The 144,179-nt window shown below is 40.4% G+C and overlaps 1 protein-coding gene across 12 annotated transcripts; it reads right to left on the reverse strand.

Annotated features, from left to right (window-relative positions):
* Positions 1-7,531: 7,531 nt before the first annotated feature.
* ralgapb.L (Ral GTPase activating protein, beta subunit (non-catalytic) L homeolog) lies at positions 7,532-54,533 on the reverse strand. 12 transcript variants are annotated; one of them, XM_041576966.1, is made up of 33 exons: positions 54,351-54,533; positions 49,754-49,965; positions 48,365-48,567; positions 44,601-44,764; positions 44,191-44,377; positions 43,262-43,393; positions 42,313-42,491; positions 40,855-40,908; positions 37,863-38,011; positions 37,230-37,446; positions 34,125-34,160; positions 31,755-31,956; positions 29,847-30,014; positions 28,879-28,993; positions 27,800-27,947; positions 27,578-27,633; positions 27,367-27,493; positions 26,015-26,023; positions 23,567-23,700; positions 21,747-21,929; positions 20,798-20,952; positions 16,936-17,123; positions 16,368-16,474; positions 16,117-16,269; positions 14,818-15,027; positions 13,863-14,021; positions 11,672-11,837; positions 11,398-11,520; positions 11,160-11,293; positions 10,891-10,999; positions 10,408-10,486; positions 10,187-10,335; positions 7,532-9,464 (listed from the first exon to the last, which is right to left on the reverse strand). In XM_041576966.1, the coding sequence occupies exons 2-33, from the start codon at positions 49,937-49,939 to the stop codon at positions 9,271-9,273; spliced, it is 4,575 nt and encodes a 1,524-aa protein (XP_041432900.1). In that variant the 5' UTR covers positions 49,940-49,965; positions 54,351-54,533; the 3' UTR covers positions 7,532-9,270. The 12 variants fall into 12 exon arrangements, with proteins under 12 accessions (XP_041432900.1, XP_041432898.1, XP_041432901.1 ...); XM_041576964.1 differs by having other exon boundaries at positions 10,187-10,329; positions 27,569-27,633; XM_041576967.1 differs by having other exon boundaries at positions 23,567-23,688; positions 27,569-27,633; positions 54,351-54,532.
* Between the last annotated feature and the right edge of the window lie 89,646 nt (positions 54,534-144,179).

Below are 144,179 nucleotides of genomic sequence, written 5' to 3' on the forward strand. Positions count from 1 at the left end.
GCTGTAATTACATTTAACTTCAAAATGGAAATAAACCTATACTTGAAAGTTGCTTAGAATGACATTTCCTTTCATTATACAGAAACAGTTTTTGGAAGGGGTCCACTTTAATGCTGCTTTCCCTTCTAACATTAAAGACCAAACCATAAAAACACCACATGATGGAAGGACGTGTTGCTTAAATTTTAATCCGCCTTCTTGCCAGATAATATGGCCACTGGAGGGTGCTCTTTCGGTAGCCATCTTCCGGGTCTTCGGTAAGCATGCTCTGAAATGGACAAAAGTTGAAGAAACGCCGGAGGAAGACACTAAGGGGCAAATTCACTAAGCGCCGAAGCACCTAATGCTAGCGTCAATTCGCTAGCGTTGGTCATTATCGTTACTTCGCAAATTCACTAACGAACGCTGGAGTAAATTCGGTAGTGTTACTTCGCACCCTTACGCCTGGCGAATGTGTAACTACGCAAATTCACTAACGCACGCATTGTACTGAATGCTACCTTTTACGCTAGACTTCCTTCGCCACCTCAGATCAGGCGAGTAGAGTAGATAGGGATTGCTTCAAAAAAAGTTCAAATTTTTTCTAAGTCCCAAAAAACGCTGGCGTCTTTTCTATATTATGGGTGATAGGCTGAAAAAGATCGAAAAAATTTTTGGGGCTCCCCTCCTTCCCCCCTACATTTCCTAACTCATGGCAACTTAACTATACAGTGGGCACATGTGTAGGGCAAAATAAATATTTTATTTGATGTTTTGAAGGTTTCCCAGGCATTTCTAGTGATTCTACGTATTCCTCCATTGAAATTTGAATTTGGCGCCGTATGCAAATTAACCATCGCTAGCGTAACTTCAATGTAGGGAAGGGTTTTTTTAATTAAGGGTTGAATTCTCTTTAACGCAGTGGCTCACCCACCGGGATGTCACAACCCGCCCCTATATGGACACCCCCCCCCCACAGTCAATCAAGTAAGGTTCGGCTGAAAAGGTGACAACCCTAGTAAGGATCTCTGTGCAGCACAAAAGTAATATTCAGCAGGGGTGGGCTGTCAGAACTACAGGGTTAAGCTGATCCTTGTTTCTTTATTATATTTTTCTTTTTTTGTAAAACAAAACTGACTGGATTGAACTACGTGCCACTGCTGCCTGTAGCATTTTCCTGCCAAAAGCTCCTTCTGAAGAGGCAAGAACATCTAACTGAGGGGTCCCCAATCTTTGTTTTTTTACCAGTGAGTCACATTCAAATCTAGGGATTGCTTCAAATTAGCCTGCGCTAGCGTAACTTCGCTTCACTTAGCGAATCAACGTTAGCGCAACTTCGCAACCTTACGATACCCCTGAGCGCAACTTCGGATTTTAGTGAATTTGCGAAGCGCTGGCGAAACTACGCCTGGCGAAGTGTGGCGAAGTTACGCCTGACGCAACTACGAATCTTAGTGAATTTGCCCTACGGTGTCTAATTTGTGTTGTTGTATCTATCACTGGAAGGTGACGGCAGTAGGAAGGGATCACAATGTCCTTGATAATGTTGAAGGCAGAAGTGACCTTTTGGAAGATGTGATGGCACTGTTGTCATGACAACTTTATCCTGGTGAAAAATTGTCCATGGTTGTTTATGAGAGAGTGCGGACAGATGTGAAACTCTTCTAGCAGAGCAAATGAGGCCACTTTTCAGGATAAGAACTGTAAACTCACAGATTCCACTGGCTGGAATGGTGGTTGTAGAAGAGCCTTCAAACCAAGTTCAGGTTCCACAAGAGGAATGCAATCTTTGCAACAGGGATGTAGTTTCAATAATGCCTGAAAAAATTATTTGACTTCTGGAATTAAAGCCCATTGCTCGTGAATGAGGGCTGCTAGAACAGAAACCTGTACCTTATGGGCTGAAAGGCTTGTTTGGGGAGACCATCTTGAAGGAAATCAAGGATATGTGTGAATCAACAGGTGGACCATGCAATTCTGTGATAGGAAGAATAAGTGGAAGTTTTGCTGCTAGCTGCTGAAGCTTTAGCTTGTAGTTTTGACATATCTAGTGCTGCATCAGCTAGAAATGACAGGGCCACCTTTCTGTAGACCCATCTTAAGAAGGAAAGGGAAGGACAGAGGGTGTTTAATTATCTCTTGACACCAGTACTTAGCTGTTTTGGTTACTTTAGCAAAAACAGCTACTGGTCTTAATAGGGCTGCTGTATTTTGATAATCTCTTTTGATGGCCAAATCGATCTTTTCCATGGGATCATTAAGGGATCATAACATAACTACAGCATGGGTGGATTGATCTTGGCCACTATGTCCCATTGCTGTGTCCAAGTGTTTTTTTGTGGAATTGGAGTCTTTTTCTCTGGCTGTTGCCATTCCGTGTTGACTATTTTACTAATTCTTTTGCCGGCTGCAAAGGGATTTAGCTTGATCTGCCTTGAAAAGTGATACTTGGTTCTCTTGAGATTTCAAGAGTGGAAAAAATTGAGCCTATTAGGTTCTTTGTATCATCAGATTGTTGTGATGAGTCTTCTGAGCTAGTGGTCAGAGAAATATTCCTCTTCTGAATCATTGTTATTAACAGTGTAACTTTAACCACTGATTGTTGTAGTGGGGACATTACGGACAGAACAGGGCTCCATTGCAAGCAAGGGTGTTGATTTCTGCACTTTTGGCATGAGGTACAGTCCGCAGCAAGACTTGAGATCAGGGATCCCCAGCCTTTTTTACCCATGAGTCACATTTAAATGTAAAAAGAGATGGAGAGCAACATAAACATGGTAGTGCACCTGATTTGTATGCATCTAACTCATGCCTCCAAGCCTGGAATCTAAAAAATAAGCACCTGCTTTGAGACCACCGAGAACAACATCTAAGGGGTTGATGAGCAACATGTTGATCACAAGCCTCTGGTTAGGGATCATTGTTGTACACTCCATAAGTAATGTATGAGGCTGCAGTGTAGTCATAGTGCTATCAATATAGTTTGCAGTATCACATTTTTAGCTTTAATGTAAGGGATGCATGAATCCACTATTTGTGATTCTACCGAACCCCAGCATCCTTCATGAAAGATTTGGCCGTATACCAATTCGAATCCTAATTTCCATATGCAAATTAAGGATGGGAAAGGAAAAAAAGTCGGAAAAAAATGATTTACTGGTTTTGTGATAAAAAGTCATGTGATTTCCCTTCCCGCCCCTAATTTACATATACAAATTAGAGTTTAGTTGAGCCAGGATTCGGCCAAATCCTGCTGAAAAAGGCGGAATCCTGGCCGAATTGCATACCGAACCCTGGATTCTTTGCATCCCTATTTAATGTATATCTACAGTTAGTCCATAAATATTTGGACGGAGACAACTGTTTTTCTCATTTTGGTTCTGTACATTACCACAATGAATTTTTATATGAAACAACTCAGATGCAGTTGAACTGCAGACTTTCAGCTTTAATTCAGTGGGTTGAACAAAAAGATTGCATAAAAATGTGAGCAACTAAAGCCTTATTTTAACACAATCACTTCATTTCAGGGTCTCAAAAGCAATTGGACAAATTAAAAAACTGAAAATAAAATGTTCATTTCTAATACTTGGTTGAAAACCAAGTCTTGAACTCATGGACATCACCAGATTCTGGGTTTCCTCCTTTCTAATGCTCTGCCAGGCATTTACTGCAGTGGCTTTCAGTTGATGTTTGTTTGTGGGCCTTTTTGTCCGAAGTTTAGTCTTCCACAAGTGAAATGCAGCTCAATTGGGTTCAGATCAGGTGACTGACTTGGCCATTCAAGAATATTCCACTTCTTTGCTTTAATAAACTCCTGGGTTGCTTTGGCTGTATGTTTTGGGTCATGAAACACCTCCCAATCAATGTGACTGCATTTATCCTTTCTTTTCTTGATGCTTATGAGCGGCTTGCACCTTGCAGTGCACCCTCTGTATTGACTTTCATGCAGTCTTCTCTTTATGGTAGACTTGAAGATCGATACACCTACCTCCTGGAGAGTTTTGTTCACTTGTTTGGCTGTTGTGAAGGGGTTTCTCTTCACCATGGAAAGGATTCTGTGATCATCCACCACTGTTGTCCAGGTCTTTTTGCGTTGCTGAGTTCACCAGTGATTTCTTTCTTTCTCAGGATGTACCAAACTGTAGATTTTGTCACTCCTAATATTATAGCAATTTCTCAGATGGTTTTTTTTCCTGTTTTTGCAGCTTAAGGATGTTTTGTTTCACCTGCATGGAGAGCTCATTTGACCGCATGTTGTCTGTTCACAGCAAAATCTTCCACATACAAGCACCCCCCTCAAATCAAATCCAGGGCTTTTATCTGCTTCATTGATAATGACATAACGAAGGAATTGCCCACACCTGCCCATGAAATAGCCTTTGAGTCAATGGTCCAATTGCTTTTGAGCCCCTGAAATTAAGTGATTGTGTTAAAATAAGGCTTTAGTTCTGCACATTTTTATGCAATCTTTTTGTTCAACCCACTGAATTAAAGCTGAAAGTCTGCAGTTCAACTGCATCTGAGTTGTTTCATTTAAAATTCATTGTGGTAATGTACAGAACCAAAATTAGAAAAAAGTTGTCTCTGTCCAAATATTTATGGACCAACTGTATGTAATATTCTTTTATGGGCAACTTCTCCAACAGCCCAAGGATCTAAATTTGCAGCATACAAAATCCTTTTTATATTGAGCTGTGTTTCCTATGAGCTGATTTGGTTGCCACGTGGGCAGCAATAATGATGCTTGATGCCAATGTTATTAATAGGGAAGATCAAAATATAGCAAAATCTCTATATTTTGTCCAAAAATGGTGGAAATCCATTAAGTGGATCACTTCCTTGGTTGGCAGAATCATTAAAGGTTATTAAATGACATACCACTGGTGCTGATATGCAACCAGTAATGTTTGAATAGGTGCTCACTTTGGGGTGTTACTCTTCACCCTTCGGCCCCCAGCAATGTATAGTTCTGGGCCTCATAACCATGCAACCAGGGCCAGATTTACATAGCGGGCACACATAGGCCCGCTGGCGTTCATTTCCCCCGTCCTCTCTCCTTTATTTACACAATTTTTCATCATCGGGACCCAAGCAATGGGGATTTGCGCACGGGAAATTGAAATATCTATTGAATCTCCTTTGCATCCCCAGCGTTTCTGAACCAACGTGGGTGTGGTTGGGAAGCATGCCACCACCTAAAATTCTGACGCCCCAGGCCCGGGCCTTTCCACAAATCCGGGCCTGCATGCAACCTGCCATATACCCTAACCATGTCTGGATTGAGATACAAAAAAAAAGGCAGTGGCAGACATATGAGCGACCCTCATTCCTGTTAGTAGTCTACACTAGAAACCTTATCTACTCCATTGAATGCAAAGCACGGTCACCCTTGGAACAATGTGATAATTATGGCCACAATGCTCCTGGTTCACTTTGTATCTGGCCTGGCATTCTTGCCATGGCATTAGAAGTTCTCAAACACACCCTCAAAGGCCTAGCAGAGAACACTAGTCTATGGCATCATACAGCAGCCCTTCTGGGGAGCTTCCAGAATGACAGTCTAGGACTGAACCTACATCACCCACTCTCCCAGGGGCAGAATGGGGTGGCAAGTGGAAATGACAGGCACTTACTGGGCACTAGCCTGCATTGGTCACTCCCTTCCACCCTGTGCTCCCTATCTACTGCTGGCTCCACTGTAAAGGTGGCCACACACTAGAACATCCACTCGTTTGCCAAATGAGCGGTTCTTTCCCCAATATGCCCAGGCTATTGAGTTAATTGGCCCTAGGGCCGACGAATCGTGAGGCTGCATCAACTAGCCAATGCGGCCCTCAATAGCAGTAAACTTGCCCGATCGATATCTGCCTGATATCGATGGGAGAGACCCGTTGGAACGCCCCATACACAGGCAGATAAGCTGCTGAATCAGTCTAATGAAGCAATATTGGCAGCTTAAATCTGCCCGTGTATGGCCACCTTCAAAGACTTATTAAATGAGAAGGTATCTATACAAATTCTGTCTCATTGTCAAATTACTGTAAATAGTAATGCATTTCATTTCTACATTAGAACTTAAGAAACACAGGGGGAACATAAACCACAACACCCGGAATATAAATAAGAATTTCCTTTAAAATTTATTTGACTAAATGTGTTACATTCAATATCTGATGGGTTCCTTTTCAGTGAAAGGACATTGGCATGAATAGAAACCCTCTGTGTTGTGGCCCAACGAGAGAGAAGATACTAGTAAATAAAGAACCACGGCGTCCCATTATTTACATTCTCTTTACTCTGCGCCCACATCATCCTATTTACAGGAAAATACAGTAGTCAGAATTTAAAAAAACAAAAACACTTGAGTTGTGGATGGTGTGTATAAGATGGGAGCTAAACGTTAAAGGACACAGGATAATATCATTCCCAAAACATTTAATACTAAACCGAGGATTCCTCATGCCAATCAGAAAGATGCCTTTTATTCCGTTGTGATGCTATGGCTTTCAAATTTACCGCATGGATCCATTCCAAAATATACCGAATGCCCTTCCTACAAAATCAGAAGTTAATTTAAGATGAGATCCTTAACAAAAAAAATTATATATATATATATGTACATAGGGCTGATTGATTAAAATGTAACTTTGCCATGGGGGGTCCAGCCCCTTGATGCTAAAATGTTGAACAGTCATTTCTAGTTGGACCTCTTAGGGGAAGGGAGGAGAATAAATTGAATTGAAAATAGGCAGAAAGATTCAAGTAAAAAATCAAAATCAGTGCAGAGCTTATGCATTAAACCTAATAAGTAACTAGGGATTTACCTTCCATACCTGACAGTGTGAGCTGCCATATTTCCCTCCTCTGGATATAGATCTATTAGAATAGCACTGTTTATTACTGGCCATGTGCTCTTGCTACTGGGGCATTTCACCTTAAAGGGGAACTATCATGCAAATGTAATATAAGCTTCCTCATACTGAAATAAGAAACTTTTTTAAATACAATCAATTAAATAATCTGCATTGTTTCTAAAATATTCAAGTTTATCTTTATTTATCCCTCTCTCAGCATCTGTTTCTCTTCATTCTGTCTTCATGCAGAAGTTGGGTGTCAGATATTCATTGACAGTTAGAGCCAATATATCTTATAAGGGGGCTTCCTTTCCTAGCAGATGTATTAGAGCTCACGCAAATAACTGATTCCAGCACAAACAAAATCCAATAAAATAACTGCCTTTTGCACAAATTCTGCATGTAGAGAGACATGATGTCTGGTGATTTTAATAGAGTGAGCTCTAATACATCTTCTAGACAAAAGGAGCCCCCCTATAAGATATATTGGATCTAACTGTCAATGATTATCGGACACCCAACTGCTGCATGAAGACAGAATGAAGAGAAACAGATGCTGAGAGAGGAATAGTGAAGGTAAACTTGATTATTTCAGAAACGGTACAGAATATTTAATTGATTGTATTTAGAAAGTTTCTTCTTTCAGTATGAGGAAGCTCATATTAAATTTTCATTTTCGCAATAGTATTTTATACAAGACAATTGAAAGACAAACCGTCCATCGTTCTGTTAATAAAGTCGATTTAAGCCAACGCACTGGAGCCGCAGAGTAGGTGCGGGGAATTTCAGGTCAGTGTTCCTGTGTTATGGAGGGTTTAAAATTAAGCAGTCTTGCGTAGAATAACCAACACTTTATTACATCTTTAATTGAGTTCCAGGGATGAGTTACTTTGAATTCAGAAGAACTTGATTGGTTCCAGGAATGTTGGCAAGATTAACTAACCAATGAGGCTTTGCTAATTTCGGGAAGGTGATAGGCTTGGGTTGATATCACAGTATTACTTCCTGTGGTTGTGCTGACTTGCTTCCGGACTGTTGAAATGCTGAACTACAACACAAATGCCCTTCTTTAATGGGAAAATATAACCTAGTTTTAAGCAGCGGCATTCCTTTTAGGGTAATGACACAGACGGGTGACGAAATGGTTGACAATACCTTTCTATAAGTGTCAGTGTGAATCTGCCAGTATAAACCTGCATGAAAATGCAGGAGGAAGCAATTTCCACAACTCACGCCGACACCAATGGAAAGGACTTTTTGGAAATTCTGATACCGTTTGAAGGCATGGTGGATTGTGCGCTCTGGACACATTTTAATTTAGCTTGTTATATAAAAGTGGAAGATGCTACACTAACTGCTTCATCTTAGGTCAGTCTAAGCATTCCACACAAAGATACACGACTCCATAACATTTTGGGGGAGGGGCTCCTCTAACCAACCCAGCAGGTGAAGATAAAAAGCGATGCTATACATGAACAAAAAAAAGATAATACCTGTGCTAACTATGAAACGGAGAAGAAATGAATCTGATAAAGAATATAAAAAAAATGCAGCTGACCGTTTAGTAAGATCTCATACCCCCCAGATGGTTTATAACAGAAATATACGGGACCAGGGCCTCCCAGAGTAGAAGTCATTAGAACAGGGAGATGAACAGCTTAGCCCCTTCCCACTGGGACCCTTGGCAAACCCAGGAATAAATAGCCATAGGGATAATATAGAGAGTTTCTTTATGGCTTAATGCAAACAATAAAGTGAGACTGTAAGCGGTGAGCCGGAGCACAACGCTTGGAATTCTTTGTAGGATAATTGTGGCAAACTAAAATAAAAACTGACCAATGGAAATTAAGTGTCTTTTTCCACAGCTCTGTGTGTTGAAAAATTAAAATTGCATAAAGGCTGTGACATTTGTCTGAGAAACCTCCAACAAAATGAGGAGAAGAAATCCTTCACTCTCCTTGGCTGCCATTGTTTTGGAGATAGGTTGCAGTGCACCGACACGGAAGGTTTGGACTCAGATAGAAGCAGAGTTCCCGGTCTGTTGGTCCAGTGCATCAATTCAGAATTGCATGAGATACACTTTCTCCATACCAATAAAGACCTTAACTGACCAAAGCCCTCTTCTGGAGCCACAGCTGATATCTTGGCAGTGAAGGTGATACAAAATGAATCTCTTGAGTTCAGAGTCCACAGAGAGACAGCTATGTGAGTGGACAATGTTCTGTGCTGAGGATCCACATGCGACTTAACAGAAAGGTCTACTTAAGTGAGTGGTGCTTTGGGTCGACCCTCTGACACATTAGATTTTCAGCCTGTGTGTTAGGGAGGCTTCTCCACTACCCAGACAACAACTCTTATTTTTGGTTTACAGGCTCCCCTGGATACAGACCTTCACCGAAGCCCCTTATTTTTCAGCACCGGAATGTTACTAGATTTACGGGGTGCAGCTCTTTAGGCCAACGTCATGAAAGAGAGAAGTGTAAAACTCAGGCTCAAGCTGCCGGTTCCTGTACTTATTGACTATGTCAGTGATTTTCTGCTTCCGACGCACATGCGGAGTGTTGTACGAGTCGCTTTCCAGCCGCTTCCTCCGACAGATGTTGATGACCGTCTGTCTGACCAAGAAACCTAAACCCAAAAGGAAAGGTTAGAAAATGAGACTGCCAATAACTAATTTAGATACACAAATAAGTTGTATTTCAATATATTGTTTCAGAATAGTATCTGGAATAATATGATGGGCTGAGAATGAAGTTATTAGGAAGGCTGGAATATAATAATTGACATGAGGTTTATAAAAATATAGAGTGGACATAACTGTATACAAGGGACGCCCAACCAGTGGGCCTACAGCTGTTGTTAAAGGGTATAATTTTGGCCATCCATGGATTAGATCGATATATGAAGTCAGCCATAAGGCAAAGGAGGATAACCTGATCTCACAAAGTGCTCAGTAACACCTGAAATGGGTATAGTAACCATTGACCTTACAGATGTTATTTACTGGCATCTAAAGGTTGCTGATTGCCCATAACTAATTTAAATGAATGCACACGTGCACAAGGCTTTTAGTTATGTACACCATATGCATACCCAACATTTCATACCCCTTCATTGTTTTATTTTAGTGATATGGGCCATCTAAGTCAGATTTGCCATCCAAACCATTAAGTCTTCTAGTTGTAAGTTCTACTTGCATAGAACTTTCCTACGATCCCCCATGCAATTTAATTGATTTAATTAAATCTAATCTTCCCATAATGCAGTCTTGCGCCCTCATTCATATGATAGCTATCCTCTCCTAGATCTTCTTTCCTAAGCCTATCCAACTGTTGGACTCCAACACTCACCAAGTGCTCTTCTGCTCACCACCATTCCATCAACAAGAGGGATGACCATGTTGAATTTCCCAGAGGCTCCATGCACTTTAACTCTGAACAGGCCAGTGTACAAAGGGTGGATGAAAATCACAGGGAACTCTTTCTCCGGAAGACTGTTACTGAAACACAAACACCATTTTAGCCTTCTAAAGCTAACAGCATGACAGACGTTGCCCTAGAATGCTATTTACCGGATAGAAGTGCTGCTGTTTGTAGTGGTCTCTATACCAGTACTGGTCTCTGCTGCAAGGTCTGGTAGAGGGAAGTTTTCTAGATACAAAAAAGAAGCATAAATATATTGTGCTACCCCTGGGACTAAAATTTGGACAGAAGTACAGCTGATCAAACTTGCCTCTATGGGACACAGTGTGAATCATTTGCATCAGCTCTCACCTCCAAGTTTAAATCTCAGCAAATATGCTGCATCCACTGGTAGATCATGTAATGTACCAATATCATGGCCTTATATTCCTTTGGTCTGGCTCACACCTCCCTGATATCTGCAGGTAATTGCCTAGACTTAGGGAGCCAGGAATATCCTATGGGTTTAGATTAATCTAGGTGATGAGGAATTTGCTGACCAATAAAGTTTTGCAGCAGGCCAAATTCCTTAAGACCATCTGCATTAATCACAGTGTCGTATACCATTCCATGAGAGGTGTAAAAACAAATACCTAAATCATCGTACTGCTCCAGCCATACAACTGCCACCTTGGTCTCGGGACCCATGGGTGGGACAACACGTCCTTGGGGCAGCTTTTTAGTACGTGATGTAGGACTATGCTGAAAAGGAAAACACAAAGCATTAGGCATTTTTTGTATTTCAAAAGACAACTTTAAAGAGGATGTAGACCCAAAAACGGATTTTTTGGATTATGAAAAAAAAAAAAAAACACGATTACGATTTTGTTAATAAAAATTAAATACTTAATGTGAGATGTACCCTTTGTGCTGAGCTGAGATTTTCAACATGTGTAGGGAAAAGCTCGAGGGTAAGCGGCTGCTTTAAAATCCCCGGGAGAAGATCCATGTTTGAATCCGCATCAACATCTGAGGTGTTATGTTCCACTGAATCGGCTTTTGAACAAAGAGACATGATTGGAAAAGGGATTCTTCTAGGAAGTGCCTACTTCTAATATATATCAAGCCCCCTTAATCCTTGTTATGCGACACTGTCTTACTTTGAGAGTCCACAGCTGATGGAACAATAAAAGCAATCTCAGTCAGGGCATCCGCATAGTAGAGAACTTTCTTCTCCCCATTAAATATACTCCCTCCTGTGTCATCTGCTGGAGGCATTTCCTCTGCAAGGAACATAGGAACCAATGAGCTGAATGTTGTAGTAGTAAGAAACCCAATTACGCTTCAAACTCAGGGTTAACACTGCTGGCAAGGACAGCCATAAATAATGTGTAGTGAAAGCTTTGTTGATCGAGAGCAGGTCTTTTCTATTACCTTGTTCCTGTTGCTCAGTCTCACCACTGCAGTTAATGGACCAACTGGTGGAAACATGGCCAGTCCAGCCGGGGTGCTTGCCCACATCCACCGGCCAGCCCAAGGATAGCAGGAACTCCAGGAAATGTGGCTGCACATTTTTGGAAGACTCCACATTCTTCAAGATCTGAAATAGATTTTTAGGCTCAGCAGCTAAACCAATATTTAAGATTCAACACATCAGCCTTGTACAGAGAGCCTCCATCGGGGGGGGGGGGGGGGGTACGGCGAAGTTGTCCCGGGCACAGTTCTTTTTGGGTCTTAGGGGGCCCGGCCGCTATACTCAATCTGTAGCTGGGCCCCTAATGCTGTCAGGAAGCTGCAGAATCGGGTGGGAGGGTGGAGCTCCTTCTGCACAGTTCTTTCCCCTGCCCAGCTTCTGAACTATTGGTATTTTCATGAAGTCCCGTTAGAGCTGCATGGTGATTGGATAAACTGGAAGGGAAGGTCAAATTTCACCCTCCAGCCTATGCAATCCCTGTGTAGATCTATTGGGACTTTAGTCGAAAACCAGTAGTATAGGAGCTGGGGAGGAACGTGCAGGAACTACAGCTCCGCACACCCTACCAGATTCTGCAGCTCCCCGAGAGCAGTGGGTGCCCAGCCACAGAGTGAGTATTTTTAATGGTACTAAGTAACTAAACCAGGCAAGGCAAGGTATTTTTTTCTATTATGTCTTTTACCCATGCTTAGGAGCAGAGACTGAAAAATGTGAGAAAGTATTTTTCTGTTATGTAAAGTTAACATAAAATTGATTATTAATGAAGCTAACCCACACACAACTGTATTTTAGTAGAAATGATTCTTTAAAAAAAAAGTTGTGTTTCACATAGATAAAATTGGGCTACTTAGCACTTTATAAACATTTTTAAATCTTACTATCTGTGCTTTTTTTATTATTTAAAAAACCCTGGCCACTAATGTGTGGTTTGTTTAATAACTTTTAGGATGGGGGGCCCAGATAATTATATTGTACGGGGCCCTGTGATTTGTGATGGCAACCCTGCATGTACACTCAGGCCTGGACTGGTAATCTGTGATTCTGGTAAATGCCGGTGCAGCTGCTGTAAAATGCCGTAGATGGGCTGGAGGGGGCTGTTTGGGCATTTGTGTATTTTGAATCTCACAATAACTGTGTATACAAATTCTCAGGCATGCCCTACTATTTAAGAATGAATTTTTCTATGCATGGCAACAGACCTGTATAGATATTCATGATCTATAGAATAGCATCTTAAACATGTATAGGACATGTACAAAACCAATGCAAATGTGGGCAGTACATTGAGATCTGGTGGACTAGATCTGTGCTGCCAGAGAAGTTATGCTGGATTAAAGCTGGAACATCATTTCTTAAATTGGCCAAATACAGACACCATACTTGTAATAAAAATCATATCAACATTTACTAAAATAATTCTTGCCCAAACTTCCATTGCTGTCTCCCATATATTGTTGGGTGGAAGGCAAGACGAGCCTCTGATTGTCTGATGCTAATGCAACTTATATCCAGCCCATCAAAGACTTTTGGTGGCCATACACTGGCCAATAAAAGCTGCAGACAGACCGAGTCGGCAGCTTATTGGCCCCTGTGTGGGGCCCTCCGACGGGCTTCTCCATTTGATATCTGGACGTAAGTTGGCCAGATGTCGATCGGACAGGGCTAAAAATCCCATCGGATTGTGGACCACGTCTGTTCGTTGATGCGGTCCCGCGATCTGACCGCCCGTATTTCTTTCATTATGATCCGATTGTTAGGCCGTAGGATCCACAATTGGATCAGCCTGATATCGCCCACTTCAAGGTGGGCATATCAGGGAAAGAGCGGATCTCTCTGTGTGAGGCCACCTCTACACTGCCATCTTCAGCACAATTAGTATACAGAGTTGTAGGGTAGGGGCAAACTGCCTTCAAATTCTTTAATAAGTCATACATATTATAGGTATGACCCAAAACATGTATTAACATTAGTGAGCTATCAGCATGTTCAGTTTATATTTGGGTTTTCGGGCAAATCTGGGCAGTTGGTAAAGGCTGTTCAAGCTGTACGACATTTGAAGGTCTACCAGTGGCAAACCATCAGTGTTATGCCAATGCATTATTAAATAACTTAACTCCATCTCTAACATAGATACACACCACAGAGACTCACCTCGTGACCTGTTTTTTGTCCTGCCTTCATGTAGAAAATAAAAACAGTATCGAAGGGGCGGCAGGGCAGTAGATCCAAGTACCCAATATCTTCAAAGAAGCCAGGCATGTGCGAGTCAAGTGCAATGAGGTGAGGAGGTAGGCGGCTGTTGGCAGGTTCCTGTTACATGGAGGAAGTCAAACATTATAAGCCAGACATGGAGACTATGTGTGAACTTCCTAAGGGTTATGTTGGATAAGATGCTTCCATTGGCTCTACTCACTCAGGATTACTTCCCACATACTTGAATGGGAAATAATTCTTTAAACTTTAGCAGCCATGTTTGCTAATGGCCAAGCAACACACTTCCCATTGGCTGTGCTCGTCAGAAGAAAGGAGGAGGGTTGTGGACCCTCGCTGGCAAGAGGATTCTTGTTTAGGGCAAGGTCCCTGTAATTATAATCAGAGACCCTGGGCTGGTGCTCCTGTTCACTGCTGGGTGTGCATTGATTATACTTTTCCATCTCTTAAAAAAACATACTATTCTATTCAAAAATAGAATGGAACAATTTAGACTGTATAATACAAATAGCCCTTTGTCTAAAGTAACATGATCAGCACACATTAGGAGGAGCTCCTTTAGCGAAATGTTCAGTCATTATGACTGAGACCCCCTACCAGTGTCAGACTGGCCCACCGGGATACCAAGAAAAGTCCCAATAGGCCCAGGTGTCAGTGGGCGCTCGTGCTGCAAAGAAAAGAGACTAGGAGAATAGAGATTGAGTGAGGAGAGGAAGAATAATAGTACAAGGTAAAAGAGTGGGCCTCTGGTCTAATATTAATTGGTGGGCCCCTGGTGTCCCAGTCCGACACTGCCCCCTACACTAAAACTGTGAGCTTCCATTTGTCCTAAACTTGAACGGTCACTAGGTTGGCTTCTGAAATAAAATCTAAAGTTTGCCAGTGTATTCCTTACTTTAAGTGCTTCAAGAGAGAGGAAGCCAAAGTGGGAGAGGAGAAGGCGGGCAGTTTGGAACTCCTGTGCTGGAGAGGGAGGCTTGCACTCAGTTACTGGGTCAGGATAACTTCTCTTATTCAGCTCCTCCTCTTTTTGATGGTCCAGACCAGTCTCGTATGATATCTGTTTGGCCATCCCCTGCTTTAGCTTGTCGTGCCTCTCTTCCAACTAAGGAAACAAAACAAACATTCCTCAGTGTCACTCGGCTTCTTCTCTATTGTGAGGCGTTGGTGGTATTAAAGTGCAGCTGTTAAGACATAAATCACGGCAAGTATAGAAGCACGAGGTCTAACTGTGATTTATGGAATCAAAATCCTGTACACAAGGAGAGAAAATGAGCACATAACCTGGTATGGAGTGAAAACAATCCCAAAATACTTCAGGAATAGCTTAGATCCCAAACTGTGGGGCTAGACCCCTGGAGGGGGGCATGTCTGAAAGCCAGTTAGGCTAAATTTTGGGAAGAATGGCTATTTGCTCTTCTAGATACACTAAAAAGCAGAGCTTGAAGGTGAGCTAACCAAAGTCTATCCACCACAGGCTTATATTATATTCTAAAGCTTTACTGCAATAGCTTTGAGGCTTAACTTCTGCAATGTATTCTCCTTCTATGTAACCAATACTTTTCCACACAAAAGGGACAGTGTAAGAGCCACAGAACAGGTGGGAGCAATGTCCAAGGAAGATACACAGATATTTATCATCATACTAAGGTCCTAATTTCTGCTAATGGGACCTTAAAGGAGTGGTTCATCTTTAAGTTCACTTTTAGTATGTTATAGAATGGCCGGCTCTAAGCAACTTTTCAGTTGGTCTCCATTATTTATTTTCTATAGTTTTATTAATTCTTTGCTTTTTTTCTTCTCTTTACAGCTTTCAAATGGAGGTCACTGACCCCATCTAAAAACAAATGCTCTGTAAGGCTACATACACATTTATTGTTATTGCTACTTTGTATTACTCATTTCTATTCAGGCCTCTCCTATTCAAATCAGTGCATGGTTGCTAAGGTAATTTGGATCCTAACAACCAGATTGCCGACATTGCAAATGGGAGAGCTGCTGAAAAAAAAGCCAAATAACTCAAAAACCACAAATAATAAAAAATTAAAACCATCTGAAAATTGTCCCAGAATATCACTCTCTCAATCATACTAAATGCAAACTCAAACATGAACAACCTCTTTAAGCCTTGGTTTTGGCGTTATCCAAAAAGAAAACCTGCCGTATGATGTATGCAAGTCAATGCGTCTCTTACCTCTTCATTAACGATCTCGTGCAAATCAGGGATACTTAGATCGGCCTTAACAAAGGGAATTTTATCCACCTCTTCTGGGAAAGGACGATGCTTAACATTGTATTTGATGCCTACGTAGTTATTAGGCTCCGGCCTTGGCTCAGGGATGAACATCTAGTGGGAAGGTGTAGACAAATGATATAAGCTGAATAACAGACGCATACCGAAATTGTAAATGGAGTCTAAATTGTAAATGTGTTATCATCACGTACCCTCTGATTGGCTCTTGCAGCTCGTGGAAGGTGACACAGTTGCATGGACCATGCATGGCGGCCAGACATCCCTCGGATCAGAACAGTGATTGATGGACTAGGGTTATCTGCACAGAAGAAAAGAAAACTATTATATTGGCTAAATTGTAAATGTGTTATCAAGTACCCTCTGATTAGAAAGAATCAAAACTCTTCAGATCAAGTGAAAAGGAGACAAAAAATAGACTGTCATATATATGCCACGTTACCCATTGATTTAAAGGAAATGAACACAATGCAACTCATCTATGGCCACATGTAATACTGGCTTTAGTGTGCTGCATCAATAGCTATAGAATAAAAACGAATTATGCAGCTGTAAACTTAAGGCAAAACAAACAAGATCATAGTAACCTACAAATGACATATATCATGCAAAGGAAACAGAAAACTATGCAACCAGGTTAAGCTTCTTACACCGGTCCTGAAAAGAACAGGCAGAGAATTTCTGCACATGGCTGCACTGTTCTTTATATTCTTTAAATAGCAGTGAGCCAGGAGCTTCAGTGCAAATGCATTATGTCCTTACTTTGTTCGTTGCCCAGCGGCTGCTCCAGCATGGCCAGTATAACACTGTTGTCCAGCACAAAGTATCGGAAGCTGTACTTGCTGACCGTAGGCAGCCTAGAGTACGTGATGAGGGTCATCTCATTTACTAGGCTGCAGGGGGAGGCCGGGCCACTAGGAGGGGGAAAAGCCCCAAGTAGCTGCATGATACTGAGAGACACAGACGGAAAAAGACAGAGAGATATAAATTAGTACCTAGATTTCTATGGCTACACTTTCCAGATTTTCCCCATTAAAGAACAAGTAAATCTTTCATTTTAAAATCCCTAAAGAAACTCTAGAAGAAACAGCCCACAACATCCCAACATTGAGTCTTTTTCTTTTACTTGGGTAGCTTTTAACTTTAGATTGAACGCCTTCAGTTCGAGTTGTCAGCTTACCTGCGGTGTAGGAGGCTCTCTGACATTGGCCAATATCAATTGACAGGATTAAAGGGGACCCGTCCCCCAAATTGTTTTTAAAAAAAATCCTATTTTATCACTTTAGTCAAGCAAAATAAACCTTAATTATACAATATAAATGATATGAATCTGGTTTACTTCAGTCTGGGAACTCATAATTATAGCAAGCAGGCAGGAGCCATTTTGTGGACACTGTTATTAAGACAAGCCTTGCATCATCTCAGAATCTTGTTTGTGCACCAGAATGGGGACCCGGTGTCCATCCCCATGCCCTGAGAATGAGGGAATGTGGGGAGAGCAGTGATATCTAGGAAGTGCTGAATGGAAATTGAAAGTAATTCTCTGCCCCGCCGGTGGGACAGACAATATTTGATTGACAGCTGAGATGTTTAAATGAGCTTACAACAGCTATGAATGCTGTAATAAAAAATGTAATTTGGATTTCATGTTTAATTTGAAAAGGACTTTTATTATACAGATTTTTGTGTCTGGGTGACGGGTCTACTTTAAGCACATTGTTACGACCTAGAGAAAAGGAATTTCCTGTGTAGAGATCAGCGCCTAAGTCAATGGAAAGTGTAGTATATTTACGTAACAATGGGAATCACCCAGTGCTCCAAAAAATAGATTTCTACGGGAGTGTTTCCCTTTCCTTTTGTGTTATGGATGCCCCCCTCTTTTTTTATATTAATTTTAATCCTGTGGGGGGGGGGGGGAGAGAGAACCTTGGGTAAAGCAGGAGCTGCTGTTCTCTGTTCTGCCATCGAAATGCGTTAGGAGAGGGGGAGCTCGCACGGACCTGCAGAAAACAACACAAGGAAGCCGGCTGTATCATCCTCTGGGACTTTCCAAACGGAAATATTACACGAGATTACCCCATAAGAGAAATGTGAGTGTGATGTTTGTTTTTATTTGAAGTTTTATGATTAAAATAGTATCACACTATTTTTGGTTTTATCTTTGCATTGGAGCCCGTGAGACGTGAGCACTAAGAGTGGGATTGCCACGAGGATCCATTACATGCGCTACACCACAGCAGTGGTTTGTGAGTAGGCATTTTGGCCATTCAGTGGAGGTGTTAATTTTGGGGTTAAAGCACAGGAACAACTGTTGTACTTACCACCCCCCCCCCCAGGATTAAAATGAATATAAAAAAAGGGGGCATCCATAACACAAAAGGAAGGGGAAACACTCCCGTAGAAATCTATTTTTTGGAGCACTGGGTGATTCCCCTTGTTACGTAGATATACTACACTATATTAGTTTCTAAATTTCCATTGCCTTAGGCGCTGATCTCTACACAGGAAATTCCTTTCCTTTTCTCTGGGACTTTTATGCGCAGTGGGGAGACTGCGGAGAGGTCGGTAGGAAACCAACAGCACCAGCATTTTTAAACTTGGGACATTTGTAAATATTTGTCACTTTTGATTACATTGTTACGGCCTGCAACCCCGTCGCTGTGATCCAATCTTTTGGCTGTAGGGCCCAACATCGGCCAACTCACGGTGTGCATATTGGGAAAGATTTGATCATTTGGTGAACATGTCAAATGAGGGGATCTGTCAATGTATGGCCAGCTTTAAGAAGAATTAAGCTTATCTAAATAAGTAGCTAGAAATGTACATTATGTTTTGGGTTTCTGTACCAGCCCAATTAAACCACAGCCCTTTGTTAGGGTAGATCTGTGCCTCCAAAGATGCCCCAGTAGCTCCCCATCTTTACTGCTGATTCACTGCACATACTCTGTGCTGCTGTCACTTACCTGAGCTTAGGGACAGTCGCACAATATACTGAATATATATAAGATAAATTTAACAATATAAGGCTGAGATAGATTAGCGAATAATTATTGGTACATTCCGCGCAGGAACCATCACAATTAGCATCAGAATTTAAAAATCAGCCCTGTAGCATCAGCTTATATTACAGGTGAACCTCATTTTCTGCTCGAGTGTGTGAGTTTCGCAGACATTTTCCAAGATAGTGACCCCCCCCTGTGACAAATCTGAAGGTCTGGATCGTAACTACTATAGAGATGCTGAACCTTTAGGCTGCTTTAATAAGTTCTATATATAAAATATGGAATTCTAACCATTCATTTTTAGGGTTTAGTTGTCCTTTAAAGGGGAACCAAGCCCCTACTGTTAAAAATTGCTTACCCCTACCCTACATAGTGCCCCCTCCCTGCTCCTACCCCCTCCACCTATGTGTTAACTCAGGTAATTCTTTACTCTCCTATAGGTGCAGATTCAGCGCAGCAGAGCTCATGGGCGCCATCTTCCAGCTCATCGGTCTTCTTCCTTTCCGTCGGCAATTTCGGCACATGCACAGTTGTCACGAACTGGAAGACTGCTCCACTTCCGCATGCGCCGATACATCGCTAACTTCCAGAAAAAGACCGAAGAGCTGAAGATGGCGCATTTGAGTGAACCACTCCTTTAAAATGTTCCCTTTAAATTTTAGGTTTGCATCAGCAGTAAGCAATCAAGTCACATCATATGGAGCATTTGCGCATACGCAGTTAACATTCGGCAGCTTCAGGAAAGCAAACGATCGCAGCAGCACTTCCGGGGCGTGTGTGATGTCACTTTCAATCTTCGGTGGCGCACTGCACAGATCCCCCCCCCAGTGGGAATGACTGCAAGATCTCATACACATTAACTGATGGTTGTCTGTCCCTTTGTTTACTTTGGCAAAAGGCACAGTGAACGATTGTTTAACGATGATTTTCATCGTTTCATAAGGAAACTTTTTAAACCTCTTTGATCGACTGTTGGGACGATTTTGTCAGAATGATACAATCGTTTACACCCCATCAATTTAACGATATGCAAACAATTCTATTGGAGCTTGCTACAATTGGTCTTTTCACGCAACACGCCTGCGTATGGCCACTTTTAAAAAGGCCATCAGACTCAATGTTGGGAGAGAGGTATGTTATTTAGGGGGCTTAAGGTGGCCATACATGGATAGATCTGCTCGTTTGGCGATGTCGCCAAACTAGCGGATCTCCCTCCGATATGCCTTGAGGTGGGAAATATCGGGCTGATCCGATCGTGGGCCCTAGGGCCCAACGATCGGATCCTAGCGTTCGCAAACGGGCGGTCGGATCGCGGGACCGCATCAACGAACAGATGCGGCCGCGATCCGACGGGATTTTTTAACCCCATCCGATCGAGATCTGGCCGACTTTCGGCCAGATCTCGATCGGGGAAGCCTGTCAGGGGGCCCCATACACGGGCCAATAAGCTGCCGATTCGGTCTGTCGGCTGCTTTTATCGGCCCGTGTATGGCCACCTTTAGAGAGTATTTTAGAGATTTTACTTATTTACAGTGCTGATATAAACACGTCTGAGATAGAAATCCTCAGCAATCCATTATATCAATGTACAAGACAGTATCTCTACATGCCGTCATACTTACCATGTTAGTGTTGCTTCTGCCGCATCTTTCACTCTCATAGAGGCTGGATTGGGCTCCTTATCCCCTTTGTAACGCACCTCCTGTAGTTCGGGATTTTTTGATTTGCTACCAGATATACCCAGTTCTACAATCTCAAGAACCTCTTTTAGACAATCCTACACAATAAAATAGTCCAGAATCACATAGATGTTACATGAGTACAGTCCAGTATATGAGTCACTATGGGAAAGCTGAAATAAGGAGGGAGGTAGGGGTATATGGAATAGGAGGCGTTATAGGGAGGGTTATATAGAGCAGATGGAGGAATTATACGGAGGGTTATAAAGAACAATGCTGAAATAAGGAGGGAGGTAGGGTTATATGAAGCCACAGGAGGAGTTATAGGGAGAGTTATATGGAGCAATAGGAGGAGTTATAGGGAGGGTTATATTGAGTCATAGCAGGAGTTATAGGGAGGGTTATATGGAGCAATAGGAGGCGTTATAGGGAGGGTTATATGGAGCCACAGGAGGAGTTATAGGGAGAGTTATATGGAGCAATAGGAGGAGTTATAGGGAGGGTTATATGGAGCCACAGGAGGAGTTATAGGGAGGGTTATATGGAGCAATAAGAGTTATAGAGAGGGTAAAATGGAGCAATAGGACGAGTTATAGGGAGGGTTATATGGAGCAATAGGAGGAGTTATAGGGAGAGTTATATGGAGCCATAGGGGGCGTTATAGGGAGGGTAATATGGAGCAATAGGAGGAGTAATGGGGAGGGTTATATTTTAAGCAATAGGAGGAGGGCTAAAAGACTGCATGCTGCTTGGAAAAGGTATGCAAAAATAGGATTATATGCATGTTTTAGGTGACAGGCACTGTTTTCTAAGGTTCCCTATTAACATCCAGGATAAAAGGGAAGATGCAATAAACTCCACTAAAAAACCTGCACAAGTCAAGGTTGGTCACCTTTTCATTTAACATGTCTGGATGCTCTGTAAGCCACACGCACAGGCACTGAAAGGCAGCTACAATCATGGAGTGGAGATCCCGGGAATGAAGAGGAGCTGGTCGGGAGCACTGGTATACAATGTAGGTGCACACAGAACTCACTGCCCTCTTCCTGTCTGAAGAGTCTATACCAACCTTTACCTAAGAAGAGAATAAAGCTTGGCATTTTTTTTTTTTTTTACTGTGAATATACGTTTCATGTCATTTGTAGGCTAACTTGTCACCCGCGGGACTAGCATTCAGGTCAGTGGTGGGACATAGGACAGAACTCTAGCAAAGCACCCTCCTGTTAGGTTGCTCTACTCTGGGACGGGCTTATTCAAGTTGAGAACAGGTGGGGAAAATTACCAACCTGTGCATCGCTGTGCTCAAAAGAAAGGACAAGGCAGCAAGCAATATAACAAATTAAAAAAAACTTGCATGTGCCTTGTGCTTCTGAACTAATTGAAAATGAGTTTGTAGGTCACTTCTCTGGTGTGACTCAATAAAGCCCAGTGAAGTTGTGTTTTATTCATTGTCTAAACAAAGGTGCCACTGAGCATGTAGTGCTTAATGTAGCTTGAAATAATACATATGCACGTTGCCCCATAAAGCTGGCCAAAAATGAGCTACAGCAAATGTTATATAACAATATAATGCTTTCTAGAAATGGAGCGGAATTTTCAGAAGCTCTTAAGGGATTTTCATTCCTGGTGTTTATTATCACATACATGACTTGATGCTGCACTACAGAGCATAAAATGCACATCTGAAATAGGTCTGATATGAATGGTTTCCCAACCTATTATTAGTTGCTGGCATAGTTTTTAATAACTGGCTTTAAAGGCTACAAGCAAATTCTAAAGGGGAACTATCGCAAAATGAAAATTTTACATAAGCTTCAGCATACTGACATTCTAAATACAATCAATTCAAAATTCTGCACCGTTTCTATTTTGTACCGGAATCAGTTAGTTGAGTGGGCTCTAATACATCTGCTAGGAAAGAAAGCGCCCCCCCCCATAAGATATATTGGATCTAACTGTCAATCAATCGGACGCCCAACTCCTGCATGAAGACAGAATGGAGAGAAACAGATGCTGAGAGAGGCAAAGTGAACATAAACATGACTATTTTAGAAACAATGCAGACTATTTAATTGATTGTATTTACAACGTTTCTTATTTCAGTATGCTGAAGCGTATATTAAATTTTCATTTTTGCGATAGTTGCCCTTTAAGGGCTTTTCCTACAGAAATGTGCTTAGCACAGGGGAATATCTATGCTGGCATAGTTTTATGCGCTCTCTCTAAAGAAACTGTGTGTAAAATAAGGGGTGGTGTTCCTGGTAATTTGTGCTATGGTATAGTTTTATGGTTTCACTCTTTGGACTATGAAAAAAATCTATCATTTGTCCCTGCTATGGAGAGTTACATTCATGGATCATTCTGTCCATACCCTCCCCTATTTCTTGTGGTGTGGAGTAGTGATGTGTGGGTCGATATTTTCCAGACCCATAACCGGGTTCCTTTTATAGACCCGCCAATGATGTCACAAAAGGGGCGGGGCGCACAGGTGTGCGTCTATAAAAGTTCAAGCCAAAAGCCAGCATTTATAAGGTTGCGGGCGGTGAGAGTAGTCCGAAAAGCTCAACCTGCACACGCCCCAGAAAGATGGGTGCGAGGTCGGCCCAAACCTGCCCAACACGCTGGTATCGGGCCTGCCCGCACATCACTAGTGTGGAGTCCACAACAAATTATATCCCAAATCATGCAATCCCATTAATACCAGGTACTGACCTTGGCCAATCCAGACAGCAGTTCCAAGGCAGCCAGCGAGATGCTCATGTCTGGCCTCCACTGCGAGTTGAGTCTCTGGGTGACCAAGTGAATGCTGCGCATGAGCAGGCCGGCCGCTGTATCTGTATTAAGAGCTAGGATGTAACCGCAAAACCAGAGCAAAGCAAGGGGGAAGTAGAAGGGAAAAACAACCAGGAATTAGTAACGGGAAGCAGACAATCTGGGGACAGCCAGAGTGAGCACAGAGAAGAGACAGATACAAACCATGCTCATTATTCTTTCCCTCTCCCCAAAACAGCCATTACGTGATACAGGTTTGTGGATGGTGTTAATCAGAAAGCCCTACAGAAAGGGTTAACCCAACAGGTAAATTCACAGCAGATTTACAGGGTGAGGGGAATGCTTTCATAGAAAATAATAGTGTGCATGCACCTGGTCAAGCATTTGCTGGTGTACGTCCAACGGATTATAACATGGGGGAGTTGGCAGCACCAGAAATCAATTATTTAGTGGTATCAGCTCTATAAAGCCTTTGGTGTATATAGATCACATTCACATGCACATCTGCTATTCAACTACAGTCTTCTGCTTGCACAGGAAAAAGAACAATGAAAATAATTCAAATTCACAAATCGCCTCAAGTAGATTTGCCTCTGGTGGGTAACCGATAACACCATTATGTTCTACAGAGCTTATCTGCTGTATAACCTGAGCCTTTTCTACTTTGAATGGCTGCCCCCATTGCAGCTTATTTATATAAACAATAATAGTGTTTCTGAAGCAAACTGTTTTTTAAACACTTTCTCATTCTTTGATGTTACTGTCCCTTTAATACATTCAGCTCCACAGCCCTGGCTAAATCTATGTTGGAAGGGCAAGAAGAGTGGTAAGCAGGGGGGTACTATGGGGGACAAGGTGGGTTGGGGCAGTAAACAGAAGGGTGGTTTGGTGGATGGCAGGTGGACAGACGCAGTGATGAGCCTACTGCAGGCCAACTCTCCAAATCATTTTTCCTTCTTCATCACTCACTTTCATTATTCTCTTAATTACTTTTCCATACATACGCTCATCTATCCTTTCCTTTATTTCTTCTCTTTGCTCTTATATAGAAATGTGTAGAAAGGCCATGGAATAGGCCCAAAAGGCAAATAGTTGGATAAGCAGGAGGGCCCCACTGACACCTGGAGCCACCCTGAGTTTCCTGTTATCCCAGTGGGTCAGTCTGACACTGGAGGGCGAGTGATGGGGGTAACAAGTGGGAGAGAGGTCAAGAGGAATTTGCTTTGTGTGCCAGTACCCCTTGGCCCGGCTCAGCATGGGGGTGGAACACTTTTTTAAGAAGATACAAATCCGCCCAGGATAAAAAATGGTAACTAGACAATTGTAACAATCTGGCACCCCCAGGGTTTTAGGTTTTCCCTTCTCCTTTACAAGGACCCAATCTCCTAAAAAGCCTATTTAAGTCAAATATTGAGATATAGAAGAAGATGTGTTCATTTCACTACTATGAGCTAAATAGATGAGACAATGAAATAGCTCATGGGAGCTCTGACAAGATCTCTTTTTAATCCTTAATACGAAGGGGGTGGTTCACCTTTGAGTTACCTTTTAGTATTTTATAGAATGGCCAATTCTAAGCAACTTTTAAATTGATCTTATTTATTTTGTATAGTTTTTAAATTATTTGCCTTCTTCTTCTTCTGACTCTTCCCAGATTTCAAATGGGGGTCACTGACCCCATCTAGAAAACAAATGCTCTGTAAGGCTATAAATTTACTGTTATTGCTACTTTTTATTCTTAAGCTTTCTATTCAGGTCCTTACCTATTCATATTCCAGTCTCTCATTCAAATCAAAGCATGGGTTCTAGGGTGATTTGGACCCTAGCAACTACATTGCTGAAATTGTGAACTGGAGAGCTGCTGAATGAAAAGCTAAATAAATACAAAACCTCAAATGATAAAAAATGAAAACCAACTGCAAATTGTCTCAGAATATCACTCTCTACATCATACGAAAAGTTAATCTAAAGGTGAACAACCCCTTTAATATGGTAGCCAGAGTAAATGCTATTCTATTTCTGTAGCACAATAAATATTAATTATAATTATTAAAAATAATTGTGTCATTTCAATATATACACGGATATATAGCAATAAGGACAGGCTAAGGTTTAATGTAATTCAACTGTGACTTGAGAGTCGGCTCAATAAAATATCTGCTGTGAATTAACAATACCATTTTGCAATGAACATTTTGATGAAAACCCATGCAGTATATTTGAAGTATGGGGGACAGAAAGGTTAAATTGTGCAGATAAAACCAACATTAAACCAGGAGACCCTTGTGATTGTTAGTAGTTTAATTATCATTGGAGAAATTTGGAGTGGATTGGGTGTAATGTAGAGAAAATGAAACTGATTACAATAAGAGATGGTTGGACTGATACCTGGGTATCCTACAGGAGACACAACACCAGAGAAAAGAAGGTTATTGCTTGAGTAATCATTATCAAATGCACTAACGCACATCTAACACCTGTCTAACTATCTACCCAAGTCCAACTGTCAGTCTGAGATATCCAATAACAGTGTTTAATTAGACTAATGTAATGATTTTTGTCGCTTTTGAATTATTTGCCTTTCCACTGTGCCTCTATTAAACATTTAAGTTAAAATATGACATGGTTGCTAAGGTGAGTATTCTTAGAGACCGCACAGCAGATTAGTTGTGAGAATATATCTGAAGGTTTGCCACTTAAGAAAGGCTGGTCCTGGTTCTTAATCCTGGGTCCCCCAGATATTTCTACACTATAAGAAGCAGGATTTTAGTTAAGGGCCTGCAGATGTACCAAACAAATTTGGGATGCAAAAATGTTCCTGCAGTTTTTGCGGCTATTTAATTTGTTGGTAATAACAAACAGAAGCAAACACGGCACTGGGACAATTCCATGTGACAATACAACATGCTGAGTTAATGAAACACAAATAAACTGCAGTAGGATTTGCGGATTGGGAGCAGCAATGATTCACGGGTAGTTACAGCTAAAACATATCAACTGACCTATGGCGCTTCATGCTGTACAATTTCGCCCAGTATTGGGTGCATGTGCTATATCTATTCTGAAATATGTGTGGATTGTGAAGTGAACAAAATTAAGACTAAAGTCTACAACAACCAATGTTTGATCTACATTAAAAAAATAAAGCCCTTTTCCCACTAGTGAGTTACAGGTTCAGAGGGTAAAAAGATCATTGAAAGTTTATTTTTTTAAGACATTTTCTATGAAGTTTCAGGAGAAAGAGGTAAGGGTAATCGCCTTTAAATGTCTAATTTTCTTCTGTATTGTCAGAATTCATGGGGAAATGCATTTAGCATTGTAAAACTTCTGTTACGCTCAGTGGAGGAAGGTTTTGAAATGGATATTCCAATTTTAGTGGACATTCCAATCTCTACAAAATAAAGGGCTGTGGACTCCTTTCTGGAGTTAGCATTATGGCATACCCCAAACTGCACTAATTGGAGCTCACTGAAATAGTATGTGCCAAATTGGCAGCACTCAGCGTAACAAGCAGTAAAATCACCGCACTAATAGTGACAATCATATCACAATCCCCAACTGCAAGAGGATTTGCCAGCATTTATTCTAAGTATCTATCCTACAATATAAAACCTCTGATAAAGGAACATATATAGGAGGTAGCACATCTTTGAGACCTAGAAATGTTATTTTATTCTAAGAATACTGTGCATTCCAAATATTCTAGCAACCTCTCAGATATGTGTGGTAGATCATCTTACCGTAATCTCTCAGCAGGGCTTGTGCAGGTCTCTCACTGTCCGGGGTAGTAGGCTCTGTGCTGTTGCCACTTGCTGTGCTTATACCGCTGTTTGTTCGACTGTGGCTTTTCAGCAGGTTATTCTCAATCTATGGAGGAAGACCCATTCAGAACATAGACAGAATTGCTCAAATACCAATGGAAACTGTATTTGTCACCCTTACCATTTCTACCTGGTTGCCAGTTGCCTCCAAAAACGCAGAATCTTGGACTATGTTTAACATGGCACCTGCAAAACAAAACGGCAATGAATTTAACTCATATTCCCACCCTTCTCTGTTCCATTGCAGATTTTATTTTAAAATGTTGTTCACTTCAGAATTTTTCCATGAACCCAAAAGCTAGCATCCTCATTCTTATCTGAATAAAAAAAAAATGGAAATGTCAGTACAGACCTAGAATCATTTGTGTATTGTTTGGATCCGTTTCAGTTTGCAATGCTCCTATCAGTATATTGACAAGTCGAAGCTTCAGAGAAAGAAAGGTGACTGGTTTGTCGCTGCCCAAACTGTCATCATTGCTAAACTTTCCTTCCAGTAGGACCTCAGAAGAAACAAATTGTTGTAGTTAAAGCCAAGGACAAAAATACCATCAAAAAGTCAGTTTGTGATATGAAAATTAAAAAAATATATATTTTATATAAATCATTTATGCACAGAAGAAACAAACAACCACTGCTTTATTGGTAGACTGCCAAAAGCTTCATTTTCAACCCATAACGCTCCTATTGTATTGTGATGCCATAAGGAGTCAAAGTGCGTACTTGGCTTAGTAGTGCAGGAGGTGGACATATCACTGGGAATACAGCACAATGAACAGGCTGTTAAAGGAGAAGGAAAGGCTTCTTACACTTGGGGGTGCCAAAAGTTAGGCACACCAAGTAATTGTATTGCTTACCTGAAGCCCAAGGCCGGTGCTCCTATCAGCAGAAAACTGCAACGGCCCAGGGTTATACGAGTAAACACCACAGAGAGATCCTCTTCCAGCTTCTTCTGTCTTCAAATTTACCAGGGCAGATGCATGTGCATTCAAACAAAATAACCGACTTTTTAGTTAAAGTTCGGCTTTTCGTTCTACTGCGCATGCAAAGGCGTATGAAGAAAGCGGAAGCCGGAGGAGGATCGCTCTGTGGTGCTCACTGGTATAACCCCAGGCCTGTGCAGTTTTCTGCTGATAGGAGCACCGACCCGGGTGCCTAGCATTTAGCACCCTCAAGTGTACGAAGCCTTTCCTTCTCCTTTAAGGATCCTTCCTATGGCAGGGATCATGTGTCTAAGATTTTCACATAGCCATATAGAAAGACAACCAAAATATATGCTGCTTTTACTATTCCCCTTTAGTAGAAAATGTAAAGGTCTAGTGGCCCTTTATAAAAAAAGTATAAACAAAAGAATAAATATAGCAAATGGGGGTTGCAAAAAGAAAAGTAAATATAAAGCCCTCAGAGAAGAATATCAAGTGGAAGTGCCAGTACCTCTGACCTGAGGGTGCCAAAATGGTGGGGTAGAGGCAGCAGCGAAAGTAAAATATGAATGGAGGATCTTCTGAGCTCTGTGGGGTTAACGTAGTTTTTAAACTTTGAAAGTTCCCTGTAAAATAAAGAAACAGGGCGATGTTGGTACAAAGGGAAATGAGAGTTATAAAATGCATTTATCCTACAGGATTTGCAAGACTTACTACATATTATTGTATTGGATGCAATCAGTTTAGTGTTTAGTGCTGGATCACCAGTTTCTTATTCAGGATCCCACGAGAAAGACAAAGCTGCACTAATGCTACATATCTATAAGCCAAATGTTTTTCCTAATCTGGGTACACAATGGATAAAATTAGCCTATTAATTGCAAAAAGGATTTTAAGTCCAATGGATATCAGCCAGACAAATGAATCCTTATCCAGCCATTTAGGTAGCTATCAAACGACTGGATCTGGATCTGTACAGGTCTTTTCCTTTGTCACAAGTTGTCCATTGACTTGACTTTGATTCATGTGAGCCCTGTTTTTGATTTTTTTTTAAACAAACAATAAAGCAAATGGGACACGTTGGGCCATCTTTCACGATTTTGCACACTGGCCAGGGATAGGCATAACACATTACCAAAAAAATACCTATTTATACAGTATAGGAAATGCAAAGAAAGCAGTGTTTAAAGACACCGTCACATATTTCACTCGAGAGGTTTTAAATGCTATCAGTGCCATGTAATATGCAGCATAAAGGAGAAATGGCAGACGGCTTTTGAGAAAGAGAAGGGTGAACACAGTGGTGGTTAGCCCTCTGAGATAATATCAGTAACTGTATGAGTCCTTTTTTAAACTGAAAGTGTGAAGCCCAGCAGAAGAACTATAAAACAAGATAAATGGGTGGGGGACAGAACAACAACATGGGAGACATGAAATGGTTGTCCATTGGAAGAGGAACTTTCCTATATAATAATTTACCTGTCTGGCAAAATGGTTTCAAGTGCAGAGATGAAATAAGGAACCACAACATTTATCCCCTTGAGGTCACAACAGAAAAGAGGCGGAGAGTTCAGGATGATGCTTGCTAGAACAGGGTGGCAGATGAAGTCGCCAATCTGAAGACCTTGGACTAAGGCCATATAAAACCTACAGAGACAATGGCATAAAGGAAAATTTACTGTACAGGTATGGGACCTGGTATTCAGAATACTCTGGGTTTTCAGGATAACAGATCTGAAATTTCGATCTTCATAACGCATACTAGAAAATCATTTAAACATTAAATAAACCCAATAGGCTGCTTTTGCTTCCAAGAAGGATTAATTATCTTAGTTTGGATAAATTACAAGGACATTATTTTTAAAAATGTGGATAACATGGAGTCTATGGGAGATGGCCTAAGCGTAATTGGGAACTTTTTGGATAGTGGGTTTCCGTATAACAGATCCCACATCTGTATCAGGCATAGGAAACAGCTTCTTGCGTAGAAATGATCAGTTATCATACTTATATCCAGTGCTATGCATAGGGTTAGGGATGTAGTTACCCGAGGATTAAAAAGGGCTTGTATGGTGGCTGCCAAGGGCCCAAACACAGCTGCTAATTAATTGCTTTTTGTAGGCGAAACTTATCATGAAGCATAAGAGATAATCCTTGTGATGTGTAATGGGAATATTTATTTGCCGCTGCAGGCATTTCATTTGCTGGTGTTGCACAGCAATAATATTGTTGCAGCCTAAAACAGTTCCCCATACCTTTGTTTATACTTTGTAAAATAGATTATAGAAAATATGACATTTCTAGCCATTTTCATATTTAGGATTTACTCCTACTTCAAAAGGAAATCTGGTGTATGCCATAGGTGTTGCCCCCGTGAGCACAGAGTTCTGTTTGTCCAGATATGGCATAAACCAGATTTCCTTTTAAAGTAGGAGTAAATCCTAAATATGACTATGGCTAGAAATCCCATATTGTATATAATAAAAATATTGCACCAGCCTAAAGGTTCAGCATCTATTGTAATGATCCAGATCTTGTCACAGGAGCTCCCCTTCTTGGATTTTATTAGAAGTGTCTGTGAGACACTTGCCCCCATACGTAATAACAGGCACTAAGTTTGCTCAGGAGCAATAACCCATATCGACCAATAAGATGTTTGCTTTTATAAAGGTGACCAGTAAACGCCACCTGCTGAATGGTTGCTATGGTTTACTGCACCTGGGCAAACTTAGTGCCTTTTATTACATAACTGCATTAGAGGTTGTCACAAATTATTAAGCAATACAAGTGATACAAATCAATGTTACTGGGCTGATTAGAACATTCGGATGCTAATTGCACTGGTTTCGGTGTAGTCGTGTAATGGGCATCAGATTTATTTGCTATTCAGCTTTGTATTGTGTTTACAGAATACTGTGAGTCAGTCCCTAAGATAAGGTAAGTGACAGCAGCACAGAGCATGTGCAGTGAATCCGTAGAAAAGAATATGGGGAGCTACTGGGACAACTTCAGTTTCATAGATCTTTACTGCTAAATGGCTGCGGTTGCCTTAGACTTTTACAGAAGCCCAAAACATAATGTACAACATTTCTACCCTACTATAGTTAAACTTTAGTTCTGCTTTATGGGATACAAAGATATTTTTACAAACCACAGGTATGTCCTTTCCAGGACTCAGTTTCCTAATCTAAATGTCCTAGAAGGGGACTAGAAGTTGGTATCTGTACAAAAGAAAATGTAATATTTTGAAAAAAAATAATGTGACCGCCAGAAAGTTGGCTAGTCTGGACTACAGTGAGGTGGCTAAGGCAGGCAAATCCATGAATGGTGTGATAAATGGAGGTAGGCCAGACCAGCAGGAAGCACAAAACAAAAATGTACATATACCTGGAGAGATATGCAGGCAGGATTTCCTCTCCCGTTTTCTTGCTGCAAAATATCCTACACAAGGTCCCACAAGCCTCGGCTCTTCCTGCCTCATAATTCTCCGGAAATTCTGCGGCTTCAAACACTGTGCTGGAAACCATGGTGTCTGTGGACATTTGGGAACCTTTACGACGAAACTCAACAGCGGCCTGGGTTGTCATTGCTGCGGGAACGGAGAAGTGTTTAACACCCGTCACCACACAACTGAGAAGGGCACTTAGGATCATGGGAAACAAACGCAAAGATTTAGCACCCATAATGGATGATGCTCAGAGGGCTTGATTATTGTAAAAGGGTTTTAGGAAGGCATAACAATGTGGTCCCCAATTCTACGTAACTATACCATTCCATACATAATCTGTATATAATACACAAAAGCTATAAAGATTTTGTAAATTATATCCTTATAAACGGTGAGTTCTGATGTCATCAGTTATAAACGGTGAGTTCTGATGTCATTTCTGTCACATGACTCACTGAAATTTGTGTATTATAACAAATAAAGTACACCCAGTTGCAAAATATGAGGATATTAGAAGTTACCTCAGAGTTCCATGACCTGTATAAAAACACTCTGTGTTTTTATATGGTCATGAAACTCCTCGGTAACTTCTAATATCCTCATATTTTGCAAAAGTTGTATTTCTGTAGCTCACAGTAATAAACAGCAATAACCTCCTAATATTTATAGATCATCCCCCAACTCACCTCTTTTGTTACCTCTCTCCATAGACACCTTCATGAGTTCTCTTGAGCTACAGTCACCGATAGTCTCCAGTGCTCATCTGCCAACTTCATAAAGCTTTACCCCAATTCTACGATTTAACAATCTAGTAAACGGCCACTATATCATAAAATACCCCAGCTGAAATGTACTTAGTACAGGGAAATACCTTTATGGTAGCAATGATTAATTCGACTGAAGCTCTATGTATAGACTATTAGCAAATGGCTGTTCCTGCTGAAATGTGCTTAGTACAGGGGAATAATAGGAGGTGTCCCTGCAATCATCTAGACAGTTTCCCTTATGGACTATCATGGTTTTCTTCAATCTATGGAATCAAGAATAAATACATTTATATTATTTCTGGAAGATCAGATGCTTGTGCAATATCATAAATTGCCAAGGAGTTATCTACCTAAACAAGTGTATAAGCAGTCTATGCCTCTTTGCTTTAGGAGTAAAGTATCCAACATGGCTACCATGTGAACCTTATAACAGGGCATGGGGCCAGGGTGCTTAAACGAGAGAGATAACTAGGCTATTGATATAGACACTATAACAAGAGATATATAGGCAATTATTGCAAAATTATTTGTTGCAATTTGTTTAGAAAATGATTAACCAAATCATAATTGGAATTCTCAATGCCAGGAACTAATTATTAGGTTTATTTATAGGCTTTACAGAGAGATACCCATACAAACATGACATTAAAAGTACCCCCCTGTTCTAAGGATAACTTAACAGGAACAGTCCCTAACGATCCCCCAGCTTGTACATAATGATACTATAAAGCTAAACCAGTAAAGACATTTTCCTGTACACAGGACAATTCTCTAGGATGGTGCAATGACCCTTTAAAGATAAAGCCGTAAATGAGGCCATTTTAAAAAAAAAAAAACCCTTTATGAAATGTGGTCTAAAACATATTATATATTATGGCAAAAATCTAAAACAATGATGGCAAACTCATGTCCTGGCAACTTCTAAAACTGCAACTTGAAGCAATGTCCTCTGCTGACACTTGTGGAACATCACTCCCAGTAGCCATCTATAGATTTTACTTTTCTAATCACTGGAGACCACAGGTAGACTTCATACCCAAGGGGTAATAGGAGCAAAAGTGCAAATAAGCAAGCGATGGGTAGGGTACAAAAAAAAACAAGCCTTTGTCTATTTTTTCCCATGAGCCTTAGCTGCACTGGCATGAAATAGCATCACAAAGAAAAAAGAACCATTTTACATGCACAAATCTCATACAGTACATCCATTTATAACTGAAAGCATGGGGGGAAATGATAATTAAAAAATAAAGATGTAAAGATGAACATAACCATGGTTAGTGCACAGTCCTGGATATCATGGCATGAGAGTAATGGGGAAGATTGCAAACACATTAGTATCAACAACCGTTCCCATTCAGATGGTATAAAGCGTATGAACAAAATTAAATACAATAAAAAAAAGTAAGAAGAAAACAATAAGCAACAAGACAAGGGGACGGACGGGGGAAACGGAAAAGATGCGAGCAGAAATGAGGTGGGAAAAGTAAAAAACGTAGAATGGTGATGACTGCAATTCAGGAGAAGCCATTGGTTCCTACTTACAAGATTTATAAGAAAGAAGAATTTGGACAAAAGATGCTGCAAGACAACAGAAATAAAATGGAAAGAAATCAAAGGACAGAAGTAGTTATAAGAAATTACTTTCAAACGCGGTGAGAACGTCACTGAATGGCTGGGGATTGGTTAAAAGGAAAGCATTCGGCAGGGAAAGGGTTGGCAGGGGACAACGTGTGAGTCTGGAAAATTGTGCACAACAATGGATAAATAATTAAAGAATGGATGAGCTGGATTGCCTCAAGTCTTATGACAAATGGCGCTATGACTGACATGTTTCTTCTCTGTCCCAAGGTGATGTTGTGCTTGTGATCCCCACCCCTGCACTGAACAGAAATTGCAAGAACCTTCCTATAGTTTCTTGCTATTCTCATGAAGTGCAGCAAGAGATTTGCTTAAAGGAGAACTAAACCTTACAAATGAATGTGGCTAAAAATGCCATATTTTATATACTGAACTTACTGCACCAGCAGCAATGATCCAGGACTTCAAACTTGTCACAGGGAGTCACCATCTTGTAAAGTGTCTGTGACACTCACATGCTCAGTGGGCTCTGAGCAGCTGTTGAGAAGCTAAGCTTAGGGGTCGTCACAAATAATCCATCAGAAAATGAGGTTGGTCTGTAATATAAGCTGATGCTACAGGGCTGATTATTAAATTCTGATGCTAGTTGCACTGGTTTCTGTGCTGCCATGTAGTAATTATCTGTATTAATTACTAATCAGCCTTATATTGTGACATTTCTATTCTATGTGTACTGCATATTGTGAGTGGGTCCCTAAGCTCAATAAGTGACAGCAGCACAGAGCATGTGCAGTGAATCAGCAGAAAAGATGGGGAGCGACTGGGGCATCTTCGGAGACACAGATCTTTACTGCTAAAGGGCTGTGGTTGCCTTAGGCTTATGCAGAACCCAAAAACATAATGTACAACATTTCTAGCTACTTCTTTAGTTAAGCTTTAGTTCTCCTTTAACCCCATGTTTTGATCAAGTGGAAACAAATGGAGGCCAAAGTGCCATGCCATAATTATGGTGAGTAATGAAAAGTATTTAAACCCTTGGCATCTCTGTCTGTGTGATCGGACAGCCTTTTACTACAAGCACTAAACTGCAGGGTCCTGCCATGTCCCCCACTGCTGTTTCCTATTTACCAATGAGCACGCTAACATGTGAAAGATCTACCTATTTCAGTGTCAAAGGTTGGTCATACATGGGCAGATCATGCACAGTATCCAACTGAACTGCCGAAGGCCAAACGGATGAATACAGTAAAAAAAAGCCATTCATGACATGACCTCCAATCACCATAATATATTGATATCATCATATATGGGATTGTCGCCCCCCCCCCCCATTCATGCACAAGTTATTCAAAAGTAGAAGGCCAGCTTACTAAAAGAACGACTTCTTAAATTTACATGACAGTATGGGAGATAATATTTCTCTTTCCTGAGCACATTATTTTTTTTATAATACTTAGTGGTACACTGTCCCCCCCCTCCCCATATTAAATAGTGTGGGTTTAGCAGAGGGCTCTGATGCTTCAACATCTGACTGTGCTACAACATCAGCAGTAACTGTGTCGAGGTGTCCTAGCAAGCCAATCACTGCTCAGGTAGAGGTGGGCCCCTGTGACATCCCTCTCCACTCAAAAAAAGCTAATTTAATATGCAAGGCTGGCAGCCATAAATTGTGCGAATAGGATGTATTTATTTCTAAGGTATAATATAGTTCCCTTTAAAACATCTATTGAAAGCCTATTCCATGTATATCTTCTTCAATATATGATTTCAATCCCCACATGTGAACTTGATGAACGATGGCTATTCTACATATATATAACATCATTAATGGGGTTGTTCACCTTCAAAACTTTTTTTCAGTTCAGTTGGTTTCAGATAGATCACCAGAAATAAAGACTTTTTCCAGTTACTTTCTATTTTCTGTGTGTCTCCGTTTTTCTAATCTTGAAGTGTAAAGTGTCATTTTTTACCTTCCAAAGCAGCTCTGGGAGGGGGGGTCGCCGACCCTGTAAACTGTTCTAAATTGATACATTTAGTGGATACATTTCTTATCCATGTCCCTGCTGAACAGAATCCTTGATTTTCATTAACGGCAGTTGTTAGAATTGATACAATAGTTGCTAATACTGTAGAGATGCTGCTGAGAAATGTATCAACTAAATGTTGCAAAATAGTAATAGTTTAGAGTCTGCACCTGAATTACTGAGCTGCCTAGACAATCCAGAGACAGGAAAATTCGAGTTTAAACTTAAATTTTGGAAAACCGGTAAAATTAAAAAGTAGTTTAAAAGGTATTTATTTCTATTGTTGATACGCTGCAGTTACCCCCTCTGAAATCACCGGAAATTTGCCTCCTGGGTCTGTTAGACGATATGATACCGGCCAGTAATACCAGGGTTCTGGTGAGGACATTGCTATTTTATGCTAAAAAGGTACTTGTACTGCATTGGATGGCCCCTGCTCCACCCAAGAAAGCGATCTGGTTTGCTTATGTTAATAAGATGCTGCCTCTAATAAAGTTGACCTACGAGGCTAGAGGGCAACCCGACAAATTTGGTAGGATATGGGGTGTCTGGATGGAGACACATATGTTAACTTTGCCATAACTGTGTGGTCCTTATATTGCTGTACTTTGACGGATTGTGATGTCATGACTGCTGCTGTATTATTATTTTATTTTCTGCTTTCTTGTATCTGTTCCCCCTTCCCTTCCTTTCTGTATTCCCCCCCCCCCCCGTTTTTTGAAAATTCAATAAAAAGAACACCTGTTAAAAAAAAAAAAGGTATTTATTTCTGGGGAGCTGAAAACAAATGGACTGTAAAAAGTGTTTGGAAGGTGAACAACCCCTTTAAATCTAGGTGATTAATGGAATGAATGAAGTTGGAAGGGGTTAGAAATGATCCATTTCATTACTGTGTACAGAACTAGGGAATTCATTTAAATAAATATTATTGCTGGGTCCCCACCCCATATTCCATTTAAGTATATCTTGCAGGTAGGAAATATGAGATTTTGGAAATGAGAGGTGGATCTAGTGGAGAACTGATGGGATGTCTAGAAGCGCTTACCCGTCATGCTGCTATCTCGATTGACGCCATTTTGCAGTCTGCAGTGCACCAAAGCTGCATCAAACAGCCATGAACCAAACAGATTTAGGATGCTATTGACTTTGGGCCTCATAGGGGCTGGGAGAGGTCGTGGCTCGGAGCTCGTTTGGTTGGGGCTGGAGAGGGGAGAGGTGGAAGATGGTTGGTGTTGCATCTTTGCTCCATGTGCTGCGACAGACTGCAAATCAAATAAGAACAAGTTAGAAACGTTGAAAAGGCGCTCCATAAAACTCAAAAACTACCTCTTCAGCTGTTATTAAGTTACAGAGCAAAACTGCAAAAATGTAGCTATTGAAAGTAGATGTTGGGAGTTATGACGATTATGTTCTAAAGGGAGATCACTTTGGCTACTAGGTCAAAGACATAATGGGGGTCATTTATCAACACTGGGCAAATTTGCCCATGGGCAATAACCTACGACAACCAATTAGGTTGCTGCATGCATTGTTCTACTTGCAGTTGGCTTTAAAAAGCTAATCACTGATTGGTTGCTATGGGTAACTGCCCATGGGCAATTTTACTCAGTGTTAATAAATGAGCCCCACTGAGCCTAATGAACATGACAGGAACATGCAGGGATATCCGAGGACTGACCGTGCTGGTTTTTACGGTGGTCTTATTCACAGTGACTGCACGGTGCCTTCGGCTGTGTGGTGGGGTAGTGTTGGTGGACGCGTTTTGAGGCATGCTTAACCTGTTCACTGGAGTCGGTGGAGCACTGTCGGACCTGGGACGCGAGATGCCTGAAGAAAGAGGAGCAAGTTAACCAATAACCAGACCTCTTGTGCTGCTCGCTATGATCAATTACAATTTTAGACCCACACCCGCTGACTTGGTGTTAAATTTGAGACCTTTCATTTGGTTCCATTAACAAGATCAACACCTCAAATGTCTTATACACACACAAGAAGAAAAAAAAATATGGATGCTGGTAAACTAACCCATGATTTAGCCCCATTTAAAGGGTATATTGGCCCTTTTTATTTTTTTTAAAAATTTCACTTTACATTTGTCTTGGAAATATTAATTGTTCTTACAGATTCCATAAAATAATGGCAGCCACCCTTGGCTCCCAATTCGGTATGTAGCACTTATGGACAGGGACCTCTGACCTTATGTCTTTGTTCCATGATTGTTCCATTAAGGTGGGCAGCATATTTATGTGATCAATTTGCCTACAGGCATGACGGCTGGATACTGGATCCAGATAGCTAAGTAACCTTGTCTGTATGTTGGTGCTAACTGTAACAACATGTGAATGTGGCAAGAAGAGAGAAGTTGTGATACTCTACTATTTCACACCTGCTCATGCAGCTCTACATACCCCTCTTGGATAGAGCACTGTAGAACACAGATAAGTGCTCATTTCGAGGGGCTAGCTCTAGGTCTCGGAAACAGAGCACAAAGGCCTGCAGTGTGGAAAGTGCAAAATAACTAACAATGGCTTTTTTTTTGCACATTGACCCCATTATGTTCACCGTATTTCCGTTCCCCCACCCCACATCCTTAAAGGGGTGTATCCCCTTTGAGATAACTTTTACTATGATGTAGAGAGTGATATTCTGAGACAATTTGCAATTGGTTTTAATTTTTTTATTATTTGTGATTTTTGAGTTATTTCGCTTTTTATTCAGCAGCTCTTTAATTAGAATTTTAAGCAATCTGGTTGCTAGGGTGCAATTCCCCTAGCAACCATGCGCTGTTTTGAATAAGAGACTGGAATATGAATAGGAGAGGAGCTGCAAACAGTCAGAATTTGAAAAAGGCAAATAACTATAAAAAAATAATAATGAAAACCAATTGAAAAGTTGCTTAGCATTGGTGATTCTATAACATACTAAAAGTTGCCTTAAAGGTGAACCACCCCTTTAAAGGAATTGTTCAGTATAAAAATAAAAACTGGGTAAATACATAGGTTGTGCAAAATAATAAATGTTTTCAATATAGTTAGTAAGTCAAAAATGTAATGTATAAAGGCTGGAGTGACTGGATGTCTAACATAATAGCCAGAATATTACTTCCTACTTTGCAGCTTTCTTGGTTACCATACCAGGCACACTGTCAGATTTGGGGAGATTAGCCCGGTGACGAATCTCCCCTGGCTAGAATGAAAATCGCCAGCGGGATGGCACTCGGAGCAATTCATTTTCAGAAGTCGCCCAAAGTTGCCTCACAAGGAAACTTCGGGCGACTTCGGAAAAGAAAGCGCTTCGAAGGCAGGGGGAGGCAGGAGGGGAGATCAGTCGCCCCAAAGAAGAGGAGATTTGTCACCGGACGACTAATCTCCCTGATTCTGAGAATGTGCCTGGACACTTAGGCAACAAATTCATGGATATTGATGCTTTTTATTGCTCATTTAGACCCTAGCAACCAGACTGCTGAAATTGCAAACTGGAGGGCTGCTGACTAAAGAACCAAATAACTCAAAAACCACAAACAATATAAAATAAAAACCAATAGCAAATTGTCTCAGAATCTCATGCTGCATCATACTAAAAGTTAACTCAAAGGTGAACAACCCCTTTATGCACTGCTATGCATATTCTTTACTGCCCTGCAAATCATGTGATTTCAAGGTTGCAGCCAGTTCAAATGGATTTAATGGGTGATTATGGTGGAAGTAGCCTTGATCCTTGGAGGATCACACATTTAGTAATGAAAGCAACTTTTCCCAAAGCATTAGAAGTTCGTAGACACTGTCAACTGCATTCTGATTTATGGCGTTTTAGGACAATTGACTAGAGGTACTCAATGATCACTCCACAGTATCCATAGCAGTGAGAACTCCCTAGTAGGCACATAGCCTGTAAATACAGATATGATACAACTATTACCCTGTACCCTGTATTAAGTGTAACAATTGTGCAGAGGCATGTCGGCATAGGCATTCCCCTGCAATGAGAACAAAGCTGCAGAAAAATGATGGAATCGGGGTCCAAACTACAAAATATGAGGAACAACTCAGTGCCTGCACAGAATACTCCTCCAATGTATGTTTGTATTTCTAAACAAGAACACAAGCTGCCAGACGGCTTGCTTATTAGAGTAAACCTCCATAGACGAGACTGCACGTTTGATCTCCTTACAGCAGTGGCATGCGATTGTTTGAGTGCATTTTGAAACTGAAAAAATCAGGACTGGGTTAAACATACATTGCCCCCCATCACCAACACCTCCACAGTTGGATTCTGATTCGTCACATCTATAAAGAACATTGTTATTTTCAAGAATCATTTGCACGCCAAGGGGCAGCATCCTTTAAAAGTTTGTGTCTTTACTAAAACTTAATTCGTAGGAATACAACTGTGTTTAACCATGACACTGGTCACATTTTGGGAGTGTGTGTGTGTGTAATAGCACACACATGTTCAAACAATTTTAAAGACATTGATGGTGCTATTCTGGCCTTTACCTGCCGGTTATTAAACAGTTAGCAGGCAACTGGGCAATCTATCAATCAGAATGCTGCAGCTTGGCTGTTGTGCCATTTAGCCCCACAAGGGGCACACAGAAAATCAGTGGTTATTAACAACCATTCGCCGTGATTTATTGCACCACACTAAGTGCAGGTAGGAGGCTTGGATACCATATTTGGGTATTCTTGGGTATTTGGGTATTTCTTTCTTAATGACGGCAACGCCTAAAGAAGAGAGATATGAGTTTGCTACTGTAACTTTGTACCTGTTTACCAGTTAAGGCCCATCACAAAAGCAATTGGATGAATGAACCCTCAATCGTCCACCAAATGGCGGCGGGCTGGACAGTTCTTATTTTGCTCTTGCGAAGTGCCTGAGGCTTCTTGGAAAACAATATTGCTAACAAAGAAATATTATTTAAAAAATACACATACGGATCAAAACCCATATCCTTACACTCCTACACAGACACATAACAGCAACAAATCAATCACAATTAAGTTATCTGTGGCCCTCTGCAACTATACATGCAGATGGCATCACTGCAGTAAAAACTAAGGAAGGAATCATTAAAAAAGAGGCTTAAACGGGTTGCTTCACCTTTACGTTGACTTTAAGTATAGTAGAAATATTTACCTTCTTCTGACTCTTTCCAGCTTTCAAATGGGGTCACTGGCCCCATCTAAAAACAAATGCTACAAATGTATTGCTACTTTTCATTACACATCTTTCTATTTGGGCCACCTTCTATTCATATTCCAGTCTCTGGTTTAAACCAATGCATGTTTGCTAGGGTAGCTTGGACCCTAGCAACCAGATTGCAGAAGTGGAGAGCTGCTGAATAAAAAGCTAAATAACTCAAAAACCACAAACAATGAAAACCAATTGCAAATTGTCTCAGAATATCACACTCTACATCATACTAAAAGTTAACGCAAAGGTAAACAACTGTCAACTAGAGTCCTGCACGGGTCCATTTTTTGGAACCAGTACCCAACCCGTACCCGCAACCAGCAATTCGCAACTCGCATTCTTTCCTGCTTGGAGCCGCTACCCGACCCGACCCGCAAGTACCTTATCCACCAACCATATGTTCTATAGTTTATAGTTTGCAAACTTTAGCCATAACGCTACATATTTAGTGAGGACTTCAATGGAATAAATAAAAGCTAGCGAGGTGTAAAAGCGTCTAAAGTTTAAAAGTAAGGAACCAAAAAATAAATAACCTGGTAAAATTCATAACAGTGTGGCATTCAGAGCCAGGGAACCATTTGTCCAATCACTCCTATACTGTCCAAACACTTTTATTTGGAAAAAAGGACAAGTTTGCCTTTCCGTCAACTTTTGGCATTACATATATACCTGCTTATAAATTTTGGAGTAAGTGAGTGGACTTATTGCTTCACATTTGTGCCAAAATCTGCTGCTACTTCTACATGAAAGTCTAAAATATCTAAATTATTGCATTCAAATTGCTCTAGTTAAAATATATTTTTGGAGGCACGTTACACTCCAAAAGCTCATTCAAAATGTAAATAATCATCATTTGAACAACATCAATAAGTTTGCTTTTCTAATACCCATATACAATATATTCCATATGCCTCTGTTTTTGATCACAACATTACCTAGGAAAGCATCCACAAGGCAACTAACCCCACGCATCGCTTTGAAGAAGATATGAGGCAGCTGCTTAAGGCAAGCATACTGGTTTATCTCCTGGGAAGCCCCATTGCCATTCAGGAACTGCTCCTGAAATTTGGGTGTTGTGCCAATGATACTGGGGTTGCTTAAATCCACTGGATTGCTGTAATGTAAACAGTCTATGGTCAATAAATAACACAAAAACAAATACAAATTGGTATGCAAAAATATGTAAGATGGACATTACTGAACATTTTTCATTGCTAGAATAGGTCACTTATCTTCATCACAGGGAAAATAGTGTTACTATACTGCATAGTTATTTTTAAAGGCAGCATTCCCAGAATATGAATACGATTAAGTAACATATCCTTAGACTGTGGTATAGCAGATATAGTAGGGAGAGATAGTGCCTATAGTAATAGTGGTGATAATAGTCTCTGGGAAGGGACTGTGACTGTGGGATAGCAGGTATAGTAGGGAGAGATGGTGCCTATAGTAACAGTGGGATAATAGTCTCTGGGAAGGGACTGTGGCTGTGGGATAGCAGGTATAGTAGGGAGAGATGGTCCACTATTTTAGGCTTCGGCCAAATCCCGAATAGAATCCAAATCCTAATTTGCATATGTAAATTAGAGGGAAAAGAGAACAGCACATTTTGAATTCCATGTTTGTGTGACGAAAAGTCGGCCAGGCACTTGGATTCGACTGAATCCTGCTGAAAAAGGCTGCATTCGGTGCATCCTTAATTAACAGTCTCTATACGGAGCATGATGGTTGTAGTTAAACCATATTTAAATATATAACGGAGCCCTAGAAAGGTCTGCTTTGCCCTAACCCTTGCCATGACTAAAGCCAGCCTGTAGGGTATCTTATCAGCTGACTGTCTGGAAAAAGTACCCAAAATGGGAGATAAAACATCAAGCTTTGTACCTCAGCATGTGAAGGAACCGGAACCAAGTTTGTGTGACACATTCATTATCCATTTCTGCTGGGATCAGACTGGCATCTTCCTCTGGAACTTTAAATGGAGGAAATGAGGGGCCGTAGGAAAACCTCAGCAACCTGAGAAAAGCAAGTAAAAACTCAAATTACTTTCTCCAGCAACAAGTCATAATAGCCTGAAAGTCAAATTTAACATATTGCTTCCACAAGCTCTGTTATTTTATCAAACACATTCTTTTATTTAGCCAATGTTTAATGGTTCTGGTGTTGCAACAAACGCTCAGCCGAGCCAAGCAACTTGCTACATCAATGCAATCCACGCATAGAAAGCATGCTTTGTTCACCCAGTTAGGAATATATTTCACTCTTTTATGGTTTCTCAAACATTTTCAAAAAATTATCTTTTAAAGGGTGGTTCACCTTCAAGTTAAACTTTAGTATATTGTCGAATGGCCAATTATAAGAAACTTCATTATTTATTTTTCATAGTTTTTTAATGCTTTGCCATTTTCTGTTTCTTTCTAGCTTTCAAAAGGGGGTCACTGACGCCATCTAAAAACAAATGCTCTATAAGGCTACACATTTACTGTTATGGATACTTTTTTTTTTTTTTTTCCCCCTCATCTTTCTATTCAGTCCCTCTCCTATTTATATTCTAGTGTCTTATTAAAATGCATGATTGCTGGGGTAATTTGGACCATAGAAACCAAATTGCTGACACTGCAAACTAGAGAGCTGCTAAATAAAAATCTAAATAACTCAAAAACTACAATTAATAAAAAATTAAAAACAATTACAAATTGTTTCAAAATATCACTCACTACATCATACTAAAAGTTAACTCAAAGGTGAACAACCCCTTTAATGATTCCCCTCATTTTCTAACCTTCCCAGGTCCCCTACAGTACATCTCTCACCTGGAAGTCAGCGCACAGATAGCTTTACTCCACTGTTCCACCACGGCTGGGTGGTGACGCCAGTTGGCCACCATTTCTTTGGCAGTCTTCCAATAAGGAGGCGTAGGAAAGCATCGCGTACAGGCCAAGAGCCAAACTTCAAAAAGGACCCCCATCAGCTTTTCGGCCAGACTGTCGGCTATGCTAGCTGAGAGGAGATAGAGAGTAGTAGTTATCCAAAGGGGAAAAAAGTGCTTTTAGAGAATAGTGCATTTATGTTGTGAAATGGACCACATTTAAGCAAAAACATGATACATGCAAACTACATATTGAGCACAGAGATAAAAATACTGTTTGTTGCCATGGGCACAAGACCCCAGCAAGCCCCGGCCTATCAACTGACATACAAAAACATACAATGTAAAACCAACCAGCCACAGTGGGAGCAGCGAGAAGGGTGTCATTTATCTGCAGGAGGAACAAAAGCAGGACCTCCCATGTCTCGCGGGCTATAAGAAGAGAATCACGGGCAAGCTTCTGAACAGCTCGAAGAACCTGCAGACAAAGGCGGATCTGGCTCATCATCTGGTCTGGCCTGCAAATGACATGGAGGGGTTTAACAAACCATACAAATTCAGAAAATATTGAAAAAAAAAAAATCCATGTATTTTAGATTTCTCTTCAAACAAAAACTATTTTTGGGAACTGAATTGCAATGCAATGAGATTATGCGACTTTCTCAAGTAGAGGAAGTTGATATAAGGGATCACAACGAACTGAATCCAGACACCCTTTTGTCAGCTTATGCAGAGTACAGCTTTGCCATTCTGACTACATAGTCCACTGTCCCCTCATTCACAAAGGACTAAATGGATTTGGCTGGAGAGCAGTTCAGACCAACGACACTGGCAAATGTTTGGTTGAAAGTTGCCCAAAATATATCTGCCTGTGTGTATCCAGCGATAACACCTCCTTAGGCACGAGACATCTATATACATTTTAATGTAAATCCACTGGGTGAAAAAAAGTGTAATTATGGTGCTCCTCCAGGATCTTGAGCTAGAGGCCAATACATAAGGGAGTCCATGCCCGTGCTCCTGATTTTTATGCATTTCACTGGATGGAAAAGCAGGAGCTAACTGGTTCAAGTGCCCTCTATGGGGACTGTACCTATGGAAGCACATGTAAATTCTGAATTGAAATAAAACTGAACGTCAGATTTGTTTTGTGTTTAAATATAAAAAAATAAAAATGCAAAAGAAGCCCTGGTATATGCTCTGTTTGCATAGATATTAATGTACTTCATTTAAGTTTTTTTTTTTTCTATCTCCATTATGGAAGGCGAGCACAGTCTCATGCGAGCACAGTCACCACCGAATTATAGATATCCTTGTACATATACAAACAGACTTTGCATATATGTCACTTACCAAACCTGTTCTGAATAGTTTTATTTAAGTAAAGAATTTGCCGCGCTCCCTTCCCTTCACCAGAGATGGTGTGGGGCAGGCCTCCAGGGTTTTGCAGAACAGGTGCTTCTTGGGGTAGAGTTTGGAGAGCTTAGGATAGCTCCAATAGTGTTATAATACCGTTTAGGAATTTTTAAAGACCCTATGTGATAGAGACCTTAAAACCTTGCTATTGAAAAATGGGAGGAGGGAGTGATCTATATTTCCTGAGTTTTTGCACCAATTGATAGTGAGTTGGGGACACCATCAATAAGCATTAGCCAGTAGAGGACCTAAACCAACGACTGAGTTTCTCTAACTATTCTTGGAACTATAACTAAATGACCGAAACAGCAGAGTTTCTACTCTAAGGGGGACCCCCAAACACATCTTGTATCTTAAAGGGGGGCTTGAACCAAAAGTGTAGATCAGTGGTTTCTGAACTATTTGTTTACTAACTGTTGGGCTACCCCAGCCAGACAGCCCGGAGAAGGGGATGCAAGGACAGTTTTCGGCAGAATGTCTATTTCCTTTTCTCCGTCTGTCCTCCTAAGGGTTGAGATATTTTTATCTTTATTTTATCTTTATCACAGATTCTTCTGTGGCTTCATCACGTGCCATAAACAACCCATAAAGACTTGTAACCACACATACACAGCTACATATTTTCCATTGGGGACTCCAGAGTAAAAACCATGTAGAGTGTTAAAAGTGTAGTCCTCCTACATGAACATACACAATAGCTAGAAATTCCAGTTAGCCATAAATAGTACAAATCTTTTCAATGTAAACACATGTTTAAAACCACTTATCGTCCCACTCCCAGTCTACACTGTTTATACTTGGCAAGTTAATGTAAATGGTGCTCAGACAAAACAGCTCAGAGCATTGCGCCTCTCAGTTAGATCTGGGCAGCAGTGGAATCATTTCATATATTATTCTGTGCCAAGCTGTTAAGAATCCCATGCCTTCTGAATTAGGGCTGTTCATTCATATGTAATGCTTCAAGAAAATACTAGGATATTTGTGATTTCTCAACTAAAGATTTTAGGACAATCCAATAAAATAGTCTACTTATTATTACATTGATGGGAGGCAAAAATGTTACGATCACCACAAATGGCTTTGTTTTGAAGGGGTTGGCTAAATGGAACAAAGGCACAAATAGGCATCTGTTAATAGATGTATGATCTTGCCGCAAACACAACAAAGATACGACAAGTCTCCTGAAATATAGTTAACCATTAAACTGATCTTATTAGCTGATAATAATTTATTTAATGATTTTATGATTTAAGTTCCAGCTCCTGTTAAAGGGAACCTACTATAATTTAATTGCATCCACATACTTCTCACTCTCATAGATAAGATGACAGTCTCTTTAAGAGCCTTAAATTGTTCCCCTATGCAGATGGGCAGTCACCAGTGAAGAGCATGAACATTGGATTTGACTGCACTATATACTCCAAGGTGCCCAAAATCACTAGCCTTTGCTCAATTACATCATAGTCTTCGCTCAATTACATCATAGCAGCATATCTCCTCCGCCCTCCACCAGCACCCAAAGCTAAACAGACATAACTCTTTCATTGCCAGCTACATCACACCAAGGCTCAAGCCTAAAGATGTCTATGGCATTAAAACAGACGGTCATGGAAATGATCTAAAACTATTTTTAACAGGCCATCGTCTTCTATTTTTTTTGTGATTTTAATTGTCTTTTTTATTCCGATACTTAATGGTTTTGTTTTCAGTTGGGAAACAGATTGTCTTCCAAGAGAAATTTGACTTGCGTTATGCATCTTTCTACAGAACACACTAACTTGTTTTCCTCTGGTGTCTATTAATAGTAAATGCACTTACACTGTCCTAAGCCTTCCAGCCCAGTACTTAGAAAGGAATTCCTGTCTCCTGGAGTGAACACTTTGTTAATGTTCTGTGTTCCATTTTCTGTACATCCAAACTCTCTGTAGAGCTGCTGAACTGACCCATGTACCTGCAAAAGTATCTTGTCCCTTAATCGCTAAATATTGTATATCACCACCCACAGTGTAGCAATACATTAACTATGTTTATTGTACAAGCATTACTGCTACTGTATTCCTATTCACTGTGTGACATATTACACATTCAGCACACTATAAAAGTGCACAGTATTCTTTAATGGCTCATCTCTTCACTAACCCCAAAACTCATTTATCTCTACTAAACCCCACACCAATGTGTTCTCTCTTTCTTTAACCCCACCAGATTATCCTCTCTCCATTTACCCCCCACCTGTGCACCACACCCCTCCCCCAACACCAGCTAACTTCTTCCCCCCATTTCAGTGCCAGAGCACGGTCAACTCTCAGATCAACGTCTTCGACAAAACACCATATACACATCCCCATCACATTAAAATGTAGCATTCCTCTCATAATGCATTGTATCTGTCTGACTGATCCGCAGGTTTAATGGACTGGATTTTCATGGGGATGGCCTTACTGTATTGAACAATCGAAACTGCAGAAAGTAAAGATCAGCTGCTCGTCTTTCTCATTATCTGCCGACATAGTGCATCGGCAGATGAAATTTATCATTTGGACAGATCATCTGCAAACGAACAGGATCAGCTGTCAAAACAGATCCATAAACTGGGATGTATGCGGATTCCCCTAATGCAAAGACATCATTAAAGGCCTCTCTGGGATATGAGATTTACAACAGAAATGCCCATTGACAGCGGAGATGTAGAATTCTCTCACCTTGGCACAAAGACATTCTGAAGATGCTTGAGAATGATCTGGATATACATGTTTGGTTCTCTCAAAACCGGCTGTGGAATGGAATCCTTATGGCCTACGAGAGCCATCATCCAATCTGTGTAAACATCCACGCAATATTTTACAGTGTCTCCCTCCAGAGGCAAGGTAAGCCCATAACAAATAACCTCCATGGTCCATTTCACCTGGAATTTGGAAAGAAAAACATTTTATTACCGCATTTATTACATATGCAGATAGTTTTGGGGCCTTTTTAGGCACATTTCTATGGTCTGCTTCAGCAATATTTAATTTAAATGAAAGCTTATATGATACTATTAATGCCAATTTACAATTTTCATGTATGTATGTATATATATATATATATATATATATATATATATATATATAATATATATACACACACACACATACACATCTAATTGGTGCACAAGATTACACATTTTAAAACTATTGTGAGGTTCTTTGTTTTGCCATGCTGGGCTCTCTTATCTGACTAATACTCTAATTCTCAAATCTTACATTGATATAGTACAAGATCTGTGCCTACTGTGACAGAATGCTCTAGATAGCTAGAATCTCAGCCGTAAAGCAGGATAGAATTGCTGCTTATAATGGGTATCAGATAGGATCTGTGTCACTGTGACAGAATGCTCTGTTATAAAGATAGCTAGAATCTCAGCCATAAAGTAGGACAGGATTGCTGCTTACAATGGGTATCAGATAAGATCTCTGTCACTGTGACAGAATGCTCTGTTATAAAGATAGCTAGAATCTCAGCCATAAAGCAGGACAGGATTGCTGCTTACAATGGGTATCAGATAAGATCTCTGTCACTGTGACAGAGTGCTCTATTATAAAGATAGCTAGAATCTTTGCCATATAGTAGGACAGGACTGCTGTAACAAAAGTTTCTAAATGTAGGTATTTCAAAGAAAAAAAGTTCAGACTTTTTAGCCAATTGTTTGCATTTATCATCACAATGCTTAGAACTCATGTTACTACTGCATGCCTTACAGAGGTAAAGTCCTAAGCTTATTTACAGCCAATGTCTTAAAGAAGTCTGTATGATCTCCCCTTATGAGAGTGGGTTTCCCCACAGAGTGTGATAAGGTCTTAGATTGTAAGCTCTACTACGACAAAGACTGACAAAGTGTTGTGACATACTGCACATATCACTACTACAAAAGAGAATAATATCATAAGCTGTAGAGTGAGCAAAGCAAGTGGGATAACAGTGTCTGATCAGAGTAAATAGTGGGGAGAACAGGAAGGCCCTAAAACTGTTATATTAAAAAGAATGATCAAACAAAAAATATCGGAGATTCCTGTACAATGCATTTGAAGAGTGATTGGTAAAGGGGAACTTACCTCTTTGTCTGTTTTTAATATGCTTTCACTTGCTGCCGAGGAGGGTGCATTGAGAGCCTGCCCCAGTGGTCGCACCACTGCATTAGCCACGTCACGGCCCACACTCTCTGGGTAGCTGTGCAACACGCTGGTGTGGCCCTGATCATTCTTAAGGACCAAGTGCAGTGTCCTCCATTCAGAGTACATTTTCACAGAGACTCTAAACGCAGCGTCTGCAAAATCAAGATTTGTGTAAGGAAAGGAAGGAAGCATGACCTGCTACAGACTTAATGTAATATAAACACGATAACCAGTGGCATTTACCATGGAGCGGCATTTATTTTAACAACTCCTAATATATGATGAATATATGATATATATGAACCTCTATATCAATCTTTAAGTAATGGCTAAGGATGTCAATTAAAAAAAAAAAAAAAAAAAAAAAAAGCTTGTTCTCATTTTCTGGATTCCTGTCTGATTGACTAGCTCTTGTCTCTTCCTTAAATACATTTGTCAAAGGGGTGGTTAGCCTTTGGTTAATGTTTAGTATTGCAGGAGGGGCAATTCTAAGCAACTATTCAATTAGTCTTCAATGTTTACTTTTAATAGTTTTTTTCAATTATTTGCCTTATTTTGACTTTCCAGCTTTCAAATGGGGGTCACTGACCCCATCTAAAAACAAATGCTCCACAAGGCTACACGTTTATTATTATTCTACTTTGTATTACTAATTTTTTTTAATCAGGCCCTCTCCTATTCATATTCCAACCTTTTATTCAAACCAATGCATGGTTGCTAGGGTAATTTGGACCTGACATTGCTAACTGGAGAGCTGCTGAATAAAAAGCTAACTAAAAAACCAAAAATGATAAAAAAAAAAATTAAAAGCAATTACAAATTGACATTCTACGTCATACTAGAAGTTAACTCAAAAGTGCACAACAAAGATAAGACTAGTTATGACTTCATCTTTGTGATTCCTTAAAAAGGCCACATGATAATACATCTCACTGCAACCTCCCCCCTTATTAACTTTTCAATAAATAGCCATGATATTTGCCAGGCAGAGAAACTAAATGTTCTTGTCCACTAGATTACAGCTGTCCTGTTGAAAGTCTGTATACTTCACCCTATAATGCAGTGATTAAACGATTTGTGGGATCAGGTATTTGGTAGAACACGTTCTCCACACCCCACTTATCTCATGACAAGGCTATAGACATGTCAAATATAGTTATATGGTTAATGCCAGACGGGGATGAAAATTGGCCTTCTGAAATACGCAGGAAGTTTATCAGCCCCTATTCTGTATTAGCCTCCTGTCTGCCCTCAGAACAACTGTATTGCCCAGTTTTAGCAGTTTTATTGAGTTTAGCAGGAGAATGTAACTCTGCCCCAAACAAAAAAAAAAAACATTCCAGGTACAGGCAGGACAGGAGGCTAATGCCAACACACGGGCTGATTCTTGTCCTGCATATTTCAGCAGGCTGATTTTCAGTCCCATCTGGTAGTAGATCATTTGTTGCTTCTAAAGGTGCATGGAAAATATGTTTAAATCCCCTTAAAAAAATAGTCCAGCTTGCATGTATTCCATTGCTCTACAAATGTGTGCCGTCCCCATAGAGACATTACATTCAATGCCAGTTTCTAAGGCAGTGTGGCACCTGAGGATTTGGTCCATCATACACAAAAATACGCTGTTAATTTATTAATACATTTTGTTTATATTTTTAAGACCTGAGAGTGCTGATTAGCGCAATTATTCTTCAGCTGTTCTAAATATGATAATAAAGGGGCTTCCACTTCTTACCATTTTAAAAGCTGAAAAAAATCCCTAACCCGCTTGTCTGGTTGCTAGGGTCATAGAACCTAGCAACCTGTTGAAATACTCCTTTACTTGGACCAAAGTCTGAAGGATGAGACATTGTTTGGAGAAGGTGAACACTGCCTTTAATGGTAATGTCATAATTGCCAATACGGTCTCAGGAAACTCTCCAAAAGACGGCGCTGTTCACTACGATACCCTGGTTGATATACTTGATCCAAACAACAACAAACTGGTGAAAGGTTTTGTTTTGATTGGCAGTTGTGCCAAGTTTCCAGTGGCACTGAAAAATCACCCTAAAGATGGCCAGAGACGCAAAGATCTGATCGTACGAATCGAGGATTCGTGCGATTTTCGGACCGTGTGTGGAGAGTCCAGATCGGTCGTTTGGTTGATCGTACGATTTTCAGAGGGAGACTGTCACCAGCTTTGTTGGACATAACTTTCGTACGATTGCTGTCAGGGGCAGAACATTGGCTGATCTGTTCTTTTGTACTTTATTTGATTGGAATGGTTAGTGACAGGTCGGGAGACATGGAAGTCTGATCGTACGTTGATTCGTACAATCGGATCTTTGCGTCTGTGGCCAGCTTTAGTCACAAACTGTGGATGAGAATGACTACTGGTTAATCTTATGTGATCATCTATGTGGGTTAACTGGTCAACAGGAAGTAGTGTGGCCTTTACCTCGCTCACACTTCCCCTGTAATCCATCTAAATGTGACCTGAGGCACAGACACCCTGCTCCAAGCTGATAGCAAAGAGATAAACTGAAAACCAGCAAAGCTCTTTTAGCATGTTTTGCTTCTAAGTCTTGCCCCTGCCAACAGGTTCTATGGTGGGCCCAAGGAGATTCACTCCCATAATGTATATAGATCAAATGCAAATCTCAGTATATTAAGGGGGGTTAACAAAACATTACCCCACAGTTGTAACCAAGCAGCCCTGGTAAACTGCAGTATAACAAACTGAATCTTAATATCCCCACAATTAACTGGGGGTATTTCTGTTACACTCAAACAGATTCTAATGTGCTGCTTTTATACAGGAAATGATTGGATACTTTGTTGCACATGTACACATTGCTCCTACGGACATCGCTGAAATGTTCGCACAAAACGTCAGAATTATTGGAGAATCATCAGAAATTGGGGGGAATGCTTAAAAGTGATGGAACCCAAAATCTGGTGACTCCCTAGAAAATAGGGGGGCCGACAGCTCTGCATGGGGCCGCTCAGGCAGTGGGTCCCAACAACTGCACGTTCTGTATTCTGTAATAAAGGTCTTGCTTTAAAGGAGATATATAGGGTAAATGAAAAAACCCTAATTTTGTCAGCAATTATAAGTAATATATGGTGCTACAAATTAATATTATCTTTAAAAATAAAAAAATTATTGGAGCTCCCTATAGATGTTCTCTGGTCCCTGTCTGTATTTCAAATGAGGGGGGCGTGTTGTAACGGTCCCTGCCAGAAGCACAGTAGGAGGGGGACAGCCAATCACAGCGCTGCAGTTACACAAGCACAGACAGGATTCAGTTCCCTATCAGGTCCTGCTAGTTGCAGATTGGTTTCTGTCCTACAGTGCAGTGAGCCGCCGGCTCCCACCCACAGCCTGGGAATTCAGGGAGCAGCAAGTGGAAGAGAAACGAGGCATTATTAGGGTTTTTGCAGAAATATTCAATAACTCAGCCTGAAAAACTACTTTTTTTAAGCACCATTCTTCTATATCTAAAAGAGAATAACACGCTGGAGAAATTATTTTTATTTATTTATTTATTTTTTACACAAAATGTCTCCTTTAACTCATTGTAGAGCACCAATTGTATAAATGCAGATGGCTGTAGGGTGCATTAGTCACCCCTATGCTACGCCTTCTATTATCTTCTGTTAACCATGCTACTGTACCACTAACAAGTTGATAATGTGCAGCGATTGTCACTTATACTGTGCCACAGCTACTACTCTGAACAACACAAAACCTAGGATAATAAAGTAATCCAGTGCCGGACTGGCCCACAGGGATACAAGGAAAACTCCCGGTGGGCCCAGGTGTCAGTGGACCTCTTGCTTCTAAACATTTGGCCTATTTCATGGTCATTTCCTATTTTTATATGAGAACAGAGAGGTTTAATAATGGAAGAATAGAGTATAGTATGTAGAGAAAAGAGACTGGGGGAATAAGGAGGTTGAGCGAGGAGAGGAGGTATAATAGTTTGGAAAGTGGGCCCTCAGCCTAAGGTTTTCTGGTGGGCCCCTGGCATCCCAGTCCGACATTAAATCTGTAAATGGAATTGGTGTAGAAAGCAGAATCTGCCCAGTTATCCATGTTCTCTGCACCGCTGGTCCCCCCTCCTGAAACAATCCAGCAGAAACTGACCGCTGCTACATTATTTCGAGGGTCAGTCCCAGAAAACAGAAAGGGATAAAGAAATACGGATTGTAATTTCATTGACACACAACTTTAAAACCAGAGTATTGGGGGGTTTTTTTCATATCATCAGTGCATATTGGAAATTTCTGAGAATTACATTTTCTTTCATCAGGCAAAAAAAAAAACAGCTTCCTGGTGGAAAAAGTTAAAAAATAAAACAAAAAAAAACTTTTATCTCCCAGCATTCAACAGGAGACTGGCAGGGGATGCTGGGAAATGTTACCAGAATGGAAAGGGGTCACGTATAAGCGCATCTCTAGGATACTAATGCTCTAGCATTGCAGTGTCACTCACTAGACGCAAGGCTTTGTAACAGCCCCACTCTCATTCATCCCTAAGCCCCAGGTCTCAACTCACCAGTTGTTAGGGCTGCCCATGCAGCACTCGCCTCCCGAGTCCCCCCTTCACATCAGCCCGAATTCTTCTTTGGGCCCGCTGAATCTACCGCTTCCGCAACCAGCAGGGCGGATCATACACAGCGCCAGCAAGATGGCCGGCCTATAACTCCAGTCTAGTGACAACATTCCATACGCCAGTCTATTGGTCAGAACCTGACATCCGCAGACGCAAAGCCAATCATCTTCTTCCTTTACGGTGACGTCTTAGATATGAACAAAATACGCGCGTCCAGACGGAGGTCTGGAACGCAGCTTGTTGACAGTGGTAAGAGATCTGCGCATGTGCATTTTGGCTGTGCGTCCCTCACTGACTGGGTGTTTTTGAGAGGGAGAATACTGGCTTAAACTTGTCTTTAATAACAATAATGCCATAAAGTTCCACTATACACAAGCATACAATTAAGTTAAAATTGTGTGGGATATTGTGTGGATTGTGCAAATAATTTAATATATTTAATCATGCAAATATAAATCCAATTGTGGACAAAATATATATTTTTAATTTGGCATTTGAATTTTTTTTTCCTTAAAGGGGTTGTTCACCTTCAAACAACTAGTGGTTTTCAGATATTCCGCCAGAAATAACTTTTTTCCAATAACTTTTTATTTGCGATGTGTCACCGTTTTTCTAATATTTTTCTAAAGCTGGCCATAGGCCAAAGATGCAAAGATCCGATCGTTCGAGGACTTCCCCATCTCCCGACCTGCCACTAACCATTCCAATCAAATAAAGTACAAAAGAACAGATCAGCCGATGTTCTGCCTCTGACAGCAATCGTACGAAAGTTATGTCCGACAAAGCTGGTGACAGTCTCCCACTGAAAATCGTACAATCAGCAATACATGCAGAGAAATTATCAGCAGCCGACAGAAATCTTTTAACCTGTGCGATCAACCAAACGACCGATCTTCCTGGGACGAAAAATGTCACTAACTTGCAGGCAATCTCCTGGGTCTCTACCCCAAAACACTCCTTGTAATTACAGACTGTCCTTGCTGACTAGCCTGGCTATTTTTCACTTTTTAAGCATGTGCATGACATCACGACTATCAAAACATTTTGAACCATTTGCCCAGGTTGACAGTTTTGCATCTGGTCAGTTCTATAGTATTCTGTCCTGTCTGTTAAAGGAATAGTTCAGTGTGAAAATAAAAACTGTGTAAATAGATAGGCTGTGCAAAATAAAAAATGTTTCTAATATAGTTAGTTAGCCAAAAATGTAATGTATAAAGGCTGGAGTGAACAGATGTCTAATAAAACAGCCAGAATCCAACTTCCTGCTTTTCAGCTCTATAACTCTGAGTAAGTCAGCGACTTGAAGGGGGGCCACATGGTACATTTCTGTTCAGTGAGTTTGTAATTGACCCTCAGCATTCAGCTCAGATTGAAAAGCAACAGATATGACCCATGTGGCCCCCCCTCAAGTCTCTGATTGGTTACTGCCTGGTAGCCAGGGTAACCCGTCAGTGTAAACCAAGAGAGCTGAAAAGCAGGAAGTAGTGTTCTGACTGACTTGTTATACATTAAATCACTCCAGCCTTTATATATTAAAATTTTGGCTAACTAACTATATGAGAAACATGTTCTATTTACCCAGTTTTTATTTTTACACTGAACAATTCCTTTAATGTTTTGGCTCCTGCACCTCCTTATATAAGCTCCTTTAGGGGAATTCCCCTTACAGTCTAATTTTGGCTGAACTGAATATCGCACCCCCCCCCCGTACCAGAAAAGCCACCCTTAACTGTCTGGCATTGCTCCCCTCTCCCTCCCCGCACTGTGCATTAGTAAAAGATGAAAAAAACCCTAAAAAAAACCCATCTGTTTCAACTTGCACTGGGCATTCGAATGATGCAAACCCAGCACATTCCTATAACACGGAGCATAGGAGACGACTCTCTATAAAGGGTTACTGCGAATGCCTGCCAATCAAACTTTAAAATATATATTTGGATGGCTAGACCAAAACTATACTACACTGCTTTTCCTTTGTTCTGCTCCCCATTTTCACTATATGTTCTTACTCTTCTTCCCCCTTATCACATACGCTTCCTCTTCTCTCTCCTCCATTCTACCTTCCTTTTTCACTGTCACCCTAAATTTTATCTTCCTTACACTGTTTCCTTTTCTTCCATTCCAGCTTTATCCCCTCCCATTCCTTACATATTCACTCCCTATTTATTCTGCCCCTTTCCTTCTGTTTTTCTAACCTCTCATCCTTTTCATCCTGTGTTCATGTCCCTATACTGTCCATTCCCCCTTTCATTATGGTATTTTCTGACCTTTTCTAGCCTTTTTTTATGCTGCCCTGTGCTTTATTTTGCTGTTCATTACACCCTCTCAGCTCAGCACACCTACAAGCTTTATGAGTTCTCTGCAGACCCCAGTAATACAAAGCTTTCTGCAGCAGTTTGTCAGTATCCAAAATGGATACGCCCATGCACGTCGATGTGGATGCGGCACAGGCCAGATGATGTAATCGCCGGCGCCAAAGTTTGAATAAAAGGGCGCCTTGAACGCTGTATTCCTGCCCAATTATAGGATTTGTTTGTAACGTTCCTGGGTGCTCTGTAATTCTTATTGATTGTTTATCTGGACTTTGAGCCCTGCCTGGACTTTGTTTCTGATATATTTCTGCCTGCCTTTGAACTCCTGCCTGGACTTGGACTTAGATTTTGCCTGAACCCTTTTTCTACCACAATCTCGGACTTTTAACCCCAATGCTTCCTCCTTGGTCCCTACTACTCCCTGGAGGAAGCCGATAGTCTCCTGACATTATAATTGGGCCATGGACCCTTCAGAGGAAGCTCAGCCTGATATCGGCAGGGCCTTTCGTGGTCTGCATACTCGCATGGAGGCGTATGTAGCTCGGCAATCCTATTTGGGACAAACGCTGGAGGCGATCTTGGAAAAGCTATCCATTCTTATGCCAACAACACTAACGCCTGTTCCAGTCACTGCAGTCACTGCTCCACATTCTTCCACCGCTGGTCCACGTATTCCGGGACCTCCTCTCTACAGTGGGGATTCCCAAGCATGTCGTGGTTTTGTGAACCAGTGCCAGATCCAGTTTGCTCTGCAACCCACTCAATTTGAGCCAAGGTGGGATTTGTAATCACTCGTCTGGCTGGGAAAGCGCTCGAATGGGCTTCTCCACACTGGGAGTAGGAGTCTCCTTTAATTGATGATGCCATGGCTTTTCTCGGGGAATTCCGGACTGTGTTTGACGTTCCCGGTTGGGTTGTGACCGCTTCATCACGGCTGTTTCAGATTCGCCAGGGGAGTTGCTGCGTTGCTGAACATGCTATTGAATTCCGTACCCTTGCTGCAGAGACAGGTTGGAACAATGAAGCCTATCATGCTGCCTTCTATAATGGGCTCCCTATCCGCCTTAAAGACTACCTGGTCTCCCGTGAATTACCTAAACTGGAAGAAGACCTTATTGCTTTGGCTGTCAAGGTGGACACTCGGCAAAGAGAACATCAAGTAGATAAGGACCATGTCAAGAGATTCCAACCCATGTTGGCTCCCCGCTTCCAAAGACCCCTGTTATCGCCATCACCCCAGCAGCCTTCTGTTATTCCTCCAGAGGAACCCATGCAAATCGGAAGGGCACGTCTTTCTGAATAGGAAAAGTTCCGAAGGCGTTTGGCAGGACTATGCCTGTATTGTGGTGGTCAGTCTCATTTTGGCAATTCCTGCCCTATGAAGCCAAAGGGTCCTCTTCTTCAAGGCAAACCTGGAAAGACATCAATACTCGGGATGGGCACTACTCGTGGTCTTTGCAATTCCCCCGCCGTCTTCCAAGAATTCGTGAGGGTTTCGAGATGGATCCTGCCAAAGTGTCCGCAATTCAGGAGTGGCCCCTACCTTTGAGCACCAAGGCTATATAAAGATTCATCGGGTTTGCCAATTACAAGGGACAGTTCATCAAGGTGTTCTCCTCTCGCATTGCGCCTATCCTTACCCTCATCTGAAAAGCCCCCTTCAGCTGTAGAAGCATTTCAGTCCCTGAAGGATGCTTTCACCTCTGCCTCTGTCCTCCGACATCCAGATCCTGTGTTATCTTTTTTCATTGAGTTGGATGCTTCTGAAGTTGGAGCTGGCGCTATCCTGTCCCAAAGACATCCTGCTGATGGGAAACTGACGTCTTTTTCTTACTTCTCCAAAAAATTCTCTCCAGCAGAGCAGAATTACGACGTTGGGAATCGTGAACTCTTGGCAGTAAAGCTTGCTCTCGAGGAGAGGCTTCACCTCCTTGAAGGATCTTGGATCCCGGTCACTATCTACACTGACCATAAAAACGTAGAGTTCATACAATCTCTCAAGAGGTTGAATCCCCGACAGGCAAGGTGGGCTCTCTTCTTTTCTCGCTTCAACTTTGTTCTGACTTATCGCCCTGGCTCCAAGAATCAGAAAGCTGATGCTCTATCCCGAAGCTTCACTCTGGTGGATCGTCTTCCAAGAGCCAATTATTCCTCCTGTCAAAATTATTGCATCTCTGTTTCGTCAATTTGCTGAACAAATCTTGGCTGGCCAGTCTTCTGCTCCTACTGACACCCCCATTGGAATGGCGTTTGTACCTGAGCTTCGCCTGCCCATCCTGCAACTATTCCAAGCAAGCTGGATGTCCTGGTCCTAAAAAGACTCTTGAGCTGTTAAGACGCCTAGTCTGGTGGCCGACTATCCGTAAAGACGTCAAAGACTTTGTTGCTGCCTGTAACATTTGTGCCACTTCCAAGGCTAGCCATACTCGCCCTAGTGGGTTATTACAACTTCTACCCATCCCCTCTCGTCCATGGACTCACTTAGCAATGGACTTCATTGTAGATCTTCCACCCTCAAGAGGGATCTGGGTAGTTATTGAACGCTTCAGCAAGATGGCACATTTCATCCCTTTGCGAAAACTCCCCTCTGCGGTGGAATTATCCCAGCTCTTCATACAATTTATTTTCCGGTTGCATGGCTTCCCGGCTGAGATAGTCTCTGACAGGGGATCTCAATTTACAGCTAAGTTCTGGTGCTCCTTATGTAAAGACTTGGGTTTCACTCTTCAATTCTCCTCTGCCTACCATCCCCATACCAATGGGGCAGCGGAGCATGTGAATCAAGCTTTGGAACAATTTTGTTTCCCTTTGTCAGGATGACTAGTCCGATCTCCTCCCATGGGCGGAATTTGCACACAATAATGCTTGCCACACTTCTACTGGAAGGTCTCAATTTATGACTGTGTACGGACAGCATCCTCAAGCCTTTCCACAAGACTTCATTTTGTCTGACGTCCCTGCCATAGACGTTCATGCAGCCCATATGTCTGCTATTTGGGCTGCAACCAAATTGAGTTTGGAAAAGAGTGCTCTTGTGCACAAGACTTTTGCTGATCGGAGACGCGGCGCATCTTCTCCCAGTGGCGCAGGATCCAAAATGGCCGCACCCATGCGGTCCAAAGTTTGAATAAAAGGGCGCCTCGAACACTGTATCCCTGCCCAATTATAGGATTTGTTAGTAATGTTCCTGGGTGCTCTGTAATTCTTATTGATTGTTTATCTGGACTTTGACCCCTGCCTGGACTTTGTTTCTGATATATTTCTGCCTGCCTTTGAACTCCTGCCTGGACTTGGACTTAGATTTTGCCTGAACCCTTTTGTACCACGATCACAGACTTTTAACCCTAACGCTTCCTCCTTGGTCCCTACTACTCCCTGGCGGAAGCCGATAGGCTCCTGATACAGTTATCACATTAAAATGGGTAATTCAGTTTGTGTTGTGTTGAGCTTATCTTACTAGTCCAAATGACTGAATAAGCGAATTTCCTAGCGAATTTGTATAGAGCAAGAACAGCAGAGGGCCTTTAAAGGAACGGTCAGACAGAAATCATGAAAGAGCACTGTCACGGATGCCAGCTGAGTATAGAATGTCTAGGAGGAGTGTGTGGTCAACTGTGTCAAAGGCAATATCAAATTCAATTGATATCAAATTCTGTTTCTGTTTGTTTACAAATATCGACCACAGTAGTAAAACCTGGCTGCAGAGGATTTGCCTGGTGAGAGATCTGCAAGTCTGTGCAGTACATTACTGTCAGTGGTTCTGTAATTAACACAAGTGAATGTGCCTACATGACTGAGCTACTCAGATCCATCTTAGCTAAAGTGAAACATATGATTAAAGGTGAATACTTCACTGCAGGAGTGTAATAGGAGCAGCTGCTACTAAGGTACCCTGTTATCCTAATTATTATAGCAGAACTGTAATTCATCATAATGTATGCCACCCCCATTATCTTTGCCAAGTTCTTGCAATAAATTGTATTGAATAGGGTATAATGTATCCCTGTTGTGATAGAGACACATTCTAAGTTTTTAAAGGAAAATATCAGTATCTGTTTAAAAACCTTCCTAGTATTAGTCTTCTTTATTAAAGCAAATATGTCCACCCCACCACAGATTTTTATTGCAAAGAAACCAACACAATGGTTTTGTCCACACCAAGTTGCACCCCAACCATACCCTGTTATGCACCTCTAATCAAGCTTTGACTGCTGCCTGATTCTAAGACATTTGCATATTTGTCTTTGTCTAAATATTTGGACAGAGACAACTTTTTCTAATTTTGGTTCTGTACATTACCACAATGAATTTTAAATGAAACAACTCAGATGTAGTTGAACTGCAGACTTTCAGCTTTAATTCAGTGAATTGAACAAAAAGATTGCATAAAAATGTGAGCAATTAAAGCCTATTTCTTAACTCAATCACTTCTTTTCAGGGGCTCAAAAGCAATTGGTACATTAAAAAACTGAAAATAAAATTGGTTGAAACCCCTTTGCTGTCAATGACAGCCTGAAGTCTTGAACTCATGGACATCACCAGATTCTGGGTTTCCTCCTTTTTAATGCTGTTCCAGGCCTTTACTGCAGCAGCTTTCAGTTGATGTTTGTTTGTGGGCCTTTCTGTCTGAAGTTTAGTCTTCAACAATTGAAATGCAGCTCAATTGGGTTCAGATCAGGTGACTGACTTGGCCATTCAAGAATATTCCACTTCTTACCTTTAATAAACTCCTGGGTTGCTTTGGCTGTATGTTTTGGGTCATTATGAAACACCTCCCAATCAATGTGACTGCATTTAGCTGGATTTGAGCAGACGGTGAGGGTTATTTATAAACACTGGGCAAATTTGCACCTGGGTAGGAACCCAATCAGATTCTTGCTTCCAGTGTTCAACTCACAGCTGGCTGATAAAAGCTTATTACTGATTGGTTGCTATGGGTTACTGCCTAGGTGCAAATTTGCCCAGTATTTATGAATGAGCCCCATTGTGTCTGAACACCTCAGAATTAATTCGGCTGCTTCTGTCCTGTGTCACATCATGGATAAACACTAGTGTCCCAGCCATGCATGCCAAAGCCATCACACTACCTGCCATGTTTTATAAATGATGTGTTATGCTTTGGATCATGAGCTGTTCCACACCTTCTCCATACTTTTTTCTTGCCATCATTCTGGTAGAGCAGGGGTGTCCAAACTGTGGCCCGAGGGCCACATGCGGCCCAGGATGCATATGAATGCGGCCCAGCTTGAAACGATTGGTTCCCGAGGAAATAGGAGGAGGGGGGTCTCTGCCCATTGCCCAGTTAGTAATAATAATATAATAATACGTCTATTTATTATCCAGGTGTCCCATATTCCAGTGTATAGCTCCATCTGGTTATCCAACTGGCATTGTTGTTCTTTTCTGTGTATTTTCTTTACTTTTACAAATCAAACGTGTTTGTGTATTTCATGTGTGGCCCCAGACAATTTTTCTTTTTCCAATGTGGCCCGGCGAGCCAAAAGTTTGGACACCCCTGTGGTAGAGGTTGATCTTGGTTTCATCAGTCCAAAGAATGTTTTTCCAGAACTTTGCTGGCTTTTTTAGATGTTTTTTTTTTTAGCAAAGTCCAATCTAGCCTTTCTATTCTTGATGCTTATGAGTGGCTTGTACCTTGCAGTGCACCCTCTGTATTGACTTTCATGCAGTCTTCTCTTTATGGTAGACTTGTATATCGATACGCCTACCTCCTGGAGAGTGTTGTTCACTTGTTTGGCTTGTCAAACTACAATTGTCAAAAATATATACTCATGCATTTATAGTTAAAAAAACACATTTTATTTATACAAGTTAAAATCCATTAGTCCCCACAGACTGAGAGATCTGAGGAGAACTGAGTACTTTATTAGAATGTTTAGCCATTCAGAACAAAGTGTTTTTGAGGAGTTTTCTGGAAAGGCAGTGTAGCATTTTATGGTGGTGAGTAGGGATGGGCGACTTTGACCCGTTTCATTTCGCCAAAAATTCGCCGCCGGCGAAATGTCGCAGACGCCCACTGGGCGAAATTGTTTTGACGCGCATCTATTTTTTGACGCACGCCGCCATACAAGTCTATGGCCGTCATTTATTCGGTGAAACAAGGCGAAAAAATTCGCCCATCCCTAGTGGTGAGCCAGTTCTGAACCCTCTTTTCAGTCTTTAAAAGCCTCCAGCCGAACCTTAATTATCCACTAGAGGTCTCCAGACTTCTAGATTTGTTTCCCTTTTGAGGAATTTGAGAGAATGATTTTATTATTATCATGTATTTATAAAGTGCCAGTATATTTCACAGTTCTCTACAATTCTGCTCCTGTTCTTGGTTTCCATTTAAATATAAGTCACCTGTCTCTTAATGCACAGCAAAAACCAGTAGTCTTAGACTCTGAGATATCACTTTGCCAAATCATAGTGTGTTAAATTTGCATGCAAATCTAACACACATGATATCCTATACAGGGCACCAGTATATAGAAATCATGACTGCTGCTTTAGTTAAAGGCCAATCATGGACAGGACCAAAACCCAGAAGTCTACCGCCAATACCTTTGGTTAGACAAATCTGCTGAAAAGTGCACTGCTGTGTAGCATTGACCTTAACATAAAAAAAAAGTGTTTTAAAGTAATAAAAATATAATGCAATATTGCCCCACACTGGTAAAACTGGTGTGTTTGCTTCAGAAACACTATTATTGTTTATATAAATAAGCTGCTGTGTAGCAACGGGGGCAGCCATTCAAAGGAGAAAAGGCTCAGGTTACACAGCAGATAATCTCTGTAGAACATAATGGTGTTATCTGTTATCCACTATTTAACCTGTGCCATATAGACTTTTTTCAATTTCCTCCATGGCTACGCAGCAGCTTGTTTATATGAACTATAGTAGTGTTTCTGAAGAAAAATAAGTTTTACCAGGGTGTCAGTGCATGATATTTTCATTACTTTAAAAACACTTAAATTTTTTGGTGTTACTGTAAATGGTTTGTATCACTATTTAAAAAAAAAAAAAATAACGGTGGGCACAATCCTTAAAGGGGAACTATCGCGAAAATCTAATTTTAATATAAGCTTCAGCATACTGAAATAAGAAACTTTCTAAATACAACCAATTAAATAGTCTGTACTGTTTCTGAAATAATCAATTTTATATTCACTATTCCTCTCCCGGCATCTGTTTCTCTTCATTCTCTCTTTATGCAGGAGTTGGGTGTCAGATATTCATTGACAATTAGTTTAACTAATTACTCTAAACCACAAAAAACAGTATTTATTAAGTGGCCCATTTACTTAGCTCGAGTGAAGGAATAGAGGAAAAAAACTTCGAATTTCGAATGTTTTTTTTGGCTACTTCGACCATCGAATGGGCTACTTCGACTTCGATCGTTCGAATATTCGACCATTCGATAGTCGAAGTACTGTCTCTTTAAGAAAAAACTTCGACCCCCTAGTTCGCCACCTAAAAGCTACCGAAGTCTAGCGGTTTTTGGTCGAACAAAAATCGTTCGATCGATGGGTTAAAATCCTTCTAATCTAACCATTCGAAGGATTTAATCGTTCAATCGAACGAATAGCGCTAAATCCTTCGAATTCGAAGTCGAAGGATTTAACTTTGACAGTCGAATATCGAGGGTTAATTAACCCTCGATATTCGACCTTAAGTAAATTTGCCCCTAAGTGTAATGAAAAAACTGTAAACAAATACATCTAAAAGCTGGTGAGGCCACGTTGCAGTCAGAGGGTGCTGTCCTTTGCAAATTGTAAAATCTTAATTCACTTTGAACTTTTTGTGTTATTTTTCTTTTGTAATCTCATGATCATATCTTATTCGGATTTATTCTGCGTTTTTATTCATTATAACTTTTTACATTTTTTACTTTTTTTAATAAATAGACATTTGTGCTTTCTAAAAATGACAGTTTATTCAAGGTTGAAAAAAACCTCTCATTTGATACATAGGCCTCTATTTTCAGGGGCAGTTAGTTCCTGCCCTATAATGCTTACTGTCCAAATACAGCTGCTTAAGTAACTGGCCCTTAAAATACTGTCTGCTTTAAAAGAAACATATGCACCATCTTTACCAATCACTTGTATAGAACATGCAGTAGACCATATATTCTCTACATACACTTAGAAGGCAGATTTATCAGAACTCGAATTGTTAAAGTTTTTTTTTCTTCAAAAATCATGAATTAAAAACTCAATCATAAAAAACTTGATTGTGAAAAAACAACGCAAACACAGTGAAATCATCTTCATTTTCAAATTCATGAATTATGCTGCAAACAACTTGCATTGTGTAAAATCTATGATTATAATTTTAATAAAACTGCCTCTTAATATTCTTGCCTCTTGGGAGAGGCACGAGGCACAGCTATACAGTTCCATCTACTTGTAGCAGGAGGTATGGCAGTAGATCTGTTATAATCTGGAAATGATTTCCACACACAGATGGCTCTGTAATTTAAACCCAGTTCCTTGTCCCGGTGGATCTTGCTATGTAAGGGGGAAATTTACTAACCTGTGAAAATTCACCAGCGACGGCTTCGCACCCATTGCTACACTTCGGCAGGTGAAAATTCGGTCAGACAACGCTAATTTGGTAAAATGCAAAATTGCGTCCAGGGCGCCGAACGCTGGTGAATTTTCACTACCGTTACTTCGGCAACCAAAGCAAAGATGCGCTAGCTAATTTGCATACGGTAGGAAATTATCAAGTTGAATGGATGTATATGTTGCAGCAAATACATTAAATTACAGGGAACCTTAATAAAGAAAATAGAGTTGTTGTATTGCTCTACGCATGAGCCCACTGTATAGTTTATGTTCCATATGTTAGAAAATGTATGGGGGAACCCGGTTACCCAAAAACATTTTTAAGGACTTTTGCAGGCTATTACTCTGAAAAAAGAAAAAGATTTTTGGGACTTAGAAAATTTTTCCACTAAAAATATTATGTAAGTAACAAAAGATTGAGGAAGATCTATGCACTACAATGCACAATGCATACTGCAAGTCTGACGAAAGAGGTAAAATTCAGTAAAATCCGCATCTTAGTGAATTTGCGGAGTAACGTCCATTCGCCAGAACGAAAATTCGCCTGGCGATAGAGTGCGAAAGAGCGCTAGCGCCTGTCTCTTTCGCTAGCGAAGTTACGCCTGCGCCCGTTAGTAAATCAGCAAAGTGCCTAAAAACTGTAACGCTGGCGAATCGTCGCCATCGTTACTCACTTCGCCCTTTAGTAAATCTGCCCCTAAGTCCTAATCACATTCACTACAGTACAATATCGTTTTTTTATCCGGAACCAATGAACCCGAATCTTCTTTCTTTTTTTTTTTTAGCTTTAAAGAGCATTTGTTTTTAATTTTTTTTCACTTATAATTTTTATTGAAAAACAATGAAACATCAAACAATATCGGTCTCGCAGGACCTAGCAGTAACAGATATATCTCATAGTTGGGCACGAGAATTGTACTATTATAATTGGGATAGGAGTGGGGGAGGGATGTTTAGGGTGAGGGGGGAAAGGTCAATTAAGAAAGAAGAAAAAAAAAAGAGGGGGGGAGCCAGACGCGAGATAGATATATAAGTGATACCTTCATTGGAACAAAGCTTTGTATCGTTCTGTTTCTTTATGGATCTTCTTTCTTTATTATGTTGGTAAATAAACTGAAAATCTATCCATCTTGCCACTAGGGGGCAGTGTTAACATGTCCTTGAAATCATAATTGAAAAATAATTCAGAAAAATCCCTCTCTCTCTGCAGCAGCATGCCAGGGAAGATGGGAAATAACAAAATAAATAAATGGAATCATTTCTACATATTGTTCATTTGCTGAAGTTGTAATTTCACTTTCCAAGGCCATTTATCATAAAACTGCCTGTTTTTCCATTCCGTCGCTCAAGGCTGCATGTTATATTTCACACACTGCTCGCCGAGAACTAGGGAACTAGAGTCGATTCTATGGTAACAACTCTCAGTGCATTACCCAAGTACATTTGATTAAACTCGCTTCTCTTGACTTGAAATTGAAAAGTGAGCCATTCCCCAGCAATGTATCACCCTGATGCTGGAACTGCCATTTCTCTTTCAAAGCAAAGCAGTTGCACTGAGTTAAGGTATTAAGGCATTTGCAAAGGGACGTGAACAGTCCCCAAAATCATAGCTGTGCCATAGAAGAGGAAGGGTGGTGGTCTTTTAATAGGAGAAATTCTGCATGGTTTGGTTCATTCATCTGCTTTATTATTTTATATATACAGTATATTTTGTGTCTGTCCCAAAGCTCAGGTGATTGACAGCAACATAGAACAAATGCAGGGAATCAGCAGAAAAGAAGATGGGGAGCTACTGGTGCATCTTCAGAGGTTCCCTGACGAAGGGCTGTGAGGCCTTGGGCTAGTACAGTAGCCAAAAACATATTGTGCAACATTTCTAACCTACTTCTTTCATTTACGATAATATCCCATAGGAGTGTTGTTTAAAATGTCATTTATAAGACCAGGATCCAGGATGGCAACTCCTGTGTACATCACTGAAATCCTAGATCACTACTGTTATAGGACCACTAAAACTCTGACATGGTACAGTAATCTCAAAATATAACATTTAACGGCATACAACAGCCATTTTTAGCCATATTCTTTGTTAGTTTAGTGTAGTTCTCTTTGATATACTGCCAATATAATTATAATCGTGTAACAGATTATTTTCCTGCCATATCAATGGGACTATGGGAACTCGAGGATATAAATTATCATGGAACTCTGAGATGACTCCTAATGTCCTAATATTTTGCAATAACAGGGGGTACTTTATTATAATACACAAGATTCAGTCATGTGACAGAAATGACATCACTACTCACCGTTTATAACTGATGACATCAGTACTCACAGTTTATAAGGATATAATTTACAAGATATTCATGGCTTTTGTGTATTATAAGCATATTGTAAGTTACTGTTTTTATACAGGTCATGGAACTCCAATGTGACTTCTAATATCCTCATATTATGCAACAGGGGGTACTTTGTATATCCTAATACATTTCACTAAGCTTTGATTATAACCAATAACATCACTAAGCACTGTTTATAAGGATATATTACAGGATATTCAAGGCTCTTGTGTGTGTGTGTATATGTGTGTGTGTGTGTGTGTGTGTATATATATATATATATATATATATATATATATATATATATATATATATATATATACTTCCTTCCAGGACCGGATGTACACAGAGTTATTTATTTGGAAAGGAATTGCTCTTACGGCTTAAGCCTATGGCAAACAGATCTGAAAGACGAGCCCTGACTAAGGCTATTTGGCCTTTTGAGTATTTTAATGAAATCTGCTTATTACCCCGTGTCCGAATGTATATAAAGCCTTGCCCTGTATAGCAGGCTGCAACCCATGTGGTGTTATATTTTCTCTTAATATTGTTCTGTCTGTGCATAAGAACATTTTTTAATGTTACACTAGATGGCGTTCTAAATCTTAGCCACACATTGAATTGCTGCCGGTGCCGACCACTTGTTATAACACATTTTATATGTCAAACCACCTATAAATAAGTGTTGCCTTTGCAGCGATTGCTTTGGAAGAGGTGTGGAAAAATGGTTAGATCTCTTAAATTTATACAAACTTTTCTTTTGTTTTACCCCTTTAATTATATCTTTAAAATTCCAAAAAAAAAAGCCTCTACATAAAGCTAGTTACAATAAGAGGTTTATTTTATTCTGCAGGATAGAGCATACGTTACTTTTCCTTCATACAAAATCACCCAGGGTTATCCCATATAAGTATTTAATATACAATATTTAAAATATATTATTTGTATTTTAAATACTTATATGGGATAACCTGGGTGATTTTGTATAAAGGAAAAGTAGTTTATGAGCTATCCTGTAATGCAGAAGAATAAAATAACCCTCTTATTTTAACAAGCTTTATGTCATTCTGATCAAACAGCATTTGCCTAAGGCAAGGCAGCATTGCTGGTGGTTGGAGTTCAGCAGTGCCGAAGGCTTCTTATCCTTTGCATATGCTTAGGCTCTATCAGGAATTAGTACTGTATCATATAGTTGGCACTACTTTTAGAAAAGGAAACTCATTGGAAGAGATAATTATGCTTGGGAGAGTCAAAGGGAAAAAAAGCAACAAGGTGGACAGATTTAAACCCAATAGCCATTGAGGAACCAGAAGAATGAATGCAAAGACATAAAATTTAAAATTGTCTTGACTGCAAGAGTAATTCTAATAATATTATATTTTTCTTGTAAAGGTTGTTTCTATACTTACAGGAAGCACAGAGAGGTGGTGGTGGTGTTACCACAATGTTTATAGCTGCTTTTTCACATTAACTCTGGTCATCAGCAAGCTCTGCTTTAAAGGGGAAGTGTCCTCTATTTATACATAAGCGTTGTTGTCGACTTTAAGTAATAGACTTTAGCTGACAATGCACCGTGTACTGGGATCTCCATGTGTCACTTCTCAGCAGCAAGTAATGAGTGGAGGTTGCCATAAGTCCTGAACGAGTCTTCGAGTTTTTAGAAACTCCCATGAACTCGAAATTCGACCCTTGATAGTCTGCCCCATAATGGTCTGACCCAACTAGGAGTGGGTCAGGTCTCTCACCTTGACAGCCAGGGCCGCCATTAGAAATCACGGGGCTCCATACAACAACCTGGGCCCGCTCCCTGCCCACCCTCATGACCAAGCCACACCCACCCTCACACCCACCCACCCAAGCCCCACCCCATATCCCGCCCACTCCACATCACAGTTAAAAGACATAGACATCAGCGCCTAAAAAAGTAACCCCCCACACACACAAGTTATAAAAAGCTATTGATGGTCAGGGCTCCCTTATAAGTTAAAAAAACATTGGGGCCCCCAAAAAAATGTAAAAAAATAAAAAGTTTGCAATTTAAAAAAAAAAAAAAATTATTGGTGGCAGGGGTCCCCTTGCAAGTAAAAAACAAAATTGGGGCCCCAAAAAAAATTTTAACAATTTTTTTAAATTTAAAAAAAAAAAAAACATTGGTGGCAAGGGCCCATTACAAGTTAAAAAAAATTGGGGCCCCAAAATTTTTTTTTTAAAAATGTTTTTAAAAAAATTAAAAAAACAAAACAAAAAAAACATTGGTGGCAGGGGCCCCCATACAAGTTAAAAACAATTGGGCCCCCCAAAATTATAATTTTAAAACAATAAAAAAAATGGTACCAGGGTCCCCCTTACAAGTTACAAAAAAAATTGGGGCCTAAATTTTTTTTTTAAAAAAAAAAAAAAAAATTGGTGCCAGGGCCCCCCTTACAAGTACAAAAAAGAATTGGGGCCCCAAATTGTTTTTTTTAAAAAAAAACAATGTTTTTTTTTATTTATTTATTGATATATACATATTTTTTTCTTATTTTTTTTTTCTTTTTTCTTTTTTTTCTTTTTCTTCTCTTTTGTTTTCCCTCTTTCTATCTTGCTGTTTCATCACAACCATTAATCCTGTGTTCATATGCCAATATTGAGAATGGGATACCGCATGTTGCGGATTACCCCCTCAACCGCTATGATGATGCTATGATATTCAATAAAACTTGTCAGTTTAAAAAAAAAAAACAATGGTGGCAGGAGCCTATAGAATATTAAAATAATACATTGGTGGCCAGGGGATTAAAAAAAACACAAACTGGTGTTCAGTAGAATTGAACTCAAGGCTTCAGGACTTCAACTTCGACTCCTTTCGTGACTTTGGGTCTTTTCGCCACTTCAGGACTTCAATTTCGGCTGTTTTTGTGACTTCGGGTCTTTTCGCTGTTTCGGGACTTCGATTTCGGCTGTTTTCGTGACTTCGGGTCTTTTCGCCGCTTTGGGACTTCGGCTTCAGCTGTTCGGCTTTTCGGCACTTCTGCATTCTACAACCTGAGAAATGGCCGCATGGCTTGGGTACTCATAAGGGGTGGCCCGGCTCTTTCAAAAGTGCAGCACTGCCCTCTTCAGGCCCGGGCCCGGGACACTTGTCCCCCCCTGATGGCGGCCCTGTTGACAGCAACCCTACAGCAAAATGCTGGAAGTCCTAGGAATGGAGTGTCCCTTAAAGGACTGTACAATGTATAATATATTTGTGTGTGGGAAACCAATTACCTTTCCTAAGGCTTAGGGAAGGGTAGCTACGTGGCCAGTATCTTACCAGCTGGAAAGAAATATAGAGATAGGAAGGGTAGTATTATTTTTTGCAAAAAAGCTAACAGTGTATTGGAGATTGGGTAGCATAGTCAAGGGATTGTTGGTACAGCACTGCATCGGTTTGAGAATTTATTGTCTTGCTGCGTGCTGGGAGAAAACGGGTTAATTTATAGATATTCTGTTATTCAGAAAATAATTGCTTTTGGTTCACGTTTTGCCCAATGGTATATGTTTAAATAGAGAAAGTATGTAAATCAGACCTGCACCGCGCTATCTATAATTCACAAGATAATGTAGGAAAGCATCTCACAAAGAGCTTCTTTCTAAGCTGCAAAAAAAAAAAAGCAAGGAAAAAAAATAATCCTGCAAGTTTTTGGAAAGTGAGGACAAGAAAAAAAAAATCTCACTTACTGCCAACCATCAATTCTTAATTCCAGTCCAGGAAAGAGAAATGATGGAAAGTAAGATTGATTTGAGTGAGAATGAGTTTTCTTCATTTTATATTTTGCCACAGAATTACATATTTCTAAATTGCCATTTATAAGCTGGGAATTGATTTTATTTTCTCAGAGGACAAAGTGAAAAGTGGGAGAAATTGGATGCTTTTATTTTACATCAATAGAAATAGCTTAGCCAGGCAGCACTCAGAAATCAACAAAATACTGTGTATGTACCATGGATATAACTAGGTTTTGGAATCTGTTACCGTTCATTGTGCAATATCTAACTGGCATCTTTGGTTGTCTAATGGGACTATAGTAATGTTACATTTCAATTGGGAGAGGAATGAATCCACCCCTCTAGGAATGAGTACCTTCTGCCATTTTATTTTTTTATCCATTTACATTGGTTTTTAGATGAAATGCATCCAACACTAAAGAAGACATGAGATGATTTTTTTTTAGCCTCTTACTCCATTTTAACCTAGTACTCTTAAATGTACAGGAGGCAGTTCCTGCTGAATTGTGTTTAGTACAGGGTGATCTCTATGCTGGCTTGAGTTTTATGGTATCTGGTATTTCTTAACATTTTTCTTGGGGACCCAAATTGGTTTGAAACCAACTGAACCTCTTTTAATCACAATATTCTATTGTAGACACTATCCTAGGAACTGGGCCTATGTTTCATATGCACTAATCAGGAAGGAAATGGAGTTCGCTCCAGAACCGGATTTAGAGACAAGTGTCTAGTAGTAGGCTGGGGTTTTTTTTTAGTAAATGCTTTTTCCCCCCCATATAGACATCCACAGGTGCCTATACAGTAAATACCGCCCTGATTGTAGGAAGTACCTTTGTGTTATTAGTCTTATCATATCATAGGGACCCACTTAATAAAAAAAAAAGCATGAGAACCTCTTTTTGGGACCTGAACCATATGTATGTCCACTTTATCATGGCATCTTCTTTTGTGATTAGGAAAATTTAAACTAGGGATGCATCCGTAATTTTTCAATTTGGCAAAATCCAAAGTTCTGCCAAATACCATCAGTTGTCCAGCTCTTTAAAACCACATGACATGGATTGGATTCAATTTGGCCAAAACAACTAGGATTGAGTTCCAGATTCAGTTGAATTCTAGCATTGGCTTTTGACTCCTAATAATTAGAGTTGGGCCGCCAAAATGGGGTACTATATCATACCTCCAAACAGGGCTGCCATCAGGGAGGGGGGCAGCTGTCCCAGGCCAGGTGAAATTTTTTTTTTACAAGGCAACCCAGCCCCCCCACACATCAGAGCCTAGGTCTAATAGGAAAGTCAGTGTCCCTCCCAGTGCAACACCAAGTCTAGTAGCTGGTACCATGGCAGTCAAGCAAGCACCTTCCACCCTGGCCAGGATGGGGCACTGGGCATGAATGGTGGGGGAGGGGATGTTGAGGCTCACTGTTCCGTCTCATCAAGCCTCCTCCATGCAGACCTTATTGGCCAATAGATTTTGCTACTGGCTGTGCAGTTGAATTGTTTTCATATTACCCAAGATAAATAGAAATGTAGCAGTATCACCAACTTGACAAGTGGGCAGTTCAATTTGTTTTTAGTTTGGATGGTGAAAGCTATTTACATGTGACCATCGAAATTCCTTTTTACTTTAGCAGCAGATATCACTTTGGTTAGAGCTCGGCCATGTTGAGTCTGCTTGTGTAGGTAATACGAAGATTCTCCCAACATTACAAGTCTTGCAGGATTTTCTCTATACAGTCAAAGATGTTTGGTGTATAATGCATACATATTTTAACACTCATGTATTTAAAACAAAACCTGAGGAGTTGAAACATAGCGATTTTCGATAAACAGACAGCACCACACTTGAGGTAAATTCTTAAAAGGCCTTTATTCCAAAAGGGCTTATTTCAGGATGAACAAATAGCAGCGACGTTTCAGGCTTACAATCGCCTTTTATCAAGCTGTTAAAAGGCGATTGTAAGCCTGAAACGTCGCTGCTATTTGTTCATCCTGAAATAAGCCCTTTTGGAATAAAGGCCTTTTAAGAATTTACCTCAAGTGTGGTGCTGTCTGTTTATCGAAAATTGTTCACAGAACAGGTGGAGGTGGCCACCTCAGACCTGCACCTGCATCCAATATACCCTATGGGTGAGTGCTGACTTCTAATCTTCTTTTCCGAGTTGAAACATAGCAGCATAGATTGGGTCCATTACCAGGGAATGCAGCAAAGATGTGCGCAATACTAAATACAAAGTATAGCTGGCCATATACTGAAAAACCCTTTTATTTGGCAAGGTTGCCAAATGAGCAGAATTTCCCCGATATGCCCACCTTGAGGTAAGGACTGCATGAACAAGAAGATGTGGTCCCTGCTGCGAGAAGATTTTCAAACCTGTGCCATCAATATCTGGCCAATTTTTGAGCATATATCAGTAAGACCTTCAGAATTCCCCACACAGGAGCAGATAAGCTGCCAAACCAGACTGAAGAAGCCGAATTGGCAGCTTAAAGGAACAGTAACACCAAAAAATTAAAGTGTTTAAAAGGAATGACAATATAAATGCACTGGTAAAACTGCTGTGTTTGCTTCAGAAAATACTATAGTTTATATAAACAAGCTGCTGTGTAGCCATGGGGGCAGCCATTCAAGCACAGGAAACACAGTAGATAACAGATACGTTCTGAAGAATCCCTTTGTATACTACAGAGCTTATCTGTTATCTGCTGTGTATCCTGTGCATTTTCTCCTTTTTCAGCTTTGAATGGCTGCCCCATGACTACACAGCAGCCTGTTTATATAAACTGTTGTACAGTTTCTGAATCAAACACACTAATTTTACCAGTGCAGCACAACATTACATTATATTTTCATTACTATAAAACACTTTTATCTTTTGGTGTTACTCTTCCTTTAAATTTGCCATCTATGGCCACCTTAAGATTTGGGATGCCAAGAAAGTCCTGGGGGACTATAAATCTGTTCTGTTGTACTGCAGCTGACAGCACTTTTGGAGGATCTTTCTCCATTCATAAGCTTCTGGCACTGCTCACAATGAAATTGCTCCCCTTCTTGTAGAACTCCTAAACCTTCTATAGAAGATGGGTAATGATCAAGGGAAAGGCACGCAAGCCAAGCTTCTTTAGAGGTAAACTCACATGTACACCATAAATTCATAGTATTTATCTGCAGAAGATCACATATTGATTCATTCAGTTGATTCAATTCCAGGTTTTGTCCTGGGTCAGCATTAAAAAAAGTCCTTGGCTAAAATTATAATGACTAATCAGGGTTTTTACATTGAGTTGCTCTCTATTGACCATTTCTGTCAGTGAAGAGTAGAGCTAGGGGATATGACATTTTACTGTTTGAAATAAACTTTTATAGTCTGTTAAGTTGTGTTCTTCCATCTGTTCTCTAGATCCAAACATATAGTTGTGGGAGTAGGCACTATAGATTACGTTTGTCTCTTTGCAGAGGAGACTAGATAGAACTGTATATGTTTGTTACTTGGTACTGCCTTTCTGCTTCTAATTTGTTTTGGGACTTTAAACAACAAATGACAAAAGGATTGACCAGAGTTTCCACATTTTATATGCTTCTATTACTGGTATCTGGTGTTGAGTAGTTCGGGAGAATCCTGACACAACATTAACTTTTTTCCTTTAATGTGGTTTGTTGACTGAGAACATTTACTACCCACAGCCTTTACACTGTAGGAATCTTGTTGAAGATTTCTTACCCCTAGAATGTTATCATTAGTGCTCTGATGCTTCCATCTGGTAATGTTACTTATTTATTATTTATAGTTTTTTGTATTTACCTCTTATATGGCAAATATATGCTCTTTAGTTATCCAGGGTCGGATTTACATAGTTGGTGCCCTTAGGCCCACTGCCATTTGTCGCCCCTGTCCCCTCTTTATTCGTGCAAATTTTCATCATCTGGACCTGGAGCAATGGGGATTGGTGCACAAGAAATTTAAAAAATGATTGTATCTCCTGAGCATCCCCAGTATCTGAACCAATGCGGGTGTGGTTGGGCAGCATGCCGCCCCCCTAAAATCCTGCTGCCCTAGGCCCGGGCCTAGGTGGCCTTTCCACAAATCCGGGCTTGTAGTTATCCCTGCACTGCTGCTTCCCAACACACTACCACTTCTGATGACATCATGGATGTGGAGCATGAACCTCCAATGAGGAGGAATATGCTAATACCTACCAACTTGACACTCAATTTCTTTGCCCAAACCTGCCTTGCCGATGGGTGTTGTGGGTTTTGAGATGACCCTCACATCACTTTTTATTACCTGCATTATCATTATACTGTTAGGTGGCTCTCGTTCTGCAGTCAGTAAGACTACTATGGAATATCTCAGAATGGTGTTCCTATGGAATATTTCAGAAAGTTAAAAGAAAGTCAGTAACTGTAACAGTGGTGAAGGAAGGGATTTAGGAATGTATCTGTAGATACTTTTTATGATGATATTTGCCATGCTGGAGATAATTTGTGCCATCCAATACAGTGACCAGTGAGATAGTTCCATAGATTCTGATCAGATCCCAGCCACAAAGCAGTTTTCATGGGAATTGAAACGTTTTAAGCAAAAGTGACTTCTTTCTTTGAAATCTGTATGATGGTGCAGATCATGTGCATCATCCTATCTGACCATCCCTGGTTCTAATGGAGAAATATATTGGTGCTCAATCCCACTGATCCTTCCCCTGCCAAAAAAACTCAATTAAATTGTACTTGGGGTTGACTAAATGTGTCCTTTAGTTCAACATTTCAACCTGCCTAATTTCATAACTGATACTTTCCCCACTTCTTATCAGGTTAGCCACTCTTTTATTGATGATCCTTTTAAGGTGTGGTGGCCAAAACTGCATTGTATGTTCTAGATCAGGGATCCCTAACCTTTTTTACATGTGAGCAACATACAAATATAAAAAAAGTTGTAGAGCAACACAAGCATGCAAACGGATCCAGTGGTGCAATATTCTTGCTTTATTTACTTTATATTGCTTTATTGTTTAAAATACCCCTAGGTGAATAGTTTGGCTAACTCAATAACCCTTCAGCGAAAGGTCTGTACCTTTCGCTGAAGGGTTATTGAGTTAGCCAAACTAAGGCTTTGTACACATAGGCATCTTCTCATCTGCCAATGTAAATGCTAAACACAAGGTGGACCAGCAGGAAGGCTGGTGTTTGCTACTCACAAGTACTGATGTGCTGTGGGAGTGAAAAGAATCAGACTGGTAAATATAACTCATTGCTCCTTGGATCCATTCTCACACCCTCCCATGTTGCCCCTGCCAAATGAAACTGGAAAAAATGTCTAAATACCCAGATACCCAGAATAAAGACACACACTCAGCAGCTTTGATGTTAATCTGTGTATTGATTAGATAAAGTGGGCTTTTTTAACTTGACCTTGGGATAGTCTGCTTTACTAGAGGGAAAAATTCCTTCCTAACTCCATAACGGCAATCGGTTTGTCTCCCAGGTTCAATGTGCCATCTTTAATAGGCAAGTAGGGTGAGGGAAACAGACAGAAATATGGCAGCATACATATGAACAACTTTAAACTGATAGGGGAATGCTGCATTCCTCTCCATTCCCAGGCAGCTTGCAGATCCCGGCTTCTGCAGTCACCCAGGCTGAATGAAAAGGAATGCAGGTTCTGCAGACTGTCTTAAGGGTGCTCCTGTCTATGAAACCATGTTTTGGAAAAAAAGAGAAGGCACCGCTGGTGGATTTGCTGTGGCTGCAATGGGAGGCACCGCTGGTGGAATTGCAGTGAAAAGAAGGGAAACAGAAAGAAATATGTCAGCATACTCATAAGCGCTGTTAAGTCGCAAGCTTGAATGCTGCATTCCTCTACATTAAATTGGACCCCAGGCAGTCTAAATACCTCGACTTCTGCTTTTGCCCAGGTTGCATGAAAAGGAAAGCAGTGTTCACAGAGTGGCCTAATTGTGTATATTAAACATATTTCTGCCTTAGCTGCAAGTGACAGATAGACAAATATATAGCAAAGATACATTGACCAACAGGCTTAACTGATGGAAAATCAGGTACAAGGACAGAGAGAAAAACACCTCTACACGAGAAAGTCGATGATAACTTCCATTTTCTGTTTTGGCCATAACATGCTCCAAAGTGTGACGCTCTGTGTGTGTGCTTATGTGAGTATGTGTGTGTTAGAAAACATGTCCTGGTATGTTTGTAAGTCCAATCTATTTCTAGAGAGTGTGTGTATACAGAGCGAGGGCTTTTTGTGTTTTGTCCATAATCTTAAATGTGCTTTTTTTTATTAAAACGTCATGATATGTGTGTTTCTTTAGTAAGTTTTTTTTGTTAGGTAAGCAAAATAAGTACCACCTACTGCAGCCTTTGCCTGAATGCAGCTGCCATTGCTGCAAATTTTCTGTCACTTCAGTAAAGAGGCTGCACTTGTCTCCTGCTTGGGTCTTCTCAATGATGTTCCTGTGCTGTACCTGCTTTCTGGAAACACTCCTGGCATTAGTTGTTGCAAAAGTTGTTGTTTGCAGACATCCGGAGAAATGTCTTTTCCAACAATTACTTCATGGGGTGGTCAAGATAATCAGTGGGGTACACTTCTTCTATGTTGTTATATCCAAGTATTTGGCGTGCAGCTTTAAGACAGCACTGAGCCAATAGAGATGGTAGGGAAGGATAGAAATCATACTTTGTCATTGCCAGTGCTGAGATGCCTCTGGCAGTTGTAAGGGCATTTGCTGCTCTGGTAATGTTGCTTTCTGAACACTTCAAGTTGGAAACTATCATTAGGGAGAAGTTTTAAAGAAAAAAAATAATAGTGGGTGCTTGCAGCTGAAATTCCAATTGGTACATAAGGTTCTTCTCAACATAAGCAATGTATGTGGGTGTGTAATATGCTTCACCTCCAGGAACTCCTCTGCTGAAGGATGAGTTTTGTTCATGATCTTTGTAGCCAAATACAAGCAAGAAGCCCCCAGTGGTTTCAAGGTGTTAGCTTTCACTTGTCTATGGGAGATGTACCTTGCCATGTATTCCACTACAAGGCAAAAGATAGAAAAGTCCCATGGAAAGTGCCTATGCACTTTAATTAAAATGTTGATGACTTCCTGCCAAATGGTTGTATCTATCTCATGCTGGTTTGCTAGGAAACCTAATGGTGAAAAGTCTTTCTCCAGCCCCTTATTAAATGTGCAGGCCTCTTTTCTGTACTCCATAAAGGTCTGCAGGGCATCAGCCATTTTTTGAAGGTGTTGCATTGGTCCTGTACAGGTGTTGGATCCTCTGCTACAAGACCACAGGTCTCATGCTGGTCATGATGCCATTTGGTTTTATTTCAGCTGCGATCTCTTGCTCTTTTTAAAAATAAAATTATCCTTCGCCATCTCTCACTCTCTCATTGCCTGTCTCTCTCCAATGGTCTCTCTCATCTGACAGCTGCTGAAAGCCTTTACAGCTCCTGCATGTGCCCAGCACCAATTGACTGGACAGCTCTGTCATGAGGAAAATTGAAGGAACTTCCATCACTCTTTCTGTATCACTCAGTTAATTGCTGTTTAGCTATAATGGCCAGTAAACTAAGATATGTAACATTATATATTTGAAAGTGGAGTGTCATCATTTTATTTTTTCCTGAACATTCTAAGCATTTTAGAATTTGTTGTTTTCCTAACAGGCATCTAACGGGCACAGATTAGGCAATTCAAGCCTTGTGCAATAATTGATTCTAACCAGTGGCAGTTCATTTGATATATCAATCACACTTCTGATACAAAGACATAAAGAAAATAGAGAGTATTGTTCTTGTCTAATAAGAGAGTGGCTTTCAAGAACACAGCTTAAGGAATGTAGAATAAACTCCCTACAACACCCTGGCTCTACAAGTGGTGTCCAGTGTTGAGTAGTTGAGGACAAGACCACCATCGGGGTACAGTTGTGTCAGGCCTGGTAAAATCATCTTCTGAAGGGGGGCCATGCCATGCAGTGAAAGTCACGCAAATTGTGATGACTAGTCATTCGGTCCCTCAATGTTTCTGATGGTGGCCCTGCCTCCAAATTGTGCCTGTAGGACAGTCCCTAAAGAGACATATAAACCTATAACTGGAGTATTTAAAATGAAATAAAATAAACATATTTCAGTCCCAAAAACAGTAAAATAGTTTATTTTCCCAAAGAAAATATAATTTCCTGTGATCTCTTTGTGCTTCAGAACAGAAAGAAAGAATATAAAAGACTTTATTTATGGAATCTTCACTACTTCTTTTCCCTTATTTTAGAAAATTAATTTTCTATCGCGTTTTGTTTTTCTAGTCACTTCCTCCACATCGCAGAAATGTCAGCTGTCTTTTTTTAACACAAGAAGGGTGATGGCAGTTTTGTTTAATCAGTTTTATTTATCTCGACACCAGAGATTGTCATTGGAAACTTGTCCTTGCGCACATAAAGCAGAAAGAAGAGCAAGTTTTCGATTGGTTTACACACATGGCTGCTGGCATTGCACCAGATGCATTCATATTGTGATCATTTGGAAACGATTGGATAGGGGGGGTTACGTTGCTATAAATTTCATATCATTATCAAAACTAGCAGTCTGTAACATGTTCCATCAGTGGGAAATGGGATCCAGCAGTGATGCCATATTACTCAGGTGCTATGCCTTCCACCAGAGATGATAGGTTGGAAATGTTTTTTTTTTTTATCCATATAATGTTTTTTCTCATTGAACATATTTTAATAAAAAATATGTAATACATGTTTATAGTTGCCTCCTTGAGCGTTTTTTACAATATGGGTGGGCTTCTTGCCCATCACTGAAGCACATATCAGATCTGAACCCTATCCAGACCAAAATCGATTTAGCTCTGTACGTGACAGTATTCTTATGGGAGAGAGAGAGCAATAAGGTGATACTGCCAGCACTATATGAGTTAAAGGGCACCTATCACAAAATTGTTTCCCCTAAGCAAGTTCTCCAGTAGGGAGAAACAATATTTTTTGTGTTAAATTCCTTTAGCCAGTGTTGGGCTAGGGAGGGAGCTCCCAGTGCAGGCAGCCATGTGAGGGCAGACGCTTGTGCTCAATGAGCAAATGTGTATTATGTGTATTACTATGTGTATTATTCATAGCCGTATTGGTCTACGTCTTCCCTGAGCCTACACATCATGCAGATTGGAGATTACTATTAGTGAGAACTGACTCACCATACCTAGCTTTAGATTGTTCTGATACCTTCAGGTGTCATGGAGGCACTGTATTATAATTAACATGCCTAAAATAAACACACACACATTAAACTAAGAATGTCATTTTATTAAAAAAATATATTTGATTAGATATAACCACGCATTAGTACATATAGCTCCCCATTAAGCTGCCCATATGTGCAGGTTGCTATTGAAATGTTGCAGGGTTTTTTTTCATATTTTTCAGAAAAGAGACATCAATACAAAAAGGTGGCTAAAATGCCTTTCATTAGTATGAACAGGTGGCCAATGGGCATTTATCTAATATCACCAGTTTATCCACTGACCTAAATCAGATCCTTCAAGGCTAGAATATACCTGCTTGGGTCTAGGAAGCAAACCCTTCTTCCTCAAGGGGGCTGTTCCTGCTTTCTCTATACAGGAGGCCTGTGAGGAGGGGACCTCTATCTCTAGGCCCCTGGACAAGAGGGGTATATTGCTAGTGCCATGATTTCTATATCACAAGAGTCCCCTTAATTTTTATGGGGCCCCAGAGTAAAACTGGGGTTTTAATTGGGCTCTAGCTTTATTTGTCATTGTTGCCTCCCCACCAATCCTGGCCTCTATCCCACCCTGCTGTTGCCACAACAACCAACTGCAAGCCATTATAAGCTGACAAGTATGCGCAGGCAATGCCAAAAAGGTAGCCATAATAAAAGAGCTGTGAGTATTATCAAGCCTAATCCAGCCTGACATGCACATGGTAAATATACAAGAAAGGCAATTAACAACAATTAAACAGTGAACAGTTCATTAGTTTTTCTATTCCTACTGGTTTTATTTGAATGTCATTTTGTTGTACTCCAAGTGAAATGGGAAATAATAACATGATCAGGCTATTAAAAGCTTTTAGTGCAGCTCCCAGAGTAAACATATTTTTTCTATGGCTATACAACAAACAGATCCCTTTATTGCTTGCATTGTCTTTTCTTCTCTCCACTGCCAGAATGTAGAGCTATTTCCCATTCCCACCCATTCTTTGCTATTTAGAAACATTATAGGGGTTGGCTTATATATTTAAAATAAGAAAGACTCCAGGTCATAAGTATTCCTAATTAAAATTGGAACATTTGAGGGATCCATATAGGACACATTGCCTATAAATAATAGGAACATGGTGGTACCACTGGGAAATATCCATAAGCTTCTCCAACACTCCATCTACCACAGAAATGCAGATTTGTCATATTGTGTCACATTGTAATGAAGTAATAATGTCATGTGAGAGAACTGAAAAAATAACCAAGTAGGATATTTATCTTTTGATTCTTCCAGGTGTGGCTCAGATCTAAGGATTTATCAAGCACATACTATCCATTAGTTGATGAAAGCCAGGGGAAAGGCCCGCATTTCTATCATATTTTAGATATGGAATAAAAACAGCTTTTTAGGATAAAAATGTTGCCTTTACTGAAGATCAGCAGTGCCCATACTTTACTAATGCGAGATCTACTTTTAGTGCTGTTGTCCCATTATGATCTACATCCATAAAAGCATTGTTAGCATTCTGTTCCATGAAAGATATTACTTAAATTTTATATTGATTTGAGAGAATTTATTTTGCTATATATAACAAACAACTATTTCTATGTAACGTAACATAATAAATATCTGAATGAAGAGGATGAAATAGGACAGTGTATTAGTGTATTAGACAAGCTGTTTGTTGACAGTGTCTTGAGATCTACTGATGACCAGCTAAAGGTCTACTGGTAGATCCCGATCTACCTTTTTGGCACCCCTGCTGTAGATAATCTGCATAAACTATTGGACCTAAGATATTATGAACTATACTCTTCTCCCCAATTACTGATCCTGGTGACACCCTGAATCTTATTATTGATGACATATACCTATTTGTTTAAGGAGGATTTGGCACAAATATACTTGAAAAGTGTATGCAGTGAATACAATACCTCAAGAATTCTGCTTAGTACTACAGATGGTTGTCATGATTACACTACATTATGAAACTGACGGCCCAGAACAAAAAATAACAAAATGCATGATCATGGAGACCAAATAACTTTCTAAAATTTGGGATATTGTTTTACCACCAGCTCTTGAAAATGAGTCCAAATGTAGATGTTGGGACAATATAGAAGATTCAACACACAAAGAGAGTTGTGTTTCCGGCACCAATCTGGTATTGAAATATAGCCAGTGAAATCTTTTATGGGAAAATGATGGTGATCACAAAATTCCTTTTCTAAGGTAAATCAGTTAATTAGTAATTACACTTTTAGTGAGATGTTCCTGCTGGTAGGATAACTGAGATGTAAACTGGAGCTGGATGGGATGAGTGACTGGTGTGGGGGGAGGGGGTCCAGCCTGGGTGCACGCCACATTTCAATTGTACCCTGATTAGACTTTTTATACATTATTTCCCCAAGAGGGAGAAATGTAATAAAAGATTGCACTAGGTTTAGTATCTTATAACAACCAATCAGCAGGTAGAATTTTCAATTAGCTATAGGTCACTAGAACTGATGCATACTGCAGTGAATTATATTAAATTACACCAGCTGGCGTGAGGTCACCTATTCCGATTAGAAGAAAAGAGGTTCCGCCTTAATATCCGGAAGGGGTTTTTTACAGTGAGAGCTGTGAAAATGTGGAATTCTCTCCCTAAATCAGTTGTACTGGCTGATACATTAGATAGCTTTAAGAACGAGTTGGATGACTTTTTAGCAAGTGAGGGAATACAGGGTCATGGAAGATAGCTCATTGTACAAGTTGATCCAGGGACTAGTCTGATTGCCATTTTGGAGTCAGGAAGGATTTTTTTCCCCTCTGAGGCAAATTGGAGAGGCTTTAGCTGTTTTTTTTTTGCCTTCTTCTGGGTCAACTGGCAGTTAGGCACGTTAAAAAGAGTCTTTTATTAACCTAACTTACTATGTCACTATGTCACCTACAGTGCATCACTTTTGACCACATGGGCAATGAGCTAAGTGCAATTTTGCATACAATTGCAAAGTTTTACCAACAATACAGCTTTTTTCCTATAATTCATTGAGTATAAGTTAAGTATCATTGCAGTCGCAAGAGAGAGCTTATATGCTAAAATTGATACAGTTGCACATGCACTTTGATGCAATTGGATGTAATTGTGTGAAAAGTTTACCAAGTCCAGTTGGCATCACTTCCATTGTTCCCTGTCAACGTGACGTGTGATTTGTAGGTTCAACTGCACGGCAGTGATTGATGCAGGCCACCATGGGCACCATGGAATTGACACCTGGTTTAGAGGTGATGGTTGCTCACGGTTTCTCTGTGTCAGTAGGCACAACTGTGTAAAGGAGGTGGAAGAAGGGCAGTGGGGCAGAGCACAACTATCCTGAGATGGAGGAGTGCATATTAACGAGAGTATCTTACATAAATGGATTTTTTCAGTTACTATGGGGAAACTATAAAACTGTAAAACATCCCTACAATATTTATTTGTCAATAAAATATACTTTACAAATGCATAAAAGATTGAGGTTCAAAACTCTACTATGAGAACCCTGCTCTCCCCCTGGGACATTTGCATTATATACCCAGAACATTGGTGTGTCAGGGAAACGTACTGGTTCTATATTAACTTTCTATAGAAGGACTGGAGATAAGGGCTTCCATTAAGTGAGATCACAGCTTGCCACATCTATCTTACCATATTTCTGTTCAAAGCTCTCCATTAAAGTGGACCTGTCACCCAGACACAAAAAGCTGTATAATAAAAGTCCTTTTCAAATTAACCATGAAATCCAATTTCTATTTCTTATTAAATCATTCATAGCTGTTGTAAGCTCATTTAAAAATCCCAGCTGTCAATCAAATATTGTCTGCCCCTCCTCTATGCTTTAGGTATAGAGGCAGGGCAGACAATTACTTTCACTTTCCATTTAGCACTTCCTAGATGTAACTGGTCTCCCCACATTCCCTCGTTCTCTTTACTGTTTAATTGTGTAACCAGTGAATGGGGATAGACATCGGGTCCCCCATTCTGGTGCACAAACAAGATTCTGAGATGATACAAGGCTTGTCTTAATAACTGTGTCCACAAAATGGCTCCTGTCTGCTTGCTATAATTATACATTTCCAGACTGAAGGAAACAAGATTCAAATATGTATATAGTATAATTAAAGTTCATTTTGCTTGACTAATGTGATAAAATAGGATTTGGATTAATTGTTTGGGTGACGGGTCCCCTTTAAGCTGATAAAAGAGAGTTCTGAATCCATGGACACAGTGAGAGCTAGAGGGTGCCAACCAACTAGGAAAAAATTCATAGGGTCCATCATGAAATATCCATAAGATATTCCACACATCGCTGTTACGAAAGATAAAGTTCACTTTTGCTAGCAACCACTGTAATAAAAAGGGAATCTTAAAGTTTTTTTTTCCTCAAAACTAGTTAAGTTCTTGCACTCACCATGAGCAAAAAGGTATGTTTCTGTTCTTAGAGATCACTCCTACAAACAGAGGTGAGAATTTTGCCTCAGGCTCCAGTCTTGTTGAGGTGGCAAATTGCTGTCTGCAGCAAAAGATATATATGCTCTATGGAGTGTGCACTTCTACTTGTCTCTCATTGAGTTCACTTGGGTTCTCTGCTGGCAGACAATTTTCTCTATGTGACAGTAGCCTTAAGGGCATATTTATGAAAGCGTGAAATTTCCCTCTGGCAACCTATGGGGAGCTCTATTTCACCCCTCTACGTGGCATTGAGTTCCTTCTTGCCCCAGCTTTTAACACTGGCAGTTAAACTTGACTGTATTTACATTAATTTTATGTATTATTATTTAAGTTCTGTTGGCTGCCCTCTTTGTTTTATGAATGTATTGCATGTATGCATATATGTACACAGCTTCCTGTATAAGTAGCACTATATGACAAAATATACGTACATGATATTTTTTAGCAGGAGGTTACCTTAAAGGAGAAGTCAACCTGTCCGGGAAAAAACCCTCCTCTGTGTAGGCACCCCTCCCTCCTCCCCCCCGGCCTACCTGCGCCCCCCCCCCCGGGCAAATGCCCCAAACTTGTTACTCACCCCTCGGCGCAGGTCCTCTACTGCGGATTTCACAGGCGCCATCTTCTCCCAAGAGCACTCGGGAGAAAATGGCGCCTGTGAACTCCGTAGCAGAGTACCTGCGCCAAGGGGTGAGTAACAAGTTAGGGGCATTTGCCCAGGGGGGCAGGTAGGCTGGGGGGGAGGAGGGAGGAGGGAGGGGGGCCTACACAGGGGAGGGGGAGAGGGTTTTTCCCCGTACAGGTTGACTTCTCCTTTAACAGGAACAGAGCATAGTACCTGATACAATGGAATGATTCTATGGGGCAGATTCACTAAAGGGCAAAGTGGCCAACGATAGTGTCAACTCGCCAGGAATCCCATTCGCAGGGACATTGGCAATTCACTAACAGGCATAGAGGACAATTCTCTAGCGAACGAGACCGTCGCTAGTGTTTGTTCAGGTGACTTTTCGCTCTGGCGAACACTAAGATGGGAATTTTACTGAATTTTACGTTAATTGTTTCACCAGAGTTTACTTTGCCACCTCAGACCAGCCGAACTGATAAAACAAAGCAACATCTTCCTCAATCGTATGTCAGTGACATTATATCCTGTATGCCGGAAATGCATTAAAGTTGTAAATAACGCTGGCAACTTTTCTTTTTTTAAAGCTGCATTGCCCTCAAAAGTCCAAACTATTAAACACTTATGTGTGAACAAATTTTTTAAACTAATTTGAGGGTCATGCCACATTTATATAAGGGGGGGCTCATGTCTAGGTCATTAGAGGATTTCTTCTGTCTTTATTATGGCTCATTGGACATTTGTTTTAAAAAGTGGCCACTACAACATTTGCAACAACATCACTATTAAATACATCCATACAACTTTATAGGCACCTGCCCTATTCAAATTAAGTTAAGCACAAGAGTGCTAGCGAAGTTTTGCTAGGCAGAAATGAACCCTAGTTAAAATTCGCTATGAAATGCTCGCACTGCCGAAGTAATGCTAGCGAAAATTCGCCAGCATTCGGCTGCTGAGACTCTACTTCGCATTTTAGTGAATTAGCGTAGTGGTAATGAATTTGCGCCTGGGCGAAGTGGTGCGGAGTGTGGAGAAGTGGTCGCTGGTGGAAATTCACCTGTTAGTAAATTTGCTCCTATGTCTTCTTAGATACTGCAGGCCCAGTGGCTGCTGTAAGCAGTGTCGGACTGGGACACCAGGGGCCCACCATTTAATCTTAGACCAGGGGCCCACTCTCAGTACTATTATTCTTCCTCTCCTCACTCAGCCTCTATTCTCCTAGTCTCTTTTCTTTACATACTATAATACTAGAACCTGTTATTCCATCTATTTAGCCACTTTGTTCTCATAAAAATAGGGAATGACCATGAAATAGGCCAAATATTTAGCAGCATGAGGGCCCACTGATACCTTGGCCCACCGGGACTTTTCCTGGTATCCCTGTGGGCCAGTCCGACACTGGCTGTAAGCACAGAAGTACAGAAGGGTAACTGGTTTTCTGAATGATGAGCCGTTCCAATATATGAATGTGTAACAGATCATATTCTGCAAGGTTCAAGGCACTGGCTTTCAAACTTTTATAGGCCATTTATAGCCAAACATTATTATGCTTTATTCATATTATACAATTCTTTACAGAGATTATACATGATACATTGGGTACCTGATCCAAGGGAGCTTGCAATCCAATGTTTATTAAAGCAGATCTGGACTGGATTCTGGATAGATTCTGGTCTTTCCAAACAGGCCCAATAAACAATGACTGTCTATGGCATCTTACTGCAGACCCTCTGGCATTTGCCAGAATTCCCTGATTGCCAGTCTGGATCAGTATTTAAGGCTTCCACTGTGGTTAGCTGAGACCAAGATTACAAATTTATGTTCTTGTTTTATCAGGCATTAAGCAGTTGTTCCAAAAATTCTAGTTGATCACCACTAAATTACCTTTAATTTGTGCAAAGAAAATTGTTCCCATTAGTGATGTGCGGGTCAAGAATTTCTCGACCCGCACCCAACCCCCTCCAAATCCGGCGCCGGGCGAGGAGAGCAGGAGAAGAGCTCGACCTGGACCCGCCTGCGACCCAAAGATTTTGTGCAGGAGTTGGCCTGAACCCGCCTGGCCTGTGGGTCTCGCGGGTTTCTGGCCAGCCCACACATAATTAGTTCCCATATCTGGCCTTCAACTTAAAACGTATCTACTGTTCCATACCCCCCTAGGGGAGCCATACCCATAGTTTTAGAACCAGGGAGAGTAGGCTTAAAAAGGATTTACTATAGGGCTTTCTACCTATGCCACCATCAACATTAGGGTTGCTGAATTTGGTGGTGGATAAACATGGGTAAGTCCGTGACGTCAGGGTCGGGCCAGTGATGTTGGGGGCATGTCAGTGATGATGAAGGGGGTGATGCTGTTTCTGGACAGGATTGCAATGCCAGGGACAATAAGATGCTGTTGGGAGGATCTGCATTGTGAAAAGTTTTGAACTGGACAATACATTGGCTGTAAATTTGTAGACTAGCAACCCTAACCGTAGGATGTGTGAAAACTGATTTGATACACTTAGGGCTAGTCCACACGGGGAGATAGCGACGCGTTTGCGGTCGCGGCGACAAAGCGCCGCGACAGTCGCCGCGACCGGCGCAGGCGACAGTTTTGTATGGGCGCCTATGTAAAAACGCCTGTGCTAACCACATGAGGCGATGCGCTTTTCAACAGTCGCTATCTCCCCGTGTGGAATAGCCCTTAAGGCCACTTTTACAACTGGTATTTCAAAACTGAGCAAGGCTTAAAATATAGACACACCAAATAGCTAAATAGCTCTCTCTATATGCCCTGCTGACATTAAGCCATGGACTGCCAGCACTTTCGAGGCAATTATATATACACTGAGGCCTCTGGCACATCTCATCTTTTGCTTGTAAATATCTGATAAACAACCCTAAACATCATTGGTATCTTGTTTTATTGTGTGTGGCTTATTATTTTAGCCCATATGAGAGAGAGAGAGAGAGAGAGAGAGATGTTAGAAACACATAAGTGCTCTGTATCACCTGAGAGCTGTACCAGCTTGTATATGTAAGAAGATGATCTCAGAGTTTCCATCTGTGTTTGGATAAATTAGAAAATTCTCTCATTGTCTTTAGAAGCTCCGAACAGCTGCTACAATCTCTGTAATCTCATTCCTGTACTTTTCATTTGACAGACTGAAAGCTTTGAAAAAAATAAAAAATGCAGAACGTGCAATCAGATGTTTAACCCTTATACCCTAGAAGCATGTAATGTAGGACTGTAATCCTAAACAACTTCTCAACTGGTCTTGATTTTGTTTTTAATTTTTTTATATATAGTTGTTGAATAATTTGCCTTCTTCTGACTCTTTCGCTTTTAAACGGGGGTCACTAACCCCATCAAAAAAAAAAAACTCTGTAAGGCTGCATGTTTTATGGTTATTGCTCCTTTTTATTGCTCATCTTTCTATTTAGGCCTTCTCCTAATCATATTCCTGTCACTTATACAATGCAGAGCATGGTTGCTAGGGTAATTTGGACCATAGCAACTAGATTGCTGAAATTATAAACCGGAGAGCTGCTAAATAAAAAGCTAAATTACTCAAAAACCACAAATAAAAAATGAAAAGCAATTGCAAATTGTCTTAGCATATCTCTCTCTACATCATACTAACGTAATTTAAAAGTAAACAAACTTTTTCACCCCTTTAAGTATTCATGGAACTCCACAGTTACTTCTAATATCCTTATAATTTACAGTAGGTGTATAACCCTTATAATACACGAGTGATACTCAGATTTACCTGTATAACTCAGCCTTTTCAGTTGGTCTATTTTATTACATTTTATAGTTTTCAAATTATTTGCCGTTTTCTTTTAACTATTTCCAGATTTCAAATGGGGGTCACTCTTGTGGGCCCCGCCGGCCCAGACCCGCTGCCTGGATAATCTTCCTGCCGGCCGCCTACCATGACGTCCCTTCTGGGCCGTGGCAAAAAAAAAAGTTCACGCACGTAAAAAACTCATATGCTTGGCAAAAACCGTACACGCGCCGGGGAGGCAGGGGTCCGGAGTTGGGCCCTGGGACAGCAGCACCAGTGGGCTCCGGGCTCCCCAGTCTGACCCTGGGCTTACTGATACCAACTGATATTCTACCTCACTTACAGGCACAAGAAGGTGCTGTATTGCTAGGGCATAGATCCCAGTTGTGCTCTGTCCACTGGTAACCTGTGGGACACTGTTGCCTGAGGCAAGTTTCTTAACTTGCCTCATGGCAGGAGGGCCCCTGCCCTACCGACCACCTCACTGCATTTTCACTGTCTGGGGCAATATTTTTACAGACAAACGGTGGCTGCCATGTTTGCATCGGCAAATGAGGAGTGAAGAGGAGACACTTTTTTGCCCCTCATACAAGAGTGTAAGAGGCGCAACACACAATGTGCCCGACTGCCTATTGGTCTGATCTTACAATGATCAGAACATTAGGAAGGACCCACTGTGCATCGCCCATCTTGTCTTTTCGCCCTGTAGTCTGATCTGCAGGAGCGTGTACCCTGTTGGCCCATATATGGCCACCTGAAGGGGCGATTTAAGGGCACAACAATGTGTAAAGCAGTTCTTGAAATATAACATTATCTAAACCTTCCTGTAGGGCCACCTGTTCTTCTGAGTTACAGAATCGTGCATTTATAATTTATTCTGTATTTTTATTTTTTTTCCCTGCTCTTTGCTTTTTCTGCCTGTCAGTGTGGCCAGGCTCCAGCACTGTTGTACCAATTACTTCATACTTCGTTAATTTCAGACTTCTCTGAGGTCTCCAGACAATACTTACAGTACCTGGGCATCTGGCCGCGGCATTAATATTAAATGCACGTCTTGACCTTACCTGCGCAGAGTCAGAGTAGTAATGGTGTTGAAAATGTAAGTTGTGGCTTTGACTCGAACAAAAACAAGGGAAAAAAATATCCCTAGAAGGAGCCAGGAAAAATAAATAAGATACCGCAATGAAATGAAAGCACATTTCAGCACCAATTAGATATATAAATATGCACTGTAAAAACCAATACAGAGTAGAAAGAAGGATGTTGAACCTTTTAGTGCAGTAAATATATAAATAATACATATATAATACACAAAAGCCATGAATATCTTGTAAATTATATCCTTATAAACGGTGAGTTCTGATGTAATTTCTGTCACATGACGCATTGAAACTTGTGTATTATAATAATTAAAGTACCCTCCTTCAGCCTCGTGTTTTTATATGGTCATGAAACTCCTCAGTAACTTATAATATCCTTATATTTTACAAGAGGGGGTACTTTATTCACTATATATACACATAATACATATATACATATACAAATGATGCGTATGTATAAAGCAAAGAACATTTGTCTGTGTGCAGCTGGCAAATTGCTTCCCCCCTTTACAAGCTCTTTTGTACCTATAACAAGCAACTATGAACAAGGGCCATACATAAAGTATCTCCTAGGTCTATAGTAAATATTTGGGCACTATGGACTAAATGGAGACAAAAATTACCCATCTATAGCATTGGCAGCCAATCAGTTCACATACGGGCTTAAAACCATCCCCTTCCCTATCCAAATATCCATATTTATGGGTGACTGCTGTATTGGGCCAGGTTGGTATATAGCCTCATGCTAAAACACTGTCCCTACACTGGCCAATTGTTTACCCAAGGGATGTGCTATTCCAAGTATAGGTATTCATGGGTCCATTCCAGTTTGTCTATCTCATCCCCTCCATAGCCATGATATCTCCTGTATGTGAGCCTGTGAATTGGCCTAATTATATTATTCATTACATTGGCTCTGTTGAAATATCTAATTATTTGTGTCCAACTTGGGTCCCCCTTAAGTTTCAACATCCAGGTGCAGTCTTAACCCCTTCTGGATATACCACCTGAAGTAATGGTATTAGTAGAGTGCTAATGAGTACCCTCATAGTCCCCAAAAGTGATGTGCGGCTTAAGAAATCTTTGACCTGTGCCAATCCTAACAACCTCACTAAAACCAAGAACAACTTGGCTCACCATGCTGCAATGATTTATATCTATACATTTGAGGGGGCAGCACAGGTGCACATATATAAATCAATATGGCGCACAGTATTGCTGGTCACAGATGTAGGTTAGCATGGGGGGAGGATTGGAGGAGCTGGACTGTTGGCAAGTCAGGCTTGTCCCCCCCTGACCCACTGCAGGTACAATAGGTCTTAACTTGCCAAAACAAATGGATCACTAGTCCCCAATGCAGGTCTGGACTGGGAGTGTTAGGATCAGAAATGATCAGAAACTGGTCAAGCTGATAATACTTGCTTGCTGGTATAAAATGCTACAGGAACTGAAATTTTTGCTTGGCAAATGGAAAGTCCCCAGAATTTAGCAACAAGTACAGAGCCAATAAATCATATTAGAAAAGGTGAAGTTATGCGCTACACAAACGAATGCATCAAAGTCTACTTCATAACAAATGACGCTTAATATTAAAATCCAATGACATGAGATTATGAGAAACAAAAATGATTAAATGGCCAGTAAGACTGATTTAAGGTAACATGTGTAATCAAAAAATGATGTTTGTGACATGGTATGAAATTGTGTGTATAAGGGAAATAGGGGGTACTTTGTCCAGAGCTGCCGAATGCTGTATTGCTATTCGCAGTATTGGTGCACCTATAAAGCTTTATCTTCTGAGTTTGAGCATTACATGGGTGTCCAGGTGTGGTACTTCCGAAGGAAAATTACCAAACTTCTCAAGAGTCAAAATAGGCCCTGGCATTCCAAGCACATAGAGGCTCAAACAGCCTCCCCACCAGCCCAATAAATAGTGATTTACTAAAACAACTTATAGCAGCCCCTCTGGCATTTGACACAGATTGCTAGCATGCCCCAATGGTTCAGATTGAGGCAGAGCGGTTCCATCTTCATAGACCCAATAGGGATAGACCTTACTACTGAGTGAGTGTGCTTTCTGAAAGAAAGAGGACTGACCTGAAACTTGGCCTCTCTGAACCTGAACCCAGCCCAATCCAACATGCTTACTTATATACCCAACCCACCCATCTCCGAAACATGCACAACCAATGTAAGTGTATAAATTAAATGCAGCAACTGGGGTTGAGCTGGGAAATATTTTGGAAAGGTCTGGGGAGAGCACTGTAAAGACATGGGTAGTAAGGGACCACCACCAGCCTGCAATCCCTTAAAAAGTTGAAAAAGTTGACCCAAACCCCCCCTTGATGTGAATTTTGGGCTAGCCCATGGACCACTTAAACTACACCTGCAAACCATACCAGGAAACATCATGGACCGTCACAAGAAACACTAACTAATCAGGCACCAGGTAATGATATCAGCTCACCTCCATGACTTGTTTTGAATAAATTCTGTATTTAAAACCCCAAAAGGTTGGAAATTTGGCAAAAACATAAAGGGCTGATTTACTAAAACTCAAATGTAATTTTTTCTGAAAACAAAGCCGACAAAACTCATTTCCACTCATTGAACTCATTTATCAATATTTTTTATCGAAAAACTTCAAAGAGACAAAACATTGTAACAAAATCGTGCGTCAATTCATAACATGCGATTGGTGCTCCAAAAACTTTTTTGGATTATCCAGTGCAGATCATCTGCTGTTGACTTCTACATGACCTCAACAGGTTTGAGATGGAATATTTTCAGATTTGGATTTATAGCAGCTTTGGGGTATGATCAATCTCTAAAAATAGTTTTTTTTCCCGTGAAAAGATCGAGTTTTACCCCTTAAAACCTCGACCAGGAAAAAAATGGGTTTAATAAATGGGCCCCTAATTGTCTTATGATGTAGAATTATATTCCAGGAAGAAATCATAAAGTGTCTATTTTTTGCGTAACTGGCATTTTATATTAAAAACAGAATTGCCCATTATTGCTTTATTGTAAGTAAATGTAAATAAGGATTATAACATTTTCTAAACAAGAAAGGCCCTTTAATGTTATTCTAACCCCCGGGAATCCCTAACTGTGGCCGGAAGGAACTCTCCCATCAAAAAGCTTTGGCATTAATGTTTTAAAATCAATGATAAACCTATTTTTAAGGGGGGAAAAACAAAATAAGAGAAATTATTGAACGGCACCGCAAGAATGCTCACAGCATTCACTGTGTACAGCCAGCGGAAAGAGGCCAAGTGTTTTATATTACAGAGAGGAATACAAAACAACTATATCATCATTTTTCCTTAGATTTAGTAAATAAGCAATTTTGCTCTTCTCGTATCGTTCTATGAAGCATGCCAGAAAGCAATAGGCAAAGCGCAGATATTAGATTTCCCTGAAGTTCCTTGAATTTTATCTATGTATCTGAATTATACATATTTATAACAGTGTTCTAAGATAGTAGCACAAATTTTGCCTTTCTATAGAAAAACTATATTTGGAGTCAATTGGTGGACTTCAAGTTTTTTTTGGAAAAAACTTCTATTTGAATTTGAACGAATGCGCTATTACTTTGATTTGTACGATTAGAATTCGGCCAGATACTGACCTATTTGATTGAAAATGGACCTGTTCGGCCAAAAAAAAGCTTTGACTTCATTTTGGTTGGTCTTTTTGAATTCGAATTTCGAAGTTTTTCGAATTCGAAATTCGACCCTAGATAAGTGTTACAGAGTAGTGTAACTATATAAGGGGCAGACAACTGAGGGCTCAAGCCCCTGATGTTACACCTCTGGGATATATTTTTGCCACTGCTACTATAGACACCATCTCTCCCTACTATACCTGCTTTCCCATAGTCACAGTCCCTTCCCAGAGACTATTATCCCCACTGTTACTATAGGCACCATCTCTCCCTACTATACCTGCTATCCCACAGTCACACTCCCTTCCCAGAGACTATTATCCCACTGTTACTATAGGCACCATCTCTCCCTACTATACCTGCTATCCCACAGTCCCTTCCCAGAGACTATTATCCCACTGTTACTATAGGCACCATCTCTCCCTACTATACCTGCTATCCCACAGTCACAGTCCCTTCCCAGAGACTATTATCCCACTGTTACTATAGACACCATCTCTCCCTACTATACCTGCTTTCCCATAGTCACAGTCCCTTCCCAGAGACTATTATCCCCACTGTTACTATAGGCACCATCTCTCCCTACTATACCTGCTATCCCACAGTCCCTTCCCAGAGACTATTATCCCACTGTTACTATAGGCACCATCTCTCCCTACTATACCTGCTATCCCACAGTCCCTTCCCAGAGACTATTATCCCACTGTTATTATAGACACCATCTCTCCCTACTATACCTGCTATCCCACAGTCACAGTCCCTTCCCAGAGACTATTATCCCACTGTTACTATAGGCACCATCTCTCCCTACTATACCTGCTATCCCACAATCACAGTCTCTTCCCAGAGACTATTATCCCACTGTTACTATAGGCATTATCGTCCCTTCCCAGCAGGGTCGGACAGGTGCAGACGGGGCCCACTGGATTGTGAACCTCGGGGGCCCCATGCGCAAAAGCTTGTGTGCGTGTGTGAATGACAGACCCAATGTGCGCATGCGTGAAGTCAGGCCCACCGCGAGCATGTGCAAGTGGCGAGGCACAACTTTTCTTTCCGTTTGGGGGGGCCAATCTAGTACCGGGTCTGGGCCGGCGGGGGCCCAAGCCCAAGAGGGCCGGGGCCCACCGTGATTTTTCCCGGTTTTCCGCCGGCCCAGTCCGACACTGCTTCCCAGAGACTATTATCTCACTGCTACTAAAGGCACCATCTCTCCCTACTATACCTGCTATCCCACAGCCACAGTCCCTTCCCAGAGACTATTATCCCACTGTTACTATAGGCACCATCTCTCCCTACTATACCTGCTATCCCACAGTCACACTCCCTTCCCAGAGACTATTATCCCACTGTTACTATAGGCACCATCTCTCCCTACTATACCTGCTATCCCACAGTCACAGTCCCTTCCCAGAGACTATTATCCCCACTGTTACTATAGGCACCATCTCTCCCTACTATACCTGCTATCTCACAGTTACACTCCCTTCCCAGAGACTATTATACCACTGTTACTATAGGCACCATCTCTCCCTACTATACCTGCTATCCCACAGTCCCTTCCCAGAGACTATTATCCCACTGTTACTATAGACACCATCTCTCCCTACTATACCTGCTATCCCACAGTCACAGTCCCTTCCCAGAGACTATTATCCCACTGTTACTATAGACACCATCTCTCCCTACTATACCTGCTATCCCAAAGTCACAGTCCCTTCCCAGAGACTATTATCCCACTGTTACTATAGACACCATCTCTCCCTACTATACCTGCTATCCCACAGTCCCTTCCCAGAGACTATTATCCCACTGTTACTATAGGCAACATCTCTCCCTACTATACCTGCTATCCCACAGTCACACTCCCTTCCCAGAGACTATTATCCCACTGTTACTATAGGCACCATCTCCCCCTATAATTTCCCCATGTTAAATGTACTATTAAATCTTGCAGAAAAACAGTAATATAAAGGTTTACAAAAGAACATTTTCTCAAATAAACAGATTTCACATTTCAGTTTGTTCTCTGCCAGACATCACACTTGCCCACTTGCTTACTAACAGGATTAGTGCTGGGTACTGTGCCTAGTTGAGGCTGGATCTGGGCTTGAATTGGAGACTCAGCCAATACAAAATCTCAGCACTTACTGCAATCTCAGTGTGGGTGGCCGTAAAAGTAGAAGCTGTCACAATATTAAGACGATGGCAAAAGCTTTGAGCTGTAACATTGTGACAAGGCATGGCACACATTGGGGAGGCACTGTGGAACTTACTATATAAACAGACAGATGGGGATGTTTTGCATTAACTTTGCTACATATTAACTACTTAGTAGGCTGCTTAACAACACCCTCTGGGAATGTATTTAACATTTGGCTAAAACTGTAGAATTCTCCATTGTGACAAATATTTATTAGAATGATACTCAAGTAGGACAGGTATCTTCTCCTTGGTTAAAGTGATACTTTGCTTTTTTGGCAGGCTGAAAAAGGGTCCAATAGTTTGGAGTGCCATGTAAACAGTATTCAAGCTTATTAGTTGTTTGCACCAACCCTCAGCCTGTTATGGTAGAGTTTAAGGATGGTGAGGTCTGAAACATACGTACGATCTGCTGTGGGGGAGGCAGAATATAGTAGGGGGCAGAAAGATGGGGAGACTTTATTTATAGTGTTAAAAACAGCTAGTAAAACCTACACAAAGTGACCATATAGAGACACCTACATGGCAGTTTGAATTTTGGGTGATTCTTGGGTACTCCCCTTCCACTTCTGGCCATGCCAATAATAGCGCTCCCAAGTCTACCCAACACTGCCTGCTTCTGAGCTTCTGAAGGGTCTTAATGGAATGGTATTCAGTGCTAGTTCACTTTTTACCACTCTAAGTTTGTAATTTTTTTAGTAGTAGGTGTCTCCCCCAATGAATTACACTTATTGCTAATTGGGAAACCATTACAGGGAGTTGTAGAGGGTTGGGGCAAAATAGGGTGAGTTCCTAAAAATAATGAGTTGACATATCTTACAATAGTTCTCTTTCATGTAACCAAAAGCTGGAAGCATTCCCAGCACTGGAGGTTCCATGTATTTAAAGGAGAACTAAACCCTAAAAATACCATGTTTTTTTTTTTTTATAACTTGTTTTTTATTGCAAACGAAAAAGAATAATCACATTGAGTATTTATACATAAGTCTTTAAAGCAGAGAGCATATCAGGTGTGATTATGAAAATAAGGCAGGTCAATAACATTTTAATAACTTTTTAAACAATCAGCTCAGTCATGGCTTATAGCAATGGGGGGGTGGGGATCTGTGGAGATTAGTTCAGATAGGAGGTTAGAAGTCTGTTAGTTAGATGACTTCTGGGAGGTGCGGTGTCAGATCTCGATGGTTCTTGTTGCAACGTTGCTAGATATTGGGATGATTCCATGATCAAAGGGTGAGCCTTGAGAACTTCCATATCATACCAAGAGGTATGTCTGAAGGTATAGATTGTGAGGCATTTGATGTGTTGTGGGAGGTGTGCTATGTAGGTGGACCAGGAGTTGAAAAATTTCGATGTGTTGTGTTCTTTTCTGGTTATGGTTTCCAGCCAGTCCATATGGAAAATATGGTGCAGTTTCTGTTTTACCAGCGTCATTGATGGGGGGTCAGTGTGTAGCCACTGTTGCAGTATCGTTTTCCTGGCGGCTGCAGCCAATCTGCCCAGAAGATGTTTAAAATACCATGTTTTATATACTGAACTTATTGCACCAGCCTAAAGTTTCAGCTTGTCAATAGCAGCAATGATCCAGGACTTCAAACTTGTCACAGGGGGTCACCATCTTGGAAAGTGTCTGCTTAGTGGGCTCTGAGCAGCTGTTGAGAAGCTAAGCTTAGGGGTTGTCGCAAATTATCAGACAGAAAATGAGGTTGGCCTGTCATATAAGCTGATGCTACAGGGCTGATGCTAATTGCACTGGTTTCTGTGCTGCTATGTATAATTATCCATGTTAATTACTAATAAACCTTATATTGTGACAATTGTATTCTCAGTATTGCTCAGTAACTGACAGCAGTACAGAGCATGTGCAGTGAATCAGCAGAAAAGAAGATGGGGAGCTACTGGGGCATCTTTGGAGACACAGATCTTCACTGCTAAAGGGCTGTGGTTGCCTTGGGCTGGTACTGAAGACCAAAACATCATGTACAACTTCTTTAGTTAAGAGTTTGTTCACCTTTAACAATGGTGCAACTTCCAAACACATAACTCCTTGTGATCCCTATTTGGGAGAAACAGTCCAGGGTTGCAGCCCCCATAAGGGGCGGTTGGTCAGTATTGACAATTTATAAACAATCTTTGGAGGGTACCAACCTGATGGAGGTTGGAATAGAGTCCTGAAACATTGTTTCATAGTTACCCATTACACTACCAGGAACACTTTATATACTGAAAGAACTCATTAAATATATTCTGAAAGATGCACATTTTTAGACAACCAAAATCAGCTAAATGAGGAAGCTCAGTTGAAAGAAATCAACAAATGAATTCGGATATCCCAATTATATTTTGAATGATTATTTCCTCAAGGACTTTGTATTGATGGACATGGCGGCAACATTATCGGCAAATTGGAAATCGCTCAAACTCGCAAGACCAAACCGTTTTCCTTGTCTTATTTGTCTTTTGATTGAGAATATTTCTTGGATTTATCAGTTCCTATGTGAGAGGAGAGAGAGTTCATAACGCGAGTGGTTATGCATCTGATTTGCTATTCAGGATGGAAGGCGAAAAAAAGAAAAAGCTTGTTCTTTTACCCTGTTATGAGACAAGATGTTCGCCATAGCAACAAGAAATGAAAGCACCTCTTTTTATGTAGGCCAAATTGCTGTCTTTTCTAGTGCAGCATTGCATTTCAATCATAATATTATCACCTCGCTGCCTCGAGTCCGCCTCTTTCCATTTAACTGCCGGAGTGCTTCTTGTACATGCAAACGCTCGCTTCTTTTCTCCCTCACTATCAGAGCAATGGAAGGAGAGAGTGGTAAGGAGGTGTCAGATTGAGAGAATCAATGTAAGACAAACTGAAATTAATTTGGAGGGTCCTCAAGGAAAGGGAGTGAAACCACAGCAGCTGCTCCTTTTGGGATACTTCAAACTTCTGTTCTGCTTCTTGCCGTTCCTCCTTGTTCTTGTGCTTTGAAATAGGCAATAACCATTTATGTCTATATATCTATCATACCGGGAATAATGTACCCCAAATCTAAAGGATATTAGAAATCACCAAGGAGTTCTATGACCATATGAAGGCAGAGGAATGACTTGTAATATCATTGCAATTTAGACTAGGGGGTTCATCATTCTTTATGATACACTAATGTTAGTGGATCACGTGGCACAAATAACACAATAAAGCATGGGTTTTAAATGGCATCACTAAGCACTGTTTATAAGGATGTGATTTATATGACATTCATGGCAGTTGTGTATTATATTTGTATAATGACAGATTAATTACATGATTTTCCCTCTTCTTAGTACTCATTTTCTCAGCACTTGTATACAGAGGTTTGGAATTCTGTGCTCTGCACCTTGCTCAAGTAAAAAAGTACAAGGTGCAGAGGATAACACTGGTACTTCTTTTCATTATGTGGCCACCAGCTCACCCTAACTTGTCTAAATGATAGGAAACTTGGGGGACATGCATGCCCCTTACTACCATGAGTGGTCCTGGCCCCCCATCGACAAATCTCCTCCTCTTCGGGCAACTCATCTTCCCGAAATGTTTCCTGCCGGCTAGAATGTAAATCGCCGGCAGGATAGCAATCGGTGCTCTTCCTTTTCCGAAGTCGCCCGTAGTTGCCTCACGAGGATACTTCGGGCGACTTTGGAAAACGACAAAGGAGATCAGTCGCCCCGAACAAGAGGAGATTTGTCGCTGGGCGACTAATCTCCCCGAATCTGAGCGTGTGTCTCTGCCCTAAGGGGTGCACCCTTGCACTTGCATCCCCAGGGTAGTAAATAGCCCCTATATTGTCTGTTTCAAGAGTCAGAACAGGGATAAACAAATACTACCTTTAAATGCAATTACATTTACAAATAACTTTAAAACCATTTTAATGTTTCGTAATTTTAGGGTGTAGTTCTCCTTTAATATCAACATCGTATTGAATATTTTATGTAGAATGTTGTTTCCTGAGCTCAAGCTTCTCCTTTTACTGTCTTTTTGGAGTAAAGCTTACCTCTTCTTTGTACCTCATTGGTAACTTTACAACACATCAACATTTTTCATCCTCTTCCTTGATGGCTGTAGGTTTCATGCTAAGAATGTATATACACGTCAAGAGCTATAAAACAGAAAAACGCCATTTCTCCCGAACCCAACCACAATGTGTTTTATGCTAAACAGATCACATGAACAATATACATTCCCCCCCCAGATTTCATTTCTATGTAAATTCATTTTCTAAACCAAATTGAACCTGCATGTTACAGTCTGATTTGTTTATGTATTTCATCACATAAAAAAACTCATTATTCCAAAGTCTATTGAAGGCAACATACAAAAGAGAAGGAGCCAATCCCCTCCCCTCTGGCGAGTTTTGTGAAAATAGCAGGATTTAAAGGAAGAGTAAATCTTTGCTGGACTCTGTGTTTAATTCCGTCAGACCTCCATATATGCAGTCGTAATTTGTAGTTCTGCTTCCTGCTTGTGAACTGAACCCTGCTCACTTAATATACTTAATACTTAATATACAATATATATTGAGAGACTAAAGCTGGTCATTAGTGATGGGTGAATTTATTCGCCTGGCGCGAATTTGCACGATTGGCCGCCAGCGAATAAATTCGCAAAACGCCCACGAAAATTCACCCAAAAAATTCTCCGGCATCAAAAACGCTCGCCGGCGTCAAAAAAATGGGCGCTTGCGTCAAAAGCGAGACGCCGGCGTCGTTTCGTGAATTTTTCGCCGTTTCGCGAAATTCGCGAATTGTACGGCGAAGGGAAATGGCGCAAATTCGCCCATCACTACTGGTCATACACACACAGATATAATAAAAGAAACAAAGTTTTGTATGAGTTTCAAACCCTGTCTGGGCTCCATCATCGAAATGAAGGTCAGAGGCCCACGGGGCTTCCACCACAGGGACCCCCTGCCTCTGCCACACAACATCCCCTCTACAGGCCCCTTGCCTCAGACGCAAACCCCCCCCAAGCGTACCTGTCCTGTAGTTGCAGCCGCCATTGGGGCAGAGTGGTGTGAGATCAGGGGGCAGTGTGGGCTGCAGAGTGGGGCAGGTCTGGGTCGGCGGGGACCACCAGGTTTTTATCCGGTGTCTCGCTGGCACAGTCTGACCCTGGTGGGCTATGAATAATCGCCAACACAATTTTCGCACAATAGTGATTGGTTGTTTAGTTGATCGGACGGGTGCCGGGGTATACTGGTGGGCCAGTCCACCCCTGGGTAGGGAAAATAGTTAAGACATATTTGCATCTGTTTGTTTACTTGAGGAAAGATTTGCACATTTTTTAATGGCTATGAATAGCATTAGCTCTATTTTCAGTATTAACTCTGTGTCATTTGTCTTGGCAAATTCCTATTATGGATTCACCAATTGAAACTAGTAATAACCCACTTTTGCCTGTTGCTCCGGCATTTTCGTGAATCATGTAAGTTCCTTTTAGAAACGCTCATATACAGCTCTGTGAAATATGTTAGTGCTATATATATAATACATGTTAATAATAATAATAATAATAATAATAATAATAATAATAATAAACTACTAAGCAAAATATATGATAAATCTCTGATAATGCACCTTCAGCATTAATACATGAAGCCGACCTCAATGTAGCCACTGCTGAGTATGTCAGCCTTTGCCTGAGGGAATGTAGGAGTTAAATGAGGGAGAGATGGGGGGGGGGTGCTGAAAAGATGTCTTTCTAAGAGCTAATAAAGATTTTTAAAATGAGATATTGATTTTAACTACAGGAGGCCAAGGATCCTAGAGACAGAAATGCAAGAGTCTGTCTAAACCGATTCATATGTTTCAGCAATTACACAAGATTTGTACACTCTGGGATCTGACTACACACATATAAGATACAAAGGATCCTTTAAGTCCTTATGATAATCTCTCAGTACATCAAAATATTTCTAATAAACGAATGGACAATGCTTGTGAATATGAAAGGGACTGTTTTCTTACCTGCGTAGCAATTTATTTCAAGCATGTCACTGATTAAATCGGCAACTCCATCTCTAAAATATGTTCATTTACTCACCTGATGCCAACAAAATCATAATGAATTCTCTTCTTGTTATGTTCTGGGTAGTCAAGGATGAGTAGAGTATAACAGTGCTTTATTAGCAGACTCATGCAGGCATTACACAACAGTAACTTTCACTTTTAAGCTACCAGGAAGTATGCACAGTATAAGTATGAGCACAGTGACATCTACAGGCCATTTGTATAAACACCACATATTCCCCCTATAGTATGAAAGCAACAACAACAATGCATCTTAAAGCAATAATAAACATTATTCACATCACATAGTCCTGGATCCATGCAGGTAGTTTTCAGATTCTCTCAGTATGCTTTATAGGTTCACTTTCTTCAGGACGATTGCAGTTGACATCAGGAGTAGAAAAATGTCCTTCATCAAATGGAGCTTCTCCAAAGTCATATCTAACAGGAGCAAGATGACTTGCATTCCATATGCGTCCATCAGACAGTTCATATGTGTATAGTTTTAGCTGACGTCTCACTTCAAGTGTTGTAGTAAATTTAGATTGTCCTTGTTTCAGTATTCCTGGTTTCTTAATTCTCACTAAAGATCCAGGCTGAAAGTACATTTCTCTTGCACCACGTTTTCTGTCAGTATAAGCCTTGTATTTGGCTTGGTGATGTTTCACAATGTCAGCAGTAGATGATTTTGTAGGCACAGTATTTTGTGGAAGTTTGATGTCTGCAACATGTAATTTAGTGCGCATCTCTCTGCCATGTAATAATTCAGCAGGAGATGATTGGGTTGTTGCATGGCACATTGCTCTGTAGTTATGTAGGAACTCTGTAAATACTTTCCAAGATTTCCCAGTAAGATTTGCTGTCTGTAGTGCTTCTTTCAAACTTCTGTTGAATCGCTCGATTTCTCCATTTGCTTGTGGGTAATAAATACACTGAAGATTTCCTATGCACAATATTCCTCTCTCTTAGAAAGGATTCAAACTCATATGAGACAAACTGTGGTCCATTGTCTGACATTAACTCCTTTGGATTCAGGTTTTATATCTGGTCTCAACTTAACATTGTGTACAAAGTTCTTTGCACAACCCAGTGAAGTGTTGCTTTGTGGTGAAATTTTAGACACTGGCTGTGTGGCAGGCACTGGTGCTGTAGTAATGAGGCCGTCAACTAATTGTAGGTTTAATGCAGCAAAGAGATCCCTTCCAAGTATAGCAGTAACCTTATTCACAACGTCAAAGTCACATTTTGCAGTATTTGATTCAAATTGTACAGTCGCTGGTAAGCAACCAAGCACAGGGATTGGATCCTTTAAGTAACTGACCAGTTTCAGGGCAGGTGCAACAAGCGGATCTTTTGCAAAGTATTTCATGAAAATATCCTTTGGTAGTATAGAAACAGCTGAACCTGTATCAAGCATCAGGTTAATGGAGTGTCCCTTGTCAGCAGAAGCAGTACTGACACTGACAGTGTATATATACTTGTCTGGAATAAATGTATCAGCTTTATCCACACTTAATACTGTGACATTTGTAGTAGTGACTTCATGAACATCTTTAGCAGAACTACGGCAGATCTTAGCAAAATGTCCTACTTTTGTACAGTTGCGGCACCGTAAAGATTTTGCAGGACATGTAACATTTGATGGACTTTGTCTTTTTTCAACCCGATTTAACTATGTACTCAAGTCCTGACAGAAGATGAAACTTCCGGGAGGGCGTATTCAATAGCCATGAGCAAATTTGTCCTGTTTTGTTTCGCTCAAAAATTCGCGAAACTGCTAAAGATTTCGAGAAACTGCCAAAAATTGCAAAAATGTACGCACGGCAATTTTTTACACGCGCAATTTTTCATGCTCTAAATGCATTAAAGTCAACGGGCATTTATTCTTGTGGAGTAATTTTTTTGACTCTGCAACGTTTTTGTTCAAATGCATAAACGTCAAAAAGTCTTTTTAATTTTTTTGTCTCTGCAACGTTTTTGTCCAAATGCATCAAAGTCAATGGGCGTTTTCTCTTATAGCGACTTTTTTGTCCAAATGCATCAAAGTCAAAGGGGTATATTTATCAAAGAGTAAAGTTAGAGATCACCACAGTCCTCTAGAGTGAAATTCCGCCTCTCTCCATTCATTTCTATGGGATTGTGAAAGAGTATTTATGAAAGAATGAACTTTCACTTTCACCCATTGATAAATACTCTTTTAAAAACCCCATAGATGGATTAAATTATTTTATTTGGTTTTCATGAAAACAAGCGAATTCAATATGACAACAAAAAAATCCCATAGAAATGAATGGAGAGGACTGTGGTGATCTCTAACTTCACTCTTTGATAAAAATACCCCAATGGGCTTTTTTTCTTAAAGTGACTTTTTTGTCCAAATGCATTAAATTTAATGGGCGTTTTTTCTTATTGCAACTTTTTTGTCCAAATGCATCAAAATCAATAGGGTATATTTATCAAAGAATAAAGTCAGAGATCACCACAGTCCTCTAGAGTGAAATTCCGCCTCTCTTCATTAATTTCTATGGGATTTTGAAAGAGTATTTATGAAAGGATTAACTTTCACTTTTACCCATTGATAAATACTCTTTTAAAAATCCCATAGAAATTAGTAAATAATTAATAATTAATAAATATACCCCAATGGGCGTTTTTTTTCTTAAAGTGACTTTTTGTCCATATGCATTAAAGTCAATGGGTGTTTTTTTCTTATAGCGACTTTTTTGTCCAAATGCATTAAAGTCAATGGCCATTTTTTCTTATGGGGTCTTTTTTTTGTCTCAGCGACCTTTTTGTTGCAGTGAATTTTTCTGTGGCAAATTTTTGCCGCAGTTTCACAAAAAAAATGGCTTAATGCTGAATTTCACTGTGAATCCATGGCTGACGAACTAAATTAAACCCAACAGTTTAGAAAGCAGTCGTTTGTGAACAACTCCAAACAAATCACATCTACTGCTCCCCCGCTGTCCAACATCTTACTTACCTCATCATAAAAAGCAATCATAAAAAGGTAAATTAAAAAAAACTAAAAAATTCATAAACCACAAATAATAAAAAAGGAAAACCAATTACAAATTACTAAAAGGTAATTTACAGGTGAACAGCCCCTTTAAGGGTGCAGCAAGTACACAGAGGTTTTGTAGGATGAGTTTGGGTTGATCCGACTTTACATTAATGCAGGGGGTGGGGGCAGATTTTGTGCATCCTATAAAATCTCTGGCTCTTGTGGGACAGGGTTTAGATAAAGTCCAAACCACAAAACCTGATGAAAATCTCCTGTATAGTTTAGCCTTTAGGATTAATGAATTTAGAGAGAATAACAGTTCCTTAAAAGTGCCCTGGCCTGTATTGTTAATACAGGAGGGAGGTGACTTGGCACAGAGCTGATATGAGCCTTTTACTAAGAGGAGCTGAAATGTTTGCTTTTATTTAAGGAGATTGTCAATAACTCTTTTATGGATGATTAAAAGAACTAAGCGGAAATACAATATTGCCGGCACGCTGCATGCACCTTGTGCTACAGGCCAGTGTGTAACAAGCACAGCCTTCCAATAAAGTATATTACTCCAAAACCTGGGTGCCTTTTGGCTTTGTTTTTAACTCACAAGATACCAGACAAGAATTATTGGTATGGACACGTGTTCTAACTAAGGCATGAGCAATGCATTCATTCTGAAAGTCTTCTTCCACTTGGGGGTGCTAAATGTTAGGTACCCCCAAGTGATTGTATTTACTTATCTGAAACACCAGGCCAGTGCTCCTATCAGCAGAAAACTGCACGTGGTTATACCAGTGAGCACCACAGAGAGATCCTCTTCCTGCTTCTTCTTTCTTCAAACTTCCCAGGGCAGACGCATGCACAGTAGAACTAAATAGCCCACTTTTTAGTTAAAATTCAGCTTTTTGCTCTAATCTGCATGAGCAGCCCCGAGAAGAAAGAAGAAGCCGGAAGAGGAGTGCTCCATGGTGCTCGCTGGTAAAACCCCGGGCCGGTGCAGTTTTCTGCTAATAGGAGCGTATGATCCGGGGGGGGGGGGCCCTTATTTTTTTAAATTATTTATGATTACTCAATGGCACATACTACTAAAAGTTATTTCTTTATTATGAAAATGGTTTATTTACATGAAGCAGGGTTTTACATATGAGCTGTTTTATGCAATATCTTGCCCTACATTGTTTTGGGGGTATAGTTTTCCTGTAAGATAAAAACTTTGCCCATGATCCACCTAAACCCCACCCTCTTCCCACAAGCCTTGTCCCTTTTGCAACCAGCGAATCCCTTTAATAAGCGAGCAGTGCAATGAAAATTGCACCCCCCCAGTTTGATACAAAAACACTGTATGTTTTATTATAACAATGTGCTCTGCTCATACCGATACATGCCGCACTTTGTTACTCATACAGGAACTTTTCTTTTTTCAGAGATGAACAGCAATAAGCCATCAGTAGTGGAGACATAATGATTTTGTTGCCTCTCTCCCATCACATCTAAATTCCCCTACACCAGCTCATACCCCCTTTAGATCATTTTTTTTTTTGTTTGACTCAAATCAGATTTCTAACACGTGTAATCTATCTCAGATCACGCGCCTGGATTTAGCTTGGAGAAGGAACACAGAGCTTCTTTTCCCTTATGCTGGATTCTTATCTGTTATCTGACCCACTTTAAGAATCTCATTACAGCACCGTGTCCTACTTCTTTACTGCTGTAACATCTCTAGCAGTGTCTTATTAGGGTCCTTTTGTTATTTGAGTCCTCCTGCTGCTGCAAGTAACTGGGTCTGTGATCCTCAAGCTGGGAGATTTTTAAAGTAGACGCATTCCTTATTTATAAATATCAATAAATATAGACGTTTATTACAATAGCCAAAGAGCAACACAATTTCCTGCAGTGCTCCTTACTTATTATGTCCATAAACTGCAGATTGCTTTAGTGCCATAATATGGTTTAAAAAACTAAAAACAACAGTAATGTCCCAAGGAAGCTGAGTCCTGGTGAACATATAGGGGATTTTTAAAAAGTGTCTATTTAAATGGGTCCGCCACCCAAAAACTTCCATAATAATAAAATTCCAAGCAATTCTCCATATGGTATGGGATCCGTTATCCGGAAACCAGTTATCCAGAAAGTTCAGAATTGTGTTAAGGCCATCTCCCATAGACTCCATTTTAATAAAATAATTCGTTTTTAAAAAAAGATTTCATTTTTCTCTGTAATAAAAAAAATAGTACCTTGCACTTGATCGCAACTAAGATATAATTAATCTTTATTGGAAGCAAAACAATCCTATTGGGTTTATTTAATGTTTAAATAATTATTTAGTACATGTACATGTGGGGATTCAAATTACAGAAAGATCACTTATCTGGAAAACCCCAGGTCCTAAACATTCTGGATAACAGGTCCCAAACCTGTACAAATATTGATTTTTTTCAGTGGTTTTTAAGCTATTTGTAAATGTAATTTCCAATATGAATGCAATTCTGTTCACTGGTTCCGACTCATGAAACATTGCAGAAATTCTGCAGCAGTCAGCAAATCAGCTGGCTTCTGCTACATGATTTAAGGTGCCAGAAGCACAGAGAATGTAAACAAAAATTGCCTTCAGTAGTATTAGACTACTTTGAAACCACTGGAAAAAAAATGGTTGTGTTAGATGGAAATAAAAAGAGAATGGGATGATTTGCAAATTGTTTAACCCCCATATTTAATTGCAAATACATGTATGGGACCTATTATCTAGAACTCTTGGGACCTGGGCTTTTCTGGATAAGGGGTCTTTCCAATAATATGGATCTCCATACATAAAATATTATTTTTAATCATTTAAACATTAAATAATATTTTGAAATGTTTGAAAATGACATTATTGCTGCTGACCAAGGGGAGATTTCTGCTGCTAGAAAGTGTGCTTTACTTATTCACTGCCTGGGAGCAGAGGGACAGTGTATATTCTATACATTACCATTACCTGATGATACTTATGAAACTGCACTTACTGCTATAAAGAACTTTTTTATGCCATGAGTAAATGTGGTTGCTGAAAGATATAAATTCCACCAACGTGGACAACGTAATGGCGAATCCACAGAACAATTTGTAGCAGCTTTGAGAGAGCTGGTTGTTACTTGTGAGTTTGGGAATCTAACAGATGAAATGCTAAGAGACCAATTAGTGGAAAAAACAAACTCACCTCGCATTAGAGAGAGAGACTGCTCCTAGAGCAGGATTTAACCCTTGCAAAGGCTATTACAGTTGCTAGCCAAATTGCAACAGCAGTGGCAGAGGCAAAAACTCTCAGTCAGGGAACTGCTTGGAATGTACAGATTGTGAATTCAACACTGTTGGCTAATAATGCACAGTCACAGGCAAAATACACTGCAAATACCATGCAGCAAATACAAATAGAAAATACTGCTTTCGCTGTGGTTCAACACAACACACTGCAAATGTTACATGTCCTGCAAAAGCTAAACGGTGCCGCAACTGCACAAAAGTAGGACATTTTGCTAAGATCTGCCGTAGTTCTGCTAAAGATGTTCATGAAGTCACTACTACAAATGTCACAGTATTAAGTGTGGATAAAGCTGGTACATTTATCCCAGACAAGTTTATATGCACTGTCAGTGTCAGTACTGCTTCTGCTGACAAGGGACACTCCATTAACCTGATGCTTGATACAGGTTCAGCTGTTTCTATACTACCAAAGGATATTTTCTTGAAATACTTTGCAAAAGATCCACTTGTTGCACCTGCCCTGAAACTGGTCAGTTACTTAAAGGATCCAATCTCTGTGCTTGGTTGCTTGCCAGTGTACAATTTGAATCAAATACTGCAAAATGTGACTTTTACATTGTGAATAAGGGTACTGCTATACTTGGAAGGGGTCTCTTTGCTCAGATTTCAATATTAAAGGGATCCTGTCATCGGAAAACATGTTTTTTTCAAAACGCATCAATAAATAGAGCTACTCCAGCAGAATTCTGCACTGAAATCCATTTCTCAAAAAAACAAACAGATTTTTTTATATTCAATTTTGAAATCTGACATGGGGCTAGACATTTTGTCAATTTCCCAGCTGCCCCTGGTCATGTGACTTGTGCCTGCACTTTAGGAGAGAAATGCTTTCTGGCAGGCTGCTGTTTTTCCTTCTGAGGGCTATTCCACACGGGGAGATAGCGACGCGTTTGCGGTCGCGGCGACAAAGCGCCGCGACAGTCGCCGCGACCGGCGCCGGCGACAGTTTTGTATGGGCGCCTATGTAAAAACGCCTGTGCTAACCACACGAGGCGATGCGCTTTTCAACAGTCGCCTGAAAATGCCTCGCCAGGCTTTTTCAGGCGACTGTTGAAAAGCGCATCGCCTCGTGTGGTTAGCACAGGCGTTTTTACATAGGCGCCCATACAAAACTGTCGCCTGCGCCGGTCGCGGCGACTGTCGCGGCGCTTTGTCGCCGCGACCGCAAACGCGTCGCTATCTCCCCGTGTGGACTAGCCTTGAATGTAACTGAAGGAGTCTCAGTGGGAAATGGGTTTTTACTATTGAGTGTTGTTCTTAGATCTACCAGGCAGTTGTTATCTTGTGTTAAGGTGGCCATACACGGGCCGATAAAAGCTGCCGACAGACCAAGTCGGCAGCTTATTGGCCCGTGTATGGGGGCCCCCGACGGGCTTCCCCGATCGAGATCTGGCCGAAAGTCGGCCAGATCTCGATCGGATGGGGTTAAAAATCCCGTCGGATCGCGGCCACATCTGTTCGTTGATGCGGTCCCGCGATCCGACCGCCCGTTTGGCGAACGCTAGGATCCGATCGTTGGGCCCTAGGGCCCACGATCGGATCAGCCCGATATTGCCCACCTCAAGGTGGGCATATCGGAGGGAGATCCGCTCGTTTGGCGACATCGCCAAACGAGCGGATCTATCCGTGTATGGCCACCTTTAGGGAGTTGCTATCTGGTTATCTTCTCATTGTTCTTTTGTTTGGCTGCTGGGGGGGGAAAGGGAGGGGGTGATGTCACTCCAACCTGCAGTACAGCAGTAAAGAGTGATTGAAGTTTATCAGAACACAAGTCACATGACTTGGGCCAGCTGGGAAATTCACAATATGTCTAGCCCCATGTCAGATTTCAAAATTGAATATAAAAAATCTTTTGAGAAATGGATTTCAGTTCAGAATTCTGCTGGAGCAGCAGTATTAACTGATTCATTTTGGAAATTTTTTTTTTCCCATGACAGTATCCCTTTAAGTATAACAAAAATCAGTTTGCTCTTTTGAAAAACAGATTTAAGTGCAGAAGTCTGCTGGAGCAGCACTGATGCATTTTGAAAAAAATATGTTTTCCCATGACTGTTTCCCTTTAATAAGTTTTCTACATTTCTGTAGGTTTTTGCAGTGATTATGCTGCGTTAACTCTCAAGTGGTTGCCACGGGCAGCACCTGAAAGGGTTAATATTCAGAAGGACAGGATGTTGCATTTTAGTATCATGGTGACTAATTCTCAAACTTATCTTCTAAAGGTTACTCGATACAGAAAAAGCAATTAAGAGAATGATATGAAAGAACAGCAAGAAGGAGTGGAAAATAAATTGTCTTTAAAATTCTGATTCATTTTGAAACCCTCTCCAACTGACTCTGCGCTGCATTTTGTATCGTAACCTTGAGGAATTATGTTACATTATAACGCCTGGCCTCTTTGATATGGGCCCAGATATGCTGAATTTGCAGGGATTTGTGAATTCAGTGGATAAAAATGGCATGATGGGGCTTTGAATGAGAAGAAAAATACCGTATGTCACCTGTGATACCAGGGACAAAACACTCCAATCAGCTGCTCATACCCAGCATGCACCACACTGCAAGCTGCATAGGTACCAGGAGGGATTGTGGGTTCCGCACATCTTGAAGAGCACTTTATGTGGCCCATCAGCAGTGCCGGCCAGGCTGACCAGGCACCCTAGGCAACCCGGCTGGTCGCATTGTCTTCCTGCCCCTGACGCATGAGCAAACGAACGAGATAGGGGACCGGACTAGGGGTAGACAGCAGAGAACTTACGTGCCATTCCCCCCCCCCCAGCTTTAGGCCCTAGGCACGTGCCCCTAGTTCTGGCCCTGCCCATCAGATATAGTTGAAACTCTTCTACCTTTTTGCCCCCATCTTGCCTTGCTATACTTGCTGTCCCACTTAATACTTAATTCCTACAGCTCCTGTATTGAGGTTTCCCTTTATGTGTAAGGCCAGGAGCAGCTGTCCCAGTTCGTACCCCCCCCCAAAGTAAGCTCTTTGCATTAGAGTCCTGCAGCGGGTCGAGTACCCGCGAGTTACCTGCAAAAACCTGCGGGTACGGGTCAGGTATGGGTCCCAAAAAATGGACCAGCGCAGGACTCTACTTTGCATATATCATGCAGCTAATTAACATTAAAACTAAGTTACAAAAAATATCTGCAAGGAGTGAGGTACACATTGTGCAGCAGGTATGTGTGTGGGCCCCAGACACCCCAGTCCAACACTGCCTCCTCCTGTCCTATAACTTGCATGGCAATCTGACATTAGGTGCAGAGTGCAGCCAGATTCAGGGTGCAAGTCATAATAATCTCATTTAAAGCCACAAAGTTCAATCTATGCTTCACCCACCTGTCAACTATCATTTTGAATTTCTACTTTAATCACAGCCTTGTGTCTTGGTATGGTTACCAAGAGATAATTTTCCCTTGGAGAATATATAGCAATTAAGCAGCTGGCTAAGCCTCACTCAGCGGAAGGGCCATATATCAGGCATATATTAAGCTACTGCCACCAGGTATCCCTACAGTCAATGTAATTGCCATAACACAGCCATCTTGCCCAACAATACCCATTATTCGCACTTGTCCTACATTTTGGGATTGTTGCGTGTAAATAACCCAAGTGATATCATTCATATGTTTTTTTTCTTGGTATGAGACTCAGCCAGGGTAACTTTTCTCAGCCAACATGACACAGAAACCTTTACAAGACCTGATTCTGGCAAACAAAACAGAGTTGCATTATGATTAACCCATAAAGGAAAACCAATTGAATTCACTTAATAAGTATAAATTCAGAGTCCTAAACAGGGGCAGGATTGTGGCGAATGATGAAAATTATTTCTACAGGTTAAGGATCTTTTATACTGAAACCAGATATCCAGAAAGCTCAGAATGACAGCATTGGCATCTTCCACATTTTAAGAAAATTATTCTAATTTTTTAAAAATTCTGTTTACTCTGTAATAATTAAACAGTACCTTGTACTTGATGGTAAATACGCTCCCCAAATCCATATTACAGACAATCCTATTGGGTTTATAGCATGTTTGAATGTTTTTAAGCAGACTTAAGGTATGATCCAAATTATGGAAAGATTCCTTGTTCAGAAAACCCCAGGTCCTAAGCATTCAGGATAAAATATCCTATACCTGAAAAGCTGAAGTCCCGAACTGCTGAAGTCATGAAAGGAGCAGAACTGTCGAAGCCGTGAAGTTGAGAAAAGTCCCGAAGTCGCGAAAAGCCGAACTTGAAGTCCCGAAGCTGTGAAAAGACCTGAAACAGCCGAAGTTGAAGCCACAAAGTCGCGAAAAGACCTGAGGTCACAAAAAGAGCCGAACTTGAGATCCTGAAGCAGCAAAAAGACCCGAAGTCACGAAAACAGCCGAACTTGAAGTCCTGAAGCCGTGAAAAGACCCGAAGTCACAAAAGGAGCTGAAGTTGAAGTCCTGAACCCACGAGTTCAGTTCTACTGAACACCAATGTGTGTTTTTTTATTTTTTAAAGCCCTACCCAACAATGTATTATTTTAATACTCTACAGGCCCCTGACACCAATGTTTTTTCTTAAATATTCTCTGAGGCCCCAATGTTTTGTTTTAACTTAAGGGGGGCCCTGAGCACCAATGATTTTTTAAAAAAAAGTTTATGAGGGTCCTTGACACCAATGTTTTTTTAAAAAAAACTGTTATGGGGGCCCCTGGCGCACCAGTTTTTTTAACTCATAGGGGGGCCCTGACCATCAATGGCTTTTTATAACTTGTGTGTGTAGGGGTTTACCATTTTTAGAGCTTTTGTCTGTGTGGTCTTTTAACTGTGGTGTGGGTTGGGCGGGATCTGGGCTGGGGTGGGCAGGGCCTAGAGGGCCCCGAAAATTATGTTGTATGGGGCCCTGTGAATTCTAATGGCGGCCCTGCCTGTATTACAAATCCACTAAAGTGTATCAGCTGTTTGATAAATCTGATTCACATAGAGTCTTTGTTTTTCGCAGTTTCAGTTTAGTTCACAATGTTATCAACCAAACTTTTTTCCAATTCCAAACAACACACTCATGCTGTGAGTTACTGACAGATTTCACATGCTCTGATTGGCTGAATCCAGCATCAGCATTTTGTACTGCATTACTTACACACAGCAGGGTTTCTCTAGAACCAGTTAATGCAATAATAGTGTTTCATTGGGCCTAGGTTCATAAACCCTTATCAACCAATGAATCATTTTTTAATGTAGACGTATAGCATAGAGAAAAACCCATCCTAATTTTGTAGGCAATACTGAATAATATATGGTGGTGGTTGGACTTTGGACAAAAAGATCTATTAAAGCTCGTTCCTGATTGGTTACCATAGTTTATTCCTATGGTATACATTATGTCAAATAAGTTCCTACCCTTTCTTCCAGAGTTGGATTTCAAAGTAGGTCTAAGTAGGTCTTTCCCCAGAAGATGTTGTTGGTGCACAGGACACATTATTACACGTTAAAGGGATTGTTCACCTTTGCGTTAACTTTAAATATGATGTAGAGAATGATATTCTGAGACAATTTGCAATTTGTGTTCATTTTTTATTGTTTGTGGTTTTTGAGTTATTTAGCTTTTTATTCAACAGCTCTCCAGTTGGCAATTTCAGATATCTGGTTGCTAGGGTCCAAATTACCCGAGCAATCATGCACTGATTTGAATGAGAGACTGCAATATGAATAGGAGAGATCAAACTAGAAATGAGTAATGAAAAGTAGCAGTAACAATATATTTGTAGACTTGCAGAGCATTTGTTTTTAGATGGGGTCAGTGACCCCCATTTGAAAGCTGGAAAGAGTCAGAAGAAAAAGGCATATTATTAAATAACTATGAAAAATAAATAACGAAGACCAAATAAAAAGTTGAGTAGAAGTGGCCATTCTAAAACATACTAAAAGTTAACTTAAAGGTGAACCACCCCTTTAAAGGGCTGGGCTATTTTTACTATTAATATCACAAACAAAGTATGGATTGTTTGATTGCAACTCCCAGCATCCGCATTGCTACATATTAGGACTGGGATATTATTACAGGTATGGGACCCGTTATCCAGAAAGCTCTGAATTTTTGGGAAGGCTGTAGACTCCCATAGACTCCATTTTATCCAAACCAAATTTTTTTAAAATGATTTCCTTTTGCTCTGTAATAATAAAACAGTACCTTGTACTTGATCCCAACAAGGATATAATTAATCCTTATTGGAAAGCAGAGCCAACCTATTGGGTTTGTTTAATGTTTTCATGATTTTCTAGAAATCCAAATTACGGAAAGATCCGTTCTCCGGAAAAACCTCCAGGTCCCGAGCATTCTTGATAACAGGTTCCATACCTGTACACATAAAGGACTGGGATATTTTTCTATTATCATCACCTATGAACTATGGATTGTTCAATTGCAATTCACAGCATCCTCCCAGCTAAAGGCCTGCAAGTTTCTTTAGCAAAGTTTGAGGGCAGAAATGTCCGATGGCGTTGGTTGAGCCACTTCTTCTGTAGTGACTCCTCCTTTCCCCTTAATATTCACCCCCTACCTTTGCTAATTCTTCCAGCCTTCCTGCTCTTATTTATGCTGCTTATTCACCTTCTTCTTCTTCTTCTTCTTCTTCTGCTTCCTCTCTCATTTTCTCTTTTCTCCCTCTCCCTCTCTCTCTCTCTCTCTCTCTCTCTCTCGTCCTCCCTCTCCCTCTCGCTATCTCCCTTTCTCTCTCTCTCTCTCTCTCTCTCTCTCTCTCTCTCCCTCTCTCTCCCTCCCCTCTCTCTCTATCACCCACATTTCCCTCTCCCTCCCCATCCATTTTTGCTTTAACAAAAGTCTCCTCTGATATAAATTAAAAATGAAATCGGCCTTCCTTAGGAACAGTAAAACCAATTTTGTAGCATGAACATCTACAACCTCATCATGGTTATCAAACCATTTGATACAAAGCCCGCAGGCCCGTTGCCGTGGTAACTGGGGAGGCAGGCCTGCATTTTACCGCTGACATTTTGCTCTTCTATTGAAAGAGACATTTGAGTTCACAAAAAAAAAGTGGCTATTTTCCTAGTCAACAATAGAAACTGCCTCCTCTTCAGCATAACGCTAACCCATTCCATGCCAACGTAACCAGGGATGATCAGCTTGCGGCAAGAAGAGGGTTAAAATTTAGGGCTAAACATGTAAGGTCCCTGTTAGGCTGAAAAAGTAAATTGTTCCCTTCTTTAAATCACTTTGACTTAAGTTTCCATGAATATGTTGTTTTTCTACAATGCTGTGCCATTATTTTATGCTCAAAGGTAAGCAATACATATATAAAAAGATGATTTTCCTGTTAGTCCATGGCCATATAAGATACATTTACTAAGTGCAATTGGCACAAACAACAATATTTAAAAATAAAATGTTTGTACCCTGCCTAATTTAGACAGTGGGCGTAGGCTCCCCCTAGCCGTCCCCTAGCTTGAAAGTTATTCAGAGTGCACCTTTTGCAATTTTCATTCATTTTCTACTTTTAGTGGTTACTGTGATATTAGCAGTTTTGGACCTCTGATACCAGACTTTGATTTGGTTTTGGATTAAGGATTAATTATATCTTAGTTTGGATCAAGTACAAGTTACTGTTTTATTGTTACAGAGAAAAAATAAATAATTTTTAAAAATCTGGATTATTTGATTGTAATGGAGTCTATTGGAGGCGGCCTTTCTGTAATTTGGAGCTTTCTGGATAATTGGTTTCAGAATAACGGATCCCATACATATAATATATATATATATATATATATATATATATATATATATATATATATATATATATATATATATAGAATCCCTCCAATGACGGCACTCCGAAATCAATCACGCTTGGGTCAGTAGATGTCGATAATAAAGGTTTATTAAGGTGGACCAACGTTTCGATACCACACAGGTATCTTCGTCAGGGTGAGAGTGCCAAACACAGACTGCTGATCAGGAGGGATTCTGTATGTGTTGACAGACTGGCACCCGGCCCTTACAGCATTTATATATATATATATATATATATATATATATATATATATATATATATATATATATATATATATATGAAATTTGCAGAAAGCTACCTCTTGTCCGTGTCACAATGGAGGCCCTACAAGAGATGTTTAATCAGATGGTGGCAACATTCATTCTTGCATTTTGTATTCTCTACAAATTATATTAGGTAGGAAGGCTGCAGTAGGGCAAGATGGTAATAGTAAAGCAGTAAGTCTGTACCAACCCACGCAGTCTGATTGGCCCCACTATAACGACAAATGGTGCTGTCTGCTATCAGTGCTGAGAAATCACATATTATAGGGTATTGTAATTTAACATAAGGGTTGGATACTTCCTATTCGTGTAATTTCACTGCCCAAACCAGAGGGGGCCCCAAACTATACTGACTTTTATCCTATTTTCAGGATACTACATTTTAAAAGGGTTGCAGATCTTATTTTGTGACAGGGGCAGCTCCAGGCCTTAACAAAAATGTGTTTGATCTTTGATAATACTGATATATAAATTATATTAAAAAAAAAAGTTTAAACCCTATACAACAGTAGGTGGTTTTTTAAAGACTGCAGCATGTATTTTCTATGTTAAGCTTGCCATACACAGGTCAGTATTGATTGCCAGTTTGGCCACCTATTGCTGTGTGTATGAGATCTATGGCCACCCTCACTGATAACTGATTGGGGCTCAGATGGACAAACCGGGAAAATAAAAACTTTGCTAGGTGACTTCTTCATCCCCCATTGCTTACCAACTGACAGTATTCTGTATCTCCAGTGGCAGAAGTACCATTGGGGGTGACTACACCAGGACCTGCCCCCACCATGGGGCTCACAGTAGTATCAAGGCACAATGCAACTGCAGTTAGGCGCATATGAATGGCTTTGGCCACTAGGGGGAGCTCTTGCTTCATGAATATGCCATTACAAGCCCATAGAGATCAGTACTGTAAGACAAACTCTATTAGCTCTTTCAGTAGGTTCAAGCCTCACCCCTGCCCAATGGCGAAGAAGACAGCCCAGGAATAGAAAGTCTAGAGAATCATGGTTCTGTCTCTGGGTAAATACTTGGGGCACAGTGGATTCACTTACCCTCGTGAAGGTTTCAAATGTTGATGAGGATAATGAGCGAATGTCAAGTCTTTCTATTACATAGGAGAACAATGAGCGAATCTGTCCCTTTTCACAAAACACATTGTCAATGGGCGTCACGTGACCTTGGAAAAACTTTTTTTTGGCAATCAATACATTGGAGTCTATTTGTGGCGAAATCTGGCAAAAATTTTGCTCATCACTATGGGGCAAATTTACTAAAGGGCGAAGTGACTAACGCTGGTGTAACTTCACTAGCGAAGGAGATTCTAGCGGTACTTTGCTCCCTAACGCCAGGCGTATTTGCGCTCTGGCGAATGGACGTAACTACGCAAATTTATTAAAGGAAAACTATACCTCCAAAATTAATACTTAAGCAACAGATAGTTTATATCAAATTGAATGACATATTAAAGAATCTTACCAAACTGGAATATATATTTACATAAATATTGCCCTTTTACATCTCTTGCCTTGAACCACCATTTTGTGACTCTATCTGTGCTGCCTCAGAGATCACCTGACCAGAAATACTACAACACTAAGGGGCAGATTCACTAAGGGTCGAATTTCGAAGTAAAAAATACTTCGAAATTCGACCCTCGAATTGAAATCCTTCGACTTCGAATATCGAAGTCGAAGGATTTAGCGCTAAACGTTCGTTCGATCGATCAAAGGATTTTTCGTTCGATCGAACGATTAAATCCTTCGAATCGAACGATTCGAAGGATTTTAATCCAACGATCGAAGGAAAATCCTTCGATCAAAAAAAGGTTAGCAAACCTATGGGGACCTTCCCCATAGGCTAACATTGACTTCGGTAGGTTTTATCTGCCGAAGTAGGGGGTCGAAGTTTTTTTTAAAGGGAAAGTACTTCGACTATCGAATGGTCGAATAGTCGAACGATTTTTCGTTCGAAACGTTCGAATCGAAGTCGAAGGTCGTAGTCGAAGGTCGAAGTACCCAAAAAATACTTCGAAATTCTAAATATTTTTCATTCGAATCCTTCACTCGAGCTTAGTGAATCGGCCCCTAACTGTAACAGGAAGAAGTGAGGAAGCAAAAGGCAGAACTCTGTCTGTTAATTGGCTCATGTGACCTTACATGTGGTTTGTATGTGTGCACAGTGAATCTTACGATCCCATGGGGTGGCCCTTATTTTTTAAAATGGCAATTTTCTATTTATGATTATCCAATGGCACATACTACTAAAAAAGTATATTATTATGATAATGGTTCATTTACATGAAGCAGGGTTTTACACATGAGCTGTTTTACTCAGTATCTTTTAATAGAGACCTACATTGTTTGGGGGGTATAGTTTTCCTTTAAGATGCGGATTTTACTGAACGTTACCTCTTGCGCCAGACTTGCCTTCGCCACCTCAGACCAGGTGAAGTGCAATAGAGTAGTCCCAAAAAACGCTGGCGTCTTTTCCTTTTTTCAGGGTGATAGGCTGAAAAAGAGCGTTACATTTTTTTTTAGGGTAACCGGCTTCCCCCCCTACATTTCCTAACATTTGGCACATACACTATACACTGGGCTCATATGTAGGGCAATACAACAACTTTATTTTCTTTTCCCGGGCTTGTGTAGTGTAATGTATTTGCTGCAACATATACGTCCATTGAACTTTAACTTCCCGCCGTATGCAAACTAGGCAATGCTAGCGCAACTTCACTTCTCTTGGTGCAGTAAGGCTAGCGCAACTGCGCCAGCATTTGGCGCCTTGGATGCAATTTCAGATTTTAGTGATTTTGCCCTGGAGAATCTATGCCTGGCGAAGTGTTGCGCTGTGAGCAAAGCCGTCGCTGGCAAATTTTTAGAACTTAGTGAATTTGCTCCTATGTCTTTTTCTTTGGAGTATTCTAAAAATACATCTCCCAACATTTCCAGTATACAAAATGTGGACATTTTAGGCCATGTCCCAGTTCTGCCCAGTTACAGTTGACTACATCCATATCATACTTAAATCTACCCTCTTTCCACTAAGCAATTCTAGCTCTGCAGCAGAAGGTTGTGAATTTCACTGAGATCCAGACATAGCAACCACAGATATGGACCCAAACACCCGGGAACATTCATTCAAAGGTTAATTGGGTTTTACAATTGTAACTGAAAGTTAATGAAAGTTTCCCTTCATTGCTGGACTGCTACAAAGCTGCCAAGCATAGAGATCTCTACCACAAAACTGTTGCACTTGCCCATGCCACAATAGAGAATAGAGATTTTTAATCAGATGACGGCAAACAGTTCATGGTTGCAGTAGATGCCCATCAGCCAGTGTACTGTACCAAATACAGGAGATGCAAGCATTTGGTTATATTCTCATCTAAGTGGGAACTCAAAGATTAACTGGGTTTTTAAATGGGTATGTATAAATAATACTGAAAAATAAAGCATCTCTCCACTGCTGGACTGCTTCCCCCATCTCTCACGGGACTTGTTTTCCGGATAGCAGATCTTCATACCTTTTTTTATTACAGAGGAAAAAGGAAATCGATTTTAAAAAATTGGATTACTTGATTATAATGGAGTCTATTCGAGACGGCCTTTACGTAATTCGGGTTAATATGGATCCATATATATATTGGCGGGGCACATCAGCTTATGCATACTTTGTACAAACCATGTAACCAAAAGTGTCTCTTTTTGCCAAATTCAGATAAGTTCTCTTTGATCCAATTGTTCCTTAAAGTTGTATAATGATAGTGCTGGGTTAATTTGTTGAGTTCAGTATATGATATAAGCCACACACCCATGCACCAGACTGATTTTAATTGCAACACATGGATGAGCTGCATTTTTTGTTTTTGTATATTCTATAAAGGAAAGTGGCTTTCCCTTTAATGCTTGCTCTCCCAACCCCCGCCCCTCTAAACACAGTCCTACAGATTACTTAAAAGCCCATAATGCTGAATGTTTCTTTGGAAGAGGTCATGCCAAATAAAGAGAGAAGCAGGTATGGTCTTTCTCCTCCCAAAGAAAATACCCTTTTTTCACTTATGTAGGACTGATGCATGGACACTGCCTTGGCGGGGCGCATCAGCTTATGCATACTTTGTACAAACCATGTAACCAAAAGTGTCTCTTTTTGCCAAATTCAGATAAGTTCTCTTTAATCCAATTGTTCCTTAAAGTTGTATAATGATAGTGCTGGGTTAATTTGTTGAGTTCAGTATATATATATATATATATATATATATATATATATATATATATATATATATATATATATATATATATATATATATATATATATCAAACAAGGGAAAGTGCCAGCTCCATGTTGTAGCTCCCACCCTTCCCAGCTATAGTCAGGTGATCCCACTGGTGTCTAATAAAAGGGCAGCCAAGTTTGGGAGGTTTACTTTGAAAGCAGCAAGTAAGTTGCAGGTAAAACTTAGTCCCTTTGAAAATGTATAATGAAGCAATAGAATTCTTAATGAATCAGATGACAAATAAGCATAGGACTGGCCAGATATGGGATGACTTTGACGTAGTTGGCCAGCTTAAATATATTGCAATATATGGACAAACAATCCCTGTTTTGTTTAAAGGGTAAGGCATTTTCAGTAGCAGTATGCACAAAATGTCTCTGTCTTAAATGTATTGATAATGGGTTGAGTGCAGAGGACCTCTTGTATTTGTCTACACACACATATATATATATATATATATATATATATATATATATATATATATATATATACACATCCCGAAGGGGGGCATTGGACACAGAGATTCATGTGAGATTCAAAGTGACTTGATTCACTAAAAGTTGGAGTGCATCTGTGTGATTAATTATATATATAATCCACTGGGCCGGTGCACACACAGCACATATGAATGCCTAGGTGCTGGAATCAATCATAATATCAAAACAGTAAGGGATCCGCACTCATAGGTCTTGTGATGCAAAAAAAATGGTGTTCATTCAAGGTTTCTCTCTTAGACGTGAGCGTCATCCTGTTGACTTCTTCCTGATAATGGCTCACGTCTAAGAGCCGAAACATTGAATGAACACCATTTTTTTTGCATCACAAGACCAATGAGTGTGGATCCCTTACTGTGTATATATATATATATATATATATATATATATATATATATATATATATATATATATATATATATATATATAAAATATGATATTTGTGCAGAAAGCTACCCAAAAAGTGTTGCACTTGTCCGTGTCACAATGGAGGCCCTACAAGAGATGTTTAATCAGATGGTGGCAACGTTCATTCTTGCTTTTTGTATTCTCCACAATTTATATTAGGTAGGATGGCTGCAGTAGGGCAAGATGGTAATAGTAAAGCAGTAAGTCTTTACCAACCCACACAGTCTGATTGGCCCCACTATAACGACAAATGGTGCTGTCTGCTATCAGTGCTGAGAAATCTCCCAGCCAGTCATTATGGCTTCCAGCTCAACTAAAGCTGTTTCTTTCTTTCATTTCTCAGTTGAGAATAACACTCCTACACACTCTTATCAAACTAAATGGAAATTTGCTAGAAATGAAAACACACATTAATGCCTTGAAAACTCGTTCTCAGAATCCACCCAAGAACATGGGAAAGAGACAATTCTTGCGTGATTTCACAAATCACAACATTTTAGCTAAAATGAACTTTATGCAGAGGTGCTGGGTTTATATATCCTTGTTTATTTAGAGTTCACATTTGTGGGCATGTACTAATGAAAATATCAGTTGAATGAGTAAATGTCCTTTTTGCTCTTAGCCTTAGCCTATTTGCTAACAGAAATTGTTATCTAATTCTTCCTGCAGCTGGCTGAACACTTCTAATAACTAATTGTTATGGGTTGATGCCCTGATGCAAACATGCCTAGTGTTAGTATCTCTGGCCAGTGGTGTAACTGGCATGCAGCAACCGCTACCCAGCTTTCCCACCACTTGCATGCTTGCAACTGCCGCATGCACCAGAATAGGTAAGAAAACATCTGGGGAGGGGTATAACCAGGGTCAGACTGGAGCATTGGGGTTCTCACCAGGCTGCAAAACGAGGGGCCCTTCTGGCAGTCCCAAGGGGCTTCCTCCCAACCTCAAACTTGCTCCGCGCACATTTGAGAAAGTCGTGCGGCAACAGCTGATCATTCAATCGGGGCTTTTTTCCGGGTATTTTGCCAGTGTCCTGCCGGACCAGCCCAACCCTGGGTAAAACTTATAACTATAAAGGCAGCAGACCCCACTGACCGGACCCCTCTGTTTCACAGCGCATGGGGTCGGCTTTCTCTATATTCACCACCACACTGTGTCTGGCAACAACCTGCCTTTTTACCTCCAACAGCCCATCCAGGAACAATTGGGGGTATTTACCAGCAGTTCAGATGAAGTGGTTTGATATCAATAATGCATTGCCAGACAAAGAGGGCTGTACGGGTGGTACAATTTTAAAAGTTTTCTTGTACAGAGAGGCACAGTACAATTATGGCAGCTTGGGTATTCCCCTGTACTAATTCAGTCAAACAGTCCCTAAATTTGCTCAGAGCCTGTACAGAGAGATACCTTTAAACTATGGCAGTATAGGTATTCCCCCCGATACAAAGCAAAATTCAGCAAGAACAGCCCCAATGGTTGCTCATAGCCTGTACAATGAGATATCATATCATTATGCAGACAATGGAATTCCCCTGTACTATGAGCAATTCTTTGGGAAAATTTGAAAGTGGAGTGACCCTATAACACGTTCAAAAGAGCAATATTATCAGTGGCGTAACTAGATGTTACTGGGCCCCACAGAACATTACATTTTAGGGCTCCCAACATATACAAAGGTTTTCCTGTTTTACCAATATATTGTTGAAATTAATTAGGGCCTCATGGGGGCCCCCTATATTTCCTGGGCCTCCTGCAGCTGCAGGGTCTGCTTTTTCCATAGTTACGCTCCGTTGGCTGGGTCCTGATCTAGATGGCTCTGATAACTGGTTAGACCTGTACCCAATTTTTAGTATAAGTAGGATGGCTAAAGGTTTAATTATTCCATTGTCAAACTTTTGCAGGTCCAACCTTTGCTCAGGGCCACACTTAGCTCATGAAATGGGTACAGAAGAAAACATTGGTGAAGGCGTAATTCAGCCATTGTTTCAAAAAAAAAGGGAAGCAAATAGACATTTACCCCAAATCTCTTCCTAAATGAACTTCAAGTTGGAATTAGAGATGTATCTTTTAGAGCAAATGCACCTTCTTCTCCCTCCTTTTCACCCTAACTTAGCTTTATGTCCTTATTTCTGGCCATTTTTTAAAGAGAGTTCCAATTGTAATTGCATCAGAACTGTCTAATCAAGAGGTTCCTTTGTTTACACCAATACAACCTGGGAAAACCATAAAACAGAGTGATACCGATATTCTGAAGCAGATACTTTATTATTTTTAGCTTTCATTTTGTAAAATAAGTGCTACTTGCAGTCATCTATTTTTCTTGTATGGGTTACTCCTTCTACTTGCCTCTGTCACACCCACAGGTATAGGCAGCGCTTGCCCCTATTTTCACACTGCATGGGGATATTAGAGAAGGAAAGTAAAGCAGAAGGAGAGAGCAAAATATTGTTTTGCAAAGCTGAAACTGCATTGCAAGTAAGGGAAAAAACCAATCATAAATTCATCTCTTAATACTCCCATAATTAAATGGAAAAAGGCAAAAAAAGAACAATGATCAGTGATCTCTGTTAACTCTTGACTTATCGACTGATATAGATCGATGTTGCGTAGAAAGAATAGAGCTATAGATGGTATTGCTAACGACCGGTGTTGCCTTTTTTAATGGCACCATAATTAATTTTCACGTATCATATTCATTTTATTGGAAACCTCCTCATTTCTGCAGCTAGTGGCAAGGAAAGGGTTAGAAGCACAGGCCGATTTATTCCTTCCAATTTCTATATATACATTCATTTCTAATCCTGGTTTTGTTTTGCCTATGTTGACATCACTGGGTTCTAAAATAGAATGCTGCTACAATAGCTCATCAGCCATTGGACGGTACAGAAAAGCTTTCAGCCAATGGCAGGCAGGCATCCACTGTCATATCATTTTTAAGTTAATTCCTTGCAACACCCAGTATCACAATGCAAAGAGCTGGAAAAATGGACACGGCATTACAGTGTCATTGCAGAGAGACACCCCTTGCTATAACTTAGGTGATATCCTTGCAGTAGAAGCCACTCGCTTGCTGCTCTGCTCTTGGCTACCGAAGCGTTAAACCAGCCTGTCAAGCTTTCTTATTTGCACAATATACCAAGAATGATAAATTGTTTGTTCCTGGCTTGCTCAAACTGAAACCCAGTGAGAAGAAAGTGGGTCACACGTTGTATAATGAACAGCGTTCAGGTAGTTTCCCCTATTTCTGTTGTGTATAACAAAATAAAACAAAATAGTGTGTTTATCATCAATGGCATGCTTAGGAACAAAATGCTATCTAGTCCATTGGCTGCTGATACTGACCCTGCTGGGTTATCAATTCTTTAAGGTGACTATGGGTATGGGCAATCATTTCCAGCCGACTCACAGACTACTCGGCAAATCAGTAGCTCACGAATAGGGCCAAACTGAAGACCTTCGAACACCAATGGTGGCCATAGACGCACAGATAATATCGTGCAAAACAAATTTTCATACGATATTCGGTGCGTGTATGGTGGGAAAAGAAGACTTGGGTATTGGTCGGCTCGTCGATTGGGCTGGACGGAAAATTGTGATCGGGTGCCTTTGAAGGCACCCAAACATCGGCCATTGTTAGTGCTGAATCGTCAGATACAGGTAGAATTCTATTGTTTCTATCTGCATATCTGACGATTCAGTTCTACACATGTGTATTGAAACAAACAATCTTTCTTGAAAAGATCTTTTCCAAGATAGAGCGTAATTGTTACGTCTATGGCCACCTTTAGACCTTATTGTGTCTCAATCTGATATCAGTCCGTTTTGTTGGAAAATACTACGCAAAGCTCCTAATTGATTTGATTATTGACCCAGTGGATCAGTCCAATCTGACGTTACTCCATCTTGGAGCCCTGCCTTTTTTTTGATTGTTGATTTTTCCCCTGAGGAAGACCACTTTGGTCAAAACGTGTTAGTTAATGTTATTTTTTTTGGTATGATTTTTGTAAATTTTTTTTTTTTTGATGTAATAAATATTTTTTATTTTGATTCAGAGTGTGCAATCCTTCGTTTGATTATTTGGTTATTCTGATTTTGGAGACCTGGTGAGCCTCCTTTGGATTTGCACCTCAACCTCACTTACTGGGTGTGTTCCTTCTAACTTCATATTTCTATACTCCATCTTGGATCAGGCTTCCTTTCATATTAGTTCTATGTGGCCATGTGTACTCCATCTCCTTCTCCCTAAAACATCTCCCCAAACAAGAATGTTACACTCCTTCTTAGCCTTCTTAGCTTTAAAGGCCACATGCACAAAGTTACAAATAGTTTTAGAGACATGGTATGTTTACTAACATTGGAGATAAATATCTAGAGAGATTTCTGGAGATGTTGCCCATAGCAACCAATCAGATCTTTGCTTTTGTTTTCTATGTTATAGGTGGATGTTTTAATTGCTGATTGGTTGCCATGGGCAACATCTGCAGAAATCTCTGGATATTTATCTCCAATGTTATGTATGAGGGCTGCCACATTAGTTTAAAAGAAAGCAAATAGGCAATCATAGTAAAACAGGTAGAAGAAACCCCCTAGAGGAATTAAGATCTTTTAATTATACAGGATTGGGCTGTTATTATTCACTATTTCCTTATATTTTGCTGTGACTGCTTCCTACAGATTAATACTAGTATATTATAGGTTATGAGAAAATATATGGAGTTTTCCATTGCTGCTTTATAACTGGATCACAATGGCGGCCTACAGGGTCGGAACTATGCTGTGGGACACCGGGTACCCGCACCCGTCTACAGCCTGCTCTCTAGGTTGTGGCAGAGACAGGAAGACCCAGAGGGGTGTTGGGGCCCCTGTGGTGGAAGCCCTGGTGGCCCTCCAACCCTCCAGTCTGACCCTGGTGGCTTAGAACGGTAAGTGCCAAATGCAGTCACCGGCCAATGGTATTTTCAAATTATCTTAATAGATACTGGTCAATTTTTGGCCGTATAATAGTTGGACAGATCATCGGGAATGCTCACACAGGAGCCGCTAAGTCAATGTGTGTGTAAATGATACAATCACACAAAGATTGGCTGGGTTATGGCAGGAGATACCAATGCAGAACTTTTTATGCAGGAACAAGTCTGCATTGTGGTTAAAAACACATGACAATTTGTAAGCATTTTGGAGCTTGCCCTTAAGTGCAAATGCATGTAGGACATTTTCAGGATGGGACAACCATGTTGCATTATTGTCCCTTTATTGTCCCTTTAAATCAACTCTAGTAGAAGGATGGTGACCCAATGAAAGGGCCTGTTTTTAACCTCATTAGTATCTTATAATACACATTAAATGCATCTTATAGTCTTATTGTTTATCACTGATCTATTTTTTCAGCAGCTCAGTACTCGACTGAACGATCCATTATTTCTGTTGCTTCCAGGAATATGAATGGGAGAGTAGGAACCTTATGCGATGCTTGTGAGAGAGGTAATTTAAGTCACAAAGTATTCATGTCAAATTTGGCGGGGGGTGGGGGGGGGAACTGCAGTCCTGTTCTCCTGCACAGGGAGCCATATGCCTTATGCTCGCAAATGGATCTTCAGCTCTAAATAAGTAAGTGATACAGAAGGCCACTTTTTAACAACACATGGCTCTGCTAAATTGGTTCATTCTCCGACGGCCATCTTAGATTTATTTTCTTTTTACTTCTTCATGAAACCGTGGGTATGTTTTATTCTTAATGATCAATAATTGGTGTTTCTATATACAATACCTGGCAACTGAAACTAGTAAAAGGGCCATTATATGTTATGTCACTGAGACTGGGCTAATGCGCACCAGTGCTGTAGTATCTGTAGCTACTCATCACTTATATATTTAACCTTCTTCCTTATTAATAACATGTACATAAAGCATCATTTTTGCTGATGAAAATACAAGCAAGGTGGCAACCTTACTAATGCAAAGAGGATTATGGGACATGTTTACTAACATTGGAGATAAATGTTGTCCATAGCAACCAATCCGATCTTTGCTTTTGTTTTCTAACTTGTAGATGACTGTTTAAATCTAACCGATGTTTGGTTGCCATGGACAACATCTCCGGAGTTATTTATCTCCAATGCTAGTGAACATGCCCATAAGTTCCTTTTCAATAAAGTAATTTTTAGAGAAAGTCCCAAAACTTCAGCTACATTCTCTCCCAGGGGCCCCCTCTGAAACCCCTGCCGCCAGGTTCCCCTGCCGAGCCGCCACCCCTGCCGCACACACGCTGGCACGAATGCGCGCACACCTTGAATTTGCTGCGACTTGCAGCAAGAAGATTAGTGCAGTGAACAGGACTGGGCCCATAAAAGCCGTGGGCCCATTGGGTTTTTCCCGGTGCCCCGTCGGCCTAGTCCGACCCTGTCTCTAGTGGGTAGAGAAGTTATATGTATTTCCTAAGGTTTATTATGCTAGTGGGCTACAGATCATGTGGACTGGGTTACTAGCCCACTGCTTTTTTTCTCACATGGGGCAGGGCAGGAACTGGGGGTAGGCAGAAGTGGCAGCTGCATAGGGTGCAACAGGGTGGGGGGCAGGGCGTTAGTAACTGGAGGGATGTGAAAGAGTGACTGGTGGGTTAAGGGTATGCAATGTCTGTGTGCGCATGGGGTGGTTATGAGAGACTGTGGGGGGCAGGATGGCTGGGAGCCAGACCTTGGATGCCAATAGAACTTGGCTTGGCACGGAATAATGTTTATAATAGTATGGTAGCCTCCACTCCAGTGCACTGAAATTTGCTGCTCAATTTAATTTCAGGGGTGGCTGATCAGGGGTACAGAATTGGGGCAGGGTCAGTGTGTGCTCGTGTGACTGAGGATGTGTATCAGGCCCTCCATAAGATTTTTTTGTGGGGAGCCTGGTAGCTCTTACAGCTACTTTCCACCCTTACCAATCATGTACATTAGAACCCGCTGGTAAGGGTTGAGAGCAATGCAAAACTCTTGGAATTGCTTGTGTATGTTTTTGGGCTACAATCACTAGTTGCCATAGACCTTGTTGTGCTGATAAAGTTTGTCTTAAAAATTATTGAAAAACCTTGAAAACAGATTAGTAACCCCAGTTTAAAAGGGTCCTGGAAGTTAAAAAAAAAAAAACATAAGGGAGGGTTGCAACTTTCCAACCTGCCCAGTTCCCTCCAAAATGTCTGATGTCTCCAGATTTACCTTTTAAACCTTTATGAACTATTCATGAATGCTGGAGTCTTGTTTTTTATGAGCCGTGCAATTTATGGGATATTCATGAAGGTTCTAATTAACCGAATGTTCAAGTTGAGGGATTCATAAACATTTATGACTTATTCATTAAATGTCATGACTAGAGTATTTCAAGATTACTGAGAGAGGCATTTTTTAAATGTACTTTGATCATTAACACAATGTTCCACGATTCCTACAACACTGAAATGATTTTCTGCGGCACCAAAACATCACAGCTTTAACAACAGGGACACTGGATATCCAAAGTTCATTGGGTTTTTTGTATCTATTTTATGTAACATACTCATGTAAATTTCAATATGATTGCAGATAACAATAGGCCCCGTCTGATTTTTTTTTAAAATATTTTTTCTGTCTTTTGATGCTCTGAAAAACGAGGTTCCATTTAATTTATAAAATTCACGAGACGTTATTCAACAGCTATTCAGATATTCATTCCATTTTTTTCATTTTTAATTATTTTTTGTTTGGTTCATAGATGATGTGAAATCTAAAATTTCTTTATGTTTAGAAATGAAAAGATGCTGTTAAAATAGTAAACTTGCCAGCTTGGGACAAAAACTATTTTGTGGCTATTGAGGCTTTAACAATTAGAACACCAGATCTCATTTTCCTTGTAGAAATTAAATTTTTTAAGTTTTAATGTTTTATATGTTGCTGTGCCTAATTGAAATGTATTGCTGTCTTGACACGGGGAGCACATCTCCTCCAGCTAGGAACAAAACTAACAGTGACAATAAAAATCCCAAGTTTAACGACTAATTTCCTTTTTGTTGATATATATATATATAGATATATATATATATATATATATATATATATATATATATATATATATATATATATTAATATATATTGTTTAAACCCCCTATTGTAAAATATAGAGATTATTTAAGTCACCAAGAAGTTCCATGACCATATGAAGGCACGAGGCCAAAAGTTTACTGCTTTTATATGTGTCATCCTTACATTTTACAACATGTAGAACAGGTATGGGACCTATTATCGAGACTGCTTGGGACCTGGGGGTTTCCAGATAATGGATCTTGGATAATGGATTTATAAGGATTAATTATATCTCAGTTTGGATCAAGTACAAGCTACTGTTTTATTATTACAGAGAGAAACAAAATAATTTTTAAAAATTTGGATTATATGGATAAAATGTAGTCTATGAGAGATGGCCTTTCTGTGTTTTCTGGATAACGTGCTTCCGGATAATGGATCCCATACCTGTACTTATTTTATTATAATATACACATTTCAGTGAGTCATGTGACAAAATATACATCACTAAGCACCACTTATAACTGATGAAATCAATCATGGTGATGTGAATTATATATAATACATTTGGGTTGAGTACATTTTTTTCACCTGATACATATTAGCAATAAAATTGGCGTTTTTATAAGTGCGAAATCTGTGCTAGATTTTCACCATCTGTATTGTGTGGCCGGAAAAAAGATTTTTGGGAAAACGCACCTTGACTCCAGTGCATTTGGAGCAAGAATAGTTGCAAACTTTTCTAAAGATTTCCAAATTTTTCAATGTACTAAAACGGGATGGTTTTGCTCATTTCTACTTAGGAAATAGGAAAATATTATGTAATAAATATATTTTCACGTCCCTTCCAGCCAACAACATAATTAAGAGTGACAACAAAAAAAACTAATTCATTCACTGATTTCCTTTTTGCAGTTTTACACAATAAATCTAAAAATAATAGATTACATGAAAAAATATAACTTATTACATATAGGGGCAGATTTATCAAGGGTCAAAGTGAAAATTCGAATTTCAAATTCAAATTTTGAAATTCAAATTTTCGAGTTTATTTTAGAGAAATTTGACTAGGGAATAGTTAAAATTCGATTCGAGTTTTTAAAAAATTTGAATTTTGAAATTTATCATGTATTGTCTCTTTAAGAATTCAAATTCAACTATTTGCCACCTTAAACCTGCAGAATTGTTGTTTTAGCCAATGGGGGACGTCCTGGGATTAATTTGAAACCGCCTTCCTGAAAATCCAGTTTTTTTCAGAGGAAAAACTCGAATCGAATTAGATTCAAATGCGATTTGAAATTGATTCAAGTTTGCTGGTCAATCCCATTCAGTTTGAGTTTTTTTTACAAACTCTCATGAAGTCTAAATTCGACCCTTGATAAATATGCCCCCTAAAGTATATAAAATACAAAAAAATAAATTCCCTTTAGCATAGGAATCATGTCCCTTTCAGACAGAACAATATTAATAGTGACAAGAAGAATCCCAAAGTCATTCACTTGTTTACTTTATGCAGTTTATAGAATAAATATTACATACAAAAATATAAATATATAAATATTTAAAATACATGTATTACATATAATACATATTTTCATATTCCTGGTCATATTCCACGCAATATAATATATATTTAGTGAATAAAGTATCCCCTGTTGTAAAATATAAGGATATTACAAATTACCGCAGAGTTCTATGACTATATAAAAGTCCAACTCCGAGATGACTTCTAATATCCTCAAATTTTGCAACAGGGGTTACTTTATTTATTATCATCCACAAGTTTCAGTGAGTCATGCGACAGAAATGACATCACCAAGCTTTGATTATAACCAATGACATCATAAAGCACCATTTATACAGTGAATAAAGTACCCCCTCTTGTAAATTATAAGGATATTATAAGTTACCGAGGAGTTTCATGACCATATAAAAACACAAGGCTGAAGGCCGAGTGTTTTTAAACAGGTCATGGAACTCCGAGGTAACTTCTAACATCCTCATAATTTGCAACTGGGGGTACTTTATTTATTATAATACAAAAATTTAAGTGAGTCATGTGACAGAAATGACATCAGAACTCACCGTTTATAACTGATGACATCAGAGCTCACCGTTTATAAGGATATAATTTACAAGATATTCATGGCTTTTGTGTATTATAAGGATATAATTTAGAGAATATTCATGGCTCTTGTGTATTATATACAAAATACGTCAATAAGTAAATGTATTACAAACACTTATGTACCAATAATATTTACATGATACAGGTATCGGATCTGTTTTCATAAAACCCATTATCCAGAAAGTTCTAAATTACGAAAAAGGCCATCTCCCATAGACTCAACTTTATCCAAAAAAATCAAAGTGATTAATAAAACAGTAGCATGTACTTGATCCCATCTAAGATATAATTTATCCTTATTGGAAGCAAAAACAGCATATTGGGTTTATTTGATATTTAAATTATTTTCTAGAAGACTTAAGGTATGAAGATCCAAATTATGGAAAGATCCATTATCTGGAATACCCCTGGTCCCAAACATTTTGGATTCATACCTGTATATATTTTTATATTTTCTAGACACATGCTCATAAACATTCTCCACCTTTTCTAAGATTTGATATTGCCTTTATTAACATATCCATTCAAAAAGTGCAATATTTTAGAAGGTAATATAGCACCTAATGATCCCAGTGATTTGTATTTCTTATCTAAGATCTCTTTGTTGTCTTTTGATACAAGACGGCATTTCATTAGGAATTTCTCTACCAGGGGCAAAATTAATATTGTGGGTAACAGAAGGGAAGCCGAATATCCCAAACTAATGATGTGATTTTAAATGTAGTTTGTTCAAATCCATATATTATTGAATAGATTTTTAGAATAATATTCAAAAATGCAGTTTAGTTACCCAGTTTCGTTATCACAATTCTGTTTCAAGTTTTCATTTGTTTATGTAAAACAAACTTATTGTGTTCAGCTGATACCATCACTAACGGTTGACTCAAATATGGAAAACAGCTAAAATCAGACCATGTTTAGTTTCACTGTGTCATTTTATGGCTTTCATTGTATATGTTCTGTTTTCTTTTCCCTAGTACCGTAGACAACATGTAGAATGCATACCTCCAAAATTGTTTGAATTTTTGTGAATTTATTGTCTGAAAAGAGGAAAAGATTAATCAATGATTGTGGGTTGGGTATGAAGGTTTAAATGGGAGTGACTTGAAAAAATTGGCATTTGACTTCAAATGTCCTGTGAATGAAACATTTATGACATTTCCCATGTTTTTACCAAAACTAAGATGGATGACCGATGGATGACACTTATAATACTGTAAGCCCAATTTTGCAGTGTCCCCGCAAAAGACATTTTTCACCAACATTTATCCACAAACACATAAAGAATCTACCTTTAAAGAAGAACTAAACCCCCTTCTATTAAAAACTCCTACCCTCCATAGTCCCCCCTCCCTGCTCCCCCCGCACAGGAGTTAACACAAGTAAATACTCTTAAACCGGTAATAACCCCTTGTTGCAGAGTCAGCGCAGTGGCGCTCACAGGGGCCATCTTTAGCCGATTCGGTAATCTTCTTCCGTCCAGCGCTCCGGTAATTTTCGTCACTTTCGGTGCATGTGCAGTTGTAGCGAACCGTGAAAATGTTTGAGTTTCTCCCGTTTGGCCGGAAAATTAGCTAATTTTCCGCAAAATTCACAAAACTGTAAAAAATCGAGAAATTCGAACGTTTTCCCGGAAAAATCTAGAAATTCAAATGTTTTCACTAAAAATTGAGCAATTCGAACGTTTTGACAAAAAAAGTCGAGCAATTAGAACGTTTTCACCGAAAAAAAATCAACCAATTTGAAAGTTTTTGCAACAAAAAAAACCCCGCAAATTTATTCGCCGGCAGCGAAACACGTGAATTCGCTGCAAATTTGTGCCAGGCGAATTTATTTGCCCGTCACTAGTTATTACAGGCTTAGGGGTATTTAGATGTGTTAATTCCTGTGTGGGGGGAGCAGGGAGGGGGGACTATGGAGGGTAGGGGTTTTTATTAGAAAGGGGTTTTAGTTCTCCTTTAAGATATTTATAGTGATTGAGAGATGAATCTTTGCACCATTTGACCACTTCAATGCTCGGCCAAATCTGGCTGATCCAAAGCTTTGGCTTTTGGGCCAACCAGTTCCTCAGCCAGTCTTTGTCTAGTACACTTATGATATGCAGATCCAAATTAGCAAAATATCCATTATCCGGAAAACCCCAGGTCCCAAGCATTCTGGATAACAGGTCCCATACCTGTAACATTTATTATAACATCAATTATAATAATAATAATAATAATAATAATAAATGCTGGTTTACAGGGACCCAATCTTTGCAGGGCCCAGGTTGGAAGCACTTGCTTAGACTTCCTCCTATAGATGAATCATATGCAAATTAAAATTACACTTACGCAGAAACTTTTATGGCAAATGTTTTTTTACTTGGAGATTTGAATATTGTGTCCACTCATTATGATAAAATAAATGATTCATAGCAATTGACTTCCTGCCACATTATGTACTAAATAAAGTAAGTAAAGTCAAAAATATTTTTTCTATTTGTAACCATAGCAGATGCAAAATATTTTTTTACGGTAAAATGGAGTGTTTCCTCTATATTGCGCATTTTTAAAAGATAATGCATTTGCTTACTTATACTCTTTTATTATAATTCAAATTATTTTTTACCCTAGATATAATAATAATTTTTAATTTTGAGGTTTTGTTGATAAATAGAAAGGTCTAATAAATATACAATAAATTGTAAAATATAAGGATATTATGTCACTGACCAGATAAGGGCACAAGACCAAAGGCTGAGCGTTTTTATACAGGCCATATAACTCAAAGGTGATTTCTAATATCCTTATATTTTGCAATGGGGGTATGTTATTTATTATAAAACACAAGTTCAAATGAATCATGTGACAAAAATTACATTTCTAAGCAAGCACAGATTGCAACTGATGACATTACTAAGCACTAAGAATATCATTTTAAAGAATATTCATGGCTCTTGAGTAATAGATTTATACTACAGTAAATGATAATGAGTCATTTAGATCAAGGGTAATTGATCCTGCGTTGTCTTGTGTGCCAGTCAGGGCCGGCCTTAGGCCTATTGGACCAATTGGGCCCAATAGGGCCCCGCACCTCTGGGGGCCCGCACCACAGGGCAGCACAGATATTTCCCTCAGCACATGATGCTGCCTGGCCTGCCCCCAACTTTGAGAGTCCAGCCCATCCCCAAATCCATAGGTCCAGCCCACCCCCAACTCTGATAAGCCAGCCTATCCCCCAACTCCATAGGTCTAGCCTGCCCCTAACTCTCATAGGCCCAGCTTTCCTCCAACCTTGATAGGCCCTGCCTGCCCCCAATCCAACCAAGCCTGCTCCCAAGCTGAATCGGCCCAGCCTGCCCCAAACTAATTGGCCCAGTCCACTCTCCTATTTCCTCCCTCTCTCTCTCTGTGTGCCCCTATTATGTGCCCCTATTTCATCCCTCTCACTCTCTTACCTTGTCTGCCCCTTTCCTTTCTATTTTGTGCCTGTATGCCCTTATTTTCCTAAATACTTGGTGTGTCAGTAGCCAGCAACACTTTGTCTAGGGGCCCCGCCAACATGGTCCCAATTGGGCCCCACATTTGATAGGATCAGCCCTGGTGCCAGTGTCTTTGAATTTGAGAGTATAAGTAGAATCCATAGCATGAACTGCTGTTCAATAATGTAACTCTAAAGAAAATAGACTTCCAAGGAAACAAGAGGAGAAAGAGCCAGGTAAGGACCCACAACCCCCCCATTGCCCTATGTCCAGGGGTGCTTCTAAGATGAGGCAAGTTTAGAAACTTGCTTAACGGCAGCATTTGCCCTTCAGGTTACTAGGGATGACAAAATGCCACACCTGGTCAAAATTCCAGTTTTTAAAAAAAAGAAATTCAGCTCCTTTAGTACAGAAAGCATAGCACCTCCTCACCTCTGTTTGAGTGCAAAAAAAGATCAATGTGGGGTTGAGGGGGGCAGAATCTGGAAGGTGGGGGCAGAATCGCCCCTGCCTCTAGATCATGCCACCAGATGTGTACACGCAGGGGGGCTGCAGGTAGAGGGGATCCCACCATTGTGGCCAATTAGGGTAACAATCTCCTTTTTCAGCACAGGGCTAGAATTATGGGTAAGCAGAGGAGGCACTAGGCACAAAGGAGAGTGGGGAGCTAGGAACATATAACTTCTGCCTGATTTCCCCTAGGTCTAGGTAGGGTTGCCACCTTTTCAGGAACAAATACCAGCAGCAGTTGGGTGTCGGATAAACATTGACAGTTAGATCCAATATATCTTATAGGGGGGCTCCTTTTGCCTAGAAGATGTATTAGAGCTTACTCTGTTAAATTAACCAGACATTCATGTCTCTCTACATGCAGAATTTGTGAAAAGTCAGTTATTTTGTTAGATTTTGTTTGTACTGGAAACAGTTATTTGAGTGTCAGTGATCCCCAACCAGTAGCTCATGAGCAACATGTTGCTCTCCAACCCCTTGGATGTTGCTCCCAGTGGCCTCAAAGCAGGAGCTTATTTTTGAATTCCAGGCTTGGAGGCAAGTTTTGGTTGTATAAAAACCAGATGTACTGCCAAACAGAGCCTCAATGTAGGTTCACAAAGGGGCTACCAAATGGCCAATCACAGCCCTTATTTGGCACCCCAAGAACATTTTTCATGCTTGTGTTGCTCCATAACTCCTTTTTTCTTTTGAATGTTGCTCACAGGTTCAAAAGGTTGGGGATCCCTGGTCTTGGAAAGGGAACCCCTCTATAAGATATATTGGATCTAACTGTCAATAAATATCTGACACCCAACTCCTAAATGAAGACAAAATGACGAGAGAGGGATAGTGAATATAAACTGGATTATTTCAAAAACAGTACAGAATATTTCATTGATTGTATTCAGTATGCCGAAGCAGGGCCGCCATCAGGGGGGGGACAGGGGGGACAAGCGTACCGGGCCCGGGCATGAAGGGGGGCCCGGCAGCGCTGCATTTTTTTGAAGATCCGGGCCCCCCTTACGAGCGCCCGAGCCGTACGTCTTGCCTCTTCAGTGCCGAATGCGGAAGTGCCGAAAAGCCGAAGCCGATGCGACGAAAAGACCCGAAGTCACGGAAAAAGCCGAAGTCCCGAAGTCACGAAGCGCCGAAAAGACCCGAAGTCACGAAAACAGCCGAAGCCGAAGTCCTGAAGCAGCGCAAAGACCCGAAGTCACGAAAACAGCCGAAGCCGAAGTCCTGAAGCGGTGAAAAGACCCGAAGTCACGAAAGGAGGCGAAGTTGAAGTACTGAAGCCATGAGTTCAATTCTACTGAACACCAGTTTGTGTTTTTTTTTTTTTTAATCCCCTGGCCACCAATGTATTATTTTAATATTCTATAGGCCCCTGCCACCAATCTTTTTTTTAAAACTTTTGTTTTTGGGGCCCCAATTTTTTTTTTAACTCGTAAGGGGCCCCTTGCCACCATTGTTTTTTTTTTGGGTTTTTTTTTTAAAAAAAAAATTAATTTTCTTTTTGGTGGCCCCAAATTTTTTTAACTTGTAAGGGGGCCCCTGCCACCAGTTTTTATTTTTTTTTCAAAAAAAAATTATTTTTTTTTTAAATTTTTTTTGGGGCCCCAATTTGTTTTTAACTTGTAAGGGGGCCCCTGCCACCATTTTTTTTTTTTCAAAAAAAATTTTTTTTCTCCAAATTTTTTTTTTGGGGCCCCAATTTGTTTTTAACTTATAAGGGGGCCCCTGCCGCCAATGTTTTTTTTTTTTTTCAAAAAAAAATTAATTTTTTTTCAAATTTGTCTGTCCCCTTCAATTGTCTGCACTGGTGGCTGAGACTGTTGATAAAATGTAAGACAAGGCAGCTGATTAACAGACCTGTCTTTGCTGGGGATCTAAGACTTTTGCAACATTGTTTAAAAGCTAACAACCAGGAGTTAAGCAAATGCTGCTTTCAATGGCAATTGTTTTTACAAATAACATTAAAAGCACTGACATGTTTTAATAATTGTATATGGGAAAAGTTGCTTCGAATATTTTTTTCTTTCATTAGGCAAATTTTTCTTTTGGGGTTGACTTGCCCTTTAAAAGACAACCTCATCCTGTTTTCAAAAGCAATCACGTTTAACTTTACAACGGTAAAGTTAATAAAGACTTTTAATGAAGGCATATTAAAAAGTTGCTTAGAATTACATTTTTTTTATTATGCCGAAACATTTAAAAAAAAAATTCATATCGACATAACCTTGTGAAATCAATTTGAAAAATGCAAAATAAATGATAAAGAGGGAGTCATTGTATAAAGGGATCTATTTTCCACTGGAAAAAAAACCTTACCTAGTAAATTGTCATTAAATTGACATTGCCCAGCAAGGCATACCCCCTGGCATAAACTGTTGGGATTAATATGACATATACAACATACAAGATTAAATAGCAACTGAGCAACTCACATCCCTGGCAATTTCCTCCGCAACAGTAACATTTTAATACATCTTTCTTTTTTGTTTCCAGTCAGACAACCCCAATATACATGATGTAAATGGGTTCGATATACAATAACTCCTCTCACCCATGAGAGGCCCTGATCAGTGATTATAACCTTAGGCTATTACGTGCTTTCCAAGCGGAGTAGGAATAATTGCTCTGCCTGTGTAACTAACGTGAGATAATCCACTCTAGTGATGGTGATAAATGGCTCCTAAATACTCAGGCTTTAAATCTACGGAAAAAAAGCCAAAGGTGGGGGGGGGGTTGTTCAACACGGCTTTCCGTTATCTCTGGCTGCCCTTGTGATTTAGGGAATGATAAAAGGGGGTACAAATGCTCCAATGCTTTTCTGCAGTGTTGTGGAACACATATGGCATTTCTTAGATTGTTTTCTAAATACATTTATCTTGGGGTAAGGTCACACCTGGAGATTCGGAGAGATTTAGTCGTCCCGACGACTAATCACCTCTTCTGCGGGGCGACTAATCTCTCCGAACTGCTTCCCCCTGTCTTCTGACTGCTAGAGTGAAAAAACGCCTGCGGCATGGCACTCGCAACGCTTCGTTGGGAGATTAATCTCCCCAAAGAAGAGGCGATTAGTCGCCGGGTGACTAAATCTCCCTGAATCTCACAGTGTGACATTACCCTTAGAAGAGTTTTATAGAGACTGGGCTAGTGCTTCTGGGCGATCAGAGCTGTTGCTGCCATGAGGCAAGGTGATAACCTTTATTTCAAGACCCAGGTGGCCAAAAGCTCTCTTTAGAAGTTTTAGAGCCAAGTTGTTGTTTTTTAACCCAAGGTTTGGATTTTTAAGTCAATACACTGCAGTTGTGCTCTCTACAAGTCCATCCCTCTCACTGTAGAGGTAAGCACCCAAAAGAAGAAGGGTGTCACTGGGTCTTTTTTGCCAAGCCGTAGCAGACCCAGAAGTAAGGGTTGTCACCCATTCGGATTTGAAATGGACAGTCCCATTTTTCAAAGGGCTGTCTGGTTCAAAATTGTTCCGACTGTCTGAGTGATGCAATAACCACTCCCCTGACATCACTCCTCACTGTAACATATTTGCACCCACCCATGTTGTCTGACAACTTAACTCTCCTACTGCCCAATGGGCCTGTCCATTTTGCACATCTTTAACCACTGGGAAAGGTGGCAGCCAGGTCCGGACTGAGAATTAAAATAGGCCCTGGCATTTCAGGTACACAGAGGCCCAATCAGCCCACATAGTGGCCCAAACAGCCCCCACCAGCTCACAAAATACTGACTTTCTATGGGACCTTATAGCAGCCCCTCTGGCATTTGCCAGAACCCACAGATTGCCAGTCCGGGTCTGGTGGCAGCCCTACCCAGAAGCACCCCTGCATTCAGTGGGCAGTGCCGGAATTGCATAACTGCATTTACTAAATTACAGCAAGATGAAGGAAGTGGTTCTGTGTAATAATGTGACCCATGGAGGGTTCTAGAAGTATGCTGAAATGTTATAGAATAAAGAAGTTAAAGGGAGTCTGGGTAATTCTAGAAACCATGCAGTGGGCATGCCATTTGGTCAGTTTTTAAAGGAGAACTAAACTCTCAAACTAATGAAAACCCCTACCCTTCATAGTTCCCTCTCTGTGTTCCCCCCCCCCGCACAGGTGTTAATACCTGTAAATACCCCTAAGTCTTTAATTACCCCTCAATGCAGTGCATCGGAGCTCATGGACGCCATCTTCATTGATTCAGGAATCTTCAGGTCCCTTTGACAATTTGGCTGTCAGTGCATGGGTAGTTGTTCAGGAACGGAAAATTGCTACAACTTCGCATGCACTGATACGCCGCTTACTTACTGAAGACTCCTGAAGCGGTGAATATGGCATCCATGAGCTCCGCTGCGCTGACTCTGCATCGAGGGGTAATTAAAGACTTAGGGGCAACAGGGCAACAAGGATGGGGGACTATGGAGGGTAGGGGTTTTCATTAGTTTGGGGGTTTAGTTCTCCTGTAAAGGTGCAGAATTCCCTTTTCCACTATCTATGATCTTGCCCAAAGATTAGTCTATTTTGGAGGTCACTAGTTTGAGAAAAGACCGGGAATGGTCTGAAACGTTGCCAAGTGTTTGGGGTCAGAGCCCATGTCCCAATAAAGGCATTTTAAGAAAAGAAATCACTGACTGGTGCCACCAATAACTAATGTAGTCTGATTGAACGGATTGGAGGTGGAAACCGTTGGACGTGCATCAGGCTAAAACAATTTGGAGGTGAAGGTGCTGACTGTGAAACAATAAGCTTTCTTCCAGTTCTAAGCTAAAACCAGGAAAGAAAGACATTGACAACTCTGTTTTTGGCTGCTTCCAGGAAAGCTTTATTTCATCACTGGATACAAAAAGAGTCCCCCTCAGTATCAGATATAATTTTTTACCTGAACCAACTTAGTTTGCAGGAAGCCTTAAAAGCTAAAACAGAAGGGAATAGTTTTTATCCATTAAATGTTATACATTTTTTTAAAATAACATGCCATTGTGCCAATTACAACACATCCTCTGAGTCTGCATGGTATTTTGCTGTCATGTTGATTTCTCTTGTTTATGTGAAAACCAAATAAAATATTTTAAAACTAAAGGTGCAGAATAAAGGAGTCTGAGGAAGTGGTTCTGCGTAATCATGTGTTTTATGGAATGGCACAGAAGGGATTATAGGGAGACCAATAGATATAGAACTCACCGCACGTGGGTATTGTAGAGGGTATATGTACTACACAAAAGCACAATTATCACTAGTGATGGACGAATTTGGGCCGTTTTGGCGAAAAATTCGCAAATTTCCCATGAAGTTAGCGAAACAGTTAAAAATTTGCGAAACGGCTAGTTTTTGAAGCTGTCGTCTGTCTCCGGTAGTCCATTTTTTTTGACGCCAGCGAATTTTCTCTGCGGGTAAATTTTCAATTTATTCGCCGGCGGCGAATCGCGGGTATTTGCAGCAAATTCGTGCCTGGCGGATAAATTTGCCCGTCACTAATTATCACCCTCTCCTTCAGGTCAAGTTGGCCCCTGTGTCCTAGTACCTCTGCACTGGATGCACTGTTTATCGTTCCACCCTTGTTCAATGGATATTATAATATTTTATATAATAGTAAGCAATTCTCAGGCCAGTCAACTTGAGAGAGATAGGGGAAACTGCATCTACACATTTCTACCTTCATAGAAAGCAGGGGAAAATGTTAAAAAGTTCATTAACAGAACATTAACAGCAAAAAAAAAAATTTCTTTTGTGATTAAACCTACCAGCTATCCCCATCCTATGCATGTAAATGTTTTCTTTGAAGCAGAAGTCATGTTTTTGTTTTTTCTTGCCGTCTGTTTACGGTCATTTCATTCATCTTGATAACTGCTCCTAAACTGGAGGAGAATGAAATGAAGATTGGTGTGTTTTCTTTTCTGCTGATCTTTGCCAATTTATATTAGTTTGACTAATATGTCCCTGCATTTAGTAAGTTGTGTTCTTGAACAAGGAGGGAGAATAGATTGTTTAAATAATTCTAGATATTAGGCTGAGTGGGCTGCGGTTGGAAAATACATACTCATAGTTTTAGGGCCGGTGCAGAGGTGAGTAACTGGTTGTACACATTGAAGCTCAGCATGCTTTGCTTGCAGGTATTTTATTTTTTAAAAACTTTTTGCAGACGTCTCTTGTCATCTTACACCTCTTAAAGAGTGCTAAAACATATGCTACAACTTAGAAAAATAAATATTATACCCCCACCATTACCAGGAGCACTTTTGAGAGCCTTCCCTTAGCCCAGTGATCCCCAACCAGTAGCTCGTGAGCAACATGTTGCTCTCCAACCCCTTGGATGTTGCTCCCAGTGGCCTCAAAGCAGGTGATTATTTTCGAATTCCAGGCTTGGAGGCAAGTTTTGGTTGTATAAAAACCAGGTGTGCTGCCAAACAGAGTCTCAATGTAAGTTGACAATCCACATAGGGACTACTAAATAGCCAATCACAGCACTTATTTGGTACCCCAAGAACATTTTTCATGCTTGTGTTGCTCTCAAACTCCTTTTACGTCTGAATGTTGCTCACGGGTTCAAAAGTTTGGGGATCCCTGCCTTAGCCAGTACTTTGCCAAGGGTGGAAAATAGTTGCAGTACAGGGAGGGTTTAAGGTGGATTGATATGTCTCTGCCTTTTCTAACTACAAGAGTCCTCTGCACTCAACCCATTATCAATATATTTAAGACAGAGACATTTTGTGCCTACTGCTACTAAAAAATGCCTTACCCTTTAAACAACACAGGGATTGTTTGTCCATATATTGCAATATATTTAAGCTGGCCAACTACGTCAAAGTCATCCCATATCTGGCCAGTCCTACGCTTAATTTTCATCTGATTCATTAAGAATTCAATTGCTTAATTATACATTTTACAAAGGGACTAAGTTTTACCTGCAACTTACTAGCTGCTTTCAAAGTAAAACTCCCAAACTTGGCTGCCCTTTTATTAGACACCAGTGGGATCACCTGACTATAGCTGGGAGGGGTGGGAGCTACAACATGGAGCTGGTCACTGCTCCTGTATAACTATAACAAACAAGGGAAAGATATGGGATGACTTTGACGTAGTTGGCCAGCTTAAATATATTGCAATATATGGACAAACAATTCCTGTGTTGTTTAAAGGGTAAGGCATTTTTTAGTAGCAGTATGCACAAAATGTCTCTGTCTTAAATATATTGATAATGGGTTGAGTGGAGAGGACCTCTTGTAGTTGACTATATGTATTTTGTGGTCACACCCTCATTGCACCCCCGCCTAATGGTTTTAAAAAATAGTGGTGAGCAGAACTTTCCCTTGTCTGCCTTTTCTAACCCACTGCTACCCCTTTTCTCCAACTTTTTTATGCAACTAATCAAAGCCAGGATTTCAGAAATAAACGCCTGCTTTACAGCCACTGGGAGCAACATCCAAGGGGTTGGTGAGCAACATGTTGCTCACGAGCCACTGGTTGGGTCCACTGCTTTACAGTATCCAACTGATTATCTTGAAGGTTTGTTGCTTTAAAGTCAGTTCAGTTCCTTGAGTCAAAGGTCATTCTTCATGGTCAAGGCAGTAAGATTATGGAATGCCCTGCTGGGTGATGTTATATAAATATGTGCACTGGGGTTCATTTGGCAGAGTAGAAGTTGATGGACTTTTTCCAATGCAACGTAACTATGTAACTATATAACTATGTAGGTTGGCCAGATGCATATCATGTGTGGGCATGCATGTGTCAGGCCACTTGTTTTCCTTTTTCTGTGGTTCTCTTCTCTACATTTCCTCATCTGCTCGCGCACCATGAACCAACATGGTATATCGATTAAAACATTTCCATACTTATCTAGGTAGCTTGCAGTGGCTTGAATACCAGGGGGCAGGGGGTGCGACTGCACCAGGGCAGTACCAAAAGGGTATTCCCCACTAGGTGGCATGCTGTGGTTAGAAGAAAGGCAGGTGGTATATGGGGTGGTCCTGGTGCACCACAGGATACTAGTTGTGTTACTGGTATAGTCAGGCAGGTTTAAAGCAATCAAATTGTCACACATCTAGGTGCCTTGGGGTTATCCAAGATTCTGCCC

This window comes from Xenopus laevis, chromosome 9_10L (genome assembly GCF_017654675.1).
Source record: "Xenopus laevis strain J_2021 chromosome 9_10L, Xenopus_laevis_v10.1, whole genome shotgun sequence".
Classification (NCBI taxonomy): domain Eukaryota; kingdom Metazoa; phylum Chordata; class Amphibia; order Anura; family Pipidae; genus Xenopus; species Xenopus laevis.

Excerpts from the sequence above, each read along its gene's own strand:
- ralgapb.L (XM_041576963.1), bottom strand. The coding sequence starts at position 49,939 with ATGTACTCTGAATGGAGGACACTGCACTTGGTCCTTAAGAATGATCAG. Across the intron at positions 27,634-27,799 it reads CAATACACAAATGATTCTAG|GTGCCATGTTAAACATAGTC; the intron begins GTCTGTACTGAC and ends TTTGTTTTGCAG. Across the intron at positions 15,028-16,116 it reads ACGAGATCGTTAATGAAGAG|TTGGAAGAGAGGCACGACAA; the intron begins GTAAGAGACGCA and ends TTGTTTCCTTAG.